We start from the raw sequence: 144,179 nt of genomic DNA, 5'->3' as shown, positions 1-144,179 counted from the left end.
TGCTCATGTGTCACTCAGCTGGTGTCTGTGTGTCAGACAGAAGAGGCAACTATGTTGAAGTGTAAACAAATAGGCAGAGGCTCTGAGCACAGCAATGTGTCACCTTCAAGGGGGTGGTTCTGGCAGGATAACAGAGTATCCACAACACTGAACAGCACACACCTTGACTGGTCAAAGCATCTTCCATCCCTCTCCATCCAGAGTGCTCTCCCGCTAAGATGAGACATGGTTAACATCCTAAACACACCGATGGGTGTTTGCCCTTTTTACTTTCTTCATCAGAGGGAACATTACTGTAACAAAGGCTATGCTTACACTGATTCAGTGCCATCATGTTCAAGTATTCATATGGAAAGACGATTCTCGAGATGACAATTAGTAGAATGAAATACAATTATGGGTAAGGACAATAAAAAAAACATCTATTATACAAAAGGAACATGTTGGCCATTGTTCTTGCAGTTAGCTTCGAAAGGTTACAGTAAGATATATTTTGCCAAAGGTTCTGACAGTAGAAAAATCATCAGCGTTGAGTCATTGTGAACTTCATACCACCTGGAGACATTCTGGGGCCATACTTGCGAACATAAGCACCCATTTACCTTATACAGGTTCTCATGCAATCATATGCATATCAGTCAATGAAAATAGTTGATTTACTTGCATTTGACCAAACGATAAATGAGGAAAAAAGATAAATGAGGTCCTTACAAGAACGTTTATCACACATTGTAAAAAAAAAAAACGTAGAGCATTATGGATTTGTCAAATAGCAGTCATGTAGGCTATAACAATCCTCATCCCCTCTGGGTGCCACACACTGTTAAAGTGGTTGCATTGTAATTGATACTGCTTTTTAACCATGGCTACGAACCCACCTCGCATCAAGCTTTTTTGTTGAGGAAAAAACAGTTGAAAAAAACACATGTGACAAAGTGGGTTACTATAATATTGCATAAACTATAAAACATTGTAAGTGTAACCTACATAAGAATATATTAATGACAGCCAAGTGTCTTCCAAAACTGACTGTCGATTCAAGCTGCAATACTGCCATCTGTAGGATGATGACGAGAGTGCAGACTATTTCTTCTGCACACCTCCAGTGAAATAACACATTTGTGACAAAGCAGATGATTATAAAAATGCACATAAAATATTTTGTTGGACATGTCCATGTAACATAGCCTATGCAATATGATTATTAGGCAATAGCAGTGTGTTTGTGTGCAAGGCTGAAATGTAAGTCCATTTTCATTTTTATACTGTTGACTGTAGGCTACATCCCTCTTCAACACACTAACCTAATAGGATACATGTAAATCTAAATGTCAAAGGGGGGGGACTTATGTGAGATTCGAACCCTTGTCATAATCTGTGACAATTACATGAACTAGGCACTTTACACAGAGAGGAATTTGAACATGTCCAACTACATCTACGATTTTAATTGGCTGCAGAAGTTGTGCCAGGATGTAATCACTGCCACCTGGTGAGGTTAGAAAAGGGCTAATGTGTGCCATGCTATCTGACAGGACCAGCTACAATTTAGCTTTCTGTAACATGCAAGTAAATCGACAACTGTTTAACTCTAAATGTTTAACTTTAAACGCTTGGAAGTGTGTGTGTGCGTGTGCGTGTGTGCGTGTGTGCGTGCGTGCGTGCGCGCGTGTGTGTGTGTGTGTGTGTGTGTGTGTGTGTGTGTGTGTGTGTGTGTGTGTGTGTGTGTGTGTGTGTGTGTGTGTGTGTGTGTGTGTGTATGCACCACACTTTGACCAACTGGCGACATTTTGTTACGCCCCATTGTTAAGTTCATGTTTTCAGTATCCCTATATTTCTGTTATTACGGTGCTATCACTCTGTTATTAGTACGCCTGCGTGGTAATTTCACTGTTGATGGACCTGACCTGAGTGCAATGGCAACCATGTACTGTGGAAATACGGTCTAGTAAATGTTGACTGACCTAGTTGTTGTGTAATTTTAAGTGAGCACCCACAAGGTCAAATGTTATTTCTAGTGGGTCTAGGGTTAAGGCTAGAATTAGTGTTAGGGTTAGAATTAGGTTTAGGAGCTAGGGTTAGGTTTAGGGTTAGGTTTTTGGGTTTAGGTTATGGTTATATTTTTTTACATTTTGAATGGAACTGAATTGTGTCCCCCCACAAGGTTAGTTTTACAAGTGTGTGTGAGTGAGTGAGTGAGTGAGTGAGTGAGTGAGTGAGTGAGTGAGTGAGTGAGTGAGTGAGTGAGTGAGTGAGTGAGTGAGTGAGAGAGAGCTGGAGAGAGAGAGGGAACAGAGTGAAAGTAAAAGCTATGACAGGTGTGTGCTGTTATTCACTCCGTCACCCAAATCCAAATTACTAACTTGCATGAACTTACCCTCGTAGCCAATTGGAGAGAGATAAGGATAGGAAAAGGAAGCTGACAGCATAAAATACCCACTGCTGGAGCAGCACCTTGGTGTGTGTGGGCAAGCACTTTTTTTTGTTTGTTTTTGGAGTTGGAAAGGCACAACTGCTAGCACTGACAACAACACTTCACCCACCTGTGTACAGAACCACAGCTACTGTAGCTACCCACCTAAAGTCATCTGAGAGAAGAACGAACGAGAGAGAGAGACAACACACCCATTGAACACAGGCCTGGTCGGACTCCATTCCACAGCTCTGGTAGGAAAACATGCTAAGCATTGTTAGGCAACCAGATTTGTTCCTGTTGTTAGTTCCTGTTATAATGACTGACTGGAGTGAAATCAATCTAATGTCAAATGGCTGGGCATAGGAATGAATGGGTGTTTTCATTAATCAGACAGTAGGTATTTTAACTGTAACAAAGCAATGTAGGCATTACTTTAATTGTCTTTTCAAACTAGATTGTGCTTGTTTGGATTCATGTGTCTAACTGTGTCAAGCTTTGATTGCCAGCAATGCTTCTTCAACTTTTTCAAGCATGACATAAAACTTTTAAAGAGCTGTTCATACGGTGTTAAAGAAGATGACTGATTTAAAATAATTGTGCGGCTTGCTTTTGAATTCCTGAAGAGAAAGGCATATGCGTTGGTTTACAAGGTAAACGTGGTCATGGGCAAATCAATAGTGCCAGTCAAAAGTTTGGACAGACCTACTCATTTACTTCATTTTTACTATTTTCTACATTGCAGATTAATAGTAAATAACACACATGGGATCATGTAGTAACCAAAAATCAAATCAAAATATATTTTATGTGGAATATTCTTCAATTCATCTCAAATTTGGACTCATCAGACCAAAGGACAGATTTCTACCTGTCTAATGATCATTGCTTGAGGTTCTTGGCTCAAGCAAGTCTCTTCTTACTTTTGGTGTCCTTTAGTAGTGGTTTCTTTGCAGCAATTTGACCTTGAAGGAACTTTCAAAGTTCTTGAAATTTTCAGAATTGACTGACCTTCATGTCTTAAAATTAAACGAGTTATGATGGACTGTCATTTCTCTTTGCTTTTTTGAGCTGTTCTTGCCATAACATGGACTTGGTCTTTTACCAGATAGGTCTATCTTCTGTATACCACCCCTACCTTGTCACAACACAACTGATGAGCTCAAATGCATTAAGAAGGAAAGAAATTCCACAAATTAAGTTAACAATGCCCATATGTTAATTGAAATGCATTCAAGGTGACTACCTCATGAAGCTGGTTGAGAGAATAACAACAGCGTGCAAAGTTGTCATCAAGGCAAAGGGTGGCTACTTTGAAGACTCTCAAATTTAAAATATATTTTGATTTGTTTAACCCTTTTTTGGTTACTATTTGATTCCAAATGTGTTATTTCATAGTTTTGATGTCTTCACTATTATTCTACAACGTAAGGGCTCTGTTTTGCTTTGAGAAAAAAACTGCCCCTTTGAAAGAGACGTACAACAAAACGCTGGTCAGCTCTTTTTATACCACATAAATATGCAAAATATTTTTTCTGAACCTCAATGTCAAAACAACCTTCTAAAATGAGCAACATATATTATTCATGTTTTCAAATGATTATCCATAACGTTCTATTGGTTCTATTCCAGCACGCTCTTGGAAAATGTTATGAAGCAATGCTGATTGAATCTGTTTCAGCACTGTCTGTAGGTCTCAATGTCATGTTTGACATTGGCCGTTACTTATTCAGTGGGGAGAACAAGTATTTGATACATTACCGATTTTGCAGGTTTTCCTACTTACAAAGCATGTAGAGGTCTGTGATTTTTATCATAGGTACACTTCAACTGTGAGAGACAGAATCTAAAACAAAATCCAGAAAATCACATTGTATGATTTTTAAGTAATTAATTTGCAAACAGGTGCAGTTAATACAGGTAATGAGTGGAAAACAGGGGGGCTTCTTAAAGAAAAACTAACAGGTCTGTGAGAGCTGGAATTCCTGCTGGTTGGTAGGTGATCAAATACGTATGTCATGCAATAAAATGCAAATGAATTACTTAAAAATCATACAATGTGATTTTCTGGGTTTTTGTTTTAGACTCCGCCTCTCACAGTTGAAGTGTACCTATGATAGAAATTACAGACCTCTACATGCTTTGTAAGTAGGAAAACCTGCAAAATCGGCAATGTATCAAATACTTGTTCTGAGCTCATAGGGATGCAAACCTCCGCTCCAGATGAGCACTGATCTGTGACTGATTACATGCATGAAAGTCAAACTACTGTTTTGCAGTGGTGTAAAGTACTTAAGTAGTACTTTAAAGTATTTTTACTTAAGTAGTTTTTTGGGGGTATCTGTACTTTACTATTTATATATTTTTTACAACATTTTCTTCAATACATTCCGAAAGAAAATGATTTACTTTTTACTACGTGCATTTTCCCTGTACACCAAAAGGTACTCATTAGATTTCGAAAGGTTGGCAGGACAGGAAAATGTTCCAATTCACACACTTATCAAGAGAACATCAATGGTCATCTCTACTGTCTCTGATCTTGTGGACTCACTAAAAACAAATGCTATGTTTGTAAAATATGTCTGAGTGTTGGAGTGTGCCCCTGGCTATCCGTAAAAAAAAGTATTTAAAAACACATGCCGTCTGGTTTGCTTAACTTAAGGAATTATTTTTACTTTTGATACTTAAGTATTTTTTGCAATTACTATGTACTTTAAAACTAAAGTATATTTAAAATAATTGTAGACTTTTACTCAAGTAGTATTTAACTAGGTAACTTTCACTTTTACTTGAGTCATTTTGAGTCATTTTCTATTAAGGTATCTTTTCTTTCACTCAAATATAACAGTTGGGTACTTTCAACCACTGCTGTTTTGTTTTAGGTTGAATGACTGTACCTGATAACAACCTACTCTACAGTAATCACCTAGCATTGGTTGTAACTTGCATCAGTTGATATAAAACTCCACAGTGTATCTGTCCTCAGACACTTCAGAGCCAGAAAAGAGTGACCTGCCTGCACTTGCTTGTTGCTTACCTGAAGTGACATTGATCAGTGATCATACTATTATCTGTTCACTTCCTTCATCTTTAAGTATTTCCTCATGGTTTTACATAATTATGTTATGAAACTTTGTTTATTTGGTGATATGCACAGCCAGTGAATATTGATCAGAGGTGAGTTTCCAAAGCTCTTTGTCTAGCTAACATGGAACTTTATGACTCATCCCTGAATAGCACACACCATGTATCGTTAACAAGTTAACCTTCAACCGTCCAGGAGACTATAGAAAATAGAAACTACGACCTGATGACAGCATGTCCCTAACTAAACATTCAGGAATACAATGCCAGCAGTCTACTCACATGTACAGTCTTTAGGCTGCTTAGACTAGACAGCAGGCAAACAGACAGTAGACTGCACTGATGGTAACCTAAAGCGTACATTTGGCAAGGCTTGGCAAGATGTCAATAGGATCTAGATCTGAACCCAACACTTGGCCTGAACTGTCAAAGGCCATATACCTCTAGTGAAAATCATACTCAGGGATGTTGACTCAAGTTCTTGGGAAACTGGTTTTGGATTGAGGAAGACAGTATAATGTATTATTAATACATGTTTTGCTTATTCTTTGGTTATTGTATGTTTTTTTCACTGTTCAAACTTTATGGTGGGTTGCGACTCAAAAGAAACCTCAATTGCTTGGTCACGAAACAGAAACGTTTGGAAACCCCTGGACTCGACAAACACTCAAATATGTGACAAAGTCATTGCAAGTACTGTGGTGCAGCCACTCCGCCTTCCTCTTATATACTCGTCACAGGCCTCAGTGCTGACCTCCAACTTGAATAATGTATACTGAACAAAACAATGAATGCAACATGCAACAATTTCAAAGATTTTATTGAGCTACAGTTCATATAAGGAAATAGATTCATTTGGCCCTAATCTATGGATTTCACATGACTGGACAGGTGCGCAATGGGGAGCCAGGCCCAGCCAATCAGAATGACTTTTTCCCCACAAAAGGGCTTTATTACAGACATAAATACACCTCAGCACATAGTATATATTTACATATTGAATGCAAATATGGTTGTGGTGAACGGTTTTCTCAACAACAGTTCAATGAACGTAACCATGTTGTTGACCCACTATGGCCAACACTTCACGGGCAGTCAAGGGAGTGATATGGAGTAGAGTATACCATGGTTCACATACAGTACTGTAGCACTACTGTCTTTCTATAAATATTCACTGATGTTATTTATGTTGCATTTACTTTTACAATGACACTTCAATTCTTTGGACCTTCATTAACTTGTTTGTCAACTTTAAACGTGAAATTAAAGTCAAAATGGGGCCAACCAACTTGCTGGTAGAGAATGTAGTGATTAGCACTAAAATTGTTGCCCGTAATAAAGTGCAGTGCGTTATGATAAATTGCATCTAATGGCTTTAAAAAGTGGCAGCTGTGTCCATATAGATGATGTCGCCATAGTGTAGGACCGATGGGAATATTGACTGAGTAATCTGCTTTCTAGTATTTAGCTAGAGGCAAGACCTATTTCTATAGAAGAAGCCCATTTTTATTCTCAACTTCTTAACTCATCAATATGCTTTTTATAAGTCCGCTTTTCATCAATCCAGATGCCCAGATATTTGTAAGCACGGACACAATCAATAGACACCATCCAAAGTGCATTGCATAAATCATCTGACTTAATTTTATGCGCTCTAGAGAACAACATATATTTAGTTTGACCTTTATTCAGTAATCATTTCTGGTCAATAAAGTATTTGTATAATACAATAAAGGAAGACTGTAGTATAGATAGAGCCTTTTCAACCGTGGGGGCAATAGCATACACAACAGTATCATCGGCATACAAGTTTAGGTCACATTTTTTTAACGATGGTCGATAGTTAATGTTAACAGTAAAAAGCACAGGACCCAGAATCGACCACTGCGGGACGCCTTCTGTAAGGGAACCTGATTTAACACCATCAGTAGATATACATCGAGTTCTATCTGTCAAGCGATTTTTAAGCCAATTACATGCAACCTGGTCTAGGCCAATTGAGGAAAGCCTCTGAATTATCAATGAGTGATCAACAGTTGCAAAAGCCTTTGACAGGTCAATGAAGAGGGCAGAATAATACTGATTTTTATCCATGCAGGTAACCACATCATTTATACATAGGGATGAAGCAGAGATGGTGCTATGACCTGATCAAAAACCTGAATGATGAACATTATACTGTGTATAAAAAATTGTGGACACCCCTTCAAATTAGTGGATTGGACTATTTCAGACACACTGTTGCTGACAGGTGTATAAAATCGAGCACGCAGTCATGCAATCTCCATGCTCAAACATTTGCAGTAGAATGGCCTTTCTAAAGAGCAACAAGCTCACAGAATGGTTTCACCGAGTGCTGAAGCATGTAGTGCTGTCCTCAGTTCCAACACTCACTAGTGAGTTCCAAACTGCCTCTGGAAACAACGTCAGCACAAGAACTGTGGTGTAAAGCTCATCGCCATTGGAATCTGGAGCAGTGGAAACGTGTTCTCTGGAGTGATGAATCACGCTTCACCGTCTGGAAGTCCGAAGGATGAATCTGGGTTTGGCGGAAGCCTACCCCAATGCACAGTGCCAACTGTAAAGTTTGGTGGAGGACGAATAACGGTCTGTAGCTATTTTTCATGGTTCCAACTAGGCCCCTTAGTTCAAGTGATGGGAAATCTTAATGCTACATCATACAATGACATTCTACACAAATCTGTGCTTCCAACTTTGTGGCAACAGTTTAAGGAAGGCCCTTTCCTGTTTCAGCATGACAATACCCCGTGCACAAAGCGAGGTCCATACAGAAATGGTTTGTCGATCGATGTGGAAGAACTTGATTGGCCTAAACAGAGCCCTGACCTCAACCTCATCGGACACCTTTGGGATGAATCAGAATGCTGACTGCTTGCCAGGCCTCATTGCCCAACATCATTGCCAGACCTTGCTAATGCTCTTGTGTCTGAATGGAAGCAGGTCCTAGCAACAATGTTCCAAATTCTAGTGGAAAGCATTCCCAGAAGAGTGGAGTCTGTTATAGCAGTAAATTGAGCACCAACTCATAATTAATGCAAATGGTCTTGGAATGAGATGTTCGACGAGCAGGTGTCCACATACTTTTCGTCATGTAGTGTGCATTTAGAATACATTTCAAAGATAACAAAGATCTTAGCTGAGAATGAATCAAGGATTCTAATATTTTAGCTTGGCAAGAAAGATTAGAAATAGGCCGCAACCTTTGTGAAGGGAAAGTACATGGGCCGCCTTCCAAACACCGGGAGTATCACATCATTGAACGTAACTAACCCCATTCATTCTACCATCAGAAAAACAAATAGGCATACAGTGCAATCAGAAAGTATTCAGACCCCTTGACTTTTCCCCATTTTGTCACGTTACACCCTTACTCTAAAATAGATTTTTTTTAAATCACTCATTAATCTGCACACAATACCCATAATGATGAAGCAAAAAAAACAGATTTTTTTTACAAATGTATTGAAGTAAATAAAAAACAAACCCCTTATTTACATAAGCATTCAGACATAAGCATTCATTTACATAAGCATTCAGGTTTGTCCTGTTTCCATTTATAATCCTTGAGATGTTTCTACAACTTGGAGTTAACTTGTGATGAATTCAATTGATTGGACATAATTTGGAAAGGCACATACCTGTCTATATAAGGTCCCACAGTTCAAATCAAATCAAATCAAATTGTATTTGTCACATACACATGGTTAGCAGATGTTAATGCGAGTGTAGCGAAATGCTTGTGCTTCTAGTTCCGACAATGCAGTAATAACCAACAAGTAATCTAACTAACAATTTCAAAACTACTGTCTTATACACACAAGTGTAAGGGGATAAAGAATGTGTACATAAAGATATATGAATGAGTGATGGTACAGAGCGGCATAGGCAAGATACAGTAGATGGTGTCGAGTACAGTATATACATATGAGATGAGTATGTAAACAAAGTGGCATAGTTAAAGTGGCTAGTGATACATGTATTACATAAAGATGCAGTAGATGATATAGAGTACAGTATATACGTATACATATGAGATGAATAATGTAGGGTAAGTAAACATTATATTGGGTAGCATTGTTTAAAGTGGCTAGTGATATATTTTACATCATTTCCCATCAATTCCCATTATTAAAGTGGCTGGAGTTGAGTCAGTGTGTTGGCAGCAGCCACTCAATGTTAGTGGTGGCTGTTTAACAGTCTGATGGCCTTGAGATAGAAGCTGTTTTTCAGTCTCTCGGTCCCAGCTTTGATGCACCTGTACTGACCTCGCCTTCTGGATGATAGCGGGGTCAACAGGCAGTGGCTCGGGTGGTTGTTGTCCTTGATGATCTTTATGGCCTTCCTGTAACATCGGGTGGTGTAGGTGTCCTGGAGGGCAGGTAGTTTGCCCCCGGTGATGCGTTGTGCAGACCTCACTACCCTCTGGAGAGCCTTACGGTTGTGGGCGGAGCAGTTGCCGTACCAGGCGGTGATACAGCCCGCCAGGATGCTCTCGATTGTGCATCTGTAGAAGTTTGTGAGTGCTTTTGGTGACAAGCCGAATTTCTTCAGCCTCCTGAGGTTGAAGAGGCGCTGCTGCGCCTTCTTCACAATGCTGTCTGTGTGGGTGGACCAATTCAGTTTGTCTGTGATGTGTGTGCCGAGGAACTTAAAACTTACTACCCTCTCCACTACTGTTCCATCGATGTGGATAGGGGGGTGTTCCCTCTGCTGTTTCCTGAAGTCCACAATCATCTCCTTAGTTTTGTTGACGTTGAGTGTGAGGTTATTTTCCTGACACCACACTCCGAGGGCCCTCACCTCCTCCCTGTAGGCCGTCTCGTCGTTATTGGTAATCAAGCCTACCACTGTTGTGTCGTCCGCAAACTTGATGATTGAGTTGGAGGCGTGCGTGGCCACGCAGTTGTGGGTGAACAGGGAGTACAGGAGAGGGCTCAGAACGCACCCTTGTGGGGCCCCAGTGTTGAGGATCAGCGGGGAGGAGATGTTGTTGCCTACCCTCACCACCTGGGGGCGGCCTGTCAGGAAGTCCAGTACCCAGTTGCACAGGGCGGGGTCGAGACCCAGGGTCTCGAGCTTGATGACGAGCTTGGAGGGTACTATGGTGTTAAATGCCGAGCTGTAGTCGATGAACAGCATTCTCACATAGGTATTCCTCTTGTCCAGATGGGTTAGGGCAGTGTGCAGTGTGGTTGAGATTGCATCGTCTGTGGACCTATTTGGGCGGTACGCAAATTGGAGTGGGTCTAGGGTGTCAGGTAGGGTGGAGGTGATATGGTCCTTGACTAGTCTCTCAAAGCACTTCATGATGACGGAAGTGAGTGCTACGGGGCGGTAGTCATTTAGCTCAGTTACCTTAGCTTTCTTGGGAACAGGAACAATGGTGGCCCTCTTGAAGCATGTGGGAACAGCAGACTGGGATAGGGATTGATTGAATATGTCCGTAAACACACCAGCCAGCTGGTCTGCGCATGCTCTGAGGGAGCGGCTGGGGATGCCGTCTGGGCCTGCAGCCTTGCGAGGGTTAACACGTTTAAATGTTTTACTCACCTCGGCTGCAGTGAAGGAGAGGCCGCATGTTTTGGTTGCAGGCTGTGTCAGTGGCACTGTATTGTCCTCAAAGCGGGCAAAAAAGTTATTTAGTCTGCCTGGGAGCAAGACATCCTGGTCCATGACGGGGCTGGTTTTCTTTTTGTAATCCGTGATTGACTGTAGACCCTGCCACATACCTCTTGTGTCTGAGCCGTTGAATTGAGATTCTACTTTGTCTCTATACTGATGCTTAGCGTGTTTGATTGCCTTGCGGAGGGAATAGCTGCACTGTTTGTATTTGGTCATATTTCCGGTCACCTTGCCCTGATTAAAAGCAGTGGTTCACGCTTTCAGTTTCACGTGAATGCTGCCGTCAATCCACGGTTTCTGGTTTGGGAATGTTTTAATCATTGCTATGGGAACGACATCTTCAACGCAGGTTCTAATGAACTCGCACACCGAATCAGCGTATTCGTCAATGTTGTTGTCTGACGCAATACGAAACATATCCCAGTCCACGTGATGGAAGCAGTCTTGGAGTGTGGAATCAGATTGGTCGGACCAGCGTTGAACAGACCTCAGCGTGGGAGCTTCTTGTTTTAGTTTCTGTCTGTAGGCAGGGATCAACAAAATGGAGTCGTGGTCAGATTTTCCGAAAGGAGGGCGGGGCAGGGCCTTACATGCGTCGCGGAAGTTAGAATAGCAGTGATCCAAGGTTTTGCCAGCCCTGGTTGCGCAATCGATATGCTGATACAATTTAGGGAGTCTTGTTTTCAGATTGGCCTTGTTGAAATCCCCAGCTACAAGGAATGCAGTCTCAGGATGTATGGATTCCAGTTTGCAAAGAGTCAAATAAAGTTCGTTCAGAGCCATCGATGTGTCTGCTTGGGGCGGAATATATACGGCTGTGATTATAATCGAAGAGAATTCCCTTGGTAGATAATGCGGTCGACATTTGATTGTGAGGAATTCTAAATCAGGTGAACAGAAGGATTTGAGTTCCTGTATGCTTTTGTGACCACACCACGTCCCGTTAGCCATGTGCATGTCAGAGCAAAAACCAAGCCATGAGGTTGAAGGAATTGTCCGTGGAGCTCAGAGACAGGATTTTGTCGAGGCACAGATCTGGGGAAGGGTACTAAACAATGTCTGTTGCATTGAAGGTCTCCAAGAACACAGTGGCCTATATTATTTTTAAATGGAAGAAGTTTGGAACCAACAAGAATCTTCCTAACTGAGCAATCAAGGGAGAAGGGCCTTCATCAGGGAGGTGACCAAGAACCCAATGGTCTAACAGAGCTTCAGAGTTCGTCTGTGGAGATGTGAAACCTTCCAGAAGGACAACCATCTCTGCAGCAGTCCACCAATCAGGCCTTTATGGTAGAGTGGCCAGACGGAAGCCACTCCTCAGTAAAAGGCACATGACAGCATGCTTAGAGTTTGCCAAAAGGCACCTAAAGACTATCAGACCATGAGAAACAAGATTCTCTGGTCTGATGAAACCAAGATTGAACTCTTTGGCCTGAATGCCAAGCATCATGTCTGGAGGAAACCTGGCACCATCCCTACGGTGAAGCGTGGTTGTGGTAGCAACATGCTGTGGGGATGTTTTTCAACAGCAGGGACTGGACTAGTCACGATCGAGGGAAAGATGAACGGAGCAAAGTACAGAGAGATAATTAAGTGGCCCAGCCAGAGCCCGGACTTGAATACGATTGAACATCTCTGGAGAGACCTGAAAATAGCTGTGCTGCAACGCTCCCCATCCAACCTGACAGAGCTTGAGAGGATCTGCAGAGAAGAATGGGAGAAACTCCCCAAATACAGGTGTGCCAAGCTTGTAGCATCATATCCAAGAAGACTCGAGGCTGCGATAACTCCCTAAGGTGATTCAATTAAATACTAAGGGTCTGAATACTTATGTAAATGTGATATCATTTTTTATTTATTGTTAATTTGCAGAAAATTCTAAAAACCTGTTTTTAATTTGTTATTATGGGGTATTGTGTGTAGATTGATGAGGGGACAAAAACAATTTAATACATTTTATAATAAGGCTGTAGCGTAACAAATTTTGGAATTCAACGGGTCTGAATACTTTCCGAATGCACTGTGTATGTATGCAAAATAGACACCCACACTCTCCCTATACTAACTCCTGCACTTTCACAACTGTCAATGATGTAATTTAGAAATATCTCATTTGCAAACATCTCAACTCACTATGGGGAATAACACTGTCTATGTGCACTGTGTGTGATTACATGGCAGCCTACCAATCACCTTGTTTGGGGTTTTACTCCCTACTGACTGTACGTGTCTTTCTCCCCCAGCTCTGGACCATGGTCCGTCATACCACCTGTATCATGAGCATCCCTTCCACTGCCAGCATTGAGAGCCAGCTGCCCACAACATGGAGCTCCTACCCCTGCCCAGACAGTGAGGACTAGTTTGGTTACTCAATGGCTCTTTCAGTAAATTGCTCTGCTGGTTTAATTATTAACAAGTACCTGGGTTAGCCAGAGTTAATATTTTTTCACAAAACCCCCAGCACACTCGAAGATTAAATATTTGATATGCTACTCACAGCTATTACAAAACGCACCTAATCTCTGTCTTCAACCCTATCCCCAGTTTCCACAGTGATGCCCGGTTACACCAGTCGCCTGTGGTCCCAGGACTACAAGCCTCAGTATTGGTCAAAGTACCTGGTGTGGCAGTGGCTGCAGCAGATGGTGGACATGCACCAGATTGACGCTGCCAGCATCCACTTCCAGAACTTTGACGTGGACGGCCATCAACTGTGCAGCATGACCTACCAGGACTTCACACGGGCCGCAGGCACCGTGGGGCCTATCCTCTACCAAAGCCTCAACGAGCTCAAATGGAGGGGTAGGTTCACACATTGGACAAAGCTGTAACGTCCTCTGTTATTGTTAGTGTCTTATGTTAATCAGAATGGAGGCCAGGTCTGACCATGTATTGTAAAAACATACTGTGAAGGATACATTTGGTCTTCAGATTTTTGAATGTAGTATTTAATTTCAACATGATTTGAGTTGGTTAGAAAACCACAAACAAACAAGAACAGACAGTTGAACCAGTGTACGGTGGAAGGATCAAGGATTTAAGCATCAAGTTTGACTACATGCAACACAAAATAAAGAAGGGTGTTGTTACTGTCAGTGAAATAACAATGACCTCTTGTTTCTCCATGTCATCCCTACACAGGGCAGTATCCTGGAGTGGAGTTTAACCCACTGGACATTATCAAATCAGAGGCAGATGGTAAGAGCTGTCAAAAGCATACAAACCCAGAGAGGATGTAGTACATTGTTTTCACGTCCTTTATTCAAAATGCACTGTTGTATGCTTATAAAATTGTAATTTATAAAGTTATAGAATATATACAATGCTTCAGACCCTCTTAGAGAACGGGGAGTCTATAGAAACTCTAGATCAGGGTTCCCAAACTGGCGGGCCTTGTGCTGGATTTGGCCTGGGGGTGGTTTTATTTGGCCCCAAGCAACAACAACAAAAAAATTATAATGTTTTGTTGAATTTACATTGTTGGAATTAAAAGACTAAAAACAACAAAAAAGCAGTTCCAAGTGATTTTAATTTGGAAATATTTTCCCAAGCATTCACACGCATAATAGAGAGACATATGTGATCGTATACTAATAATGAATAATTGATTGGATTTATAAAGCACTTTTCTACCAACTGAGGTACTCAAAGCGCTTTGCATACAGTAGTAGGGGGAAACTCAACTCACCTCATCCTCCATCAATGTGTAGCACCCACTTCAGTTATGCACGGCGACCATTTTGTACTAGAACTCTCACCACACATCAGTTATCATGTGGAGAGGTGAGGAGTGATATATGCCAATTAAGAATGAGGAGGATGATTAGGTGGCCATGATGGAATGTGGCCAGGTTGAGAATTTAGCCATAACACCGGGGTGAACACCTCTACTTTTACAATAACCACCATGGGAATTTAAATGACTACAGAGTGTCAGCACAACCGTTTTAACATCCTATCCAAAAGACAGCACCATAAACAGGACAATATTCCCAAATGTAATCAAGGTTTGAAATGATGTCCGTATGGCATTGCAACGATGGGACAAGTCTGACTACCAACTGGATATCATGAAAATTGGGAATAAAGGGGTGTAAAAAGTTTTTTTTAAATGAAATCAGTTGTTTGAAATCATTATGTTTTAGACAAATATATCTGTTTAGGCTTCTGCGGTCAATTTGCGGTCTAAGAATATACAGTACTATTCAAAAGTTTGGACACACCTTCTCATTCAAGGGTTTTTCTTTATATATTCTACATTTTAGTGAAGACATCAAAACTATGAAATAACACATGGAATCATATAGTAACAAAAAAGTATATAATATATTTTAGATTATTCAAGGTAGACATGCTTTGCCTTGATAATAGCTTGCACAATCTTGGCATTCTCTCAATCAGCTTCACCTGGAATGCTTTCCCAACCGTCTTCAAGGAGTTCCCACATATGCTGAGCACTAGTTGGCTGCTCTTCCTTTACTCTGCGGTCCAACTCATCCCAAGCCATTCATTTAGGTTGAGTTCGGGTGATTGTGGAAGCCAGGTCATCTGATGCAGCACTCCATTACTCTCCTTCTTGGTCAAATAGCCCTTACACAGACTGGAGGTGTGTTTTAGGCCATTTTCCTGTTGATAAACAAATGATAGTCCCACTAAGCGCAAACGAGATGAGATGGTGTATTGCTGCAGAATGCTGTGGTAGTCATGCTGGTTAAGTGTGTCTTGAATTGTAAATAAATCACTGACAGTGTCACCAAATCAAATCAAATCAAATTTATTTATATAGCCCTTCGTACATCAGCTGATATCTCAAAGTGCTGTACAGAAACCCAGCCTAAAACCCCAAACAGCAAGCAATGCAGGTGTAGAAGCACGGTGGCTAGGAAAAACTCCCTAGAAAGGCCAAAACCTAGGAAGAAACCTAGAGAGGAACCAGGCTATGTGGGGTGGCCAGTCCTCTTCTGGCTGTGCCGGGTGGAGATTATAACAGAACATGGCCAAGATGTTCAAATGTTCATAAATGACCAGCATGTTCGAATAATAAGAAGGCAGAACAGTTGAAACTGGAGCAGCAGCACGGCCAGGTGGACTGGGGACAGCAAGGAGTCATCATGTCAGGTAATCCTGGGGCATGGTCCTAGGGCTCAGGTCCTCTGAGAGAGAGAAAGAAAGAGAGAAGGAGAAAATTAGAGAACGCACACTTAGATTCACACAGGACACCGAATAGGACAGGAGAAGTACTCCAGATATAACAAACTGACCCTAGCCCCCCGACACATAAACTACTGCAGCATAAATACTGGAGGCTGAGACAGGAGGGGTCAGGAGACACTGTGGACCCATCCGAGGACACCCCCGGACAGGGCCAAACAGGAAGGATATAACCCCACCAACTTTGCCAAAGCACAGCCCCCACACCACTAGAGGGATATCTTCAACCACCAACACCAGAAAAGCCCCCCCACACTATAACACCTCCTCATCCATGCATCATGGTGGGAACTACACACACAGAGATCATCCGTTCACCTACTCTGTGTCTTCCAAAGACATTGCGGTTGGAACCAAAAATCTCAAATTTGGACTCATCAGACGTAAGGACATATTTCCACCGGTCTAATGTCCATTGCTCGTGTTTCTTGGCCCAAGCAAGTCTCTTATTATTGGTGTCCTTTAGTAGTGATTTCTTTGCTTCTTCTGATTCACACAGTCGATGTTGAGATAGGTCTGTTACTTGAACTCTGTGAAGCATTTATTTGGGATGCAATTTCTGAGGTTGGTAACTAACTTATCCTCTGCAACAGAGGTAACTCTGGGTCTTCCTTTCCTGTGGCGGTCCTCATGAGAGCCAGTTTCATCATAGCTTTCGATGGTTTTTGCAACAAACTTTCAAAGTTCTTGAAATTTTCCACATTGACTTACCTTCATGCCTTAAAGTACTAATGGACTGTCATTTTATTCTTATTTCAGCTGTTCTTGCCATAATATTTACTTGGTCTTTTACCAAATACGGCTATCTTCTGTATACCACCCCTACCTTGTCACAACACAACTGATTGGCTCAAACGCAGGAAAGAATTAAAGAAATTCCACAAAATAACTTTTAACAAGGCACACCGGTTAACTGAAATGCATTCCAGGTGACTACCTCATGAAGCTGGTTAAATAATGCCAAGAGTATGCAAAGCTGTCAAAGCATAGCGTGGCTACTTTGAAGAATCTGAAATAGAAAATATATTTTGATTTGTTTAGCACTTTTTTGATTACTACATGATTCCGTATGTTATTTCATAATTCTGATGTCTTCACTATTATTCTAAAATGTTGAAAATAGTAAAAAGAAAAGAAAAAACCTGGAATCAGTAGGTGTCCACACTTTTGACTGTTACTGTATATTTATAAATAATCTAGTCTGTGATTTCAATAAACTCTTGAGATGTTACTTTATGCCTCTCATTAAGTAAGTGTAAGCTTTATGTGCTCTCCTCTTCTCAGATTTCCCTTGTCCATTCCCAGAACCTAGCATATATCCTGCAGGTAGGTACCACATTGGAATGGATAGGAGAGACTTAAAAATGCAACATTTTAACTAACTTACAGACAGCATCATTTTTTATATGTTGACATGTCTTTACTTTTTAGACATTTTTGATCCCTCATGTCAATGTCTTGCACCTGTGGCATCACCCACTACCTCAAGTCCAGGTAAAGGATGAGGACTGAAAACCTATAAACATTATGTAAACAAAGACATTGGAACAAGACCCAAGCCTTGAGAAGACTTAGATCTAGATCTATAGTAGCCTAGTCCCCAAATAAATTATTGCTGCACCAATGCGAATTTGAAGCATAAGACATCATTGAGCAAAGTGGCAATTCAAGGCTATTGAAGTCCATGAACGTTCAGTAAGTGACAGTTTTGGGAATGGGCCAGCTGAGTTTACTCCTTCACTAAACAATGCCACTGAGCAAACAATGTATGACGATACAACTGAACAAACTCATCCTGTAAATGTTTCCCACACCCATGTAATTGTACAGTATTGGGTTCCATAGAATGAATATGGAATGCGTAAGACAGCGGTACAAGTGTTAAACACGTATGGGTTAAAGCTCTGTTTAATTAGTTGGTTGGACTACTATGATGCTAGACCCACTAGTGAGTTTGATTGTCACATGTACCAAATATATTGAATGTCTTCATTTTAATTTGTTGTGAGCATCTGCTTAATGACCATGTGTCTATTAATTTATTTTCAGACAGTCGCCCTCATCAGATGAAAAAACACAGTGAGTAGTATTTATCATCTTCAATACAATCGCTCATTATCTTTTAATGTAAATGCTCAATCAGATGATGGCTACATGCTGAATGTTTTGCCTATGCTATAACTGATGTGCAGTAGATTGTTCTAATGCCACCACTCATGTGTTTCTCCTCAGACCCCCGGGGGACCCACCTGTGGGAGTTCATTAGGGACATTCTGCTGAACCCAGAGCGGAACTCAGGCCTGCTCAAGTGGGAGGACCGGACAGATGGCGTGTTCCGTTTCCTCAAGTCAGAGGCTGTTGCTCAGCTGTGGGGCAAGAAGAAGAACAACAGCAGCATGACCTACGAGAAGCTCAGCCGAGCTATGAGGTAAAGACTGAAGGGATTTGGGTGTTTTGATGTATATTTCCTGGTTCGCATCTTAAGAAGGCAGTCATTTTGGCTGTTCCATTAACCTTTCCAGATATTACTACAAACGGGAAATCCTGGAACACGTGGATGGCCGAAGGCTGGTCTACAAGTTTGGGAAAAATGCACAAGGATGGAGGGAGTCAGAAAAGTAAAAGAGTCTGGAGGACACCTCTCCACTATTTGGTGCCTTTTTTTTTGCCTGTCTATTTATGTTTGTTTTTTATTTTAATGTGTCACTGTGATGTTTTACTATGTCGTTGTTTTACAAAGAGGAGCAGAATGCCTTGTTGCAACTCTTGACATTTGTGGGAGTTTTTGTATGATATGTTTACATTTGGTTAAGCAAGACTACATTTAGCATTTAATTGCTTACCCAGCTAGCACATAAATGTTCTAAGAACCAAAAGTTTCTTAGAGCTTGGTGACAGCGGGGTTGTCATATGGTTATTTTGCATACAACCTTCCTACAACTTTCTGGGAATGGTGCAGGATAGTTGCTTGACTGTGGAACATTCTCGGCACATTTAAGGAACTTGATTTTTTTTTTTTATAATCTTGGTATTTCATTACTTTAACTGAATGTTTCCTAAAAGTTCAAACATGGTTGGATTTAATGTCAATTTTGGTAATGTTCTAGGAATGTTCTCCAACTAGTTTGACATTGGGAATGTTCTCAAATAGTTCAGAGAATATTAAGAAACAACAGTCTTCTGTGGGATTTTCAGTACTTCAGCATAATGTTTTCTGCAGGTTTCCTCATGGTTATTTTTAAAGTCATGTTCTCAGAACATTAAGATAATGTTCCATAAAAACCACAAGAACATTAGTAACATTCAAATTACTTTCTAAGAATGTTATTTAAAAACATTTCATTCTTAGCATCAACAAAACTGTTTATCCTCTATCTTGTTAAGTGTGTTCAGGTGTGTTGGCCTCGCCCACTTATTGGTCACACCTGATCTTTATTAATGCTTGTTTCCTTTCAAATGGGGTCTGTTTGAATAGACTAAAATGAACATGGCATGCTAGCTCCATCCTGGTTGCGCAGTGGAGTAATTCCATGGATAGAGAACCGAAGACTATAGGTACTGAATTTCACTGACGTTGTGCCACAACAAAAAAATACATGTGTTTGCAAATTCATTTCTGTGTCCTATCTAGGGTTGCAAAGGGAGGGTATTTTACTGTAAACTTTCAATTATGTAATCTACCACAAGATACTGTATCTACTGGTCTTTTGGGGGTATTTCATAATATCACCGGTGTTCTCTCTGTCCTGTTTTCTGGCCTTATCACATGGAAAATATATGAAATAATTAAATACAATTATTTAAAAATAAAATGAATGAGAAAGCTGTAAAATATCATCCTAAATATAAACCATCTAACTTAGTGAATATCATTGGTGCATTTTTATTTATTTTACTACGTCAACATGTATTTTTTTGTGAATGTTTTTGCCTCAAACTGGTGAAAGTTGTGATTAAATGTTGATTAGATGCCTTTTGATTAGATGCTTGTTGATTAGATGCTTTTCTAGGCTATTTTCTCTTCACCCATATGGTCTATCTATTAGAAACGTATGGACAATATGGACACAGATATATAAATGAACACTATATATGAACATATCTTTTTTAAGATATACAAGTATAAATTACCAAAGTTACGATAGATTGCAATAGATTTTCTGTTAATTACCAAAATTAATGAAGATTTCTGAAACTTTGGTACCGATAGGACTAGGTTTGCAAAGCATTCTGTGCTTGGAGTTCAAAACAGTTAACCCAAACTGTTATTAAAATTATTTTTAAGAAAGTAACCTTTACATTTTGTTCAAAATATTCAGAGAATGTTCTCAGAACTTTATTTAATTACCTTCAAATAACCAACCATTTCCGTTCTCAGAACATAGAAAAAACAGCAAGTATTTCAGGGAATCATAGTAAAACATTCTCAGAACCTCCCTGAAACCCAAAAAAATGTACCTAATTTACCATTCCCTGAATAGGCTAAATTTTCACTTTCGTTCTCGGAACATTTAAAAAATGTTCCGTTTTACTGCCACAGAATTCTATGGAATGTTATTTAAGTGTTAGCCATTGATGCCATTAATGCTAGTTAGTCCAACTGTATGGCATTGTTCCTAGAAGCAATGGTAAACCAAAAAAGTAAGTTCCCACAACTTCCATTTGAACCAAATTGTGATGAGTACTTGCAGTGATGAGTGTTTGCAGTACTGGGTACTTGATGAGTATTTGCACTGAACTACTGTAGATGCATTCCCCATGCATCTGTGCAGTAAAAGGGAAGGACATTGCACTTTTAAATATTTCCGGCTTGTTGTACATATTTAAACTGTGAAATGTTCTTTCCAAAGTATGTTTGATTGATGTGTTATACAATGCATTCAGAAAGTATACAAACCCTTTGACTTTTACACATTGTTACGTTAGACTAATTCTAAAATGGATTAAATAAATAACAAGGTCTCATCAAACTACACACAATACCCCATCATGACAAAGTGGAAACAGGTTATACATTTTTGCAAATGTATTAAATAAAAAAATGAAATACCTTATATACATAAGTATTCAGACCCTTTGCCATGAGACTCGAAATTGAGTTCAGGTGCATTCTGTTTCCACTGATCATCCTTGAGATGTTTCTACAACTTGATTGGAGTCCACCTGTGGTAAATTCAATTCATAATGTGACATGATTTGGAAAGGCACATACCTGTCTATTGCATATAAGGTCCCACAGTTGACAGTGCTTGTCAGAGGAAAAACCGAACCATGAGTTCAAAGGAATTGTCCGTAGAGCTCCGAGACAGGATTGTGTCGAGGCACAGATCAATGGAAGGGTACCAAAAGGTTTCTGCAGCATTGAAGGTCCCCAAGAGCACAGTGGCCTTCATTATTCATTAATGGAGGAAGTTTGGCAGCAGCAATAATCTTCCTAACTGAGCAATCGGGGGAAAAGGGCCAATGTCAGGGAGGTAACCAAGAAACCAATGGTCACTCTGACAGAGTTCCAGAGTTCCTCTGTGGGGACGGGAGAACCTTCCAGAAGGACAACCATCTCTGCAGCACTCCAAATCAGGCCTTTATGGTAGATTGGCCAGGCGGAAGCCACTCCTCAGTAAAAGGCACATTACAGCCGCTTGGAGTTTGCCAAAAGGCCCCTAAAGGACTCTCAGACCATGAGAAACAAGATTCTCTGGCCTGCTGAAACCATGATTGAACTCTTTGGCTTAAAAGCCAAGCGTCCCATCTGGAGGAAACCTGGCACCATCCCTAAAGTGAAGCACGGTGGTGGCAGAATCATGCTGTTGGTTTGTTTTTCAGTAGCAGGGACTGGGAGACTAGTCAGGATCGAGGGAAAGATGAACGGAGCAAAGTACACAGAGATCCTTGATGAAAACCTGCTCCAGAGCTCTCAGGACCTCAGACTGGAACAACGGTTCACCTTTTAACAGGACAACAACCCTCTCTGAATGTCCTTGAGTGGCCCAGCCAGAGCCCGGACTTGAAGCCGATCAAGCATCTCTGGAGAGACCTGAAAATAGCTGTGTAGCAACAATCCCCATCCAACCTGACAGCGCTTGAGAGGATATGCAGAGAAGAATGAGAGAAACTCCCAAATACAGGTGTGCCAAGCTGTAGCGTCATACCCCAAAAGACTCGAGGCTGTAATCGCTCTCAAAGGTGCTTCAACAAAGTACTGAGTAAAGGGACGGAATACGTTAAAAAAAATCTGTTTTTTATTTTTAATACATTTGCAAAATTTGTCAAAAATCTTTTGCTCTTTTCATTATGAGGTATTGTGTACAGATTGATGAGGGGGAAAAAAACAATTGAATAAATAAAGGGGTCTGAATACTTTCCAAATGTGCTGTACAAGACATATCCTTCAGTACTGTTAATATGAAACTATTATAGGTCTTGCTGTCTTCTTTGCATTCATCCTCATCAGATGTATTTTAGTTTTGTATAGGTAACAGATTGGGCAAGTGTAGCTGCTAAAACTAAAGTGTTAGTAACGCCGCTAAAATCATGTAGTACAGTATACATCAAGCAGTTTATTAGTTACGCTGGCGGGACCCGTGGCAATAAATAAATTAAACCAAAAGCTTACCTTGACTTGGAAGAGTTCCAGTGTTGGATAGCCATAGCCAGCTAGCATCCCTCTCTGCTTGAACCGGTTGTTTGAATAGGGTAAACTAGCTAGCTGTATTCGCTAACTAAGTAAGTGAAAGTTTTATATATATATATATATATATATATATATATATACATACATACACTACAGTTCATACGTTTGGGGTCACTTAAAAATGTCCTTGTTTTTGAAAGAAAAGCACAAAAAAATTGTCCATTAAAATTACATAAAATTGATCAGATATACAGTGTAGACATTGTTAATGTTGTAAATGACTATTGTAGCTGGAAACGGCAGATTTTTTATGGAATATCTATCTATACGCGTAGAGAGACCCATTATCAGCAAACATCACTCCTGTGTTCCAATGGCACATTGTGTTAGCTAATCCAAGATAATGATTTAGAAAACCCTTTTGCAATTATGTTAGCACAGCTGAAAACTGTGTCCCGATTAAAGAAGCAACAAAACTGGCCTTATCTAGACTAGTTGAGTATCTGGAGCATAAACATTTGTGGGTTCGATTACAGGCTCAAAATGGCCAGAAACAAAGACCTTTCTTCTGAAACTCGTCAGTTTATTCTTGTTCTGAGAGATGAAGGCTATTCAATGCGAGAAATTGTCAAGAAACTGAAGATCGCGTACAACACTGTATACTACTTCCTTCACAGAACAGCGAAAAACTGGCTCTAACCAGAATTCAAAGAGGAGTGGGAGGCCCCAGTTTACATTAGTGTCTAGTTTGAGACAGACACCTCACAAGTCTTCAACTGGCAGCTTCATTAAATAGTACCCGCAAAACACCAGTCTCAAACTTCAACAGTGAAGAGGCGACTCTGGGATGCTGGCCTTCTAGGCAGAGTTCCTCTGTTCAGTGTGTGTTCATTTGCCCATCTTAATCTTTTCTTTTTATTGGCCAGTCTGAGATATGGCTTTTTCTTTTTAACTCTGCATAGAAGGCCAGCATCCCGAAGTCTCTTCTTCACTGTTGACGGTGAGACTGGTGTTTTGAGGGTACTATTTAATGAAGCTGTCAGTTAAGGACTTGTGAGGAGTCTGTTTCTCAAAGAATTACCATAAAGGAGCTCTGGGATTAGTTTATTTTAGACGGTGTCGATTCCACATAATGAAACACTGTATTAGGGCTTCCGGGTGGCTTACCAGTCTGAAGCACTGCATCTCAGCGCAGGAGTCATCACTGTAATCCCTGGTTCGAATCCAAGCTGTATCATGTCAGGCTGTGATTGAGAGTCCCATGGGGTGGCAGGTAGCCCACATTGGTCTAGTAATGATACCATGACAATTTTACATGGTTATGGAAAATAGAGACCAGTCATATAATACGATATGTGAGTGAATTGTTTCTAAGTGTATGCTAAATTAAGCGCACATAAATGTTGGGGTAGATTAAAACAAACGATTAATGATTTGAGGGAGTACAATGGACTTATCAAGACTTATCAAGATATGTTTTGTTTGTAGTTAAAACCTTTGGGTTGCTGATTATGATATTAGTATATTGAATGCTAAATAAATTGACATTTCTCTTCCAGGAGAATGGGGCTAGTCATTTTCTCTGTTTGGAATGTTTCCTCAGGCTATGGTCTTGGAAGAGGGGTTAGTGAAATTTGGCAGTTTTATAGGCATAAAGGTATCCGGATTCAGTCGTTAAGAGGAGTTACCAGGTTACATAAGGCCTGGCCATTTTTGTTTGTTTTTGACTTATGGTTTAACACACACACACACAACTTATTGGGTATGAATACGGGTTAATGCCTAGGTATCTTAAAGGGGCACACACACAAATGGAATTTTCAGAAGTGTTTCTTTTCTGAGTTTTAATTGAACACATATAAATTATTTTGATTTAAAAAATGTACTGAAGAAACTTACTGTAAACCTAGGAGACAAAATGTATGACATGTTTAACAGTTTTTTAGATAATTGGTCTAATAGAGAAAGTAACAGAGTTTGAATGACCTCTGACCTTTGTCCTGACTTTCTCGTGTGGTTTGATCGCCCTCACTGGAATGCAGAGAAACATTGGATGATGATTTAAAGGTCATATTTAATACTGGTTTAAAAGTCATTTGTAATACTGATAATTCCGGAGAAGTTTTATAACTAATAGGACCACAAGAAGGTTAGACCTGTCTCTAGTCTATTTTTACTATGAGGATATGGGTAAAAAAAAAATGTTGTTGGAGTTAGGGTAGTATTTGATTTGTAGTGTTGTTGTTTTTACACATTAGTCACTATGGTGAATTAGGCATCAAGATGGGGGAATTACCTTCTTTTCTTTTTTGGGGGAGTTTGAAGTTCACACCTTGAGTGATATGTAGGGATGTATTGAGTGATGTATGAAGGATTGTATTGTTGCGTTGTTTGTTCTGTTTTGGTTTGATAAATCTCACCAGATTGGGTCTGCTGGATGATCAGCATCATTTCCTGACTCTGTGAATGATCCAATCACTGATGAGGTTGACGGTGTGATAAGGGAGTATAAGCTAATTTGGAACATTGATTCAACAGAACGTGATATTTTTTTCTTTGACACGTGTTTTAGAGATTTGCATTAAGAATATTGGTAGTAGTAATAATTTGAATTGTTGTTCTGATTTGTCCTTTCTTGAGGTTATGGTGGCGATGGTATTTAGATGCATAGGAGGGATAATTTGACCAAACAGGGTGTGGACCTCAAAACCCCTCTAACCGGCTGAAGAAATGGCTTTCACTACAGCCCTGTCCTGCATCACTTCTATCTAGAGACCTGAGTCTGAGCCAGCAAACGGTGTACAGCATCCAGTTGAAGTTATCAAATGTTTTTCACTCAGGAGTGCAACAGAAGTCCACGTGGAGTGAGCATGGAGAGAGATCTGTTCCAAAACTTCTCATATTGCTGGTTGGCAAATGGACAAGACTTAATGAGTTGTGGTGGGGTTCAGGTGAGACGTTGAAATTGGGACATTATCAAGGGCCATCCACCTTGAACTGTGAAGTTATCTGAAGAAGAAAATTAAGAAAAATGCCAGAAGATTAAGTGCTGGAGAAGGGAGGGGGTTGGTCAACTTTACCCGTAATTATTTTAGACTTGGAGGTCTACACTGCTAAATTTATAGTGATTTAGGCTAAGAATGCATTGAGATACTGATCTGTAATTATAACCCTGATTAGGAACTTAATACTATAATTATGAGATTAATATATTGTAGGGTAATATAAATGTACATTCTGCCAGTGTTAAATTGAGGGTTTTTGATTTTGAATGATACAACCAATGTGAATCACCGAGCAATGTCATTCTAAATTTGTTGGATGATTAATTGGGTTTTAATTAGGATTTGGAAACTGAATGATTTCCCTGACCTATTCCCTATTCCTGACTACATTTCTGATGAGGACCCCAATCCTGAGCATAAGGACCCAGATGTGGAGCCCACACTGAATGTACAAGGTGCCCAGAGAGTGGTGTCTGTCACGCTGACCCCTGTCTTTGTGCAAAGTGCCAGTGTGATGACTGTCCTATTTCCTGTAATGAATCATGTGTGATTACATGTTTTATGTTTCATTTTATATTCCAGATTGACTGTGTTTAGTTAAGATATGTCTAAAACTCAGCACCCAAAAGAAAGGTTGTTTACTATGGATGAAATATCAGGCACTAGAAATATGTACTTGTTTGTTTGAATTTATGTTTAACAATAATCATGTAATGCTTGTATACTTACATTTTTTGTGGAAGAAGCTTAGCTTCGAGAGGGGAATGTCAGGGAAAAATGACATACTTACCTGATTTGTTTGATATTAATAGTAATTTATATTTAACTAAGAGTGAATCTGGCCTGCTAATGCTGAGTTTTTATGGTGTCCACTCTAGCACCCTGCAGCTAGTCTGGGTGTCGGGGACATGGTTTTTACTAGAGATAGCTTGAAGCTGAGGATTGATATATCGGTGATAAAAAATAACAGCCACATTCCAGTCTATCATTAGTGGTGTATGTGAGACATATGTCTCTGGTCTAACTGGGCCTGCATGCTATAGATGAGATTGAGGCTCTCTCTATGGTTCTTAGACATCCTGGCATCTGGGAGACAGCACCAGAGGCAGATGACCATAGGATGAACCCAAAGTGGCTTATCGTGTGCCCCAATCTATATGGGATGGGTGGAACCAAGCATTCTGGGTATAAGCTTTATGAACTGTGCATTGTCTGTATGATTCAGACTCTCAGCCTAACAGTCAGTCAAGACTGTTGGGTTGACGTCTCATTATTGCAATAATGAATAGATATTAAATAAAGATGATTGTTTGAAGAAATGACTAAGTCTCTCTCAGTACTGCATTTCCACAATGTGTGGTGCATATATTTAGTATAGTTTTATCTAAAAAAGATTTTAAAACGTTGTTTCACTATTTCCATTTTTCTGAAATCCACCGAGGAGGATGATCCTTCCCTTCCTCCTCTGAGGAGCCTCCACTGACTGGCACTGTCACCATGTCTGGCATGCACAATGCATGCTAGTAAGTTGTACTGCAAGCAGTGACATTGTAGCAGTGGTGGAAAAAGTACTCTATTGTCAAAGATAGCTTTTAAGAAAATGACTTAATAAAAATATATTGGCACCCAGTAAAATACTACTTGAGTAAAAGTCTAAAAGTATCTGGTTTTAAAACAGCCACTAATTAACCAGTTACCTCTACAATCTTGTTCTGAGATGTAAAACAAGTGCACATAATAGCATGGGGAATCTGTCGTGATGTTGTATTAGTTAATGTGATGTCTGGACCCGAATGGTCGTGATTAACTGAATCAAGCAATGAGTTCATACCTGGGGCACCATGGGAAAAACTTTTTTATTGAGTTTCTATTTCCCACACAGAATTAGATAAGCATTTATTTACTAGAAAGCTAAAATGAGTTCGTACCACACCACACACTTAGATAAGCATTTATTTACTAGAAAGCTAAAATGATAAAAGATACACATACACAAAAACACATTCTAGGCTATTGATTAGAACTTAGTATAACGGGCCAACACACTATGGTGCGTGTTACCCAAAATGGGGATTTAAAAGAGAGAAAAAGAGAAAGTACACGAGAGAAATATACATTTGGGTGAATTTGTCAGCTATGCTTATTCTAACCCTAGCCTTGCCCCAAACTGCCGCTCTTATGGGTCAGAATATAATGATGTAATTACATGAGGAAGGTCTCTGTGGATTACTTTGTCTTCAAACTTGTGTTGCGTTTTGGGTTCGTTGACTTTTTAGACCTCGGCTGCAGCTTGGGTCACTTAGTCTTATCTGTAAAGTCTTTACTCACAGGTTTTATACCCTCGTGTCAGAAGTGGGCGTAACTGCCTTTAGGGCAATTCTCTGGGCATTAGGGCAATTCTCTGGGCATTTTCCATACAACGTACAATGGATAAACATCAAACATATACTAGGTAAACTGTTGACGTTACAATGTTTTCATAATAACGTCATCTATTAACCCTTAATAACAAAACAAAAATGACATACATTTTCATATTCCATCGATCGTCATGGAAACCATTGTTCCAAAGTCCCTTTATTTCATGTTAATGTTCTGAGGCTGGTTCTCCATAGTAACAGGACAAAAGGATTTTACCAGGGGAGTGAGGGGTCATAAAATCCCACATATTCAGACCCCTAGATCTCTCCTCCTATGTTGGGGTTGAGAGATAATCTGTAGGGTTGTGTTCTCATGTAACCTGACCTGATCAGGACAGTCATGACCAACAGTCATGGTAACAATAACAGACAAGGGAGAACAGAGGGCACATACATACGCATAATAATCAGGGAGAATGGGAATCAGGTGTGCGTAATGAGACAAGACAGTCCAGGGTTGGTGGTAATGAATCCAGTTCAATGACACCTAAAAGGCCGGTGACGTAGACCTCCGGAGCTGGTGAACAGAATGAGCAGCAGTACCGTCGGGATCCCTCCCACCCGATGCGCTGAAGGTGGGATGACACCGGCCTTGGAGACGACTACAGGGATAAGGTGCGGGTCAGTCAGGGCATCGACAGTGATAATCCCTTTTCAGTGAAGCTTCCAGGTTCTCCACCACAGGAACACAGCAACGCGGGCTCCTCAGTGTGCAGAAACCAATCATCCACCACAGGGGCCTCAGTCTGGCTCAGATGCCAAGGCCAGCTGATATCCCAACACGCACTGGAAAGGAGTGAGGTTAGTGGAGGAGTGGCGGAGGGAATTCTGCGCGTACTCAGCCCAAGGTAGAGGGGGGGGGGTCAGTGACAAAGTCCACCGAGAGGTTAGACCAGGGTTGTTGTTGTGGAACTGGCAGGGGAAGGAGGTTTCCATAAGGGAGGTGTCTGGGTGTCTTAGACTGGACACAGATGGAGTAGGAAGAGACATAAACCCAGACGTCCTTCGCCAAGGTGGGCCACCAGTACATCTCAGTCAGGCAGGCGATGGTACGGCCTATGGTAAGGAGGCAGTCCCACACACCTGTAGGCACTGTTCTCCGGGCAATGTGCAGGTGTGGGTTCAGTCGCAGGGCCTGCCGTATGTCGGTGTCCACTTCCCACACCACTGGTGCGATGATACGGGACGGAGAGAAGGGGGTCTCGTCTCCCTCCCTCTCCTCTGTGTCATAGAAGCGAGACAGGGCGTCTGGCTTCACATTCTTCGAGCCTGGCCTATAAGAAAGCGCGAATTGGATCCTGACGAAGAATAGAGCCCACCTGGCCTGTCTCAGGTTTAGCCTCTTCACTGCCCTGATGTACTCCAGGAAAGGGTGTTTGGACCCCTCCAGCCAGTGCCTCCACGCCTTCAGAGCCCTCTTGACTGCCAAGAGTTCCCAGTCCCCTACGTTGTAGTTCCTCTCAGCGGAGCTCAGCTGCTTGGCATAAAAGGCGCAGTGCCGCAGCTTTGGAGGGGTTCCGATGCGCTGGGACAGCACTGCACTGACTCCTTCAGAGGCATCCACCTCGACGATGAAGGGAAATGAGGGGTCGGGATGTGCCAGCACAGGACAAGTGGTGAAGCGTGCCTTAAGTGTCTCGAACGACGACCCCCCTCTCCACCTCCGCTGTCCAACGAAGCCGCTGGGGAACTCCTCTCAGCAGGGAGGTAAGAGGCACGACCACCATGCTGAAGCCCTGGATGAATAGATGGCCAGACTGAATTTAGCAATGCATCCCGGAATGGTTACTTATAGTGGAGTCTTTTGTTAAGACATGTAGCTAGCTAGTTATGTAAACAATGAACCATAATCCCAACTCATGACGTTACTATCATGCATGAATCTGCAGGTAGCTAACCAACCAGGTCAATGTTAGCTAGCTAACATTAGGCTATAGCCAGCAAAGCAAATTGCTCTGAGATACGAATAATAAGTCATACACGTAATGTTAGCTAGTGAGCTAACGTTAGCTAGCTAGCTAGGTAAACAATGGATCATAATCACAAATCTTGACGTTACTACCCTGCATGCATCTGCAGGTACCTAACCAACCAGGTTCAATGTTAGCTAGCTAACATTAGCCTATAGCTAGCCAAGCAAATGGCTCTTTCTGTCAAAATGTGAGACGTGTAAAATCTGAAAATGTAGCTAGCTAGACTATCTTACCCGTATACATCATTCATGGTTAGACACATCTCCTGCCGGATGCCATGGTTGCCCTTAGTTTGAAGATGTAATCCGGAGACAGGCGTTCTCTCCATCTCCTTAGCTACCAGACTCGAATTCCACTGATTTCAAAACTCAGTCCTCCAGAAAGTGGAGAGCAACACAGTTTTAATACACAATACATAAAAAAACTGCGTTAGACAGGATTACCTAGACATACTGACCAGCACAAATAAACAGAAGTATGCAGTACACTCATTATCTCAGCCAATCATGGTTGCTGTCTTTGTCTTTGGCTAAACCATCTAGGCTTGTAATTTAACTTCTTATGGCTGGGGGCAGTATTGAGTAGCTTGGATGAATAAGGTGCTCAGAGTAAACTGCCAGCTACTCAGGCCCAGTTGCTAATATATCCATATTATTAGTATATTTGGATAGAAAACACTGCAGTTTCTAAAACTGTTTGAATGGTGTCTGAGTATAACAGAACTCATATGGCAGGCAAAAACCTGAGAAGAAATCCAACCAGGAAGTGGGAAATCTGAGGTTTGTAGTTTTTCAAGTCGTTGCCTATCGAATATACTGTGTCTTGGGGTCATATTGCACTCCCTAAGGCTTCCGCTATATGTCAACAGTCCTTAGAACCTTGTTTGAGGCTTCTACTGTGAAGGAGGGGGGAATGAGAGCTGATTGAGTCAGGGGTCTGGCAGAGTGTATTACCCTCGGGTCCAGTCAACCCGAACACCACATATTTAATACAAATTATGTGTATGGGGGTGCACAGTGTGCACTCAATGAAAATGTGTTATTTTACATGTTCCTCACAGAAAATGAGCCAAGGCCAATGAGTCTCAGGTTGAAAAAATAATTTATTATATCATTTTTATTTTAGTAAACATTGAAAATGGGTCCCACAGATCTAAACACCACTCCACCATACCAAGGGTTAAACTGGAAGGTAGCCTAGTGGTTAGAGCGTTGGACTAGTAACTGAAATGTTGCAAGATTGAATCTCCAAGCTGACAAGGTCAAAATCTGTTGTTCTGCACCTGAACAAGGCAGTTAGTTAGCCCAATGTTCCTAGGCCGTCATTGAAAATAAAAATATGTTTAACTGACTTGCCTAGTTAAATAAATAAAGGTAAATAATACCCCCCTTTATTTATGTTGCTGTAGGCAATCTGCTGCCGCGTGCACGTGTAGAGCGCAAAGGAACAATGCTTATTTGTGGAAAATGTGATATTTTGAACTAAGCTTAACTATTAAAAAATTAGATATTTGGCAAAGGTGGGTGTTTTGGAAACCTCACCTCTTTCTGATACAATATAGTAATGTCGCGCAGCGGTCTAATGCACTGCATCGCAGTGTTACGGTGTCACCACAGCTTGGGGTGCGAACCCAGGCTGTGTCACAACCGGCCATGACCGGGAGTCCTAGAGTCCTATAGGGCGGTGCACAGCCGGCCCAGCGTCGTCCGGGTTAGGGGAGGGTTAGACATGGGGGGCTTTACCTGGCACATTGCGATCCAGCAACTCCTTGTGCCGGGCTGGGTGCCTGAAGGCTGACATCAGTCGTCAGTTGAACTGTGTTTCCTCCGACACATTTGTGCTGCTAGCTTCCGGGTTAAGTGAACGGGTGTTAAGAAGCGTGGCTTGACGGGTCATGTTTCGTATGATGCATGACTCGACCTTCGCCTCTCCAGAGCCCGTTGGGGAGTTGCAGCGGTGAGACAAGATCGTAATTGGATATCAAGAAAAAGTGGGTAAAATATATTTTTTTATTCTAACATCGTGTGTGTGTCAAACTGACTTCCTCTGCACTTCTACCGTTAAGCAGTAATTCAAACCATTTTTAGTAAGACCCATGTGTTATTCAGAAAGTGTCTGGTTTCTGCTAATTGTGTACTTAAAGAGATAATTTTCACTGTCTCATGAATGGTATGTTGAAACACCTTCTCATGTGATGGTGTTCAGGATCTGGAATTCAAACAAACACATTTGTATTGATGAAACTGTCACAGGGATACTTTGTTTTATTTCAATGTTGAATAACTTTTAGCATATCTGGTTAGATTGACTAGATGGATACCCTATCCACATTATTTCATAGGAGGCCAGGAATCTCTGACAAAAGGGTACAGTATGCATAACCCATGCAATCACTTATCTGGCTCCTCGTATCCTTTGTCACATTGGAAAGATTAGATCCCAATTTGAATGAGCCGTGCTGGATAGTTTTATTTCAAAGCGAAGACATTTATGCAATCAGATAGACTGCAGAGGAAGAATAAGGAAGTGATGACAGAACCACAGGCATAAAGACAAACCAGCAATCAGCAAACTGACACTTTTGTATGGTATATCCTTAGTGGATATATCATACTATCCCAAAAACGCACTGATAATAAGTAGCCTATGACTCCATCTGGAAAGGAGCAATGTGTGTTTGGAAACACTGTCTCCTCTACCGGAAGATACACTTTAACTTTTTGTTACCACAGAAACAAGTGAGAGGTTCCTTTGGATAGCCAGAGTGATAGAATACGTAAGCAACTTTTAACATGTCTGACTAACACACCATCCAGAGAGGGAAAAACTAAATATAGCTAGCAAGCTTGACAACTTCAGCCAGTTAGCTTAGGTGTTTGACTGCCAGTGAGGGATTTGATTAATACCCCGGGTAGGTTAAGCACGTGGCGTAATGAGTAGGATTCTTTCACATGCAAAAGTAATTGCTTTAAAAAGTATATCTATAAAAGGCTTTATCTGCCTTAAAATATATTGAAAAGAGATGTGTGTTTCCAAACGATGCATGCTGCTAGCTTGTGGACAACATGATCGAGCGGCACAGATTACTGTTTGATTTGAGAAAGTCTTCATCCTCATCGCTTTTGCCCATTCATGTTTCTCTGTTCAGCACAGTACACTTAATCAAATTTTCTTATTGTGAGATCAGATAAGTTAGCTGGACAGCTGGTGTCCGCTCAGAGTGGTTTGAGAGATACTTTATAAGCTAACACTCCGTGTTAGTGGGCATTACTTGAAATCAAACCCCACCCAATCAAACCCCACCCAGCTAACAACAAACATTCTCACAACTTTAGAGAACATTCACTTAAGAGTCTCATTTGGTAATTTCCAAACATTTTCTTAGGAATGTTCCAGTGACATGCCAGGTCTGTTTCCAAGATACCATTCCCTTAATGTCAAACGGAACATAGAAGATTATTCCGTCAACTTCCCACCAAACTTACACAGAACATGGTTGCCATGTTCTCAGAATATAAGATATTAATGTTCTAGACATATTTCATAGGAATGTTGCAAGAACATTCCTGTGTCCAATTTTCTGAAGGTTAGGAGAATATTCCAGCCCACTGATCCCACTTACACAGAGCTACCTTACGCCTTGATCTCTTGCTCCCCTCTCTGTTCAGATGAAATCCTGCGACTAGTGATGTCCAGCCGCCCAACAACCTGCCCACTTGAACCAATCCCCTCCTCCCTTATCTAGACCATCTCTGGAGACCTCCCATTCCTCATCAACTCATCCCTGACCACTGGCTGACTTCAAGAGAACCCAAGCCTTTACTCCTATGATGTCAACTACAGACCAGTATCCTTTCTTTCTTTTCTTTTCAAAACACTTGAGCAGCTGTCTAACCAACTCTCTCAAAATGATCTTCTTGACCCTAACCAGTCAAGATTCAAGGCGGCTCACTCAACTGACATTGCGCTCCTCTGTCACAGAGGCTCTCCGCTCTGCCAAAGCAGACTCTCTCTCTCTCTTCTGTCCTCATCCTCCTAAGTCTATCCACTGCCTTTAACAATGTGAACCATCAGATCCTCCTCTCCAACCTTTCAGGGTTGGGCATCTCAGGCTCTGCACACGTCTTGAATGCATCCAACCTAGCAGGTCGCTCCTGAATTGACTAATTGTAAGTTGCTTTGGATAAGAGTGTTTGCTACATGACCAACATGTTAAAAAAAAGTCAAGGTATTGGAGTGGCCATCACAAAGGCCTTACCTCAATCCAATAGAAAATGTGTGGGAAGAAATGAAAAAGCGTGTGCGAGCAAGGAGGCCTACACCATCTCTGTCAGAGGAATGGGCCAAAATGCATCCAACTTACTGTGGGAAGCTTGTGGGAGGCTACCTGAAACATTTGACCTAAGTTAAACAATTTAAAGACAATGCTACCAAATACTAATTGAGTGTATGTAAACTGACCCATTGGGAATGTGATGAAAGAAATAAAAGCTGAAATAAACACTTCTCTACTATTATTCTGACATTTCACATTCTTAAAATAAAGTGGTGATCCTAACTGACCTGAGACATGGAATTTTTACTCTGATTAAATGTCAGGAATTGTGAAAAACTGAGTTTAAATGTATTTGGCTAAGGTGTATGTAAACTTCCGACTTTAACTGTATATACAAATTATATGACAAATCAAAAACAGGTTTAGAAATTTTTGCAAATGTATAAAATATCAAATTTACATAAGTTGTGACCCTTTCCTCAGTAATTTGTTGAAGCTCCTTTGGCTGCGATTACAGCCTCAAGAATTCTTTGGTATGACACTACAAGCTTGGCACACCTGTATTTGGGGAGTTTCTCCCATTCTTCTCTGCAGATCCTGTCAAGCTCTGTCAGGTTAGATGGGGAGCGTTGCTGCACAGCTATTTTCAGGTCTCTCGAGAGATGTTCGATTGGGTTCAAGTCCGGGCTCTGGCTTGGCCACTCAAGAACATTTAGAGACTTGTCCCGAAGCCACCATTGTGTTGTCTTGGCTGTGTGCTTAGGGTTGTTGTACTGTTGGAAGGTGAACCTTAGCCCCAGTTTGAGGTCATGATCTCTCTGGAGCAGGTTTTCATCAAGGATCCCCCTGTACTTTGCTGCATTCATATTTTCCTTGATCTTGACTTGTCTCACAGTCCCTGCCACTGAAAAACATCCCGACAGCATGATGCTGCCACCTCCATGCTTCACCGTAGGGATGGTGCCAGGTTTCCTCCAGACGTGACGCTTAGCATTCAGGCCAAAAACTTAAATCTTGATTTCATCAGACCAGAGAAACTTCTTTCTCATGTCTGAGAGTCTTTAGGTGTATTTTGGCAAACTCCAAGCGGGCTGTCATGTGCCTTTTACTGAGGAGTGGCTTCCGTCTGGCCACTCTACCATGAAGGCCTAATTGGTGGGGTGCTGCAGAGATGTTTGTATGTCTGGAAGGTTCTGACATCTCCGCACAGGAACTCTAGAACTCTGTCAGAGAGACCATCAGGTTCTTTCTTGGTCTCCTCCCTGACCAAGGCCCTTCTCCCCCGATTGTTCAGTTTGTTCGACTAGCTGTGGGAAGAGTCTTGGTGGTTCAAAACTTCTTACATTTAAGAATGATGGAGGCCATTGTGTTGCAGAAATCTTTTGCTACCCTTCCCCAGATCTGTGCCTCGACACAATCCTGTCTCGGAGCTCTACAGAAAATTCCTTCGAACTCATGTCTTGGTTTTTGCTCTGACATGCACTGTCTACAATGGGCCTTTCCAAATCATGTCCAATCAATTGAATTTACCACAGATGGCCTCCAATCAAGTTGTAAACATTTCTCAAGTATTATCAATGGAAACAAGATGCATCAGAGCTCAGATCTGTCTCATACCAATGAGTCTGAAAACTTGATATTAAAACATATATTTATATTTTTTTGTTTTAAATACATTTGCTAATTAAAAAAAACGTTTCACTTCGTCATTATGGGATATTGTGTAGATGTATGTATTTAATCAATTTTAGAATAATGCTGTAATGTAACAAAATGTAGAAAAATTCAAGTGGTCTGAATACTTTCCAAAGGCACTGTGTATATATACAGTACCAGTCAAAGTTTGGACAACACCTACTCATTCAAGGGTTTTTCATATTTTTTACAATTTTCTACATTGTAATATGATAGCGAAGTCATCAAAACTATGAAATAACACATAATGAAAGATTAGTGGAATCTGTGTGGGTAGCTGGACAGGTAGGATGACTGACAGGGAAGGTGAACAGGTGGTCACGTGTCAGGTGACTGTGGAATGGATGAGACTGAGGCAGGAATTCCTTTAACCAAAAAGGGGTATATTTACTGAGTAGTCTGTGCTGCATCACAAAGGAAACAAATAACATGTATCCGATCAAATTCGTCATCCCAAAGATCATATCATAACAATCATTCATGATTAACATAATTAGGGAAGTCAACAATCCAGTTCATTAAGAAGTCAATAGTAATCATCCGTGAGTCATTTAGGCTCGTAACTATTTATCATATATCATGAAAGAATACAAACAGTGAATGGTTATTCAATCTATAATCCCCATTAGTTTGGTATCAAAGTCGATCAGTTAGCAAACAATGACGTTTCTCATTTCACCCTTTCAATTGTCGTCATGTGTACATATAATTAATTTCATTACATATTAACCATATCGATTGCATAATTGGCCTATGAGGATCCGTAGGGCCATGATCATTGACAATTCACATTACACAATATGTTTGAAGCGTGCGCTCCGCGGTAATAACGATAAGCAATAACTGATGGCCCACTCCCCCGATCGCCACAGATAGTTCAGATGAAAGGTAACAGAGTCGGTGGACGTGGATTCATGGACGCACAGAACTTCTGGATCAGACGGAGTTAAGGAAGAGAAAGCAGCGAGATCAGGCGTTGGCAATTTCCTTCTTTTATGGAGTTGAGATCTGTCGGACATTTCCACCTGACCTAATTATTTATTTATTTACCTTTATTTAACCAGGTAGGCAAGTTGAGAACAAGTTCTCATTTACAATTGCGACCTGGCCAGAGAAAAGCAAGCGCCCCTGGCCCAGCTGAGTAAGTGGCAATTATTCCACCAACTCCATGGGCCTTTTCTACAAATATGGAATCATGTATCAACCGAAAACGTGTTAAACAAAGCTAAATATATGTTATATTTGAGATTCTTCAATCCTTTTTTATTGATGACAGCTTTGCACACTCTTGGTATTCCTTCAACTAGCTTCATGAGATAGTCACCTGGAATGCATTTCAATTAACAGGTGTGCCTTGTTAAAAGTTAATTTGTGGAATTTCTTTCCTTCTGAATGCGTTAATGCCACAATATAGGGGTGTTATACTCTATTAGGAAAAAGACCAAGTCCATATTATGGCAAAAATAGTTCAAATAAGCAAAGAGAAACGACAGTCCGTCATTACTTTAAGACTTGAAGGTCAGTCAATTCAGAAATGCTCAAGAACTTTGAAAGTTTTTTCAAGTTTAGTTGCAAAAAACCATCAAGAGCTATGAAACTGGCTCTCATGAGGACCGCCACAGGAAAGAAAGACCCAGAGTTACCTCTGCTTCAAAGGATAAGTTCATTGGAGTTACTAGCCTCAGAAATTGCAGCCCAAATAAATACTACACAGAGTTCAAGTAACAGACACATCTCAACATCAACTGTTCAGAGGAGACTGCGTGAATCAGGACTTCATGGTCCAACTGCTGCAAAGAAACAACTCCTAAAGGACACAAAGAAGAGAAGAAGGGACTTGCTTGGCACAAGAAACACAAGCAATGGACATTAGACCGGTGGAAATCTGTCCTTTGGTCTAATGAGTCCAAATTTGAGATTTTTGGTTCCAACCGCTGTGTTTTTGAGATGCAGAGTAGGTAAATGGAGGGTCTCTGCATGTGTGGTTCCCACCATGAAGCATGGAGGAGGAGGTGTGATGGTGCTTTGCTGGTGACACTGTCAGTGATTTATTTAGAATTCAAGGCACACTTAAACAGCATGACTACCACAGCATTCTGCAGCGATACGCCATCCCATCTGGTTTGCACTTAGTGGGACTATCATTTGTTTTTCAACAGGACAATGACCCAACACACCTCCAGGTGGGTAAGGGCTATTTGACCAACAAGGACAGATGACCTGGCCTCTACAATCACCCAACCTCAACCCAATTGAGGTTTGGGATGAGTTGGACCACAGAGTGAAGGAAAAGCAGTCAACAAGTGCTCAGAATTTGTGGGAACTCCTTCAAGACAGTTGGAAAAGCATTCCAGGTGAAGCTGGTTGAGAGAATGCCAAGCGTTTGCAAAGCTGACATCAAGGCAAAGGGTGGCGACTTTGAAGAATCTCAAATATAAAATACATATCTCGATTTATTTGGTTACTACATGATTCCATATATGTTATTTCATAGTCTGTACAATTATTCTACAATGTAGAAAATAGTAAAAAAATATGAAAAACCTTTGAATGAGTAGGTGTGTCCAAACTTTTGACTGGTACTGTGTATATATATGAATATATATATATATCCAAAATGTGTATATATCTGGCGGATTGGAAATGATGCAAAGAATTACATTGCAATATATTTGCAAAATTAAAGCTGATCTTTTTAAATCGAAGATGTGTTTTGTGCTGCATGAGACAAATGGTTGTCACGCCCCTACATTTTCTAGTATCCTGACCACCATATGTGACCAACAGATACATATCTGTATTCCCAGTCATGTGAAATATGTAGATTAGGGTCAAATTATATTATTTAAAATGACAGATTTTCTTATGTAAACTGTAACTCAGAAAAATCTTTGAAATTGTTGCATGTTGCATTTATATTTTTGTTCAGTATATAATACATTGTTAAATATAAAACAAGTTTAAAGAAATAATATATATATATATTTCAATTGTGCTGTGCTAGCCCTTTAACTGTGAAAAAATACTTGAATTGACATGTTCATCAGGTTGCAGCTGAACTACAAGTTCATGACAGAGGAAGACTACAAAGAAGGACCTCAAAGAGCCAAGAAGGACGTCTTTGGCATTTAGTTTTATAGGAGAGTTGCAGTCAAATAGTAATCTTGATGAATGTATATCTGTCTAGTCACATGGCTCATTTTACAACGTTTATAAACTATTCCACGTAATGGCTTTGTGTTGTACCACTTTACGGTTTATTTTCTTTGCTCTTATCACCTGTCAGGCATAAACTTGGGCAGCTCTTACCGACTGAGGACGAAAACATGGCGGCCTCCTTGCGTTTGGGTCGTCAAGGAATTCTATTTGGCCTGAGATTTGCAAAGCTTAAAAAAAAATCCTGGATTTCATATTCGTTTCAGGACAATGTCAGGCAGTTCTTTCAATCGCCATATTTCTTTGGTAAGTGTTGACACTTCATTTATTGTACTAACGTTCGTTGCGGATGACGGCCGCTAGCAAAGTTGCTAGCTAACCTCTTATTTATTTTTTACATCACCCACTTCTAAAAAAAATACGTTTCAGCCGAATGTCACTGCATCTTTGGGTTTTATTGAAGTAACATGGGTTTTATGTTTCCTTGGCTTTGCTGAACATTATCAGACGCTCGCTATCCGTTAGCTCTTCTCGTAGATGTTACAGCCGAGCTGTCAAGGTTGCGCAGATTAGGTAGCTAGCCAGTTAGCTAACGCTAGTCATAACAAGTCTTGGTATTTATTTTTCTAGCTAGCCAGTTGGGTCATTCCTACAATTTGCCATAGTTTCGGACCTCAAACATTTATAAATGTTTTTTTTCTATATGGTTTTGTATTTTATCAGAAAGGACGTTTGACTTTCAGGAAAACATTTGTTATCCTCAAGCACTTTCATTTTTTTTCTTCAACCTGTTAGTTGCAGGTTGGAAATGTGGAGCCTAAATTAGTCATGAACAAAATTGAGCTAGCATAATGGTGAAGACTTGAACAGGATTTTATCTTCTCTATCAAACATATTTAACATGTATAAATGTGCTTAATTTTCTCTAGAATTAACCTAATAGGGTGGACATTTATGGGTGAGACATAGACTAACAAGGTAAAATAGATTCAACTGAGTGTTTATTTATTTGGCTTTGTTTCTCACCGAAGACATTACACTTCCTGAATTAGTTATTTTCTGAAATTGATAATTACAACAAACTAACAGGGTGGGTGGAATGTGATTTAATAAAATAGTCATTAAAAATGCATTATTGATGAGAGATATTTTAACTATGACCTGATTTGACCAACCTGAAAATCGTGTTGGTTTTTCTGTATGCTGCTCAGTGTCTCTCTAGCTCACTCTGTCTTCCTGCTAAAGCTGACAAAACATAGTTACAACATAGCTACTAAGTCAGTGATACACTGATGTAAGGTTGATCACGGTTACTCTATTTTAACCAATTCACTCATTCTACCTGGACCTTGTGCTAGGTCAGTTGAGTCATGGACATGGGGCCAGCTTTTACAAATGTGGGGTAATTAGATTTAAAATAATTTGTGTTAAATTCTGCTCCCCACTTCAGATTGTGGCCCTCCTTGCTTTTTTTGTGAAACTTTTTTTTAAAACAAAATATCTAGGCCTATGATATTGATATCAAATTATATTCTGCATTTAAAATGTTAAGATAACATTTTATTTGTCACATACACATGTTTAGTAGATGTTATTGCGGCTGTAGTGAAATGCTTGTGCTTCTAGCACCAACAGTGCAGTACTATCTAACAATTCACAACAATATACACATAACCTAAAAGTAAAAGAATGGAATTAACAAATATAAATATTAGGATGAGCAATGTCAGAGTGACACAGACTAAAATACAGTAGGAATAAAATATAGTAGAATAGAATGCAGTATATACATATGAAATGAGTAAAGCAAAAATATGTAAACATTATTAGTGACTAGTGTTCCATTATTAAAATGGCCATTGATTTCAAGTCTATGGGGCAGCAGCCTTTACGGTGCAGGGTTACGTAACCAGGTGGAAGCCGCCTGGTGTTGGCTATTTAAGTCTGATGGCCTTGAGATAAAATTTGTTTTTCAGTCTCTGTCCTCATGAGATCCCATGACAATTGAGGGAAATAGGCATACTGCTTTTCAGTTTACTTAAGGTGCACAGAAAACATGATCTATTGGGGGGCAGTATTCTAAGATTACACTTAAGATTCAATTTCTGAAAACTGGCCCCTGGTGATGCTGTCTTTTGCTGGATCATTGCCATCACTGCTCATAAAAATGCCCCCTGGCCCAACGATTTGGCAATTCACAAAGGTTTCCAGCAGAGGGCAGCATTGTCCCATGTGTGTGTGTGTACAGTACCAGTCAAGTTCGGACACACCCACTCATTCCATGGTTTCTTTAATTTTATTATTTTCTACATTGTAGAATAAGAGTGATGACATCAACTATGAAGTAACACATTTGGAATCATGTAGTGGGGCTCCCGAGTGGTGCAGCGGTCTAAGGAACTGCATCTCAGTGCTAGTGGTGTCACTACAGACCCTGGTTCAATTCCAAGCTGTATCACAACCAGCTGTGATTGGGAGTCCCATAGGGTGGCTCACAATTGGCCCAGCATCGTCCGGGTTAGGTTTTGGCTGGGGTAGGCTGTCATTGTAAAAAATAATTGGATCTTAATTAAAATAGTAACCAACAAAGTGTAAAACAAATCAAAATATATTTTATATTTGAGATTCTTCAAAGTAGCCACCCTTTGCCTTGATGACAGCTTTGCACATTCGACATTCTCTCAACCAGCTTCACCTGGAATGCTTTCCCAACAGTCTTCAAGGAGTTCCCACATATGCTGAGCACTTGTTGGCTCATTTTCCTTCACTCTGTGGTCCAACTCATCCCAAACCATTTCAATTGGGTTGAGGTCGGGTGATTGTGGAAGCCAGGTCATCTGATGGAGTACTCCATCACTCTCCTTCTTGGCCAAATAGCCCTTACACCACCTGAAGGTGTGTTGGGTTGCTGTCCTGTTGAAAAACGAATTATAGTCGATACACAAGGGATGTGTATCGCTGCAGAATGCTGTCGTAGCCATGCTGGTTAAGTGTGCCTTGAATAGTAAATAAATCAGTGTCACCAGCAAAGCAATGCTTCACAGTAGGGTTGGTGCCAGGTTTCCTCCAGACGTGACGCTTGGCATTCAGGCCAATGAGTTCAATCTTGTTTTCATCAGACCAGAGAATCTTGTTTCTCATCATCTGAGAGTCTTTAGGTGCCTTTTTGCAAATTCCATGCAGGCTCTCATGTGCCTTTTACTTCTGTCTGACCACTCTACTGTAAAGGCCTGATCGGTAGAGTGCTACAGAGATCGTTGTCTTTCTGGAAGGTTATCCCATCTCTACAGACACACTCTGGAGCTCTGTAAGAGTAGCCATCAGGTTCTTGGTCACCTCCCTGACCAAGGCCCTTCTCTCCTGATTACCAAAATATTTCTGCATTGTTGAAGGTTCCCAAGATCATAGTGGCCTCCATCATTCTTAAATGTAAGAAGTTTGGAACCACAAGATTCTTCCTAGATCTGGCCAAACTGCGCCATCGGGGGAGAAGGGCCTTGGTCAGGGAGGGGACCAAGAACCCGATGAGCTCTGTAAGAGTGACCCAGAGTTCCTCTGTAGAGATTGGGTAACATTCCAGAAAGACAACCATCTCATAAAAGGCACATGACATTGCGCTTGGAGTTTGCATTAAAGGTACATAAAGGACTCTGACCGTGAGAGACAAGATTCTCTGGTTTGATGAAACCAAAATGGAGCTCTTTGGCTTGAATGCTAAGTGTCATGTCTGGAGGAAACCTGGCACCATCCCTACGGTGAAGCATGGTTGTGGCAGCATCATGCTGTGGGGATTTTTCAGCGGCAGGGGCTGGGAGACTAGTCAGGATCAAGGGGGAAAATGAACAGAGCAATTGTACAGAGGTCCTTGATGAAAACCTGCTCCAGAGCCATCATGACCTCAGACTGTGGCAAAGGTTCGCCTACCAACAGGACAATGACCCTAAGCACAGCCAAGACAATGCAGGTATGGCTTCGGGACAAGTCTGAATGTCCGTGAGTGGCCCAGCCAAAGCCCTGGAGAGACCTGAAAATAGTTGTGCAGCGATGCTCCCCATCCAACCTGACCAAGTTTGAGAGGATCAAAATAACAGGTTTGCCATCATTCTCAAGAAGACTCGAGGCTGTAATCGCTGCCAAAGGTGCTTCAACAAAGTACTGGGTAAAGGGTCTGAATACTTATGTAAATGTAGTATTTCTTTTTTTTTTATACAGTTGCCAAAATGTATTAACCTGTTTTTGCTTTGTCATTTTGTGGCATTGTGTATTGATTGAGGGGGAAAACTATACATTTTAGAATAAGGCTGTAACTACAAAATGTAGAAAAAAAATCATCCAAGGGGTCTGAATACTTTCTGAATGCACTTATATGTGTATGTATATACTGTATGAGGAAATCAAGTCACTGTCAAGTTTTTTTCATTGACTCAATCTTATCTCTACTCACCTCCTTTACAAAGCACATTGGATGAGAAGATCCATGTGGTTCAATGCGTTTTGAGAACGAGAAAGTGAGGAATGGAATGAATAAAGAGCCACTGTTCCTGCCTTCCTGGGTGATTTGACCTGCTAAGATTGAATCAGTGTAGACCTATTTGCAGACCTTAATTGGAACTGCCTAATCAGCTGGTTTGTTTAGATGGTATCTGTGACTTCAAATTGACCATTATCTTTGCTCTCAGCTAATGAGTAGTTCAGTGATGTATTTCTATGTTGGGGCCTATTTCATTGGATTTTTTATGAAAATGAGACTTACATAGCCTACACCTAGCCCACTTACTGGGAAACATGGAGGCCTACTGGCTGCTAGGCTCTGCATGCCTCAGTTTTCTCAATTAATTAAGAGAGCAGACTGTTAGCAGTCCTCAGGTCAGTGGTGAGTCAGATGCATGACCCAAAGCATTCTGTAATGGTGAGCATGGTGGGACCTTGGGCTTCAGTCGTGCATGATGCCCTGAAAATGCTTGACGTAAGAAAGTATTGCATGTAGTTCATTACCTCTCCTCCTCAGGTCTTTGACAGTTTTTAAATCGGGGTCAGAATACAGAGAGGATGACCAAAAAGGGTCTTGAGAAAGATGCCCCGGAAATGAGGATGATGTGACCTGTGTGTCTTGATGGGCCCTTCTGGACATGCGTCCTCTATCACATGGGTGTCAAACTCTGGCCCGTGGGCCAAATTTGGCCCGCGGGGTAATTATATTTGGCCCGCGAGACAATACCAAATTACTACTAGAGCTGGCCCGCCGGTATTATACAGCGCATTCACCACTAATACTACGAATCCCATAATGCTCTGCTGTTTTCGCGCGCCAATCAGGACAGGACCCAGAAACGCTCTCTCCTCTGTGACAGTAGTCATAGCAACATAGACGCTACAACTGTATGTGCGGTAAAAAGAGTGGACTGGTGGGCATGGTTCGGGAGAAGATGCGGGAAGAGAACTGTGCAGGTGAGCTAACTGTTTACCACTGCATCATACATCAGGAAGCACTGTGTGCCAAAGCCCTAAAGATGGAACATGTTATGACCACAGTAACACAGGTAGTTAACTTTATAAGAGCCAAAGGTCTAAATCACCGCCAGTTTAAATCTTTTCTGGAGGAGTGTGGTTCGGAATACGCAGACGTGCCGTATCACACAGAGGTGAGATGGCTAAGCAGAGGAAAAGTACTGAACAGATGTTTCGAGCTGCGTGAGGAAATATGTCAATTCCTGGAAACCAAAGGGAAGGATACAGCAGAGCTCCGGGAGCAAAAGTTCCTGTGTGAGCGCTGGCCTTTCTCTGTGACATCTCGAGCCATCTCGATGCGCTGAACCTGCAGCTTCAGGGGCGGGGGCGCATCATCACAGACATGTACGCTGCAGTGAGGGCCTTCAAAACTAAACTGTGCCTGTGGGAGAATCAGATGCCGCAAGGAAACCCTTGCCATTTTCCCTGCTGCCAATCCATAAAAGCGCAGATCTCTACCGCTGTGTTCCCATGCGCACAGTTTGCTGAAAAACTCAGTGTTCTCGCCGCTGAGTTTAGCCGGCGATTTGCCGACTTCGATGCCCAGAAATGCAAGTTTGAACTGCTTAGTAATCCCTTCGCAGTTGATGTGGAAAATGCACCAACCAACATCCAAATGGAGCTGATTGAACTCCAGTGCAACGACACGCTGAAGTCAAAGTATGATGCTGTGGGCGCCGCACAGTTTCCACGGTTCATCCCTGACACAATGCCTCAGCTCCGCACCCAAGCTGCTCAGATGCTCTCCATGTTCGGCAGCACTTATCTATGCGAGCAACTTTTCTCCTCGATGAAGATGACCAAAACAACTCACAGGAGACGTCTGACTGATGAACATCTTCGCTCGATACTGAGGATTTCTTCAGCTCAGAGCTTGAGCCCAGACATTGATGAACTAGCATCCAAGAAGAGATGCCATGTATCTGGCTTGGGCACATCAGATTAGACCAGTGTGCAATAATTAATGTTTTCTTTATGCACTTTTTCTTGCTACAAGGCATGGGCTTGAATGGTTGATTGATTTATTATCATTTTATTTGTAAAATTATTAGCCAGTGGAAAAAGTTTATTTTGGTATTTAAATCAGAAGGCTGCAAATAGAAAAGAGGCATACAATTTTTATTTAAATTTTATTTATTTAATAAATGAATGCCATTGATGTGTTTTTTCATTTGAAATTTGATTTTGCATGTCTCCACTATTAAATTATATATTGTATGGTAATAAGCGATGCTTGTTCCATATTCAATGTTAAAGCAAAACTTGTTTGGGTCCATATTAAAAGGTTAATTTGTTCAATGTTGGCCCGTGACTTTGTTCAGGTTTTACATTTTGGCCCACTGGGTATTTGAGTTTGACACCCCTGCTCTATCACGTCTGATCCAATACCCCCGCTAACATTACCTTGTCAAAGAAGAAAATCCCCCCCAAATAAGAAACAAACAGCCTATGCCAGGGGACTCCATCCCTGTTCTTTGAGTGCTTACCCTCCTGTAGGTTTTCGCTCCAACCCAAGTTGTTCTTCTATAATAAAATGGAGCTCTGCAAACAAATTAAAGGTGGATGCCGCCACCTACTGTGCTGGAGTGTGGTCAATCGCGGTTTACAACGTTAGCTCCACATTTCTAAATCCTCCTACCTAATTCAGTAATTCCGAGAAGAAAAAGAACCCTTCTAACTTCTAATATACCCTCCCCATCCCTCAAATTCCTTCCCAACCCCTGTCTAACCTCAACGACCCTACACTGCAATATTTCCCTCTCTTCAACATGCTTACAACAATATACCACATTCTCCACCAGTTCATCCACCATACCCTCCAGACACAAACGATTCACATGCTTACCAACCAGATGTAGCGCAATTGAGCAAACACCACTCTTCCTTCCTAATCTGATCTTTGAATCTTGGTCCACTGACCTTTTTCTTTGGAGGGCATATAAATGTAATCGCTGCCAAAGGGCTCAGTCCCATCTCCTCTGCCACACATCTATCAAAATGGCTCTTCTCTTACATTTGGCCTCACCTGTACCCAGTGCAACAATAATATTTATGTATATCTCGTTTTAAAGCTCTTTTGTCTCTGGTCTACAATTTCATTCCCTTCCACACCTCAATAGGCTGGGGTTATCTCACTACTATTCAGTCTCTCAATTCTCCATAGGAACATTTATGCCTCCCATAGTAGTTCACTCCCATTTAGATTTGCCAAATGGCAAACTATTCAATACAGACAGGGAATCTGAGTGTACTATAGTTCTGACAGGTTGAACAACCCCAGTTGTAATTTTAAAAATTAAAAAATGTGAACCTTTATTTATCTAGGCAAGTCTGTTTTAAGAAGAAATTCTTATTTACAATAACGGCCAAACACGGACGACACTTGGCCAATTGTGCGCTGCCCTATGGGACTCCCAATCAAGGCCTGATGTGATACAGCCTGGAACGAACATGGTTCAGCTTATCAACCAGCTAATTATTAGAGTCAGGTGTGCTAGATAAGTGTTGGAGTGAACCTACAGGACGGTACAGGAACAAGGTTGGAGAGCCCTGGCCTAAGCCTAGCCAAAATGAAAAAAGAAGCCAGGCAAATTGGCTTATAATTAAGGTTAATTTGAACTAGTGATCTTTCTGCTGTGGATCTGATTATGATAATAGTTTTTTTTGTAAGGCTGGGATAAAAATCGAGCCTGTGATGAAAAATAATTTCAGTTGACGACGACAGGCGTGGCAGAGCAATGTTTTACAGACAGGAATTGGTCTGCAAGCTCCTGTCATGGCGGTCAAGGCCCTTACATTCTCTTATCTCTCTGCCTCTCTCTCTCTCTCTGTGTGTCTCAACAAACGCACACACTCAATTGCACATTGGCTTCCCCTGCCTGTTCGGATTAAGAGAGCGAGGGTTATGGATGGGAGGTTTCAGCGGGTGTGCTTTCAGGGCATTGTTGTGCAGATATGTGCTCATCCAGGCCTGAGTTCTTCACACATGACATGCAGAGCAGAAGGAGAACACATGAACAACAACACAAGCACCAGAACATGAGGTTCCCTCTGGTCACACACAGCCATGGCTCATCACCATGTATCATTCAGGCCTTGAAAGCCATTTTTAATCCGCTAGTTCTATCTAAAGGTCTGTATTCTAGCATTTGTCATTCTAAGGCAGCATAACATTGTAATACTCAGTATTACAAGGAGGTGACTTAGTTGGGCATTAGCATGGCCAGCCCAATGCCTACATGACCCTGAGCCAGCTGAACTGTTGTCTTCTGAGTGGCTCTAGCTGCTGTGGATGGCTAGGTCCCAGGCTGTGGTGGCCCAGTGGGTGACAGGGCTACCAGCCCGAGGCAAGTATGTCAGCCGCCATCGCAGCCTACTGTTGATCTGCCTGCACTGCTCTCTCTTCTGTCGCCAGTGTGCTGTCCACTTCCTGTAGCCTGGTGGCTTTCATATCTCCCTGTCAGTGGATGAGTGCTGAGGCACGAGCCCCACAGCTCTCACCCCCTCTCCTATTGCCTCTTACTTACCACTTCTTTCTTCTTCGTAAGCGCCTATGCATTTCTAGGCTCCTAACTTTCTGCTCCTCTTCCATCTCAAAAGACTGACTGAATATAGCCTAGCTTGCCTTTTTTAATGGACTTATTTGATGTCACACAGACCCAATCAGGATAGGATATACACTACGTGACCAACAGTATGTGGACACCTGCTCTTAGAACACCCCCCCACCCTCCCTTTTACTGTTACAACAGCCTCCACTCCTTTCCACTAGATGTTGGAACATTGCTGCAGGGACTTGCTTCCATTCAGCTACGAGCAATAGTGAGGTTGGGCACTGATGTTGGGCGAATAGGCCTGGCTCACAGTCGGCATTCCAATTAATCTCATGGGGTTGAGGTCAGGGCTCCATGCAGGCCATTCCACTCCGATCTTGACAAACCATCTCCGCATGGACCTTGCTTTGTGCACAGGGTATTGTCATGCTGAAACTCATTGTATGCTGTAGCGTTAAGATTTCCCTTCACTAGAACTAAGGGCCCTAGCCTGAACCATGAAAAACAGCCCCCGACCATTATTCCTCCGCCCACCAAACTTTACATTTGGCACTATGCATTGGGCCAGGTCGTGTACTCCTGGCATCTGCCAAATCCAGATTTGTCTGTTGGACTGCCAGATGATATAGCGTGATTCTTCACTCCAGAGAACGTGTTTCCAGAGTTTAATGGCGGCGAGCTTTACACCACTCCAACCGAGGCTTGGCATTGCGCATGGTGAGATTAGGCTTGTGTGTGGCTGCTCGGCCATGGAAACCCATTTCATGAAGCTCACGACGAACAGTTCTTGTGCTGATGTTGTTTCCAGAGGCAGTTTGGAACTCGGTATTGTGTGTGTTGCGACCGAGGACAGACGATTTTATTACTCGGGGGTCCCGTTCTGTGAGCTTGTGTGGCCTGCCACTTCGCAGCTGAGCCGTTGTTGCTCCTAGACGTTTCCACTTCACAATAACAGCACTTACAGTTGACGGGAAGCTTTAGCAGGTCCGAAATTTGACGTACTGACTTGTTGAGAAGGTGGCATCCCATGACGGTGCCTCGTTGAAAGTCACTAATCTCTTCAGTTAGGCCATTCTACTGCAAATGTTTGTCTTTGGAGATTGCATGGCTGTTTGCTTGATTTAAAAAAAATATATCTGTCAGCAACGGGTGTGGCTGAAATGGCCAAATCCACTAATTTGAAGGGGTGTCCACATACTTTTGTGTATATATGGTGTTGCATAGGCCTATTAATGCATTTATGTTCAATAGACTTCTAGTTATGTAGACTAGGGTGAAAATGTCCCTCCTGTTTATAGATGAGCATGTATTGCTACTTGTGATCTGACTGGTGTTGATGTGTTCTCTCTTTCCTCTAGGTGCTGCACCAGTCAAAGTGGAGATGCCTGCTCTCTCTCCCACCATGGAGGAGGGAAACATTGTCAAATGGTTGAAGAAAGAAGGTAAGACAGCCGTGCCTCCATTTGCCAATGTTCACAACATCCTCAGCTTTTCTGTTGCATGCAGACTACAATGCTACATAATATAATCGAGCCTACGAAACAAATCCAATATGGTTGATTTTAATTTGACATCTCCATCCATATACCTTCCTAAAGACACACATCACCCTACACACATTCTACATTTTGAGATGTTAATAATGACTGGATAGTCCATGGTGCAGTTTAGTGTTTGTCAAATTAGCCAGCTCTCCTAATTTATTAAGGAGGAGAAAAGCAGTGCCCTGTTTCTCCCTTTCTCCACCCCGGAGTGATAGGGGGCCATTGTTAATGTTTGACCATGTGACATCACATCCTTCTACACAGCAGTCAGAGCCCAGGCATTCTGAGAAAGTAAGGCACCTGAGGACTGCTGCCAGTTAATTGGCCCAGAGAAAGTTGGCGCTGTCTATGTCACCGGGTTGCAACACTGTTCCCCCCTTGCCGCCATAGCCACATAGCCTTGGGTCGTTGGCCTGGTTTGCTATCTAACTCTCAGAGTGCAGTGTATAAAGCAACTGCCTGTCACCACAGGCGTATCCCAAAGCTCGATCCTAGGCCCCACCCTCTTAGGCCTCACCCCCCTCCCCATATCTGAGATCTACTGCAGCCCTCAACCTCCAAATACAACACCTGTTCTGCCAATTACATTCTGTTAAAGGTCCCCAAAGCACACACATCCCTGGGTCGTTCCTCTTTTCAGTTCGCTGCAGCTAGTGACTGGAACGAGCTGCATCAAACACTCAAACGGGACAGTTTTATCTCAATCTCTTCATTCAAAGACTCAATCATAGACACTTACTGACAGATGTTGCTGCTTTGTGTGGCGTATTCTTGTTTCTACCTTCTTGCCCTTTGTGCTGTTGTCTGTGCCCATGTGTTTTGCTGCTGCCATGTTGTGTTGCTACCATGCTGTGTTGTGGTCTTAAGTCTCTCTTTATGTAGTGTTGTGGTTAGTGATGCACCGATATTACATTTTTGGCTGATACCGATATCCAACATTTTCCTTCACAAAAAAACAAACATACCGATATTTAACATTTTAGCAGCCTTTTAAGCATTCTAGTACAGTTAAATAGTTAAAACACACACATGGAAGCAGCGGTCTAAGTTAGAGGACGACCGATTTAATCGGCATGGCCTATTAATTAGGGCCGATTTCAAGTTTTCATAACAATCGGTAATCTGTATTTTTGGACACCGATTTTGGTCGATTACATTGCATTCCACGAGGAAGCTGCGTGGCAGGCTGACCACCTGTTACGCGAGTGCAGCAAGGAGCCAAGGTATGTTGCTAGCTAGCATTAAATGTGATTGTTTTTTATAAAGATAATCTTCACATAATCACGAGTTAACTACACATGGTTGACGATATTACTAGGTTAACTAGCTTGACCTGCATATTTAGTTAAAAGTATTAAAAAAATCATGTTAGGCAATATTAACTAGGGAAATTGTCACTTCTCTTGCATTCATTGCATGCAGAGTCAGGGTATATGCAACAGTTTGGGCCTCCTGGCTCGTTGCAAACTAATTTTCCAGAATTTGACATAATTATGACATAACATTGAAGGTTGTGCAATATAACAGCATAATTTAGACTTAGGGTTGCCACCCGTTCGATAAAATTCGGAACGATTCCGTATTTCACTGAAAGAAGAAACATTTTGTTTTCGAAATGATAGTTTCTGGATTTGACCATATTAATGACCAAAGGCTCCTATTTCTGTGTTTATTATATTATAATTAAGTCTATGATTTGATATTTGATAGACTGCTCTAACTGAGCAGTGGTAGGCCGCAGCAGGCTCGTAAGCATTAATTCAAACTTTAACTTGTTTTTCAGCAGCTCTCAGCAATGTTTGAAGCACAGCGCTGTTTATGACTTCAAGCTTATCAACTCCTGAGATTAGGCTGGAAATACTAAAGTGCCTATTAGAACATCCAATAGTCAAAGCTATATGAAATACAAATGCTATAGAGAGAAAAGTCGCTGTGTCATAGTTCCTATAATAACTACAACCTAAAACTTCTTAACTGGGAATATTGAAGAACTGGGAATATTGAACCACCAGCTTTCATATGTCCTCAGCAAGGAACTTAAACATGAGCTTTTTTACATGGCACATATTGCACTTTTACTTTCTTCTCTAACAGTGTGTTTTTGCATTATTTAAACCAAATTGAGCATATTTCATTATTTATTTGAGACTAAATACATTTTATGTTTTATATTAAGTTAAAATAAAAGTGTTCATTGTTCATTCAGTATTTATTGTAATTGTCATTATTACAATTAATCGGTATCAGCTTTTTTTGGTCCTCCAATTATCGGTATCGGCATTGAAAAATCATCATCAGTCGACCTCTAGTTTAAGGCACTACATCTCAGTGGAAGAGGCGTCACTACAGTCCCTGGTTCGAATCCAGGCTGTATCACATTCGGCCATTCACACTGACTTGCCTAGGTAAATAAAGGTTACACACACACTACACTGACCAAAAAGTTATTTTGTTGGCATTTATGTATGTCCCCATTTCCAGTAAAACATAATCAAAACCCATTTATTTCACTTACTTGCTGTGCTGTTTCGTTGTTCATTTGTTCAGTCTCAACTAGGATTTCATCATACATGTCAAGCAGTGAAGTTTCAGCTGTCTGTGGCCTCTCTTCCTCGGTGTGCACTGTCACTGTGTCCGTTTCCCTCTTGTCCAGCTGTGTAGGTAAAATGCACTAAAACCCTGTTTCTTGTCTGCATCGAAGTAGCGGTCCTTGTACCTAGCATCAAGCATGGTGGCGACACAGTAGAGGCTCAGAGACAATGACACCAAATTGCTTCTTCACAACCTCTATTAGACATTTTTGTTGAGCATGTGTTTCAATGCAATGACGTATCACGTCTGCTGTAGATGCAGTTGAGATTATTTCTCGAGTCAGTTGTTCGAATGGAGCTAAGGGTGTTCATGTTTCCAAGTTTCAAACATGTTCTCAAATGCCATTGAAATGGAAGCAGCGGTATGAGAAACGGCACATTCTTGAGCATGCAGTACGGCTTTCCTCAGTACGAAATCCTCATCGACCCACTGCTGTCACACTCATAATGCTCATAGGGCTGACATCGCTGGTCCAAATGTCAGTCATGAAGCTAATAGCAGTGACGCCCATAGCAAGTATCTGTGAGTTTCAACAATACTGTGTAACTCTGGTAGGGAAACATCAGAAAATAGCACCTACTTGGTAATGTGTACCAGTGCTCGACCAGTCGCTCGATGGATTCCGCCGTTGCGTTGTCTCACTGAAATGTTCTTACTCTTACAAATGACTGCTCGACTTGTTGACTGCTCGATCCACACAGCAGACATTGTGGGCTAGGTTAGGAATGCTGTGTTGCACGTGTAGCGCTATATTTTTCGTTGCATTATTGCATCATCTACCTACGTTATATAGGTATGCACGTCAGCTTTGACATAGTTTTTGCACATAACGTTAAACTACACAATCGGGCCGATGCCATTGTTGTCATTTTTAGCTAATATCCGATAAGCTTACCTATATTGTGCATCACTATTTGTGTAACAATTTTGCTGTTGAAAATCACAATGAAAGTGCCCATTTGACGCCCTTAGACCTATACATGCCCCCTGTAAGACCCAATTATCAATGATACAGGCAACATCTTGGTGTCATTATACTCCATAGTGTGCTCTAAAATATTTAGTATTGCTACTTTCTGAAACACAATTTTACACAAATTTATTCGACATTAACTATTAATATCTCAAGTCCCCTTTTGGTATTTTTTTGACATTGTTTTAAATAATATACTCTACAAGTCCAGTAAATTGCCAGAGTGGGCTCTCTGCTGCTGTTATATTTTATGAACACCACCAACACATTCAGTGGGGAAATTAATTAAAAGGGAACTCTCTGCTGGTGATTTGATGAATATGCAATCCTACAGAAGGTATATGATTGGTTAAAGATAATAATGTCAAGTTCCACTCTTGAAATTTGATGTTTGAATAGTATATTCTTCCAAACAATATGTGGGTGATTCCACACGAAGGTCATCCTGAGCATCCCAAATTAAATGAATAGTTTCCAATGGAAACTATGTTTCTTACTATTCTGAAGGTCTATATTTTGGAGGACACTGTATGAATTCTGACTGTAGGTGACCAAGTCTCTAAGGCATTTCAGTCAATCATATTTCATGGCTTTTAGAAAGGGCTCATAGAGCTTGTTTTTCCATTCACAGCTGTCCCCCAGTGTTAGAAGTGAAGATGAGATGTTTTGGTACTCAATACCAAAACTATACTCAAATGATTCCATGGCAACAAAAAAAGGCAGATTAGCTAGTCAGTCATAGAATGCTCTGTTCAATCGTTGGACATCTTTTTAGTTCAACATACGTTAGCATTTTTTTTTAACAACAACTTTTTTTCCAGAGATCCATGTATGCAGTAATGAATCAATTGCACAATCATACAATCAATTTGACTTTGGTAAAAAAAGATATATCTATATAATGGTAATAATTTATTCAATGGTAAATCTTTATTGATAAACTGGTAAATCAAGATGTAGCTTAGGCCTATCCACAATACAGGTGAATGTGTTTTCAATAGGAGTGTGTGCATGCATTTAGTTATTGAGCTTGTTTTGGCTGATTTTCATGGGGTTACTAATGACAATCTGTTTCCCATTCCATTTGGGACATGCTGATGAACAACATTTGCATAGAAGTAGCGTCTTTTATGAAAATGTGTGCTGTCTATTTAACCAGTAATGATGTCATTCATGAGACAGTTCTCTAAGGCAGTCGATAATCTTTGTGAGAGAGCTCAAATAAGTGAATGATTAAAGTTTTTGTTGCAATCGGCTTTGAAATCAGCATTTTGCATTTTAAGGTTTTCATATCACAAACAAAGTACTAAGGTGGTAAATTTATGTTAGCTTTAGCTGTCAGCTAGCAAGGAATGTTGGCCTACAAAGCTGAAAGCTACCGGAATCATCTTCCATTGTAAAGTGTTCTAGAAGGTATGGATATTGTTTTGCAAACAGTAATTAAGATTCAGCATTTCTAAATGCCGTATTGTATTATTCAAGTGTGTTATCATCTGTGCTTCAGCATGAGTGGGAAACTTACAGAATGTGTTCCGGATTGCCTCTGAGAATAACATTGACGAATACACGGATGCGGTGACTGAGTTTATCAGGAAGTGTATAGATGTTGTACCCACTGTGACTTAAAACCTACCCTAACCAGAAACGGTGGATAAATGGCAGCATTCGAGCAAAACTGAAATCACGAAACCCTGCATTTAACCATGGCAAGGTGACTGGGAATATGGCAGAATACAAACAGTGTAGTTATTCACTCCGTACTGCAATCACAGGCAAAATGTCAATATAGAGATTACGTGGAGTCGCAATTCAAAGGTTCAGACACGTGGCAGGGTCTACAGGCAATCATGGACAACAAAGGGAAAACCAGCCACGTTGCGGACACCGACATCTTGCTTCCAGACAAGCTAAACGCCTTCTTCGTCTGCTTTGAGAATAACAGTGCCACTGATGCGACCCGCTTCCAAGGACTGTGGGCGATGTAAGTAAGACATTTAAGAGGGTTAACCCTCACAAGGCTGTCTGCTCAGATGGCATCCCTAACCGCGTCCTCAGAGCATGCGCAGACCAGCTGGCTGGAGTGTTTACGTACATATTCAATCTCTCCCTATCCCAGTCTTCTGTCCCCACTTATTTCAAGATATCCACTATTGTTCCTGTAACCAAGAAAGCAAAGGTAACTGAACTAAAGGATTATCGCCTCGTAGCACTCACTTCTGTCGTCAGTGCTTTGAGAGGCTAGTTAAGGATCATATCACCTCTTCTTTACCAGTCACTCTTCAATTTGCTTAGCACCCCAATAGATGCACAGAAAATGCCATCGCACTGCCCTATCCCATCTGGATAAGAGGAATACCTATGTAAGAATGCTGTTCATTGACTATAGCTCAGCGTTCAACACCGTAGTACCATCCAAGCTCATCATTAAGCTCGGAGCCCTGGACCCCTCCTTGTTCAACTGGGTCCTGGAGTTCCTGACAGGCCGCCCCCCAGATGGTGAAGGTAGGAAACAACACCTCCACTTGGCTGATCCTCATCACAGGGGTCCCACAACGGTGTGTGCTCAGCCCCCTCCTGTTTACCCATGACTGCGTGGCCACGCACACCGCCGCCTCAAATTTTATTTGCCACATACACATGGTTAGCGGCTGTTAATGCGAGTTTAGCGAAATGCAGTAATATCTAACAAGTAATCTTTCACAACTACCTTATACACTCAAGTGTAAAGGAATGAATAATAATATGTACATAGAAATATATGGAGAGGTGTGTGTGTGTGTGTGTGTGTGTGTATATATGTATATATATATATATATGTGTGTATATAGTGTCAATCATCAAGTTTGCAGACGACACAACAGTAGTAGGCCTGATTACCAACAATGACGAGACAACCTCACCGTAGGCTATTTTCTTGTCACCAATCATTCAACGTTGACAAAACAAAGGAGCTGATCATGGACTTCAGGAAACAGCAGACGGAGCACCCCCCCCTATCCACATTGACGGGACCGCAGTGGAGCAGGTGGAAAGCATCATGTTCCTCGGCGTACACATCACTGACGTTCTGAAATGATCCACCCACACAGCCTGTGTGTTGAAGAAGGCGCAAAAGCGCCTCTAACATCAGGAGGCTGAATAAATTTGGCTTGGCACCTAAAACCCTCACAAACTTGTATCTCACCACCTGGTACGGCAACTGCACCGCCCGCAACTGCAGGGCTCTCCAGAGGGTGGTGCGGTCTGCCCAACGCATCACCAGGGGCAGACTACCTGCTCTCCAGGACACCTACAGCACTTGATGTCACAGGAAGGCCAAAATAGATAAGCAAGGACTACAAACACCTGAGCCACTGCCTGTTCACCCCGCTATCATCCAGAAGGCGAGGTCAGCACAGGTGCATCAAAGCTGTGACCGAGAGACTGGAAAAACAGCGTCGATCTCAAGGTCATCAGACTGTTAAATAGCCATCAATAGGCGGCTTCCTCCCGGTTACGTAACCCTGCACCTTAAAGCCTGCTGCCCCATATACATAGACTTTAAATCACTGGCCACTTTAATTTTGGAACACTAGTCACTCTGTTTACATATTTTTGCTTTACTCATCTTGTGTATATATACTGTATTATATTCTACTGTATAATTGAATTTATTAATTCCATTATTTTACTTTTAGGTTGTGTCTATTGTTGTGAATTATCAGATATTACTGCAATGTTGAAGCTAGAAACACAAGCATTTCGCTACACCCGCAATAACATCTGCTAAACATGTGTATGTGACAAATAACATTTGATTTTGATTTGAAGCAGCCCAGACTCCCAGTGCAGGCTAGCATTGAGTAAGTAGAGCAGATACGGTGCATACTATAATAAGGGGTCTGCTGCGCTGATAGACAGCCTTGATCCGTGAGAGACATTTGACAGAAGTATCGAAAGTAACAAATTCTAGTAACGAACCGTTCTAGTATCAAAAAAGTATGGGACTTCCGGTATACCATGCAACACTAATATTCACACACTACAAAAGCCCACACACAACATGCACACATGTGCATACTGACCGTACACACATACTGATGCCACACACACTTTCACACTCTCACACCACCCTCTGCTGCTACTGTATCCTGTTACCTAGTCACTTTATCCATACCTATATGTACAGTACATAGCCTCCTCAATTACCACTTACCCATGCGCATCGACTCAGGACAGGTATCTCCCTGTACACTATATAGGTATGCTATTTTTAAGTTCTTCTATGTGTATGTGTGTGTGTGCATGTGTATATATATATATATATTACACCACACTTTACAGTTGGCACTATGCATTGGGGAAGGTAGCGTTCTCCAGGCATCACTCTCCTTCTTGGTCTAGTAGCCCTTAAAAAGCCTGAAGGTGTTTTGGATCATTTTCCTGTTGAAAAACAAATGATAGTCCCACTAAGCACAAATCAGATGGGATGGTGTATTACTGCAGAATGCTGTGCTAGCCATGCTGGTTAAGTGTGCCTTGAATTCTAAATAAATTGCTGACAGTGTCACCAGCAAAGCACTGTCACCCCATCACCTCCATGCTTCATGGTGGGAGCTACACATGCAGAGATCATCCGTTCACCTGCTCTGCGTCTCACAAAGACACGGCGGTTGGAACCAATAATCATAAATATGGACTCATCAGACAAAAGGACAGAATTCCACTTGTGTTTCTTGGTCCAAGCAAGTCTCTTCTTATTGGTGTCCATTTAGTAGTGGTTTCTTTGCAGCAATTTGACCATAAAGGCCTGATTCACGTTGTCTCCTCTGAACTGTTGATGTTGAGGTCTGTTACTTGAACTCTGAAGCATTTATTTGGGCTGCAATTTCTGAGGTTGTAACTCTAATGAACTTATCCTCTGCAGCAGAGGTAACTCTGGGTCTTCCTTTCCTGTGGCGGTCCTCGTGAGAGACAGTTTCATAATTGCGCATGATGGTTTTTGCGACTGCACTTAAACATAAAAAAATATGTTTTTGACATTTTCTGAGTTGACTGACCTTCATATCTGAAAGTAATGATGGACTGTATTTTCTCTCTTACTTATTTGAGCAGTTCTTGCCATAATATGGACTTGGTCTTTTACCAAATAGGGCTATTTACTGTTTACCGCCCCTACCTTGTCACAACACAACTGATTGGCTCAAACACATTAAGAAGGAAAGAAATTATTTTAAGAAATTAACTTTTAACAAGGCACACCTGTTAATTGAAATGCATTCCATGTGACTACCTCATGAAGTTGGTTGAGAGAATGCCAAGAGTGTGCAAAGCTGTCAAGGCAAAGGGTGGCTACTGAAGTATCTCAAATATAAAATATATTTTGATTTGTTTAGCACCTTTTTGGTTACTACATGATTCCGTACGTTATTTCATAGTTTTGATGTCTTCACTATTAGTTGCCGTACCAGGTGGTGAGATACAAGTTTGTGAGGGTTTTAGGTGCCAAGCCAAATTTATTCAGCCTCCTGATGTTAGAGGCGCTTTTGCGCCTTCTTCACCACACAGGCTGTGTGGGTGGATCATTTCAGAACGTCAGTGATGTGTACGCCGAGGAACATGATGCTTTCCACCTGCTCCACTGCGGTCCCGTCAATGTGGATAGGGGGGGGTGCTCCGTCTGCTGTTTCCTGAAGTCCATGATCAGCTCCTTTGTTTTGTCAACGTTGAATGATTGGTGACAAGAAAATAGCCTACGGTGAGGTTGTCTGTCATTGTTGGTAATCAGGCCTACTACTGTTGTGTCGTCTGCAAACTTGATGATTATTCTAAAATGTAGAAAATAGTAAAAACAAAGAAATCCCTTGAATGAGTAGGTGTGTCGACTTTTGACTGGTACTGTTTATTGTTGAATGGTGGAATTGCATTTTTTATGATTGCATTTAGGAACCCAATCCCCCATTGCCGCAAGATTTAATAGTTTTGACCACCCTCCGCTGCTATGATTGGTGCAGCTAGAAATCATAATGTCTATCCTATTCTGAAAAGGCACCCGCAAAATTAAATTCCACAAAGTTGTTTATCCATTTTGTGCTGTTTAGATTTGTATTTGGTTTCTTGTCCAATGCCCTCAGGGTGTTGTTAGATATTATAGGGTCCTATAAAAACTGAATCCAGACATTAAAACGGAATTCAACAATATTGTATTGAATTTAGTATTAAATATACTCATTATACTGAATTTAGTATTAAATCAACTTATTGTATTGAACTTATTATAACATTAATATGGCCAAGATTATCCAGCAGCCTACCAAAGGTTGCACCGTGTCCATTACAATGTAGAAAAATGTGTCTAGTCCAAACTTCCGATAGTTTGGCTATCCGTATTACCAGAGCTTCATCTTATTTTTTTTCTATTTCTATGGCGGATTCGCAATATTTTTATTTTTTAAAATACATTTTCACCTAAAATGACACCCAAATCTAACACCCTGTAGCTCAACCTAAAGCAAGGGTATGTTCTTGAAACCATTTGAAAGGAAACACTTTGATGTTTGTGGAAATGTGAAATTAATGTAGGAGAATATAACACATGAGATCTGGTAAAGGATAATACAAAGAAAAAGCATGCGTTTAAAAAGAAGTTGTACCATTTTTTAAATGCAAGAGAGAGTCCAAAATGTATTATTCTAGCCCAGGCGCAATTTAGATTTTGGCCATTAGATGGTAGCAGTGTATGCAAAGTTTTAGACTGATTCAAATAACCATTGGATATCTGTTATTAAAATGTATTAAGACTGCCCAAATGTGCCTAATAAGGGTTTTTAAATGTTCAAGTTCGTAATTGTGCACTCTCAAACAATAGCATGGTATACTTTCACTGTAATAGCTACTGTAAATTGGACAGTGCAGTTAAATTAAGCTTCCTGCCCATATGAGATATGTCTATGTCCTGAGAAATGTTAGTGTTACTTACAACCTCCATGCTAATTACCTTAGCCTACGTTAGCTCAACCGTCCCGCGGGGACACACCGATCACGTAGAGGTTGTTCTTAAACTGACTTGCCTAGTTAAATAAGAAATCTTGCTACACTTAACCTTTTTGGGCTAGGGGGCAGTTTTTTTTTATGTCCGGATGAAAAGGGTGCCCAAAGTAAACTGCCCGTTAACCTCTCTAGGGTAGGTGAGATGGTAGCGTCCCACCTCTTCAACAGGAAGTGAAACTGCAGGGCGTAACATTCAAAACAGCAGAAATCCCATAGTTAAAATTCCTCAAACATACATGTATTTTACACCATTTTAAATATACACTTGTTGTAAATCCAGCCACTATTATTATGTTAGTTGAGTGCCTATTCACAGAATAGCACAGCCATTTTTCCAGCCAAAGAGAGGATTCACAAAAAGCAGAAATAAAGATTAAATTAATCACTAACCTTTGATATTCATCAGATGACACTCATAAGACTTCGTTACACAATACATGTATGCTTTGTTCGGTAAAGTTCATATTTATATCCAAAAATTTCAGTTTACATTGGTGCCTTACTTTCAAGAGTTCCAAAACATCCTTTTGATTTTGCAGAGAGCCACAGCAATTTACAGGAATACTCATAATAACCACTGCTAAAAGATACAACTGTTATGCATGGAATTTTAGATGCACTTCTCCTTAATTCAACCGCTGTGTCAGATTTCAAAAAAGCTTCACGGAAAAAGCAAACCATGCAATAATCTGAGTTGGCGTTCAGAGCCCATTCAAGACGCACATCCCCATATTATGCAGTCAACAAAAGTCATAAATAGCATTATAAATCTTCACTTATCTTTGCTGATCTTCGTCAGAATGCACTCCCAGGACTAGAGATCGACCGATTATGATTTTTCAACACCGATACCGATTTTATTGGAGGACCAAAAAAGCTGATACCGAATAATCGGCTTTATTTATTTATTCATTTATTTGTAATAATGACAATTACAACAATACTGAATGGACACTTATTTTAACTGAATATAATACATCAATAAAATCAATTTAGCCTCAAGTAAATAATGAAACATGTTCAATTTGGTTTAAATAATGCAAAAACAAATTGTTGGAGAAGAAATTAAAAGTGCAATATGTGCTATGTAAGAAAGCTAACCTTTCAGTTCCTTGCTCAGAACATTTTTTATTTTACTAGGTAAGTCAGTTAAGAACAAATTCTTATTTTCAATGACGGCCTAGGAACAGTGGGTTAACTGCCTGTTCAGGGGCAGAACGACAGATTTGTACCTTGTCAGCTCGGGGATTTGAACTTGCAACCTTCCGGTTACTAGTCCAACGCTCTAACCACTAGGCTCCCCTGCCGCCCCTTAACATGAGAACATATGAAAGCTGGTGGTTCCTTTTTAACAGGACGAATAACAGGACGAATTTCCCATGTACGAAGTTTTAGGTTGTAGTTATTATAGGACTATTTCCCTCTATACCATTTTGTATTGCATTAACCTTTGATTATTGGATGTTCTTATAGGCACTTTAGTATTGCCAGTGTAACAGTAAGGCTTCTGTCCCTCTCCTCGCTCCTCCCTGGGCTCGAACCAGCAGCACAACGACAACAGCCACCATCAAAGCAGCGTTACCCATGCAGAGCAAGGGGGAAAACTACTGAAGGCTCAGAGCGAGTGACGTTTGAAACGCTATTAGCGTGCTAACTAGCTAGCCATTTCACTTCGGTTACACCCGCCTCATCTCGGGAGTTGATAGGCTTGAAGGCATAAACAGCACAATGCTTGACGCACAACGAAGAGCTGCTGGCAAAACGCACAAAAGTGCTGTTTGAATGAATGTTTACGCGCCTGCTTCTGCTTCTGCCTACCACCGCTCAGTCAGATACTTGTAGATACTTGTATGCTCAGTCAAATTATATGCAACACAGGACACGCTAGATAATATCTAGTAATATCATCAACCATGTGTAGTTGACTAGTGATTATGATGGATTGTTTTTTTATAAGAGAAGTTTAATGCTAGCTAGCAACTTACCTTGGCTTACTGCATTCGCGTAACAGGCGTGTGGAGTGCAACGAGAGAGAGGCCGGTTGTTATTGCGTTGGACTAGTTATATTTTTTTAGTTGAGGGAGCACCATTATTTTTTATTTTTTTGTGACGTCATCTATTCTTAAAGTTTGTACAGAGTACCGACAGATGTAGCCTATTGAATATCATTGTAGGATAGGTCTATGCATAAACTACATCCTTCAATTGCCACATCTGCCTATGTCCACCCATATTGTTTTAAGGCATACCTCACTTCAAAATAGGCCATAATCGCTGTCAATCGTGAATGATAATTTTTTACATGTTATGGGTGAATGTCCATACTGCATGCAAATCATTTTCACTTGCAAATCAGTTTCATGGGAATATGCATTAAGATCTTGAATTAGTGCTTTGTGAGTGAATTAAAGCAGATGGTGTTAACAAACTGGCCTTTCTTGTCAACCTATTTTGTTTTAATCAAAGCATACAGTGTGTTCCTTGACGTTTTCCACATTTTGTTACGTTACAGCCTTATTCTAACATTGATGAGGATTTTTATTTATTTAATCAATCTACATGCAATACCCCATAATGACAAAGCAGAATGTTTAAAAAAAATCTTTAGCAAATTTATACAAATAGTAAATTGAACTATTACATTTACATAAGTATTCAGACCCTTTACTCAGTACTTTGTTGAAGCACCTTTTGGCAATTACAGCCTCGTTGTCTTGGGTATGACGCTAAAACCTTGGCACATCTGTATTTGGCGTTTCTAACATTTTTCTCTGCAGATCCTCAAGTGTCAAAGCCCCTCCTGCTTTGTCTTTTGCTGTGTGCTATGGTCGTTGTCTTGTTGAAAGGTGAACCTTTGCCCCAGTCTGAGGTCCTTAAGGATTGCTCTGTAGATTGCGCCATTCATCTTTCCCTCGATCCTGACTAGTCTCCCAGTCCCTGCTGCTGAAAAAGATTCCCACAGCATGATGCTGCCACCATGGTTTACCTTCGGGATGGTGCCAGGTTTCCTCCAAACGTGATGCTTGCATTCAGACCAAAGAGTTCAATCTTGGTTTCATCAGGCCAGAGAATATTTTTTTCTCATGGTCTGAGTCCTTTAGGGGCCTTTCGGCAAACACCAAGCGGCTATAATGTGCCTTTTACAGAGGAGTGGCTTCTGCCTGGCCACTCTACCATAAAGGCCTGATTGGTGGAGTGCTGCAGAGATGGTTGTCCTTCTGGTAGGTTCTCCCGTCTCCACAGAGGAACTCTGGAGCTCTGACAGAGTGACCATCGGTTTCTTGGTCACCTACCTTACCATGGCCCTTCCCCGATTGCTCAGTTTGGCCAGCTCTAGGAAGAGTCTTAGTGGTTCCAAAATTCTTCCATTTGACAATGATTCTTGATTCTTTAATGCTGCTGATATTTTTTTATAAATAAAACAAATATATTTATTTATTTATAAAAAATAAAAAAATCGGCACCCTTCCCCAGATCTGTGCCTCAACACAATCCTGTCTCTGAGCTCTATGGACAATTCCTTACACCTCATGGCTTGATTTTTGCTCTGACATGCACTGTCAACTGTGGGACCTTTTTATGTAGACAGGTGTGTGCTTTTCCAAATCATGTCCAATCAATTTAATTTACCACAGGTGGACTCCAAGTTGTAGAAATATCTCAAGGATGACCAATGGAAGCAGGATGCATCTCAGCTCAATTTCAAGTCTCATAGCAAAAGGTCTGAATACTTATGTAAATAAGGTATGTGTTTTTTATTTGTAATAAATTAGCAAAAATAATAACCTGTTTTTTGCTTTCTCATTATGGGGTGTTGTGTGTAGATTGAGGATTTTATTTTATCCATTGTGGAATAAGGCTGTAAAGTAACAAAATTTGGAAAATGTCATGGGGTCTGAATACTTTCCGAAGGCACTATTTTCCTATTCAGCTTTGAATATTAAATGACTAAGTTGTTTTTGGTGTGACATATTCTAGGCCTACTATGCTATAGGATATGCTATTAAATTCCAATCAATGTTTAAGTGATCTTGCGAGGCATTGACTAAGCTTTGATCTAACTTCACTAAATGAGCTCCATGGTGAGAAGTGATTATCTTCTATTTGTAATAAGTACTTATTAGGCAAGAGATCTTGATGAGGGTTATTTTAAGCGATTTGAATGCCCTTCGAATCGTTTTGCTGAAAGGACAGCACTATAAATGTAAGTGGCCACACATCGTTCTGTGTTCCACTGCTCAAGAGCGGGTCCAAGGCAGACATGGTGAATTTGGATCCTAGATCTCATCGGTTTGTTAAGGTTCATGTGGTGGATCAGTTTGTCTGCATACGCAATCGAGGTGGTACGTTTCTGTAAGCTAAGCACTCGGACAGTAGGTCGAGTTCAGGTGCGTCGTACACATGAGCCCTTAGTCCATAACAAACTGGAGGACAGCCGTTTTAGCAACCCCTGGTAAAGTTTTATGTCTGTTCATGTCACGTCAGATTTGGCTCGCTCGAAGTGGTCAAGCCTCCGGCCGACGGGCCTCTGCACACACGCCAACAGTTATTCATTATTCGCACGACTGCCAGAAAGAGAGAAGACAGGGAAGAACATCCCTGCCCATCCCCTTGTATTGTACGTTTGTGTCACCGTGTAGCTTAATCCTATTGCCATTCCAGTGGAGAAGAGTTGAAAGGGGCAGGTGGTTGACTGTTTAACTTTTAATATTGCTCATCACTGGCTAACCCCTTGGGTCATCTGGTGTTAAAACCACACACACACATCCAATCTAGTCCTCCCTTCTCCCGGCTCTCTGGAGCTTCTGAGGTCAATTCTCACTCCCACCCCTGCCCACTTCTTCCCTCACATCCTCTATGATCCTCCCACTACCCTCTCTCCCACAATTCTCCCTTTCGCTCATCCTAAAAGTTGAGGTGATCTTTTACTAGGCAGGATATTGGAGCTTAGAATGGTGTTTTCCTGTATGGATGTGTACCTTCTCTCTCCCTGTGTTATTGTGCTGACCTGAAGTGACCTTCCCGCCCTAGGATCACCTGTTGAAAATAAAGTCTGACTTAATGTGACCTGCCCAATAGGCCCCAGCATCCATCTTCCTCTTCTGCCTTGTCTTCACTCAATAACAAATGGCCTCTTTTTAATAAAACATATTGAATTACCCCTCCCCTCTCCTGTTTTAGACTTGCTTCCCTAGCCCCATAGGAAAATGTAGATGCATGAGAAATATTATAAAGAACATATAAATCCACCAGAACCCCTTCCTTTACACCCAGTATTGCTACTGTTTGAATTGAAGGGCAGTCCATAAGCGCAGATGAAGGATATCAAGGATATGGAAAGATTCTGTGTGGAGGAATGATCTTCTCCAATCTCATAAAACATTTGAGAAAAAGCCTGTGTCGTTATCCTTGCAAGGGCAGGGTGCTGGAGAACTGAAAACGGGTGCCAATAATTTTGACCCATATCTTTTTGAGATTTTGTTTTTATTACTTTTTAAACTAAATCTATTTTCTCTGAGCAATTGTATTAGTATATACTGTATAATAATAATAAATTGTCCCACTTTTTTTCTCATACAGTATACAGTAGCTCAGTTGTATTATTGTACACTATTTTTTTGCTCATCTTTATCAAGGGTGACTATGTACCCCACTGTATAGCCTAATGATCAGTGTTACCACCATAGCAGTTCTATATCTATGGTTTCATCATCCCTTAGAAATTGACTTTCTACACTTTCGACAATTTTTTTTCATGTAACTTTTTCCTTTTCCCAATTATTGGTCTTTGACATTCTAAGCGGTCTGACTGTTGCTGGTGTCCTGCAGGTGATGCGGTAGCGGCTGGCGATGCGCTCTGTGAGATCGAGACGGACAAGGCCGTGGTTACCCTGGAGTCCAGTGATGACGGCGTCCTGGCCAAGATACTGGTGAGTGAACTGTGTTGTGTGTGTCAGTTCTTAGGGCTTCCCTCTTCTCCTTAGTTGGCGGAACATCAGTGATGAGGTGTGCTTCATGACCTCTGTCTCTGTTTGTGTGTTGTGTGAATATTAATGACTCTGCCAAAGACAGACCGATCACTTGTCTTTCATCAACACTGCACCACATGTTTGTCCCTCAGAACAGAGGGATGAAAGCAGTTTATCCTCCGCTGTCAGATCAATCTGGCAATGGGAGAAAGCCTCCAATTACGTCCTAACGAGAGAGAGTGAGAGGATATTGATGGAAACTCTGTGGTACAGCTTTGCCTGTAAACCATCCTTTCCTCCATCCTCTTAATTATCAGAGGTAAATGATCCAGCAGTCATAATGACATACTTTTGTATATATTGTGTATGTGGACACCTTCAAATTAGTGGATTCGGCTATTTCAGCCACACCCGTTGCTGGCAGGTGTATAAAATTGAGCACAGAGCCATGCAATCTCCATAGGCTAACATTGACAATAGAATGGCCTTACTGAAGAGCTCAGTGACTTTTAATGTGGCACTGTCATAGTCAGTTCATCACATTTTTGCCCTGCTAGAGCTTCCTCGGTCAACTGTAAGTGCTGTTATTGTGAGGTGGAAACGTCTAGGAGCAACAACAAGCTCACAGAACGGGACCACTGAAGCGCGTAGCGTGTAAAAATATTCTGTCCTCAGTTGCAATACTCACTACCGAGTTCAAAACTGCCTCTGGAGGCAACGTCAGCACAATAACTGTTCGTTGGGAGCTTCATGAAATGGATTTCCATGGCCGAGCAGCCACACACAAGCCTAAGATCACCATGCGCATTGCCAAGCGTCGGCTGGAGTGGTGTAAAGCTCGCCGCCATTGAACTCTGGAAACATTCTCTGGAGTGATGAATCACACTTCACCATCTGGTAGTCCGACAGACGAATCTGGTTTTGGCGGATGCCCGGAGAACACTACCTGACCGAATGCGTAGTGCCAACTGTGAAGTTTGGTGGAGGAGGAATAATGATCTGGGGCTGTTTTTTTTCATGGTTCGGGCTTGGCCCCTTATTTCCAGTGAAGGGAAATCTTAACGCTACAGCATACAATGACATTCTAGATGATTCTGTGCTTCCAACTTTGTGGCAACAGTTTGGGGAAAACCCTTTTCCTGTTTCAGCATGACATGACAGCACAAAGTGAGGTCCATACAGAAATGGTTTGTCGAAATCGGTGTGGAAGAACTTGACTGGCCTGCTCCGAGCCCTGAGCTCAACCCCATCGAACATCTTTGGGGTGAATTGAAAGTGCCCGACCTCGCTAATGTTCTCGTGGCTGAATGGAAGCAAGTCCCCGCAGCAATGGTACAACATCGAGTGGAAAGCCTTCCCAGAAGAGTAGAGGCTGTTATAGCAGCAAAGGTGGGACCAACTCTATATTAATGCCCATGATTCTGGATTGTGTCCACATACTTCCGGTCATGTAATGTGTTTTTTTGTATTTATTTTCAACCCAACATTCATTAACTAGCTAAGTGACACACACACACACACACACACACACACACACACACACACACACAGAGACCCTTGCCTGTCCCACAGCTGATGCCATGGTTCCCTCCAGTCAGTCATCATCCGATCAGTGAGTGTCACATCGTTCAGAACAGTGTCCTAGTGGCAATTAGCCATGTAAACCAGGCCACATAGCATAGTTCAGCGAAGCATACCCATGTTGTTCTAGTGCTGTGGTTCAGGTGGTGTCTGAGTGTACCCTGAATAAAGAGCTGATGTGGAGTAATTACTTAGACAGATAGCAACACGTGTGCATAAACAAGAGTGTTGCTCTGGAAATATAACATTTCTATGACATCACTATCAGCAGGCGAAGTGTCTCTCTCATTGTTATGTGTTTTCAATTATTATAATTTCTCTCTGCCTTTTTTAGCCCTTGCTCCATTCTCATTCTCTTCTTCATGTTTTCTTTCTCTTCCTCTTCCCTCTCCCTCCTTCCGATCCATGTCTCGGCTGCCATGGGGATAAGGTAGTTTCCATGGCAATGGCCCAGGAGTTGGAGGAAGGGGCTTTTAGGAAGGCTTGGAGCTGGCAGAAAGAGGGAGAGCGATAATCCCCAGGTTCAGCTAGCATCCAGACCAACAACCCCACCCCTGAATACCCCAGACCCAGTCTCTACTGGGGGTATTAGAGAGGAAGCGTGCCAGTCTCTGTGTGGATGTGTGTCTGCGTCCTGGTGTGTGTTGTTACTAGTATGAGCAATGTTTTTCCTGGCTGTGTGTGGAAGGGGCTTGATGGCCTCTGCTCTCTGTAGATCATAGCACAGATTAGCCCACAGTGGTGTAGTAGTGGTGCTGTCTAAGCATGTACCCACTAGGATTCTAGTTTAGCAGCCAGTGTTACATCCGTGAACACACAAAAGGCTGATAGGGCACATGTAGAGATCCCCCACACATTGATGGATCGGTGGGTGTGCAGGGATTTTCGAGATGGATTGATACGGTGGACAGAATGTATGTCAACACTTAACGGTCGAGATAACGAGTGGCAAGATGGATGGATGTTTAGATGGATGGAAGAAGGAAAGGCTAGATGAAGATGGTCTGACATGGTCCACAGTGCTAACCTGACAGCATTTATCATGTAATTTATCACTCTGCTTCCCTCCCTCCCTCCATTCCTACATACTTTCTCATCAGGATGCTGTCATTTTAGGATAGATTAATCTTCCAAGGGGGAGTTTGTTGGCTGTGTCTCTGCTCAACTGACATCTTCCCTGCACTACAACTAGCCAAAACATGACTGTAAAAATAATGGACAAAGCCATCAATCACGTGACATCATTCATTTCTATGTGAAGCCTCAATAGATCATTGAAGTCAAATGAAGTGAGTTAAGATGGCGTCTCATGGAGGCATAACGTGTAGTTAGAGCTACTCGAGGAAGTGACGTTACAGGCTAGCTCGGTGCTGCCCCCTCAAATTCAGTAATGCTGCGTTTACCTGGTACGAGGTAGATGTCAATCCGGATGTCCGGAGCTCAACGGTAAATGCTGTTGAAGCTGGCAGTGAATGCCGTCAGCCACCATGGTAGGTGGGACTTGCCGCCAGAGTTCAAATATTTCAACTTTTGCTGTCTGCCGTATCATTGGTTTTTACCGGATGTTGATTTGCTCTGAAATCACCATAGCAACGCATCCCGTCATGCTGGCTTGCTTTTGCCATCACCGTCTTTCTTGCTTTCTTTCCCACAATGTCGACTGGTATGCCGGTTTTTGCATCCCTCGTCTAAACGCAGCATAACTCAAGTTGATGGCCGGCCGGGATACTGCATGCTGCCATTAGCAACTCAATTAGCAACTCAACTTCTGTACAATTTAAAAATTATTGGTTCAAGGACATACATCTGGTGTATCAGAAGCAATTATTGGTACCATGATTGTCTTCGACAGTGTTTATTTCCATGAAGATTGACCATGAAGATTGACCATGAAGATTGCCATTTCCCCATTCACTATAATGGAGGATCATGCTTTCTGCCAATAATACCTGCAGGAGCGGTGGGCCTTCTGTGGCATTAATGAGAAGGGCCCGTCGTTCTCCCCTGGGCCGGAAGCCTTATGAAGAGAAGAACAGAAAGGCCCGCACGTTGAATATGCTCCCAATTTACCACCTTTTATAGGCAACGTTTCAATCCAACACAGATCTTTGTCTGGTCTTTGAAATGATACAAAATGCATAGGTTAACCTCATAAATGGTGTTTCGTTATATAATTTATGAACTAGTTGATATATTCAGGATAGACCCCGTAGGAACACTATACTCACTGATCTCCCTCATGTGCTTTAATTTATCAGATTGAGAATGCAGACTAATCAAAAGCCCTGGGAGAGAGAGGGCTGCTGGGGAAAAGCCCTCCTCTGGACTCTAATTAGACTAGTCTGCCCAGTAACAAGTTGCAGGATATAGGATTCAATCATATCGCCTCAAATCCCTCTTTCTGTCCTGGCAGATCAATACACTCACACGGAGGCACACACACACCAAATCAATACAGGATATTTTTATTCCAAGAGTCTCCAAATAAGCCACCCTCTTCCCCACCTCTTCCTTTCTCTTTGATCTGGAGGCGAGGGACTAATTGTGTACTGTTTACAAGTCACAGGTGTCAAGCCTATCCTTGTTGAGGGTGCAAGTCTGGGTGTGTGAGTCTTGAATTGTGCCAGAGATCACAAGAGTAAGAGTAATTTTCTGAAATCCGTGCATAGCCCGCTAAAAATTGTGTCCTCCTCATCCACCTCTTGACTTATTGTTCTTTACTGAAACCAGCCAGGTCTTCTAATGTGTGTCAGTCAGGTTGAACCTGTGCCATTTCACTGTCTGCTGAGGTCGGAGGTGCTGCTCAGGTATTTTGCTAAGTGCCTGTGTTTGCTATGATGTGGCGTAATGGTTCAGGACCGGCACTGTCCTTTTGCAACCAGATGGCAGTGTTGAGCCCCACACTAGCAGTGTGTTACACTCTTCTCCCTTTTCTCTCTCTGTGTGCCTATGTGCTCTTGCGTCTTTGATGGAGACATCCACATAAGACGGCACCCCATCTGTGAATAAGTGGAAAGAAAGGGACAATGATGTGTGCGTGTGTAAAGGCTGTGAATGACACAGCCCCCAGCCGCAGCTTCTTCGAGAGCTGTGTTAAACGTCTATAACTACCTGCTTGTCTAACTGGTGTTTATAGAGCCTAAAGGTAGGGAGAGAGCATCGCTGGTCTCACTCACTCTCACACACACCAGTTACATGCATTGTGTGGCACAGTATTGTGCAAGACTGCTTGTATGTTTTCTTGTTCATTGCTCAGTATGTGTTCTTGTATTTGCAGTCCCACAGTCACATTGGAATTTAATGGGAATTTAATTTGTTTTGTAGCACAATAGAGTTGTGTGACTATTGGGATGGTGGTTGTTGGAGGCAGTTTGAAATACTGCAGTGTTGCACTGATCCAATCAAATGAAGAGATGTGGATTATGATGGGGATATACTAATCTGTCATGCCCTTCAGACAGCTATATGACCCGGCTAGGGTCAGGGGTCACAGCCAGGGCTGAAGTTCAGTGTCATGTCACATCCAACTGTTCTGGTAATCCTGTCATTTCTCATTGTGGTGAATGTAACCAACATAGCCACATAGTCCTACTGTATGTGGTAATGGCATTTCTAAAGCCATGAGGCCCTGCCATTTATTGATCACCTCACACTGGGCCAGAGGTGCCATGGAGACACACACACACACACTACCTGTAGCACCTAGCATATGGACAGGAAGCCACATATATATGTATGTATGTATGTCACACAACAAACAGACCAGGTAGTCTTGGTAGTTTAATGCGTCAGGGATGTTGTGCAGCTATTTTGTAGTAAACAAAACCGTTTTTTTCTTTCTTCTCACTGCCAAAGCAGTCACATCTTCCCTAGCTACCTACTATCCAATGGACAATAGAAATTAGCCTACCTTTTTGCTTTTAGGAATCCCTTGCCTTTACTCAGTGAGACATGGTAGTAAAGTGTTTTTGACTGTTGTACTGAGGGGAATATCCTGGGTGAAACTGGAGGTGTGCCTGGCCTGCTGGCTGGCCTGGGAGCGCAGGTGGTCTTATCCTGCTGTTTCTGGTTAGGTGGAGTCCGTGGTCTTATTGGAGCACATCTATTGTTTAGATGCCACTGGGGAGAAGGTGACTGGGTGAACTCCTTGATTCAAAGCTATCTGACATTCAGCCAGTTACAAGGGCTTGTGTTCTGATCTAATGCAGAAACCAATTGCCTGATCAATTTCATTGTATCCATGATTGAATGGGACTGCTTTTCCTGTCGGCAACAGCGGTTGTTATTTGTGTTGTTTTTCTCTTTTCTGGCGAGCGGAGCTACGCCCTTTAGCAGGAATGACAGCTCCGTAAGTGGATACCATTTGGAAATAGATGGAGTGTTACAGCCCTGCCTCATCCATTGTGCCTGGCCTTTCATTTAGAACTAATCAATATTGACCGGGAAAAAACACCTTGCTGACTATGAGGGGGTGGAGACATCCACGCTGTGCCTTAATGACGCTGTTAGAGACCGAGATGAAGAGAAAGATGGATATTGAGAGCGAATCGATGTGCGACCGGGGGGGGTGTGTGTGAAGGAACAGTAAGCATTCATTCCTGCCTCCATTAGTCCTTGGCCTTGTGTGTTTTGTCAGAACAGAGGTGAGGGGAAATTAAGTGAATTGAGTAGGCAGTGTGGACAGACACACAGTGGATGGAAAGGTCTGCCTATGGTCCCTCTGGTAGCAGTAACATATTATGTCAAGAGGTAATGATCTTTTGAAAATCCTCCTCCTGGTGGTTCTTTACATTCTTCCTATCATGTGTTCTCTCCCTCTCTAGTTCCTCTCTTCTTCTCCCTTCCTTCTTCCCCCAAATGCTCTTCCTTTCTCGTTCTTATGTGCTTTCTTCCCCTCTCTATTTCTCCACCTCTCCTCAGTCTTCTTGCACATTCTGAGTAAAATTCAAATGCAGCTTGATAGTGATTATTATTATAAAAGTGTCTCTGCGTGTCCTCAGATGGAGGAGGGCAGTCGTGCCGTGCGTCTGGGGACTCTCATTGCCCTCATGGTGGAGGAAGGGGAGGACTGGAAGACAGTGGAGATCCCGCCACCTGTGGCAGCCACCCAAGCAACTCCCGCTCCGGCAGCCCCCACTGCACCCCCACCACATCCCCCCAGAGCAGCCTCCACAGGACCGTGAGTCTCACCTCTCTCCTCTTCTTCCTCTCTCCCACTATTACATCACTCTACTGTCATGCTCTACTCTGCCATTCTAATCAACTAATCATTAAATTAATCAGTAAATCAATTGGTATTTGTGTAGTGCTTTTCACAAATACACAAACATTTGTCAAAAGTGCTTGATAACAACCTTGGCATGACCCTGTAAAGAGCAAATAGATGCTTCAGTGGTAAGAAAGAAACTCCCAAGGAAGGAAGAAACCTTGAGAGGAACTAGACTACAGCTGAAGCCCATCCTCTTTTGCCTGGTCAGATAAACGTTCAGATTACATACAACTCCTTTTCCCATTCTTAGGGTCTCCAACATCACACAACGTGCTGAGTAAGTCAACTGTCCCTTTCCACATCTATGTTAAAACGCAAGAGATACTCTCCTGCCTTATTAACACACATAGGACAGGAGCTGGAACTAAACATCAAATCAGGGCCTATTCAGAAAAATGTGTTTCCACTGTCCACTTGTATTCCCATTTTCCCCCAAAGCTTGTTCAAATGAAGCAGGGTTAATGGTTATTTGCATTTGGGAAAGAACAGGAGTCTTGTTTAATTGGTGTTAGTTCGGAATGAGACAGGAAAAATGGACTTGAGGTCGACCGATTAATCGGAATGGCCGATTTAATTAGGGCCTATTTCAAGTTTTCATAACAATCGGAAATCTGTATTTTTTTTAAATTTTTGTTAATTTTTTAAAATATAAATATATTTTTTTATAGCTTTATTTAACTTGGGAAGTCAGTTAAGAACACATTCTTATTGTCAATGACGGCCTAGGAACGGTGGGTTAACTTCCTCGTTCAGGGGCAGAACGACAGATTTTCACCTTGTCAGCTCGGGGGATTCAATCTTGCAACCTTACAGTTAACTAGTCCAACACAATAACGACCTGCCTCTCACTCGTTGCACTCCACAAGGAGACTGCCTGTTTATGCGAATGCAGTAAGCCAAGGTAAGTTGCTAGCTAGCATTAAACTTATCTTATAAAAAACAATCAATCATAATCACTAGTTAACTACACATGGTTGATGATATTACTAGATATTATCTAGCGTGTCCTGCGTTGCATATAATCTGACTGAGCATACAAGTATCTAAGTATCTGACTGATCGGTGGTAGGCAGAAGCAGGCGCATAAACATTCATTCAAACAGCACTTTCATGCATTTTGCCAGCAGCTCTTCGTTGTGCGTCAAGCATTGCGCTGTTTATGACTTCAAGCCTATCTACTCCCGAGATGAGGCTGGTGTAACCGAAGTGAAATGGCTAGCTAGTTAGTGCGCTAATAGCGTTTCAAACGTCACTCGCTCTGAGCCTTCTAGTAGTTGTTCCCCTTGCTCTACATGGGTAACGCTACTTTGATGGTGGCTGTTGTCGTTGTGTTGCTGGTTCGAGCCCAGGGAGGAGCGAGGAGAGGGACGGAAGCCTTACTGTTACACTGGCTAAAGTGCCTATAAGAACATCCAATAATCAAACAAATGGTATAGAGGGAAATAGTCCTATAATTCCCATAACTACAACCTAAAACTTCGTACCTGGGAATATTGAAGACTCGTGTTAAAAGGAACCACCAGATTTCATATGTTCTCAGCAAGGAACTGAAAGGTTAGCTTTCTGACATAGCACATATTGCACTTTTACTTTCTTCTCCAACACTTTGTTTTTGCATTATTTAAACCAAAATGAACATGTTTCATTATTTACTTGAGGCTAAATAGATTTTATTGATGTATTATATTAACTTAAAACAATACTGAATGAACACTTATTTTAATTGTCATTATTACAAATACTTTTTATTTTTATCAACCGATTAATCGGCAGTGGCTTTTTTTGGGCCTCCAATAATCGGTATCGGCGTTGAAAAATCATAATCGGTCGACCTCTAAAATGGACTCTGAAAGTCACTTGACTTCAATAAGTGTTTGCTAATTTGAGGAGTACCACTGTCATTATCCTCTGTCTAAATTGAGAAAGTGTGAGAGCAGTGTCATGTCAATGTTTTTAGGATTGAAGTGGGTGTTAAGGCCCAACGGCAGAGACATTAAATCGGTCCTTTAGGACAGTTTAATTGCTCCTCTATTAAAATGTCACAGGGCGAAGCATTTACGCTCATAGCTGCTTTTTTTGAGCCTTTTTAGGTGAAAGTGAATCAAATAAAATTGTATTTGTCACATACTTCGTAAAACAACTAGTTCAAACTAACAGTGAAATGCTTACTTACGGTAGTGAATGGGAATGCAGGTGCATGTTCTGAACTGTCTAGAATGTACACAAGCTGAGTACATTGACAGCTTAATGGGCTGAAGCCTATATGGTCTACATAAGCTGAAAAATAACACATTCTGAAAAAATATTTGTTTATATTTAATGTTGACTATTCATGTTCTCTGACCAATCAGGACATGCTTATGGTCAGATTAATTTTGTGTCTGTGTGTCTCTCTGTCCCTGTCTCTGTGTGTCCTGTCCTTTCCTCTCCCCCCAGGTTGCGGTTGAGCCCGGCAGCCAGACACATCCTGGACACACACGGTCTGGACCCCCAGCTGGCCACTCCCACCGGACACAGGGGCATCATCACCAAGGAGTGAGTTCACGTACGAGATGTGTTCAGCGTGGTGAAGTGTAATGAATAGGGCGGACATGATTCCCCTCTTCTAATCTAGCTACAGACTGTCAAGTGTTTTGTGACTTTAGACTCAGAGTGTGGGTACTGGGTGGTTTATGTGTGTTATACACTACTGAGCAAGTTAAAATAGTGCAAATCTCTCTGAGGAAGCAATGACAATCTAACTGACAAAAACAAGTGTGAGAGATGTTGTGAATGAAAGGGGAGGGAGGAGAGTACGGTGTAAAGTGACAGAAATTCTGAGTGCAAAAGTTATCAAGTTGCCAGGTGCTTTAACCCTGGTATGCGGGTGTGCTCACACCAGAGGAAGCTGTGAAACTGTGAGCGCAAACAACACACACACACACACAACTTTAATGGCCACCTGCTGTCACGCAGGGTTTGATGGAATGTTCTAGTTACCCAACTCGCACCCTGCTGGGGAATCTCATTAAGACACAGCTGTCTCCATGGCAACCCAGTCTCCAGGGCTGACTGGTGGCCATCGAAACACAGGCTGTATGTTTTAGGAGACGTATCTGTCTATGTTTCCGTGTGTCTGTTTGTTATTCACACGAGTTTGTGCACGTGTATGTCTGTTAAAGAGCGAGTGTAAGGGGACGTAAGGAACCACACTCGACACAGGAAGATCACCTAAAGGCCTTCCTTCCCACACTGTACGTTGGATTCAGTCTTTTGCGATTATTATATGTCACATTGTGTGATGTTACCAAATTAAAATCTTAATATCAACATGGCCAGATTGTATGATTTACTTCAGTTCTGTCGTTACAGTCTGCGGCTTCGTCAGCCGATGTAGGGTATTTCAACTGCAGCGGTGTATTTGGTCTGTGCATGTTCCAGCAGCGTAAACCTTCCTCTATGCTTATGCGTGAGTAAAGGGAGTTTGGAAGAACTGAAAGTATGCATGTTAGAAATAGTTTTCATATGCTTTTAGTCATGTTGCGTACAAAGTTATGTGGACACCTGCTCATTGAAAATCATGGGCATTAATATGGAGTTTGACCCCCCCCTTTGCTGCTATCACAGCCTTTCCTCTTCTGGGAAGGCTTTCCACTTGATGTTGGAGCATTGCTGAGGGGACTTCCATTCAGCCACGAGCATTCGTGAGGTTGGGCGATTTAGACCTTGATCGTAGTCGGGGTTCCAATTCATCCCAAAGGTGTTAGATGGAATTGAGGTCAGGGCTCTGTGCAGGCCAGGCAAATTCTTCCACACTGAACTTGACAAACTATTTCTGTATGGACCTTGCTTTTTGCACGGGGGCATTGTCATTCTGAAACAGGAAAGGGCCTTCCCCAAACTGTTCCCACAGTTGGAAGCACAGAATTGTCTAGAATGCTGTAGTTCCAGTGAATGGAAATCTTAATGCTAAGGGGCCTGAACCATGAAAAGCAGCCCCAGACCATTATTCCTCCTCCACCAAACTCTACAGTTGGCACTATGCTTTGGGGCAGGTATCGTTCTCCTGGCATCCGCCAAACCCAGATTTGTCTGTCGGACTGTCACATGTGGAAGCGTGATTCATCACAGAGGCAGGTTGGAACATGGTCGTTGTGGTAAAACAATGCACAGAAAGTGGTAGGCGATTTTAAGCATTTTTTAAAATCCCATCAGGTAGCCTGATTTCAGATGTCATGTAAACATGATTATTAGGGAAGCATGAACATGTTTAAATTGAACTATTATATTAATCTGACTATTCACAATAATAATTTGACCCTATTGTGTGCATGCTCAGTTCCGGCCGTGTTCCTGTTAGTCATCGGGATCGGCTCGTAACACCAGCCACACTACACAATAAAGGCTCCAGATTTCTGACACTGCCAGAACTTTGTTGGAGTCTACGATCGCACAAAGTGGTACTTAATCGGCAGACTTAGACCTGAACGAGGCAAGGCGTCCGGCAATTATTTACTACCTGAAGATTTGCCCATGGCCATGAGGTGTACATTTTGTCTGGGATGACAAAATTGTGGCATAAGAAGGCTAAAATTGTACAAAGTATGTACACTTCTTTGATGAGGATAGATTGCCAGCAATGTTTCCCCTATATGCATTTTACTGCAGCGCACTCAGATAGCATAAGAACAAGGCTTAAGCTACGTAAACATGTGTAGAATTGTAGGAAACTAGCTTTAAAACTAAAATTTTCTCTCTGCCCTGGCGCAAAATGAGTAGAATTGCAGAAAATGTGCTGTAAAACAGCAACATTTTGTCTCTTCCGGCCAAGAGGAGTGTCCTCTTGTGTGGGTCCACTATAGAACAACAACACAGAACAAAACATATAGCCCATTGATGAGATCATAGTGGTAACGCAAATCCACAGGAAGGGCTCATTTAGTAGTGGAAGGGGATGAGGATGTTGGGTTTTTGTATCACTGGTTATTCAATGCTTGATTTATCATACCAATAGCCCTCATACACAATGGTGCATGGAAGTAGAAAAAAAATTGAGTCCACTCCCACTTTAGTGTATCAGTGAGTTTCCTAACTAATGTAAACACATGTTACGTGGTGCGGTGATATGACAGCTCTGACACCAAAACAAACTCCACTGTCTCTCAAATCATTAATCTTTATCTCTCTCTCCCAATCTGTCTTTCTCACTCTCTCTTCCTCTATTCATTGTCTGTTGATGTTGAAAAGGAGGCCCTGTGTTTCTGGAGAACATTGTGTACTGTTAACTCCACAGAGGAGGGAATCGGGGGATATGGGGGATTCTACACAGTGTCAAATAACAATGGCAGGCATGTGGCTGTCCTCTTTCCTTCTCTGTCTCTAAGGCCTACAGCTACAGCATGTACAGAGAACACACATGACTGGCTAGCTACAGATAGATAAAGCACCACTACCTATCTCTACCATGCTTCACTTCACCTCAATGGCTTAGTAAACACTTTCTCATTTGCTGGATGTGTTCCAACAAAATATATGGTTAATGCAATTGATTTATACAATTATCATGCATGCCTTGTAAGCATCTGACCGCGAGTGGGTAATCTATCTCTACCATCAGTCAACGTATAATCATTGGATAACAAAGTAGACGAGCTACGATCACTAATATCCTACCAACGGGACATTAAAAAACTGTAATATCTTATGTTTCACCAAGTCGTGGCTAAACGACGACACAGATAACATACAGCTGGCGGGGTTCAGGCTGCATCGTCAAGATAGAACAGGTAAGACAAGGGCTGGCGGTCTGTGTATGTTTGTAAACAATAGCTGGTGCACGAAATCTAATATTAAGGAAGTCTCAAGGTTTTGCTCGCCTGAGGTAAAGTACACTATTTACCAAGAGTTTATATTTTTCGTAGCAGAATCTTCAGTAATTTTGGTAATGAACTTAATCAATGGCAATCTATCGTAGCTCTGGTAATTTATACTTAAATAACTTCTAATACATTAAGACTATATATTAATATATTTTATCTGTGTCCATGAGTTTCTAGTAGAGGGAAAAGGGATACCTACTCAGTTGCACAATTGAATGCAATCAACCAAAATGTGTCTTCCGCAATTAACCCAAACCCTCAATCAGAGCAGGGCTGCCTTAATCAACATCGCCTGGGGAGCAGTTGTTGTTGGGAGATAACTGCCTCGCTCAGACCATATGGTTCAAGAGGAAAATGGTATAATTCATGAAAAAAAGCATCTAATCAACAATGGCATCAATTAACTCTGCAACTCTTCCAACTATTTACTTTTTTCACAACTGCCACCAGTTTGGCGACAAAACATTTTCAACAAATGCATATTGACATAGCAAAATAAATATGTTTGTAAAAAATTTAGATTTTTAATGCTGAAACCCTCATATTAAACACCAATGGTATGCATTCACTAAGTTGGTTTATATTTAGGATGTTTTACAGCTTTGTCATTAAATGTATTTTAAAATGATTGTATACAATTCTTTCATGTGTTGTACATGTGATAAGGCCACACAGAGGGCCAGAGATTATTAGTCTCCTGTGATAATCTGAAGTACCCAAAAGGGCCACTAGAAGTCTGGTGATAAATTTCATAAAATTCTTAAGTTTCCAGTGATAAACCCTCCTTTGGCAACCCTAATAAGCATGAAGTGGGCTTTGGCTTAAAATAAACTAACATTTACATTAAGTCTGCCTCAGAGAGATGTGTGTCTAAGCCAGCCATATTGTCTCCATACGAAGGGCTATTATCGTCAAGTACATCCCCTGTTGTTAACATCAATACCATTTTAAAGGCACTTCACCATTTCAGTGTGCTGCATGTTTGTCTGCCGGAGGAGAGAGGAATGGAGTAGAGGTTTTTTTTGTACATCGGGCTGATTGTGATTTTATGGGAAGGGTTGTTTCAGAAATGTAACATTTGTCCAAGGAAGTCTGTGGTCGTGACTTATTTCAAGGTACACTGTACGTTTATTTTTGGTGAACGTTAGGGTTATGCAAAACCTGTCCGCAGCATTAATTTTCTAGATTTCTTATCGCCCTCTGACAAGCGATCTGAAAAGCCTGCCTCAGTTTGACCCAGTGACTTTAGATATTATTATCCTTATCATCATTACTGATAATAGTAGAATTACAGTATCATTATATCGTATCATTACTTTATATGGCAGTGGTTCCCAACCTTTATTGGTTACTGTACCACCAAGTATATTTTTCTCTGCCCAGATTATCATTGGAAGTAACCCATCTGCATTTTACCAGTAGGCCTATGGGCTCATGAGTTTTCTGAAGTACCCCATGAGGATAGGCCATGTACCTCCAGGGGTCCTACTACCTCTGGTTGGGTAACACTGGTTTACGGTATACCTTCACAGTATTCTTTAATAGCTAGAATCAGGCCAAAAATCGAACCCAGCTGCACCAGGTTTCTGGACTATGGTAGATATTGTATTTTATGTTGAGAGACTCAGATCTTTCCCTCTGTGGCAATATAAGGCTTTTCTCCACTGGAGTGAAGAGGTTTTCATGACCATCATTCCCTCTGTTATGTCCCAGATGGCAGTGTAGAGTCTGGATTTCACTCAGACAGTCAGGGGGAGGTGTGTGTGTCTGTTTTATCTGTGGTGTGTGTGTGTCTGGTGTGTATGCATCTTTAATATTCCAGTCACCTCTTCACAGGCTTTGAGGCTCTTTGGCCTTGTCTGTCAGTGGGTGTAAATGGCCTGTGTGAAAAGCAGATGTCTTGTGTGAGGGAGGATCAGCCAGCCAGGCAGCCAGTGAGCCAGCTAGCAGCACACGCAGTAGCCTATTAGTGAGTGATGTCATCGCCACACACTGGGGGCTCTGGGCTGATGATGTATGAGCTAAATTGCTGTGCTCTTCATCGTATAGAAAGGACACTCTTCATGTTGCATTGGGATTCATAGATAATGTGTAACACACTCATCATACAAAGAAATAGGATGAATTTTGTACATGGTATATATATATATTGTGGTGTTATCTTTTCAAGTTGTAATGTGAAGCTCTACATGCAGCCCCCCCATCCCTTTTGAAAGAAACTGACAGGGAGGTAATGACATCATCAATGTTTAATCTAAATCTCACATCCTCCTCTTGTTCACTGGCTGGGCTCTCTTTGTTCTCTTAGCAGGAGTAGGAGCAGTCATGCAAATTCAGATGCACATGTACAGTTGAAGTCGGATGTTTACATACACCTTAGCCAAATACATTTAAACTCAGTTTTTCACAATTCCTGACATTTAATCCAATTTAAAAATTCCCTGTTTTAGGTCAGTTAGGATTACCACTTTATTTTAAGAATGTGAAATGTCAGAATAGTAGTGTAGAAAGTGATTTATTTCAGCTTTTATTTCTTTCATCACATTCCCAGTGGGTTAGAAGTTTACATACACTCAATTAGTATTTGGTAACTTTGCTTTTAAAATGTTTAACTTGGGTCAAAAGTTTCGGTTAGCCTTCCACAAGCTTCCCACAATAAGTTGGATGAATTTTGGCCCATTCCTCCTGAGAGAGCTGATGTAACTGAGTCAGGTTTGTAGGCCTCCTTCCTCGCACACGCTTTTTCAGTTCTGCCCACAAATGTTCTATATGATTGAGGTCAGGGCTTTGTGATGGCCACTCCAATACCTTGACTTTGTTGTCCTTAAGCCATTTTGCCACAACTTTGGAAGTATGCTTGGGGTCATTGTCCATTTGGAAGACCAAATTGCAAACAAGGTTTAACTTAAGATGTTGCTTCAATATTTCCAGATAAATTTCCTTTCCACATGATGCCATCTATTTTGTGAAGTGCACCATTCCCTTCTGCAGCAAAGCACCCCCACAACATGATGCTGCCACCTCCGTGTTTCACGGTTGGGATGGTGTTCTTCAGCTTGCCAGCCTCCCCATTTTTCATCCTAACATAACGTTTGTCATTATTGCCAAACAGTTCTATTTTTGTTTCATCAGACCAGAGGACATTTCTCCAAAAGTACGATCTTTGTCCCCGTGTGCAGTTGCAAACCGTAGTCTGGCTTTTTTTATGGTGGTTTTGGAGCGTCGGCGTCTTCCTTTCTGAGCGGCCTTTCAGGTTGTCGACATAGGACTCGTTTTACTGTGGATATAGATACTTTTGTGCATGTTTCCTCCAGCATTCACAAGGTCCATTGCTGTTGTTCTGGGATTGATTTGCACTTTTCGTACCAAAGTAAGTTAATCTCTAGGAGACAGAATGCATCTCTTTCCTGAGCGGTATGACAGCTGCATGGTCCCATGGTCTTTATACTTGCGTACTATTGTTTGTACAGATGAACGTGGTACCTTCAGGCGTATGGAAATTGCCCCCAAGGATGAACCAGACTTGTGGAGGTCTTTGCTGATTTTATTTACATTTTCCCATGATGTCGATCAGAGGCACTGAGTTTGAAGGTAGGACTTGAAATACATCCACAGGTACACCTCCAATTGACTCAGATTATGTCAATTAGCCTATCAGAAGCTTCTAAAGCCATGACATCATTTTCTGGATTTTTCATGCTCTTTAAAGGCACAGTGAACTTCTGACCCCCTGGAATTGTGATACAGTGAATTATAATTGAAATAATCTATCTGTAAATGATTGTTGGAAAAATGACTTGTCATGCACTAAGTAGATGTCCTAACCGACTTGCCAAAACTATAGTTTGTTAACAAGACTTTTGTGGAGTGGTTGAAAAATGAGTTTTAATGACTCCAACCTGTATATGTAAACTTCAGACTTCAACTGTATCAGCAGAACGGGTAGGAAGGGTGGAGTAGCAGGTAGTGATTGGGCCACCCATGCAAAGTGGCTCAGGTATTTCAGAGGGCATGTAGCTTCCTGTCGCTAACCTAACCTGGAGGAACCAGCCTCTACTGCCTGCATGCTTGCCTACCTACACTGCTCTTCAATTATAGATGTGTGTGTGTGTGTGTGTGTGTGCCTGCAAATTGGTTTGTGTGTCTTTAAGTGTGGGTGGGGAATTCCAACATGCCAAGGACCCCAAAAACAACAACCAAGAACAATGAGAGAAAGGAAGTGAGGGATTGCGAGAGAGACTGCATGGAAATGGAAGACTAGAGTCAGGGACTTGTCCCTCCTGTATGGATGAGGGCAGCAGGAATAGCTGGTTCAGACAAAGATGTGGGGTAGGAAGGCCTCAGTGCACTGTTGTGGAACCAGGGTGCTGGAGCAGATACCCAAAAAGGTAATACCAGTTGCCTTAAATTATTTTAACTCAATGTACTAACACTTACTGTAGATTGCAGCTGCCAATAATGTAAGCCGTGGGAAAAGTGTCTTCAGTGTGAAGTGGAAGCAATGTACAACAATGTGTCATGACTAACGACAAAGCCATGCAGGTGTTAATATTTATACTGGAGGAAGGGCAAGGCTGTTACCTGAAAGCACTTTACTGCTCTGTTCTGTTTGATAAGCAGAGAATTCAGCCCACATCAAAGATGGCTGCCACCTTTGAACTGCCAATCCAGGTGCCTGCCTGACAACCACATAAATTACACTTCAGGGACACTTGATGAAACTAATGATAATCAGTCAGGTTTTGTTTTTTTGTTTTCCTAGGTGGTTATCATATAGATAATGATTTGTAGAGCGATGTTTAGTTGATGTGATTTATTGCTCATAGTAGTTTTGTTGGCCTTTTAGTTCCCTGCGTCTCCTGACTTGTTCAGTCTGCCCAGTGTGCCCATGCGATATGCATGCTCCGTTTGTCCGATGAGAGAGTGAATGCATCTGACACCTGATCCTGGCTTCCATTGTGGCGAGGTATTTGTTTGTGAATGGTGAGCGCTTCTCTTCTCACATCACCGTCCCTGTGCTAGCCCTGGAAGGATTTTAATAAGAGTTAGCTGTGTCTCTCTCTCTCTTGCTCTCTCGCTGTCTTTCTCCCTTTTCCCTCTTTCTCCTCCTCCTCTTTCTATACCTTGCCCTCCTTTTGTTCTCTCACACTGTCTGTCTCTGCCTGTAACATTACACACAAAATGAGCAATGGGGTCACTTTCAGTCAGTCTCCTCCAGCCTTGGGTCACACAGTGGAAAGCGTGGTGGTAGTCGTAGTGCTTGACCTGACTACACCAAGCCCTCTCCTGGTTGGGGCAAACTTCTCCAGCTAGATAGACATTCTATTCCTGTCTGCCTGCCTGGGAATTTCCATTGAAAAGCTTTCAGCTAAACAAACGCTCTCCTCTGAAGATGGTGAGAGGATTAATTTGCTTGCATAAATGTTTATGTGAGTAGTGAGTACTAGGCCAGCCTCTACCTAACCTGGGTTTTGAAAGTATGTTGCTTATCCCTGGGAAATATTTACATTCCCCAGGTGTTGGGGCCATTTTTTCTCAAATGTTTATTTTTGATCATATTGGGCAACGTTGGAGTAGGGGATGTGTCGACTCCGGTTGAGATGAGTGTTTTTCCTCTCCGAACCAAGCAGGGTCAATATCAATAGGCCCATTCACTGACAGACGGCCAGAAATTGGATGTTTGCGCTTGGATCGAAAGTACATCATGTATGCTTTCCTCAGGCTTTCAATAACATGACACCGATAAATGGCTTCCTAGTGCCTAGCTACCTACCTGCACACTGGTGTTCCCGTATCTGCAGCAATACTCCGTACAGGTGTGTGTGAAAGCTGTTTTTATTTGCATTATTAGTTTGTTTGCCCGAATTCATGTTGGGACGGTCAGGGTGTCAGAGGAGTGGCCCAGTGTTAAGTATTTTCATACGGTTTCAGCCCTGGCCTCAGATCCGCCCTCCCTGAGTCGTACTGTAGGCATAGTGTACATTTGCTTGGTCTTGTTGAAATGGTAGGCTACTTGTTTGTATTGATCTGTGTAATAGTGGTGGGGATTGTCCTTTTTACCTCCTGCTTTTTGCTTAATCTATTCTCGACCACCTTGTGCCATTATTTTCCTCTACAGAGATGCCCTTAATCTCCTGAAAAAGTTCCCTGATTCCAAGACAACTCCAGTTACAGCAGCCCCAGTGGCAGCAGCCCCCAGTCCAGTCTCCACCCCAGCAGCTGCCCCACTTCCCCCAGGCAGCAGGCCCATGTACCCCCCTCAATCCATACCTGGCAAGCCTGGAGCTCCGGTGAGTACACACACACACACACACACACACACACACACACACACACACACACACACACACACACACACTCTATCAGTAAACACATTAAAATGTCCAAATCGAGATCAACACCAAGTGCTCAAGGGGCTTGAAGCATTCTCAGAAAGTGTATGGCTTAATGACTTGTGCACCTCAACACAGTGGATTATATCATAGGGAAAGCAAGTCGTGGTTAGGGAAGTATAGATTTAACTCTTCAAGGCTCACTGGTGTGTGAAGAGATGGAGGGAGGCAGGGACCACCTCGACGTTGGTATGAGTCACTATGGCTGCCACCTACCCTCCCCCACTTTCTATACGGACACACACTCTCTCTCTCTCTCTCTCTACCTCACCTTCTCTCAGTGCTGCTATTCACTAAAGGTGATGGGCACAACACACAATTTATCAAGATCTATAAATAGTGGAGTTGAGGGCACGTTTTCACGGATTTAATTTTCTCATGACTTCACATTAATAATTTGCCTGTAAGTGTTGGAGCCTCGTTCTAGCCTTATGTAACATCTTATAACATTATAAAGGGGAGGAACAGCATTTTCCAGTAGATAATTCCCTCATTCAGAAAGCCAAGTTTATGCTAATATATACTACTACTATCGGTAGTTGAATGGTGTGACTTTCATGTTCTTCATTTCCTCCTGTTTGTTCCTGTTGTGCAAGTCTGTGAGATCGGTGATTGGACACAGTTAGCTTGATTTCCAGCAGGGTTTGGAAGAACTTCTGAGAAAGTATTGAAACGACACTCTGCTCCAAAGCGTCTAAGCAGACATTAGCAGTATCTTAATAGTCTCTGGAGGCCCCCATGCTATGGAACAGATCCCGATCGTTGTTTGCACACAGCCCCTATGCTCCCATGCAAAATGAGCATGACGACATATCGTCTTACTCCCTCTCCATACAGATTGAGCCATCAAACAGACGGAGGCCTGGGGTTGTGCAGGGGGTAACCAGACTTTATCATCTGGTCAGTGGAAACCCTGTAGAGAGCTGAGGACGTGGGTCTTGACTTGACAGTTAATGCAGTTTTTGTATTATGATCATGGAATTCCGAGCACATCATGTGTGTACACTTACATTTCAATGTGTCCAGATTCCCTTTGTCTGCACTATATTCAAATGCCTGTATGCATTCTATAAACGGTAAAATAGACCAAATGTGATAACACAACAACTTGGTGGTAGTGGCTATCTTCTGTAGCTAACCAGCAAGCTAGCAAGCAAAGCTAAAGTGATTGCAAATGAGCTACCATAACTAAATATTAGCTAGCTGGCTAGCATTTATAAGGCCAGCAAGCATTTCCTCACATGCAAGGAATGTATTTCCTCCAAAGTTATAATGAAAAGTTGCCTCTCGCTCCCAAAACACATGTTTTTTGGAGACTTGTGGGTGGAGTGCTGATGACTTTGCCCACTGTATTTATTTTTGGTAGCCTGATTGTGTCCAGACTGAGGAGAAATTAGCACACAGTGCATCGCTGACCACCACCTGATGTGGTCAGCCAGATCTGACCTCAATGTGACTTTTGTCTTTTTCAATGAGATCTTCGTATTCTCACAGCAAAGTTGCACGTAAGTGTAGACACAGCCACTTTCTCTCTCTGTGAAAGCACCCCTGCTGATCAGTGACTACCGGGACTCCAAATGAGACATCAGTATCACCTCTGTTTCCCCTGACAGACGACTGGTGGGGAGGCAGGAAGGCTCCTGGGTCTCTTGAGGAGTCACGGTAATTGTGTCAGGGCGCCGAGCATCGCTCAGCGGAACAAAAGGCCACCTCCAGTGACAACACTTTATCCTATTTGTTAGTAGTGAGTTGATGAGGTAATTTGTTTGCTGTATTCTGATATGAGGGAATAGCATTCTGTGGTATGATGACACACACACTTCTCTGGTTTTTCAGTCTGTAAAGATAAAAAAAACAGCACCTTGACTTTCTCTTACATTTTATATGATCACAGTCATTGCTGTTATTTGATGTATTTTGTACTTTTTATTTGATAGCTTTTTTTCTTTTTTTAGCTTTTTAGATGCCCTTGTAAAGAGTATTGTGATTATTGGACAACTCTATACTGTGGGTTGAATAGAAAGCTCCTCCTGTCCTGAGATAGAGCCCAGACCCTGGTCAAGCTTTAGAGCCAGGCCTGTCCAAACCATCTAAACAGCAGCCTCGTAAAGACGACCCAGACTGGTTGCGGTAGTCTGCTTTCCATCCCTGTATGTGTGTGTGTGTGTTTAGGCATGATGGATTTAGTTGTAATGGCACAAATATCCTCATCTTGTTTGCCATATTGGAGTTTATTGGGTTTGAACTACCTAGTATAGTGTCTAGCATGTCAATAACTTAAGTGCTAATTGTATTTTCAAGACGATTACGTCGCCTGGTCACAATAAATGACCCAATATATACCACCTTAGAGTTGGTCCTATTTTTAGTTGAACAAAATCGATCCCAATCAATCTTTTGTAACGAGCTTGTCAACAGCATTGCCATGGGTTCTGTAGCCTCATCAAAGCCTCTAACTTTAGGTGAAAGTGAATACGTCTGCAATGGCGTTATTGATGGGAGCAGAGTCATAAAGTCGTCCAGAAATATAAATCTGCACAGTGACTGACTGACCGTTCTCTGTTCTGTAAACTCTTTCTTCCTCTCCTGTCTCAGGGCACCTTCACAGAGGTCCCGGCCTCTAATGTGCGGCGTGTCATCGCCCAGAGGCTGACGCAGTCCAAGACCACCATCCCTCACGCCTACGCCACCATCGACTGTGACCTGGGCGCTGTCATGCAGCTCCGCAAGGAGATGGCCAAAGGTGAGGCCACATCACATCACATCAGAACATAACAGGGCACAACACATCACATCAGAACTAGAGGTCGACTGATTATGATTTTAACGCCAATACCAATTTATTGGAGGACCAAAAAAGCCGATACCCATTTTTGATTTTTTTTTAATTTATTTGTAATAATGACAATTACAACAATACTGAATGAACACTTATTTTAACTTAATATAATACATCAATAAAAATCGATTTAGCCTCAAATAAATAATGAAACATGTTCAATTTGGTTTAAATAATTCAAAAACAAAGTGTTGGAGAAGAAGGTTAAAGTGCAATATGTGCTCAATATGTGCTCAGAACATGCTGGTGGTTCCTTTTAATGAGACTTCAATATTCCAAGGCAATAGGTTTTAGGTTGTAGTTAATATAGTATTTATCAGACTATTTCTCTCTATACCATTTGTATTCTATATACCTTTGACTATTGGATGTTCTTATAGGCACTTTAGTATTGCCAATGTAACAGTATAGCTTCCGTCCCTCTCCTCGCTCCTACCTGGGCTCGAACCAGGAACACATCGACAACAGCCACCCTCGAAGCAGCATTACCCATGCAGAGTATGTAAACAAAGTGGCATAGTTAAAGTGGCTAGTGATACATGTATTACATAAAGATGCAGTAGATGATATAGAGTACAGTATATACGTATACATATGAGATGAATAATGTAGGGTATGTAAACATTATATTAGGTAGCATTGTTTAAAATGGCTAGTGATATATTTTACATAATTTCCCATTATTAAAGTGGCTGGAGTTGAGTCAGTGTGTTGGCAGCAGCCACTCAATGTTAGTGGTGGCTGTTTAACAGTCTGATGGCCTTGAGATAGAAGCTGTTTTTCAGTCTCTCGGTCCCAGCTTTGATGCACCTGTACTGACCTCGCCTTCTGGATGATAGCGGGGTGAACAGGCAGTGGCTCGGGTGGTTGTTGTCCTTGATGATCTTTATGGCCTTCCTTCGACATCGGGTGGTGTAGGTGTACTGGAGGGCAGGTAGTTTGCCCCCGGTGATGCGTTGTGCAGACCTCACTACCCTCTGGAGAGCCTTACGGTTGTGGGCGGAGCAGTTGCCGAATTTCTTCAGCCTCCTGAGGTTGAAGAGGCGCTGCTGCGCCTTCTTCACGATGCTGTCTGTGTGGGTGGCCCAATTCAGTTTGTCTGTGATGTGTACGCGGAGGAACTTAAAACTTACTACCCTCTCCACTACTGTTCCATCGATGTGGATAGGGGGGTGTTCCCTCTGCTGTTTCCTGAAGTCCACAATCATCTCCTTAGTTTTGTTGACGTTGAGTGTGAGGTTATTTTCCTGACACCACACTCCGAGGGCCCTCACCTCCTCCCTGTAGGCCGTCTCGTCGTTGTTGGTAATCAAGCCTACCACTGTTGTGTCGTCCGCAAACTTGATGATTGAGTTGGAGGCGTGCGTGGCCACGCAGTCATGGGTGAACAGGGAGTACAGGAGAGGGCTCAGAACGCAACCTTGTGGGGCCCCAGTGTTGAGGATCAGCGGGGTGGAGATGTTGTTGCCTACCCTCACCACCTGGGGGCGGCACGTCAGAAAGTCCAGTACCCAGTTGCACAGGGCGGGGTCGAGACCCAGGGTCTCGAGCTTGATGACGAGCTTGGAGGGTACTATGGTGTTAAATGCCGAGCTGTAGTCGATGAACAGCATTCTCGCATAGGTATTCCTCTTGTCCAGATGGTTAGGGCAGTGTGCAGTGTTGTTGAGATTGCATCGTCTGTGGACCTATTTGGGCGGTAAGCAAATTGGAGTGGGTCTAGGGTGTCAGGTAGGGTGGAGATGATATGGTCCTTGACTCTCAAAGCACTTGATGATAACGGAAGTGAGTGCTACGGGGTGGTAGTCGTTTAGCTCAGTTACCTTAGCTTTCTTGGGAACAGGAACAATGGTGGCCCTCTTGAAGCATGTGGGAACTGCAGACTGGCATAGGGATTGATTGAATATGTCCGTAAACACACCAGCCAGCTGGTCTGCGCATGCTCTGAGGGAGCGGCTGGGGATGCTATCTGGGCCTGCAGCCTTGCGAGGGTTAACACGTTTAAATGTTTTCCTCACGTCGGCTGCAGTGAAGGAGAGTCCGCATGTTTTGGTTGCGGGCCGTGTCAGTGGCACTGTATTGTCCTCAAAGCGGGCAAAAAAGTTATTTAGTCTGCCTGGGAGCAAGACATCCTGGTCTGTGACGGGGCTGGTTTTCTTTTTGTAATCCGTAATTGACTGTAGACCCTGCCACATACCTCTTGTGTCTGAGCCGTTGAATTGCGATTCTACTTTGTCTCTATACTGACGCTTAGCTTGTTTGATTGCCTTGCGGAGGGAGTAGCTACACTGTTTGTATTCGGTCATGTTTCCGGTCACCTTGCCCTGATTAAAAGCAGTGGTTCACGCTTTGTTTCACGCGAATGCTGCCATCAATCCTCGGTTTCTGGTTTGGGAATGTTTTAATCGTTGCTATGGGAACGACATCTTCAACGCACGTTCTAATGAACTCGCTCACCGAATCAGCGTATTCGTCAATATTGTTGTTTGACGCAATACGAAACATATCCCAGTCCACGTGATGGAAGCAGTCTTGGAGTGTGGAATCAGATTGGTCGGACCAGCGTTGAACAGACCTCAGCGCGGGAGCTTCTTGTTTTAGTTTCTGTCTGTAGGCAGGGATCAACAAAATGGAGTCGTGGTCAGACGAAGCACAACGAAGAGCTGCTGGCAAAACGCACGAAAGTGCTGTTTAAATGAATGCTTATGAGTCTGCTGCTGCCTACCATCACTCAGTCAGACTGCTCTATAAAATATCAAATCATAGACTTAATTTTAACATAATAACACACAGAAATACGAGCCTTTGGTCATTAATATGATCGAATCCGGAAACTATAATTTAGAAAACACAAACATTTATTATTATCGTGTATACCCTGACTCTGCGTGCAATGAACGCAAGAGAAGTGACACAATTTCACCTGGTTAATATTGCCTGCTAACCTGGATTTCTTTTAGCCAAATATGCAGGTTTAAAAATATATACTTCTGTGTATTGATTTTAAGAAATGCATTGATGTTTATGGTTAGGTACACGTTGGAGCAACGACAGTCCTTTTTCCGCGAATGCGCACTGTATCGCTTGTATGCAACGCTAGATAAACTAGTAATATCATCAACCATGTGTAGTTAACTAGTGATTATGATTGGTTGATTGTTTTTTATAAGATAAGTTTAATGCTAGCTAGCGACTTACCTTTGCTTCTTACTGCATTTGTGTAACAGGTAGGCTCCTCGTGGAGTGCAATGAGAGGCAGGTGGTTAGAGCGTTGGACTAGTTAACTGTAAGGTTGCAAGATTGAATCACCGAGCTGACGAGATAAAAATCTGTCGTTCTGCCCCTGAACAAGGCAGTTAACCCACCGTTCCTAGGCCGTCATTGAAAATAAGAACGTGTTCTTAACTGACTTGCCTAGTTAAATAAAGATGTAAAAAAATATATTAAAAAAATACTTTTTTAACCGATTTCAAATTGTTATGAAAAACTTAAAATCGGCCCTAATTAATCGGCCATTCCGATTAATCGGTCGACCTCTAATCAGAACACAAGATAACAGGGCACAACACATCAGAACACAACATAACATGCACAGCACAACACAAAGCTGGTCAAAGATGAAGGCTGTTTGTGTTCAAGTAAACAGTAGCGCGACATCACACAACCCAGCTGAACACTGAGGGATATAGGTAGCCTAGCCTCCTTATCGCTAAACATTGCATCATTATTGCTAAGCAGGGAGCTGAGTGACATGAGCCTTAAACGGTTTCTCCCCTTATCAGTTCTGCCACATGTGATCGTGTTCCCTGCACTCAGCCCCTCCAAAGCTTCATTATGGCACCTCTCATGTCTCTTTTGTAACTGTTCCTATACTTCTGAGTATAACAATGTTCAAAGTTTCACCCAGAACACCTCCATATGTATTTGGACAGTGAAGCTGCATTTCTTTTATTTGGCTCCTATACTCCAGCATTTTAGATTTGAGATATGTTTCATATTAGATGACAGTACAGAATGTCAGCTTTTATTTGAGGGTGTTTTCATACCTATCTGTTATACCATTTAGAAAGAAACGTGTGTTGAATTATGATGAGTGAGAAGGTTAGAGGCACAGATACCATACCCCCCACAAAAAAAAATGCTAACCTCCCGTTATGGTATTAATGAGTGGTAAGCATGTTTTTTTTGTAGGCATCTCAATCATCATTAGTCACGATTCATTCATGATTTTTCTTATTGGCATTATCAGGATTAAATTAGAAGTGCCCAGAAACATCTTATCTACTCACTTAGAAAGAAAATTACTCCAGTCATCATTCACCATTCAGTTACTATTGTGCAGAACATAACCCAAAACAAACAGCAAATGCATCCGAGTTTGTAGTCACAAGCTTGATGTAGTCTTTGCGTGCAAGGAATATGGGACCAAATACTACACTTTTGACTACTTTAAAAAAAAACAATGTCCACGTCCCTGTGGAAATGTAATTGGCATAATATAGAAATCTGCTTAAAAATATATATTTTTTAATTGGATGTCGCACTTCCGCATCTGCGGTGAAAGGTGACAGAACGGTGTTTGTCAGACCATGAGACAAATATCTAAAAACCTTTGTCATTATGCTTTGTCATTATGGGGTGTTGTGTAGATTGATTAGGAAAAAACTATTTAATCCATTTTAGAATATGGCTGTAATGTAACAAAATGTGAATGGGTCTAAATACTTCCCTAATGCATTGTATGTACTGTGTACCCTGCATGGCATTGTCATGTCATTTACGCAAAGTCCCATGGGGGGGTATTCGGTGGCCATTTCCTTTTTAAATTAGGGTAAGATACATATATTGTTGGGTGTCTTCATTTGAAGTGTTCTACAGGCAAAGGAGAGACTTTTATTTGCAGGACACTCCGAACTCAAACGTCTCCAGTCAGCCAGGATAATCATGTATTCCGGGTTCAAAGCATGTCACATTGATGTGCCCTGTGATTATATCATCGCAGCAGGGAAAGGGTGTCTGCTAAACGCCTAAGAAAGGGAGAGATGGAGAGAAGAAAATGAGGAGGGTGAAGGAAAGGGGGAGGGAGAGAGAGAGCGAAACTGAAGGGATATGGAGAGAGAGGAGGGCTGGTGTTTCTTTAGTGATATGACATGAAGTGATTAGGCAGGGCTGGCAGTGCCTAACCCATTCAGTCCTGCAGGGGATTCCTTGCATGTTCTCCTTTCACTCCCTCACCTCTTCTCTCATCCCATTTCTCTCCACCAAACAAATTAGCCAAGGCATTGTGCACAACATATGTTCCATGTTTCTTCTGCTTAATGGCTTCTCAGTAAAGGGAGGTACAGGTAGACTACTCTACAAGAAGAGCGAGAAAGATAAAGAACATTGTTTACACGTGTCATAACTACCAACCAATGGTGTTTTTTTTTATATATACTTGGACCCGAGCCAGTCCAGAAACTCCATGGTGTTTTGGTGGGGTGGCACCAGGGCCCAGAGTTGTTCCTTCTCATTTTACATGGTCAGGAAAAACTCCTGGTCCAGCTCATTATTCCTTTTAAGAGATGCGAGATAAATGCAATGCATTATTAAATCTAAACCTGACAGTTAAACACAACTTTATTTATATGCTCTTCAAGATGACCGTGACAATGCATGTAATACATTTCCATTTCCAAGGAATTAAATAATGATTCCTATAATTTTATAAACGCGGAGTGAGTGGCCATTCCAGGCTTATTAGATTCAGTGTTGTGTGTGTTGAGGTATTCTCTATCCTCTGTCCGTCCAGTTGTTTTCCCTTGTTCTCTTTGTTCAGGAGCACAGCGAATTTCACAGTTAGCTCATTAGTGATACTTCTAACAGCATTCATAACCGTCTGCCGCTAATCGGCACTCTTAAACAGCCCAGCACTAATGCCAGGCCCTGCCCACACCACCCCGGGTACGGTATTGAGGACAGGAGAGACAGTGAGGTATATAGGCGAGAAAGAAAGCGAGACAGAGGAAACCTGGAGGACAGAGAATGAGACAGATTGTAGAGGCAGGACAGAAGGTCAGGGATGTAAAAAACATTTGCCTGTTGTTGCTAGAACGTTCCCAGAACACATTTTAATGGTTCCCAGAATGTTTAAATAAGTTGTGGGAACAGTCTAGTGCAAACATTGTGGGGACATCACAATAGATATGTTCGCAAAACACAAGCTGTCCAGTTGTGCGGATTATTATACAATGTTTATTTTAGGGTGCAAAATTTATTCATCTGATGTTACAAGAACGTTCCCAGAACACATTTTTTATGTTCTTTATGTTCAATTGAAAAATTAAAAAATTCTCCCCAATTTCATGGGGATTCAATTCAAAAGGACATCCCTGCCGGCCAAACCCTCCTCTAACCCGGAAAATGCTGGGCCAATTGTGCACCGCCCCATGGGTCACCCGGTCGTGGCCGGCTGCGACAGAGCCTAGACTCGAACCCAGAATCTCTTGTGGCATAGCTAGCGCTGTCATGCAGTGCCTTAGACCACTGCGCCACTCAGGAGGTCCCCCAAACACATTTCTTTAGGTTGTGGTAACATTGTGGGGATATGACGAAAGAGGTTCCCAAAACACTAAAGCTATCAAATTGTGCTGACATTCAGATAATGTATGTATTAGAGTGCACAAAACATTCCTTTGATGTTGCAAGAATTTTGACATAACAGCCTTTGAGTTTTGTAAAGGTTCCCGAAACATTTAATGCGTTTGTGGGAACAGTGTGGATACATTACAAGAGAGGTTCCCAGAACACAAAATATGCTCAATTGTGATAACATTTATGCAATGTTTAAGTTGGGTAGCACAGGACATCCCTTTAATGTTGCAAGAATGTTGACAGAGCACTTGGTCTAAGTTCTTTATTAAAGGTTCCCAGAACATTGAATTAAGTTATAGCAGTTGGCTGGGATGTTGCAAGAATATTCTTGTGATATTCACATAGGTTACACAGAACATTCCCACAAACAGTGTTTTTATGACGTTCATAGCATATTTGTTTTAGGTTTAACATATTTCATTCTGGGAACCTTTTAAAGAACAGACAATGTCTTCTAGGAATGTTCTTGTTGCATCAGGGGAATGACTTTTCACCCTAAAATAAACATTGTAGAATCAATTGCCCATCTGGACAGTTTTTGTTTTTTGGGAACATATATTTTGGGACGTCCCCACAATGTTCTCACCAGACTGTTCCCACAGCCTAACCATACATTCTTGGAACCTTTTTAAAGGGCGGTTTAATCTTGTTCTAGGAACGTTCAACATCTGGAAAATGTTTTATAATGTACAAACACTCTATAATCATCATCACAACCGGACATTTTGTGTTATGAGAACATTTGACGCGACCTAACAAATGTTCTGGTAACTTTAGCTGAACCAATTTTGGTTTGCTGGGAGGCCTCTATTTGTCCTAAACACACATGATTAGTAAGTCTGAATCTTCACATCATCCTATAGCTTGCATACCAGATGTCACCTGCCATGGTCTTTGGAGAAGTTGGTATTTGGATAATTAACTTACCTGACTAGCAGCTCTTGAATTATAGATCTGGAGTGTTTGACAACTGTTGTCTTTTTTTGTTTGTTTTTTCAGCAGAAATCAAAGTGTCCGTCAATGATTTTATCATCAAGGCCGCTGCTGCTACGCTTAGAGTAAGTACCATGCCTGTTTCAGTCATTCTGTCAATGTTCATTTCCATATGAATGTTTTTGATATATCAATAGTGCCCATAGAAAGTGCACAGCCCTTTGCAAAATGTGTGTTGCTTCACAGCTTGGAATTTATTCGGTTTTAGTTTCCTGAGCAACAAAGCCACGTCACTTTCACCATTGCAGATCCCCTGAAGCCATTCCTCCCCATCTGTCCCTAGTTCAAACAACCCCATTTATATTTATCGACTGACTGGTGGTAGGCTAAGGCAGGCACAGAGCTTACTATTGTCTGGCTGATGGGCAGACTTATAAATAGACACCAATTCCCAGTTAATTCTAGCACGTCTTTTGGCCATTTGATGGGAATTCTGAGAGGTGAATACTCCTTTCTGGAAAGTTTTTCTAAATTAATTTAGTACATTATTCATGGCAAGGAAAGAGAGAGAAAGGAAAACATTTCTGTAGTAGGGAAAATGTCTAGATTTTCAATTTCCTGCGCTCTGTCTGAAGACTGGGCATGTAATCGCCAAACAAAATCTGTAGGATTCAGCTGGGTGCCTTAGCTAGTACAATTTGTGGAGAGGATAAGCTTTGATTTTCATAATGTGCATTTTGAATATGAATATAGCTCCTTTGTGTGACTGACTGTATCCATGGAGACAGGGACAGAGGTGAACAAAAGATGAGAACGTGGCTCACCACTTTGTTAGGACCTGCGGCCGTGCCTTTTGTCAGAGCAGTGAATCTACTATCACACTGGCCCATTCACCTTTCACCCTGGCCCATCCTTACTTCTGTGGAAACATCTTCTCTTAATATGTTATTGTATCTTATCAATCGTGGTGATAGGACAGGGTATAATTTTATTGTCACATGCAAAGGATATGGCAGGTGTAGAACAGCACAGTGAAATGCTTAACCTATCATTTATCTGCATGTCCAGCCCAAAATATTGAGAAAATGTTCCACACTCAATTTGTTGGGGCATGGGCTCTAAAAGGTGTTGAAAGTGCTCAACAGGGATGCTGGCCCATGTTGACTCCAATGCTTCCCACAGTTGTGTCAAGTTGTCTGAATGTCCTTTGGGTGGTGGACCATTCTTGATACACAGAGTAAACTGTTGAGCATAGAAAACCCAGCAGCGTTGCAGTTCTTGACACAAACCGGTGTGTCTGGCAGCTACTACCATACCCGGTTCAAAGTCACTTAAATATTTTGTCTTTCCCATTCACCCTCTGAATGGCACTCATACACAATCCATGTCTCAATTGTCTTAAAGCTTAAACATCCTTCTTTAAACTGTCTCATCCCCTTCATCTACACTGATTTTGAAGTGGATTTAACTATCTGTGGTCACTAAAGATCCCATGGTATTTATTGTAAGAGTAGAAGTCTTAAACCTGGTGTCCTGTCTACATTTCCAATCTGGCCCTTATACCATCATGGCCACCTAATCATCCCCAACTTCCAATTGACTCATTCACCCCCCCTTCTCCCATGTAACTATTCGCCAGGTCATTGCTGTAAATAAGAATGCCGTCTCAGTTAAATTACTTGGTAAAGTAAGGGTTAAAAATGTCGTGCCAAGAGCTGTTAATGTTTCAGTGTATTTTGCCCCACAATTGAGTGTGTTCAAATTTTCCTATTCATGACAACGAGACAAAATTGACAAACAGTTGCATTCATGAGTTTTATTGACAAATGTCAATAAAAAAACCTGATACAAACTAATTTATGTGAGTGCTGTAAGTACATAAATTGTTAGCTCAGTGGGAAATGAATATCCAACTAGTCAGTGACAACTGTTTTGGAGTTTGTGAAAGCAGCAATGTAAGCTTATTACGGTATTATAGACACTATGTCCTTTGTATTCCTATAATCTTCTATGTAGAAAAACCCCTTACCTTCTAACGACTCTTGTGTAGCTTGTTAGTCTCAGCTTTTTATATATTGCATTTAATAGTTTGCAGTTCAAACCATTCCGACTCCACAGACATTTTTTGGTTTATAAAAAGTCCGCTCAAGCTCAGACCCCGTTAATCACACAGACTCACGGTTGGTAGAAGAAAACTATGAATCCAATGGTACAACCCAGAAGCTCAAACACACATGCTTTAAAAGGGGTTAGAAGTCCTAAATCTCGCTGGTGCGACAGTGGGACTCAATAGGTTAACTTGCGAGCACTTTCCCAACAATGCAGAATAAAGGTAATAATTAAGATAAGCAGAAAAGGTGAAATACATAAATAAATAAAAGAAACACGAGAATGCAGTTATGTACAAGTCAATACCATTAATACAATGTGCAGTGCTACTAATAATTGGTGTAGGTACAGTGCATTCAGAATATATTCAGACCCCTTGACTTTTTAAACATTTTGTTACGTTACAGCCTTAAGTCATCATCAATCGATACGCGATACCCCATAATGACAATGCAAAAACAGGTTTTTAGAATTTTCTGCAAATGTATTACAAATAAAAAATGATTACGTTTACATACACCTTAGCCAAATGCATTCAAACTCAGTTTTTCACAATTCCTGATATTTAATCCTAGCAAGAATTCCCTGTTTTCTTTCATCACATCCCCAGTGGGTCAGAAGTTTACATACACTCAATTAGTATTTGGTTGCATTTCCTTTAAATGGTTTAACTTGGATCAAACATTTTGGGTAGCCTTCCACAAGCTTCCCACAATAAGCTGGGTGACTTTTGGCCCATTCCTCCTGACAGAGCTGGTGTAACTGAGTCATGTTTGTAGGCCTCCTTGCTCACACATGCTTTTTCAGAAATTGCTCCCAAGGATGAACCAGACTTGTGGAGGTCTACACATTTTTTTTCTGAGGTCTTGACTGATTTATTTAGATTTTCCCATTATGTCAAGCGAGTTTGAAGGTAGGCCTTGAAATACATCCACTACATCCACAGGTACACCTCCAATTGACTCAAATGATGTCAATTAGCCTATCAGAAGCTTCTAAAGCCATGACATCATTTTCTGGAATTTTCCAAGCTGTTTAAAGGCACCGTCAAGTTAGTGTATGTGAACTTCTGACCCCCTGGAGTTGTGGTACAGTGAATTATAAGTGAAATAATCTGTCTGTAAACAATTGTTGGAAAAATTACTTGTGTCATGCACAAAGTAGATGTCCTAACTGACTTGAGAAAACTATAGTTTGTTAACAAGAAATTTGTGGAGTGGTTGAAAAACGAGTTTTAATGACTCCAACGTCCAACTTCAACTGTTATGTAAGTAAAGTATTTCATTTTTTTCCCGCTTTGTCATTATGGGGTAATGTGTGTAGGTTGAGGATTTTTTATATATATATATATATATATATATAATCCATTTTAGAATAACGTTGTAACGTGTCAAGGGGTCTGAATACTTTCCGAATGCAGTGGGAAACCCTTTGGGTAAGGGGGAAATATCCTCATTGGCAACCTGGCTGTTATCAAATGTTGAAATCAGATGTCAATTATGTATATGGAGGCTTTTACATTTACATTTTAGTAATTTAGAAGATGATCTTATTCATTTTCTTCAGCAAAGTCAGTGCTAGCAGAAAAAAGTCAAGTGTAAGAGTTATTTCACAGTGTAGTTGTGATTTCACCTCCAGAAAAGGGCCTTCAGAGCTCTAGGAATAGTACATATATTCATCTTCTGAGGAAGTTTGTAAAGATAGTCAGAATAAAATGGATAGAAATATTAGATCAATATGTCTATAGACTGCAAAAGCATGAACATCATGAGCACGCACACACACACATAGGATAAGATATCTGGGGTGAGATTTCCTAAGCCTGTCTTTGCTTTGTCATTATGGGGTTGTGTGTGTGTGTGTGTATATATATATATATCTGCTTATATTGATATATCCCACTGTAATTTGTACAGGTAACAGCCCAAATAATGGAAACATTTGAGAAAATGAGCACTACAATGTACTCTATATGGAAAATAGGTGCTTCCAAAAAGGTGTGGTTCTTGTGTTAATTAAGCAATTAACATTCCGTCGTGCTTAGGGTCATGTCTAAAAATGCTGGAAAGGCCATCATTTTGGCTACCATGGGATGACAATGCCCCCATCCACAGGGCACAAGTGGTCACTGAATGGGTTGATGAGCATGAAAAAGATGTAAAACATATGCCATGGCTGTCTCGGTCACCAAATCTCAACACAAATAAACACTTATGGGAGATTCCAGAGCGGCGCCTGAGACGGTGTTTTCTACCACCATCAACAAAGCACACATTTATGGAATTTCTTGTGGAAGAATGGTACCTCCAATAGAGTACCAGACACTTGTAGCGTCTATGCCAAGTTGCATTGAAGCTGTGGCCCTAATTGTTGGCGTTTTCTTTATTTTGTCAGGTACCTGTATTTTCCCACTGTAATCAGTTATTGTATATTCTGTATGATGTCTATGTGGACTGTGCATTTTGTTTGTATATTGTCCATTGCTGGCAGCACCGTCTCACTAAGGCAAGTTGTGGGTATGTGTAAATGTAGGCGATTCTGAGAGTCATTGAGTCGGTCTTCCTTTATCCCCTTCTCTTCCACCCTTCCACTCTCTCTCCCCCTCAGTCCTCTTCTCGTCCTCAGTGTCTAATCTCCTCTGACAAAATCTGACCTGACCTTTGCCTTCAGGAGCTGCCGGAGGTCAACGTGACCTGGTCGGGGGAGGGGCCTCAGGCACTGGACTCCATTAGCATCTCCATCGCTGTGGCAACCCCAAAGGGCCTCATCACCCCCATCATCACGAACGCTGCTGACAAGGGGGTGCAGGAGATCTCAGCTAATGCCAAGGTAGGGTTGAACACCGCTCTACCGATACCCGGGCACTGTTGAGCTCACAGTTCAGAATGGTGGCCTTATGTACTGTTGGAGAAATATATGCCAGTGAGCTACTAACTATCCCGGCCGGAGGGGATTACAATCATTAAATGTTACAGTATCTGAAATTGAATTAGCTGTCTCCATTATTTAATAGTAGATACTAAACACTCAAATTAAAGTTCCACTAAAATGAGTGTAGGACTGTACTATCACCAGCAGCGCTTTGCTCTGAAACTGACTGAGACTACATTCCTCAGGAGCTTTCTTTAGAAAGGTCAGGCTGGGTAATGACTTGTAGTGTGGAGGCTCATTCTGAATCACTCTCTAGGTAAACACATTAGCAGGGTTGGTGGCATTTACCTTCTTGGACAGGGACCAGGGAGTATTGCAGATCTGGGTTCAAATACATGTGTATTTGTTATTTAAATACAAGTAATTATTTTCTGTGTATTTCAGTATTTAAGTAATGTGGCCCGAATCAACTGCTTCTATTGGAAGTATTTGAAAGTATCTTCAAATAAGGTCCTATAAATAGCCTACAATTTGAAAATATTTTTAAATCGCTGGGTTAAATGCATTGGAGTGTATTTGAGTCCGTGTGTTTGACTATTTTCATGCACCTGCTGTTATTGACAAATAGATACAGACCGCCACCCCTTGTCTTACCGGAGGCAGCTGGTTTATCTTGTCGATGCAGCATAAACCCCGCCAGCTGTATGTTATCCATGTTGTCGTTCAGCCACGACTTGGTGAAACATAAGATATTACAGTGTAGAATGTCCTGTTGATAGGATAGTCTTGATTGGGGCTCATCCAGTTTTTATTATCCAATGATTGCACGTTGACTAATAGGATGGATGGTAGAGGCAGGTTACCCACTCGCTGTCGGATTCTTATAATGCACCCTCAACCTACGGCCCCTAGATCTGCCTCTCTTCTTCATGCGAATTACAGTGATTGGGCCTTGTCCAGTGTCTGAAGTAAAAACCTTTGCGTCCGATTCATCACAGAAAAAATCTTTGTGCAAGATTTAAGAACTGCAAAGAATAATGCAGCTAATGCTGTGGTAGAGGCCTGAAGTACAACCCTCCAGACCTGGGTTCACCTGTTTTATTTATTTTTTATTTCAGTTTATTTTAGTAAATACTTCCTTAACACTTATTTTTCTTCACTGCAAGGTCTACCTACACCTGTTGTATTTGGTGCATGTGACAAATAAAATGTGATTTTTGATTTGTCTGAGTTATTGGACATTTTAAGACTCAAGTTCCCTCCATCTCCATTTCAGCATCCAGCTATCAACTGAACGTGCCATAAATATACATACATATATGATGAGAAAAGATCACCATGCTAGATCAGTAGAAGGTATATAAAGAGGTTTATAGTGGGGGTAGGTTTACATAGGCCTCAGCTGCCATAGGCCACTAATGGAGTCTACAGAACCACGAGTCAGTCCTTACCCTCAGGTGACTGCCTGCAGCTGGGGAGAGCGGGAGGGAGGGAGAGCTCAAACACACTTGTACATGCACATTCATTCTTGCTCGCTCTCACACACAACACACCGGTGTGCCAGCTTAAGAAATAGACTTCTGTCTCAAGAGGCTAGTGATTAGGCTGTGTCACCAGCAGTGACAATGTAAATCCCCTCAAATGATGCGGTGGACATGTGCTCCCGATTTTGTGGCCCGCCACAACTCATTACTGTTCTCTAATATTGACTCTCCCCAGAGTGCACACAATCGCTAACAAGACACACACAACCATGTATATACACTTGGACTGTTCTCTTTCTCATGCACATTTACTACACATTAAATGTGAGTCAGAAGCCTGGTTTGAGTTAGGGCAGAATGTAAACCCCTTATCAGCAGCTAATTGAATACAACATGTGGTCTGGAAAATACACAGAGCACTCACTGGCTACCATGCCTGAATCCACTGAAAACATGATTGCTTCTCCTTTCAGTGCTTTTATCGCAAATGGATCCTCATGTGTTCTATTGCGCCTCTGGGTCTTTTGACAGAGTGTTTTAGATAAAAGCAGCTTCACTGCAATGTCTATAAAGCATATTTCCATTTGAATGAGCATGACGTACATGAGAGCTGTATGTAGGATTATGATACGTCATATTGATTTTTTTAAACTTTTGATTGAAGAAGGGAATGTGTGTTTTCATGTTATTGTTTGTAAAAGCACCATTATATTAGAGAACTGCTCATCTGTCATCTCTGCTCACTGAGTCATGTCAACTCCCTTACTCAGTCTAGTCGATTCAGGTCAATAGGGAGGATGACACACTTAATACATTTGGTGAAGCAGCAACTTGGGCTCTCTCTCCACTGTAGCCAATAAAGGGAAAATGTATAGTATACAAAAGTACTACTGTGTTTGAAGTTTACCCAGGACTTGTAATCAACAATGGTGTCAACGGGTTAAACTTAGATGATAGACTACAGGACATGCATTCAGAGCTGTAAATCAAGATGAGTCGATTGTTTACACACAACGTTCATTTACCAATGTTAATTTAGCAGAATATTGTTGTCATTAGTCTAGTGCCGTCACATTTCACCCCAGATGGCCTGCTTAGGCTCCTTCCAAAGACTAATAGCTCGATCCTGCAATGCTGTCCCGAGGCTCCGTATGGAGGGTGTGACGCAATTGCGGCGCCTGCGGAGGCCAAATCGAGCTCCATATGGCGATGCCATGCACCTCCTAATTTTTTTTAACAATGCAGAGCTCCGCAAAGCATAAGTTAGTATGAATGACTTGACTTCTACAGAGGCCGTATCGCAGTAAATGCTGTATGGCCTCTGCAAATGACAGATTGACCTTGCAGAGCCTTTAACTCTAAATTAGTGGGATTTTTCATTCAAAGCAATAGCCTGCAGTGTTTCCTCCCGCTCAGCCAATTTAGCTCTCATTGTGTTAATGAAAAAGCAATGTGTTGACTTCGATGGGGTTCAACAGAGTAGTATTGAACAGCACTCTGCTCTAGCTCTGTGTGTGTTGATGCCTAGGTTTATTTAAGTGATGCTAACAGAAGCTCTGGTGTGAAGCCCTTTTAGTAAAGCAGTTGGGGTGTTGACAGTATGAACTCTTGAGTGAGGATTGCCTTTAGAATGTTAACCATGTCATGTTGGAGGGCGGTTGTCAGCATTTCAACATTACAGTATGGACTTCATGGTTCAACGATATCACTGGAACTGCTAGAAACCTGATTTGATAGATATGATTGAACCAGCATCACCTCTAGACAGTAGATCATTGATTTGAGTTAGGGCAGAATGTAAACCAGTTTATCCCTGACAATCTCATTTTAGAGTAAATCCAGAGGATCATCTGACTACATTAGATGACTGACTAAATGCTGATCTCTTCTCTCCAGGCACTGGCCCAGAAGGCTCGAAATGGGAAGCTGCTTCCTCATGAGTACCAGGGAGGCTCCTTCAGGTAAACACAACACGCCCTTGCTATTGGGCTAGAAATTGCCAGGGGCATCACGATACGATGATATCGTGATATTTAGGTGCCGATACGAAATGTATTGCGGTTCTCACGATTCTATATGTATTGCGATGGGATACTGTGATTTTTATAGTGACTTGACATTCCAAACATATTGCTCACAATACATTGCCTTCATATTCATACCCCTTGCTTAGTCCACATTTTGTTGTTGCAGCCTTAATTCAAAATGGATTAAGTTTTTTTTTTTTTTTCTTCAACCATTTACACACAATGCCCCATAATGAAAACATGTTTTTAGATATGTTTGCAAATGTATTGAAAGTGAAATACAGATATCTAATTTACCACCAAGACTCTTTCTAGAGCTGGCCGGGGGAGAAGGGCCTTCGTCAGGGAGATGACCAAGAACCCAATGGTCACTCTGACAGAGCTCCAGAGTTCCTCTGTGGAGATGGTTGTCCTTCTGGAAGGTTCTCCCATCTCTGCAGCACTCCACCAATCAGGCCTTTATGGTAGAGGGGCCAGACGGAAGCCACTCTTCAGTAAAAGGCACATGACAGCCCGCTTATAGTTACCAAAAGTCACCTAAAGGACTCGGACCATGAGAAACAAATTTCTCTGGCCTGATAAACCACAATTGAACTCTTTGGCCTGAATGCATTGCATCATGTTAGGAGGAAACCTGGCACCATCCTTTCGGTGAAGCATGTTGGTGGCATCATCATGCTGTGGGGATGTTATCCAGCGGCAGGGACTGGGAGAGGCCTCAGCTGCTATAGGCCACTAATACAACCCTACAGACCTGGGTTCACATGTTTTATTTATTTTTTACTTCAGTTTATTTTAGTAAGTACTTTCTTAGCACACTAGTCAGGATATAGGGAAAGATGAGCGGAGCAAAGTACAGAGAGATACTTGATGGAAACCTGCTCCAGAGTGCTCAGGACCTCAGACTGGGGCGAAGCTTCACCTTCCAACAGGACAACTCTAAGCAAACAGCCAAGGCAATGCAGGAGTGGCTTCGGGACAGGTCTCTGAATGTCCTTGAGTGGCCCAGCCAGAGCCCGGACTTGAACCCGATTGAACATTAATGGAGTTACCTGAAAGTAGCTGCACAGCGATGCTCCATCCAACCTGACAGAGCTTGAGAGGATCTGCAGAGAAGAATGGGCGAAACTCCCCAAATACAGGTGTGCCAAGCTTGTAGCGTCATACCCAAGAAGACTCGAGACTAATCGCTGCCAAAGGTGCTTCAACAAAGTACTGAGTAAAGGGTCTGAATACTTATGTAAATGTCATACTTCAGGGTATTCTTCTCACTATGTCATTATGGGGTGTAGATTGATTCAAATATATATGTGTGTGTTTGTGTGTATTTCATCCATTTTAGAATAAGGCTTTAACAAAATGGAGAACAAGTCAAGGGGTCTGAACTCTTTCTGAATGCACTTTATAAGCACTTTATTTCTCTCCTGAACTTATTTACACTTGCCATAACAAAGGGCTTGAATATTTATTGAATGAAGACATCTTTTTGTATTTTGTTAATTTTAAAAACATAATTCCACTTTGACATTATAGGGTATAATGTTTAGGCCAGTGACTCATCTGAATTTAATACATTTTTAAGTCAGGCGGTTACATAACAAAATGTGGAAAAAGTCAGGGGGTGTGAATTCTTTCTGAAGGCACTACGTCTGCTGCAGAGGAACAAGAGAGAGCCATGACAAAAAAAAGTTCTGAGCAGTCATGTAAATATAAGTGTTGGCTCCATATTTCAAAAGATGGAAAGCAAGCTATGAAGAAAGTTTTGGTGCAGGTACAGCCAACAAGGACAAATATAATATTGCGATGCAGTGCCCTAGACCACTGCGCCACCCGGGAGTCCCCCGAGGTGTACAGTTTTAACTTGTTTGTATAGCGAGTTAAATTAACAAATATGGATTGTCAATCAAAATTGGCAAACGCAAAAAATCTCTCCTCACATCAACCCTCAGCACTTTGACGCACAGTCTGGGTATTTATATGCTGACCTCGAGCATCTTGTTATTGGTCAATACTCCTGTCCACTGTTGATTGTCAGATGTGTGAAGTAAATGTGCATGCCCACGGAACAGTTTTTCTAGATGGAGGGAGAGACATCCGCACGAGCTCAGTCATCCACATAAAGGGATGCACGTGCAATTATTGAACTGGGAACATTTTCACGCAGGGAGAAATTTTACAGCATGATGTCACAATTCGAACGATTGGGAACTATTTCACGGGGGAAGATTTGTACATGGCACAAGGCATGAGGTAATAATTCCTGTATAGTTCAGTGGTCTGCTGATAGGGAAGCAGTCCTAAATGTCCTGCTATTAGTTATAACCCAGACCCATAAAATAGCTAGTCCATATATTATGCATACTCTACATTATCACATGCAGGCATGAAGAGAATATGTGAACAGATGACAAGAGCCATCAATTACATGGCCATCCATTCCAGTGGAGGGAGGGCGGGCTGTTTTAATGCATTCAAATTAATGGGGTCTTTTAGACGTAAATGGGGTTTTTGTCTCGGAGAGGAGGATAATTAATTCCTATAGAGGATGTGAGCTCTTTCTATCTCTCCTTGAAGATATACTCAGCAAATAAAGAAATGTCCCTTTTTCAGGACCCTGTCTTTCAAAGATAATTCGTAAAAATCCAATTAACTTCACATTAACCAGCACCTGTGGAACTGTCATTAAGACACCAACTTTATCCATTCGTCCATCCATCCCCAAGGGCTGTATGTCATTAAGCCACACAGCAAATTGCCTATGGATGTTATTGCTCACCAGACACAGAGCTAGGATGGTCTCTCTGTGTTCACCTCTGTTACAAGTGGCACATTGTCTTTGTCTGTTGAGGAAATGTTCCCTCTGGTGTCCTCTTGTATTCAGTTTTAATTCACATATATATTCCACTGCTCTGTTGTGTTCAGTTTTAATTCACCTCTCACCCTTCTTTACGATGTGAGTGTATGTTGTATTGAATGTATTAGTAACAGGGAATCGGTAGTAAAAAGGCCCCGTTATCTCTGACTAATCTCCCCTTGGTTAATTGTCTGCATGTTTTCCCTGGCTGAGCCATACTTATAATGGGATATTCATTGTCTCCTATATCTCTCTCATTTCCCTCCCTTCTCTCACCACCCTTCTCTCTTTCTCACACTCCTTCATACCTCCCCCTCATTCTCCTATCTCCTGCCCTATTTATTCCACCCGATTCCTCACAAATCAAATGAGCTTTATTGGCATGAAATATTAAATCGCTCTCTCTCTCTCGCTCTCTCTGACAGTATTTCTAACCTGGGAATGTTTGGCATCAGTGAGTTCAGTGCGGTGATCAACCCTCCCCAGGCGTGTATCCTGGCTGTGGGAACATCAAGGGCTGTGCTGCATCTGACCGAGGAGACCGGTGCCCTGAGCACCCAGCAGCTGATGACCGTCACCCTGTCCAGCGATGGGCGCCTTGTGGACGACGAGCTGGCATCACGCTTTCTGGACAAGTTCCGTGCCAACCTGGAGCGGCCACAGCGCATGACACTGAACTGAGAGGGGGATGAAGAGGAAGTGAAGGAGAGCAAGGGAAACACTTCCATCATGAAGCCTATTTCATGCTTGTAAGAGAAGCGGTCAGACAGTTAATTTAAGCTCATTTTAACTAAATGACCATTGTCTATGCACATTTCAATGTTAGGTGTGCTATTTGCCTGTACATAGTATATAGTCGTTTTTGACTGTTTATGACCTATGCTATGTCCGGATCATCACTCCTAAGGCTTTGGGATGGAGGTGTGTATGTGTACTATTGCTGCAGAGGTCTATGTTCTGTAGTGGAGCCCCAGACAAATGTTACCATAACAGGGTACGTCTCAGTTAACCTGAGGGAGGTGGGAGCTGCATGGGAGCTATTCTAACACACCATGTTGGTATCTAAAGTGGCTATTCCAGTCCCATATATCAAGTCCCAATGCAACGACCCATGTCACAATTAGTTCTCATTCTTTCACCTGGATAATTCTAACATGTTTTTGTACATTTCTTTCGTGTTTATTATGGGCCATCAAAGCACTGCATTTCTTCTGTGAAACTCATTCTACCCCTGACAGAGTGAGTGGCACTTTGAAATTCCTCTGAACATTCTGACTGTTGTGATTTTTGGGTCTCCTGATAGGTTGAGGAAAGCAAACAAGTCCACTGATATCTCTCACGATTGTGTGTATGAAAGGTTTTAACTTATTTAAATACAAATGTAGTCTCCTATCCATCCCCAAAACAGATATATATATTGACAAGGCAAACTAATAAATTGCATTCAACTCACAAAAGGCCTACTGTTCTGTGTTTTATTTACCAATGTCTCCTCCATCCGTCTTATATAATCCTCTCCCGTGTAAATACAGATGTGTCTGGGTCTGTGTGTGCTTAATTGGAATCTGAAGCCAGAGATTTGCATCATGGCTATTGCATAGAAATCAATTAGAATAATTTGCTGGCTAGAGAGGGGTGTTAAGCCTCCGGCGGCAGATGGATTTGCGCTCTAAGTATGTTTAGAACAGCTGTTTACATGTGTGTGTCAGCACTGGTGGGGTACTGTATCCTCCATAAACACACAGACACTGTATAACATTTCCAGTGTGTCCAATGACATCAGTATCCCACTCCCTTTACCCCAGCAGATCCCTCTGTGGCCTTAACAGAGTTCATCTTTGTTAAATCGAGGTGCTCAATATAAGTTTGACTTGGAGATCTGAGGCGTTCCTGGATTCATCTTATCCCCCCTTGTGAGAGATCACATGGCCTGGAGGATGGCCCTGGGACCTGCTCCGTTGACACACAATGTGAGAAGCGCTTTTAAACAGGTCGTACATACGTGCACTTGTCCAATGAGAATCAAATTTATTTATATATCCCTTCGTACATCAGCTGATATCTCAAAGTGCTCTACAGAAACCCAGCCTAAAACCCCAAACAGCAAGCAATGCAGGTGTAGAAGCACAGTGGCTAGGAAAAACTCTAGAAAGGCCAAAACCTAGGAAGAAACCTAGAGAGGAACCAGGCTATGTGCGGTGGCCAGTCCTCTTCTGGCTGTGCCGGGTGGAGATTATAACAGAACATGGCCAAGATGTTCAAATGTTCATAAATGACCAGCATGGTCAAATAATAATCACAGGCAAAACAGTTGAAACTGGAGCAGCAGCACGGCCAGGTCGACTGCGACAGCAAGGAGTCATCATGTCAGGTAGTCCTGAGGCATGGTCCTAGGGCTCAGGTCCTCCGAGAGAGAGAAAGAAAGAGAGAATTAGAGAGGGTATACTTAAATTCACACAGGACACCGGATAGGACAGGAGAAGTACTCCAGATATAACAAACTGACCCTAGCCCCCGACACAAACTACTGCAGCATAAATACTGGAGGCTGAGACAGGAGGGGTCAGGAGACACTGTGGCTCCATCCAAGGACACCCCCGGAGAGGGCCAAACAGAAAGGATATAACCCCACCCACTTTGCCAAAGCACAGCCCCCACACCACTAGAGGGATATCTTCAACCACCAACTTACCATCCTGAGACAAGGCTGAGTATAGCCCACAAAGTTCTCCGCCACGGCACAACCCAAGGGGGGGGGGGGGCGCCAACCAACTTTTATTATTTATTATACACTTTTCGTTACAGCACCCATACTCTCAAACATTCCTTTACACGCTATCTATCCCTAAACACGCTACCTATCAATCAAATTGATTTATAAAGGCCTTTTTACATCAGAATATGTAATGTACATTATATTTTGCCATCTGAACAGCCTCAATGCATTGGGGAATGGACTCTACAAGGTGTCGGAAGCGGTTCACAGGGATGCTGGCCCGTGTTGACTCCAATGTGTCCCACAGTTGTCAAGTTGGCTGGATGTCCTTTGGGTGGTGGACCATTCTTGATACACATGGGAAACTGTTGAGCGTGACAAATGCACTCAAATCGTGTGCCTGGCACATGCTACCATAACCTGTTCAAAGGCACTTAAATATTTTGTCTTGCCCAGTAACCCTCTCTCTGAATGGCACACTTACACAATCCATTTCTCATGGCTTAAAAATAATTTAACTTGTCTCCTCCTCTTCATCTTCACTGATTTGATGTGGATTTAACAAGTGACATCAGTAAGGGATCATAGTTTTCACCTGGATTCACCTATGTCATGGAAAGAGCAGGTTCATAATGCTTTGTGTACTCAGTGTATATGTCATTGTCTTTCAGGAAATTGCTGATTCTATCTACTGTAGGCACAGGAAATTCAGACACTTGCTATATTCAGAAAGGCTATAGTATTCCATGTGTTTCAAAGGAGAAATGAACACACCAATGAAACATGAAATCCACTAAGTTATACTGGTTACAATTACCAGGACCCAATTAAGAGTCCCCTCCTAAAAGGCAACACCAATGCATAACCCAGGGTCCTTCCCACTATTTCACCGGTGACAGTGCTGTTTCCATTGCTCACACTGCATACAACCACACTACAATGACCGTGGTGAGAGAACATTTTGTTCTTCCTTTGAGGTTGGCTGGAGCCGTTGCTTTGGAAGCAGGGAAAGATGTGTGCATTCTGTGTTTGGGGGAGATAGACAAGCGGGGGTTCAGGGGGCACACAGGCAATTGGCACCACACAGCTGCTTTCTACAGTGTGCCCACTGTTCTTCCACCCATTTCCACACACACCCAGCCACTGTCTCCTAGTTACCACGGTGATGGAAGGTGCGCTAAAGAAAGAGAAAAGAACAAACACCTCAGCTGGAGTTATAACAACCTCGCTACAATATAGGGAAAATACTCCTGTTACAGAATGACAGCTATTCTGTTCCCACTGTCCCTAACTCACACACAACCATGAAAGGCCAGCTTAATATTTTGTGGTGTTCAGCTATTGTTTTTGACAGTGCCATACCATATGATATTTTATGTATACAGAATATGTGCAAGACGTTCTATGTGGTATAGCTTTGCTTTTTACACAGGATGAAATATGCTATTACCCTAAATCCCCCAATAGCCGCACCAGCCAAGATAATCTCCTTCCTCATCTCTGCCAATTGAAAATTGAATTCCATAGTAATGGTCTCATATCCCCTCCATTGTGCAGGCTGCTGCATAGTATATATGGATGCAGGGGAGGCAGCAGCTGTTGCATGCATGTACAGTAGGTTTGAGTCCACCTATGACAACCATCGGCCCATAGATTAGATTTGGCCAAAGGTCTGATTCGACAACCAGGGGAGCGGCTGTGGAGGGGGTCCATCAAAGACTCTGTGTCATACCAGGGAGATTCACAGGATGGAGAGGGGGTGGTCATTGCTCCTAAATTATGAGTTTATACATCCTTTCACAACCATTGTTTGGATGCCATATGAGGAAGGCACCTACCACAGAACCTTGGCACTAGACAGGTGGAAGTGTTGGTAACGTGGATACATTCACATTGCCATTAGGAACTAATGTAGCAACAGTATACTAATCACAACCTTGATAGGTCTATTGACAAACAGCGGGGCTGTCTTTTATTGGGAAGTCAAGAAGTGTTCCGGAATGGTGTTGGACATTTCATCCACAGGCACAAAGTCTATATCATAAAAATTAATGAAAACAAAAATGTGCTCTTTGGTCTTAATTTTAGGTTAGGGTTAGGCATCATGTTAGCAGTGTGGGTAAGATTAGGGTTAGGTTTAAAATCTAATTTTAAGAAGATAAATTGTAGAAATAGGCAAGGTTTATGACTTTGTGACTGTTGTAACTACCCAGCTAGCACATTTAGTTCCTTGGAAGTTGTGGGAACGTACATTTTTGGTTTCCCATTGATTCTGGGTTTGAACCCATCAGTTTCCAAACCGGTAAAATGGAAAGTTTGAAACATTCTCAGAACGGATGGGAAAATGTCACTTGTTCTGGGAACATACATTTTTAGGTTGCAGGAGGTTTCTGAGAACATTTTAAAGTTATTTTGAGTTATATCTTTCAATAAGATTTCCAGCTTATTTTGGGTTAACTGTTTTGAACACCAAGCACAGATAGGACAGACACATGAAGTTCATTTGCTTAAGCATTAATTACATTTTACATTTCACTCATTTATCAGACACTCTTGTCCAGAGTGGCTTACTGTAGTGATTGCATACATTTTCTTACTTTTTTTACTGTACTCATCCCCGATGGAAATTGAACCCACAACCCTGGCGTTGCAAGCACCATGCTCTACCAACTGAGCCACACAGGACTATTAATCATGCTAACACATACATTTTTATTGTGGCACAACGTCAGTGAGATTCAACCCTGTCATCTTCTGTTCTCTAGCCATGGAATTAGTCCACTACGCCACCAAGATAAAGCAAGCATGCTATGTATTTTATTTTATTCCTCATACAAGCTGTTCATTTTAGGCTATTCAAACAGACCCCATTTCAAAGGAATCAAACCTTCATCAAGATCAGGTGTGGCCAATTAGTGAGCGCAGCCAACACACTTTAACATCATAGGGCAGTGGTTCTCAATCCTGTTCCTAGGCCCCAAATTGGTGCACATTTTTGTTTTTTCCCTAGCACTACACACCTGATTCAAATAATAAAAGTCTGATGGTGAGTTGATGATTTGGATCAGGTGTGTAGTGCTAGGGCAAAAACAAAAATGAGATAGAGGAACTAGAGATTTTTGTTGTTGACAACGGATGTGTATGTTTTAAATAACATTCTTAGAATATTCTTTGAATGTTACCTATGTCGTCTTGTGGTTTATGTGCTGAAGTACTGAAATTCCCACTAGAAATTATGTTTCTGAATGTTCTGAGAGCATGCCTTTAAATAGAAGCATGAAGAAACCTGTAGAAAATGCTGAAGTACTGAAATTCCCACAGAAGAACTTTGTTTCTTTACATTCTCTGAACTATTTCATAACATTCCCAATGCCAAATCAGGTGGAGAATTTTCCTAGAACATTACCAAAATTGAAATGATATGTAACCATGTTTAAACTTGTAGGAAACGTTCTGTTAAAGTAACCTAGAAAACAATGTTTTTTTTGTAAAGTTGCTTAAATGTGCTGAGAATGTTCCAAAGCCAAGTAAACATCCTTCCCCAGAAAGTAGTGGGAAGGTTGGATGCAAAATAACCTTAAGACAACCATGCTATAAGAAACATATGGCTCTTAGAACATTATGGGCTAGCTGGGTAGTTATGACCAAAGGATTTTGACATTTTGCCAGCCTCCTGCCAAAGTGACATTTCCTTCCCTGAGCAGAGGCTGCCTGTCTCTGTCATTACATTGTTGTAGATGCTCCTATCCAGAGCAACTTACAGTAGTGAGTGCTTACATTTTCATACTGGCACCCCCATGGGAATCAAACCCACAACCCTGGCATTGCAAGCACAATGCTCTACCAACTGAGCTACATGGAACATACAGCCCAATACCCAGAACATCTGGAGTCAGGCACCGCTCGCTGTAGAGGAACACGTCCGATTGGCTGTTTTAGAAGATACATGGTTTTTATGAAATGAGAGCTGAGTCTTAAGGAAGGAGAGTATGGTGTAGTGTCTGGGGTGTAGGGCTGGAGGGCAGACTTACAAACACACAGCATGGCGAGTCACATGACATCAGTAATACCACAGACAGTTGCCATGGAGACAGAAGAGGGCCAATACTGTCATGGTGTGATGGTTTGGCTATTATACTAGTGTCCAGATGTCCTTCAGATCCAACTTATGATGGGTGTGTGCACATATGTACGTGCGTACATGTGACCATGAGAGTTTTGGAGCTTTGGTTAAAGGGATCTAACATAATGGAGATGTTTGATTACAGACCCAATGGGGAACATGCAGGCCAGGCAGACAGTCTGCTGCTCATTGGGGGGGGGGCTTCATTCAACATTGGGAGAGAGAGACGGAGACAGACAGAGGGATGAACTCCACCACTCTACACCGCCCCACGCCCCTCTCTCTCCCTCGGCTCTACCACTCCAACCCTCTCTCTCTCCCTCCACCTTATCCCTCCCTGTTCCCCCACCCACTGAGCTTCATCAAAGCAGTGAACCATACATTCATGTCTTTACCAGCATGTCACGTGTGGAACTAAATGGTTGAGCTAGTAATAGGTATTGGGGAAGCTTTTTCTCTTTTGTGGTTGACACTGTGCTTCTGGTTTGATGTACTCAATTGGGGCGAGAGCAGGTTGTTATTTGTCCATAATTGGTTGACTGTTTGACTATGGCTAACATTGAGGAATTCTTCCAAGTCCCGAAGGAGGAGTTTCTGGATTGATTAAAGACCAATTGTTACAAATTGCGTAACATTGAGATTGATGATAAATGTCTGACTAGACGGTTAAGTCCATACTAACGGCCAACTTGATCGAATCCAGCATTCTAATGGGGTAATTTTCTTCTGGTTTTGCTACATTTCGGTCCACAGCAAATGCCCCTAATCCTGTCTTATTTTTTGAACAGCAAAAAGAAATCTTGCTACAACTAGAGCATGATAGGCTGAAACAGCAACACACCTTGAATTGTGAAAGGCTTAAACAAGAAACGGAGTGTGTCAAACTGACGCCGCAACAAGTGCGTTTTAGATTTGGTCAGAGATGGTAAGCTCTCTGACATGTCTCTTAATGACAGTTATGATGATTTCTCCAGAGGTCGTGCTCAGCTTTCCTTCAACGTAGCTGGAAACTTGAGGATCGAAATTCAGTGGAAAGCAACCTGAGATTTCTTTTACTGTTTGAAAGGGTACCTGTTTCCAGGAATTGGCCTGACACCGACGGTACATTGATGTTGCAATGTGTGCTAAATGGGAAAGCACAAGAGGCCTGTTGGCTCTTAATGTTGCTGACAGCCAGAACTATGGAAGAGTTGAAGCTGCTGTGTTGCACACCTATGAGTTAGTTCTGGAGCAGTTCTGTCTCTGACCGCCTTGCCACATACATAAATGAGCATAATGTACAGACCGCCTCTGAGGCTGCCATGTTGTGCTGATGCATGTGCTGACACATAAAGATTACTTTGGGGAACCCTGTCTTCGCAATTATGGTCGCAGGGAGAGTTTTGTGACAAAAATGATTTCCTACTGGGCCTGATCTTGTCTCAAGGAGTTGACTGTGGTTCCGATGTGAAATCAGATCATGGCAAAATCTGCAATTATTACCAAGGTAAAGGTCATTGGAAAAATGAATGCCCTGACCTTAAGAGTTAAAGCTAGGCCTTCTGGGGTTAATGTGCCCATAAAGCCTACGGCATTAGCAGCACTTGCTTTTAAGGTAAGGGATTCAATTGTTCCACCTCAGTTAAAAGAACCAGTTAAAAGAACCATTGGGTATGGTTGACAGTGCACCCATCTATTCACCATTCGTTAGAGGGTTACGTATCGTTTATAGTTAACCAAGAGTGGGTCCCAGTTAAAGTCCTGCGAGACACTGGTGCTTCAGTCTTTCATTCTGTAGTCAGTGCTCCATTTTTATCCAGAGACGGACACAGGACACCGTGTCTTGTTCCGAAGGATAGGTTTGTATATTTTGTCTGTCCCGAGCTGCCCCTCTGTCCCGAGCTGCCCCTCTGTCCAGTGGGGTCATTGAGAGGGGTGGCCGTGGTGAGAAGGCCACGGAGGCAGACAATAAGGCGGACTAAGACAATGGTGAAGTGGGGTCCGCGTCCCGTGCCAGAGCCGCCACCGCGGACAGACGCCCACCCAGACCCTCCTCTATAGGTCAAGGTTTTGCAGCCGGAGTCCGCACTTTTGGGGGGGGTACTGTCACATTCTGACCTTTATTTCCTTTGTTTTGTATTTAGTTAGTATGGTCAGGGCGTGAGTTGGGTGGCAGTCTATGTTTGTTTTTCTATGATTTGGGTATTTCTATGTTTCGGCCTAGTATGGTTCTCAATCAGAGGCAGGTGTCATTAGTTACCTGCTACCTCTCATCTCCACGGTGATTGAGTCAATGCACTGGGCGTGCTTCTTCACTAAACTGGATCTCAGGAGTGCTTACAACCTGGTGCGTATCCTGGAAGGAGACGAGTGGAAGACGGCGTTCAGTACCACCTCAGGGCATTATGAGTACCTCGTCATGCCGTACGGGTTGATGAATGCTCCATCAGTCTTCCAATCCTTTGTAGACCAGATTTTCAGGGCCTTGCCCGGGCAGGGTGTAGTGGTGTATATTGATAACATTCTGATATACTCCGCTATATGCGCCGAGCATGTGTCCCTGGTGCGCAGGGTGCTTGGACGACTGTTGGAGCATGACCTGTACGTCAAGGCTGGGAAACGCCTGTTCTTTCAGCAGGCCATCTCCTTCCTAGGGTATCGCATTTCCACCTCAGGGGTGGAGATGGAGAGTGACCACATTTCAGCCGTGCATAATTGGCCGACTCCCACCACGGTAAAGGAGGTGCAGCGGTTTTTAGGGTTTGCCAATTACTACCGGATTTATCTGGGGTTTTGGACGGGTGGTGGCTCCCATTACATCACTGCTGAAGGGGGATCCTGTACGTTTGCAGTGGTCAGCGGAGGCGGACAGGGCTTTTGGGCACCTAAGGGCTCTGTTTACCTCGGCTCCCGTGCTGGCCCATCCGGATCCCTCTTTGGCATTCATAGTGGTGGTGGACGATTCCGAGGCTGGGATAGGAGCCGTGCTCTCTCTGCACTCGGGCATGCCACCGAAGCTCCGTTTTGTGTTCACCCTGTCCTACAGACCAGGTTCTCAAAATGTGAAGTCAGACGCACTGTCCCGGCTGTATGACACGGAGGAGGCCCATGGATCAGACTCCCATACTCCCGGCCTCCTTCCTGGTAGCGCCGGTCGTGTGGGAGCTGGACGCGGACATTACGTACAGAGCCCGCTCCCCTCCAGTGTCCCGCTCCCCTCCCTCACAGGGAAACACCACTATCCTGGTCGTTGTGGGTCGTTTCTCTAAGTCCTGTCGTCTCCTCCCTCTGCCCGGTCTCCCTACGGCCCTAGAGACCACAGAGGCCTTGTTTACACACGTCTTCCGCCACTACGGGGTGCCTGGGGATATAGTGTCTGATCGAGGTCCCCAGTTCACTTCGAGAGTCTGGAGAGCATTCATGGAACGTCTGGGAGTCTCGATCAGCCTTACCTCAGGTTTTCACCCCGAGAGTAATGGGCAGGTGGAAAGAGTGAACCAGGATGTGGGCAGGTTTCTGCGGTCTTATTGCCAGGACTGGCCTGGGGGAGTGGGCAGCTTCCGTGCCCTGGGCAGAGATGGGGCAGAATTTGATCCGCCACTCCTCCACTAACCTTTCCCCCTTCAAGTGCGTTTTGGGGTACCAGCCGGTTCTGGCGCCGTGGCATCAGAGTCAGACGGAGGCACCTGCGGTGGACAACTGGTTCCGGCGTGCAGAGGATACATGGGAAGCCGCCCATGTTCGCCTCCAGCGGGCCGCACTTAGGTGCCCAAAAGACCATTTCAAGGACAGCTTTTTTCCATCTACGTAACATTGCGAAAATCAGAAACTTTCTGTCCAAAAATTCATCCATGCTTTTGTCACTTCTAGGTTAGACTACTGCAATGCTCTACTTTCCAGCTACCTGGATAAAGCACTAAATAAACTTCAGTTAGTGCTAAATACGGCTGCTAGAATCCTGACTAGAACCAAAAAATGTGATCATATTACTCCAGTGCTAGCCTCCCTACACTGGCTTCCTGTCAAGGCAAGGGCTGATTTCAAGGTTTATCTACTAACCTACAAACCATTACATGGGCTTGCTCCTACCTATCTCTCTGATTTGGTCCTGCCGTACATACCTAGACGTACGCTATGGTCACAAGATGCAGGCCTCCTAATTGTCCCTAGAATTTCTAAGCAAACAGCTGGAGGCAGGGCTTTCTCCTATAGAGCTCCATTTTTATGGAACGGTCTGCCTACCCATGTAAGAGATGCAAACTCTGTCTCAACCTTTAAGTCTTTACTGAAGACTCATCTCTTCAGTGGGTCATATGATTGAGTGTAGTCTGGCCCAGGAGTGGGAAGGTGAAAGGAAAGGCTCTTGAGCAACGAACCGCCCTTGCTGTCTCTGCCTGGCCGGTTCCCCTCTTTCCACTGGGATTCTCTGCCTCTAACCCTATTACAGGGGCTGAGTCACTGGCTTACTGGGGCTATTTCATACCGTCCCTGGGAGGGGTGCGTCACCTGAGTGGGTTGAGTCACTGATGTGATCTTCCTGTCTGGGTTGGCGCCCCCCTTGGGTTGTGCCGTGGCGGAGATCTTTGTGGGCTATACTTGGCCTTGTCTCAGGATGGTAAGTTGGTGGTTGAAGATATCCCTCTAGTTGTGTCGGGGCTGTGCTTTGGCAAAGTGGGTGGGGTTTTATCCTTCCTGTTTGGCCCTGTCTGGGGGTGTCCTCGGATGGGGCCACAGTGTCTCCTGACCCCTCCTGTCTCAGCCTCCAGTATTTATGCTGCAGTAGTTTATGTGTCGGGGGGCTAGGGTCAGTTTGTTATATCTGGAGTACTTCTCCTGTCCTATTCGGTGTCCTGTGTGAATTTAAGTGTGCTCTCTCTAATTCTCTCTTTCTCTCTTTCTTTCTCTCACTCGGAGGACCTGAGCCCTAGGACCATGCCTCAGGACTACCTGACATGATGACTCCTTGCTGTCCCCAGTCCACCTGGCCGTGCTGCTCTCCAGTTTCAACTGTTCTGCCTTATTATTATTGGACCATGCTGGTCATTTATGAACATATGAACATCTTGGCCATGTTCTGTTATAATCTCCACCCGGCACAGCCAGAAGAGGACTGGCCACCCCACATAGCCTGATTCCTCTCTAGGTTTCTTCCTAGGTTTTGGCCTTTCTAGGGAGTTTTTCCTAGCCACCGTGCTTCTACACCTGCATTGCTTGCTGTTTGGGGTTTTAGGCTGGGTTTCTGTACCGTACTTTGAGATATCAGCTGATGTACGAAGGGCTATATAAATAAATTTGATTTGATTTGATGTCTAGGCTCATGAGGAGGGCACGGGATGTGACCAAAGTCTGGATGCGTAACAACCCCGTTGTCACAGATGTTAAGGCAGTGTTCAGTGTTCTCAAGCAACACTTTGGGGATACTGTTTTCTCAGGTATGCCATTAACTGATTCCTACTCAATCAAACCATACGTAAATGAGGGTCCACTAGATTTCTGGATTAGGCTTAACAAAGCTGCAGAGGCAGCTGAACAGTGCCTTGTAAGCGAGGGTAGAACCTTGCCCAATCAATGCTCAGAGTTGGCAGTCATGTTTATACACAACTGTCCTGATAAAGAGTTGGCCCAAGTGTTCAGATGCAAACCCCTTCGTGACTGGACAGCCAGTGAGGTACATGATTGTTTGGATGAACTGTTAAGGGAGCATTAAGCATGTAGAACACAACTTTCACAGCAGGTGGCTGCTGTCTTTGACTCCCCCCCGGAGGAAGTGGATCCTGTCTAATGTGTCATCTTTTTCTCAATGTGGCCGGGAACCAGAACAGGCCCCATCTGTATCTGAAAGTGGGACATTAGAGAAAGTTTTCAATATGTTAGAGAAGGCTCTTGTCAGCAATACTCAGTCTATGATCAGAAGGCCCCGTAAAAAGTTTCCCAAACGTCAGAGTGAGTGCGCTGTCTGTGGAAGCACTAATCACTGGACCAAAGCTCACTATCAGATGCACCAGCTGTGTTTCAAATGCTTCTCTCTGGGCCACATAAGCTTTGACTGTAGTGAGACTGGGCAGCGACAGAGCCCTGAATGTGGACAGACTGGCAGGTCTCAGGAAAACTAGAAAGCCTCCATTCTGAGGAGGGCAATGTGGGGCAGTCTAATTTTTCCTCCACTGATGATGATATCCAATCTGTTTATTCTTATTTTTGTGAGTCAGTACCCAAGAACAACACAGTCATTTTTCAGTACACAATGAGAATTACTCAGAACGACAGTTTGTTTTACACCACCATGCTGGTACAGGATAAAGTTGAGGTAAAGGGAATGTTAGATAGTGGGTCCGTGGCTACTACTCTGCAAGCAGATATTGTACCTCGGTTGAGGGAGGCAGGAGTGGTAGAGGGGAACTTTCTAGCTCCTTCAGACATCATCCTGGTGGGTTGTGGTGGGACACAAACTAGCGCAGTGGGCATGTGTGACTTAAAAATACAGCTTTATGGCTTCAGTTATGTAGTCCCAGTGCTTATTGTAGATGGGCAGGTTGATGAACTCATTGTGGGCAATGTTCAAATTAATGTGTTGAAGTCTCTGATTAGGCAGTTCAAGTCAAATGACAGCTACTGGCGGGTGGTGTGCACGCCAGGTCCTTCTGGCCAGTGTGATAACAGCCAGTTCCTGCGTCTCCTATCAAATCTGGAGAGATGGAGAGGAGACTCCATCCCAGATAAAGTGGGCACCATTAAGTTGAAGAGAGCAGTAATACTCCAACCCATGAGTGAGCATCTGGTGTGGGGCCGCCTACCCCCAAAGACAAACCTCTCTGTGGGTAGTACTGTCGTTGTCGAGCCCAGCACGTCTCATTGTGTGAATCAACACATATTAGTAGGGAGAGTAGTTATGCCTCTGTGAGGGGATGGATGGCTCCCTGTGAAGATTGTTGTTAAGGGATTTTTTTATCAATAATGACTAATTATGTATACATTTCAATCAGGAATGACTAATCAGAATACTATTATGTTACTGTATATGTATGAATTTTCTTTTAATCCTAGTACTGAATATAATGTGTGTAAATATAATCAAGAATTAGAACAATGACTGTCTGTTCCTTGGTAGAAAGGAATGAACTTATCGCTAGACTGGCTAGAATGCTTATCTACACAGGCAGACCTTGGCTCGGATCATAAATGATCTAAATTAGGAGAGACGATGTGGGAAGGCTTGAGAACTATACAGCCTTTGTACCAGGGTGAAGAAGAGACGGGACAGTTCGAAAACTAATGATGTCATTTTCAGTTTATAACCTGTGGTAAACTGTATCATGTTCAGTACTCTCGAGAATAAACACTGCTGATTGATTTTGAGACTGGTCTCTGTCCATTTTATGCAAATAAGAGTCTTACAAATTCTTAGGAATTGACAGAGTGTTTAATTTGAATTGGTATCCTGTAACAATTGTGAATCCAACAACTTCACCAGTTACCCTGAGAGGGAAAGCTAAAGTGGCGGATGTGTACCATTGCATTGCATTGGACGATTTTGATGATGTCAAGCAGCAAGCAGCTTACCAGAACGTGGAAAAAGTACAATTTGACAGCTCACATGGCAGTCTGACAGCTAAGAGTTCAGTTAGTGGCAATGTAGTTAATGGCAACAGGACATTGAGCACTCTTGGACTTCAAGGCCTGTCTGTTGAGGAGTGTCCAGTTCCACAGTTCTGGAAAGACAAACGTGTCGGTTTAATTGAGAAGTATGACACAGTGTTCTCTAGACATAGCCTGGATTGTGGCGAGGCAAAAGAGTTCTGCCATTGTATACGGCTGACTGATGACCGCCCATTTCAATTACCTTATCGTAGGCTTTCTCCAGCTCATTACCAAAAACTCAGGGAAACACTGGATGATATGGAGGAAAAGGAAATCATCAGAAAATCCAGCAGCGAGTATACCTCACCATTGGTGCTGGTAAGGAAAAAGAATTGGGACATACGTCTATGTACTGACTTTAGGTGGTTAAATGCCCACACAGTAAAGGATGCTCATCCCCTGCCTCATCAGGCTGATGTACTGGCTGGGCTGGGAGGTAATGCCTTCTTCAGCACAATGGACTTGACGTCAGGGTACTACAATGTGCCACTGCATGAAGAGGATAAGAAATACACTGCCTTTTCGTCTGCTTTAGGTCTGCACGAGTACAATCGTTTACCTCAAGTCCTTTGCAACAGCCCAGCTACTTTTATGAGAATGATGCTGACCGTCTTTGGTGACCAAAACTTTCTAAGTCTCCTTTGCTATTTGGCTGATCTGATGGTTTTTGCTAAGACGGAGGAAGAGAGTCTGCAGAGACTTGAGATGGTTTTTCAGAGGTTGCAGGAGCACACTTTTAAACTGTCTCCGTCTAAGTGCAAGTTTTTGAGGTCTTGTTAATTAAGTTTTTTGGCCACATCATTTCTCAGGAGGGTGTAGCCACCGACCCTGCTAAGGTTCAAACCATTTTAAATGTGACAGAGTGGGATGAAGCTGATGGTGTCACTCCGTCTCCTAGCAAAATCCGTTCTTTCCTTGGTATGGTAGTATACTATCAACACTACATTGAGAATTGTTCCATGGTTGCTCAGCCATTGTTTCAGCTGACCACAGGTCAGAAAAGCCTAGGAGAGGCAAGGGCAGAAAGAGGCCTGGTCCCTCTCGCAGGCTCACTGCTGCAGACTGGACTGCCAAGGGCAGAAAGAGGCCTGGTCCCTCTCGCAGGCTCACTGCTGCAGACTGGACTGCCGAATGTCAACTCGCTTTTGAAGCTTTGACAGCAGCACTAGTTGACCAGGCACTGCTGGCTCATCCAGATTTTTCTCAGCCATTTTTACTTTCTGTTGATGCATCTACTAGTGGTTTGGGAGCTGTACTATCCCAAGTGCAAGATGGGAAGGACATAGCCAGGCCAATAGCTTTTGTTTGTAAATCTCTTAATCATGCACAATCCAAGTATCCTTCTCACCGGCTGGAATTTCTAGCCATGAAATGGGCTATTCATGATAAATTCAGCCATTGGCTGAGAGGGCATAAGTGTTTACTGTGTGGACCGACAACAATCCACTCAAATATATTCTTACAAAGCCGAGACTTGATGCAGAGATGGGTTGCAAAGCCGGCATCCTTTGATTTTGATATCCAGTACATACCAGGGCCCAAGAATGTCGTTGCTGATGCTTTGAGCAGAGAGCCATTTGTCCTCTCAAGTTCTGCACCGACTGACAAGAATTGCATATGATGTCCTGCTGGAGGAAGCCAGAGGTCTTTGAGTGGATGATGTACAAGACATGTTCCGCCTTCCCTGTGAGCAGCCCGAGGCTGGCTGTAGAACGTCTATGGCTCCTGGGAGTGAGTTGAGTAGAGCTGGAGACGATGTCAGTGGGTTGGTTTCCTGTGAAGAGGTGTCTGCAGTCCTCCATGCTCACCACTGATGTGATGATGGTGCCACAGTGAGGGCCGTTTCACATGTGCAGCATCTTGAGAAGTTGATGTCCATGGGTCATAGCCCATTACCTGTCCTTACACAAGGAGCTGTATAATAACCAGTCACTGGATCTTATCATCAGCAGAGTCATGTTCTTTGTACATAGAGGCCATCGACCGGAAAATGCTACCATTACAACGCCAAACTTTTTTCAAAATTAACTCCATAATATCCACAGAAACACGGCAAACGTTGTTTAGGATCCATCCTCAAGGTGTTTTTAACATATATATTCGATAATATATCCGACGAGGCAATTGGTTTCTCATAAGAAGCGATTGGAAAAATGGCTACCTCAGTATTTTACGCAAGATTTTCTGCGGGAGACACCATGTGACCACTTGCTATATATATATATATCTTCAATGGAAATACGTTTATAGATCTGTCATTCTCATTGAAAGCAAGTCTAAGAAGCGGAAGATCTGTTCTATGTTCGCCATTTCTATGCTTCCCGTTGTTAATTTTTGTTTTTGCATCTTTTACTTTAGACTTTAGTACACCAGCTTCAAACAGCTGAACATATATTTTCCATTGGGTGTGACTAGGGTGGGCATTCTAGTTTCTTTATTTCTATGTTTTCTGTTTCTATGTTTTGGCCGGGTATGGTTCTCAATCAGGGACAGCTGTCTATAATTGTCTCTCATTGGGAATCATACTTAGGTAGCCTGTTTTTCCACCTTAGTTGTGGGTAGTTGTCCTTGTAAGGGAATACCCCCCTGAAATGGACAAAAATGAATGGGAAGTCATTGGCATCGGACAAACCATATACACATTGTCCAATACCACCCAATTCGGCGTTGATTCATGCAAAGTGTATTGCAAATGCCATATGGCAATTGCCAGTTGTAACACTTTAAAAATTCAACAGGTGGCGAATCCGCTCCACCATGGTTTTTCATATTGGAAATGTAACCCAAGTCAACATCCAAAAGCAAAATTTTGAAAAAATGATTTTTTTGTCAAAAACTTATCACCTTAAAAAAGTGCTTTCTGGACCGTTTTTCGAAATTCTTTCGAATTTTTTGTCAATTACACATGTGTAAGAACTGTATGAATACACTTTTGTCCAATTTTATTAACATATATATATATTTTTTTACATGCGCATAAGTAATATGTTTTGTCCATTTTCAATATGATTTCATAGGAAGTCAAAAGTCAAAAGTCAAAAATGTCAAAATTTTGTAAAAAACTTCACACACCCTTAAAAAAGTGCTTTCTGGACCGTTTTTTGAAATTCTTTCAAATTTTGTGTCAATTACACACGTATAAGAACTGTCTCAACATACTTTAATTGTATTTTATTATCATTATTTTTTTTATTTTTTTTACTTGTGCATAAGGAATATGATTTGTCCATTTACAATATGATTTCATGGGAAGTCAAAAGTCAAATTCAAAAGTCACTTTTTTTGGGGCCAAATGCCATAAGAAATTTGACATGCTCAAAAATCCTGCAGAAATGCAAAATTGACTGGCCTGATGAACACAGGATGGCCTGGCAGTGATAGTTGCTCCCTTCCAATGCTCGTTGTGTTGACTTCATCATGTCCATTTTGTGATGTTTTTTCACTGTTGAATCATATTGCAAGTGCACGTGCATTTGCAATATGGTTCAATGGGCATTTACCATATGAAATTTGACATGCTCAAAAATGCAAAATTGACTGGCCTGATGAACACAGGATGGCCGAGCAGTGATAGTTGTACCTTTCCATCACTCGTTGTGTTGATTTCATCATGTCTATTTGGTGATGTTTTTTTCACTATAGAATCATATTGCAAATGCACGTTCATTTGCAATATGCTTCAATGGGCATTCACCATATGAAATTTGACATGCTCAAAAATGCTAAATTGACTGGCCTGATGAACACAGGATGGCCTGGCAGTGATAGTTGCTCCCTTCCAACGCTCGTTGTGTTGACTTCATCATGTCCATTTTGTGATGTTTTTTCACTGTTGAATCATATTGCAAGTGCACGTGCATTTGCAATATGGTTCAATGGGAATTTACCATATGAAATTTGACATGCTCAAAAATGCTAAATTGACTGGCCTGATGTACACAGGATGGCCGAGCAGTGATAGTTGTTCCTTTCCATCACTCGTTGTGTTGATTTCATCATGTCCATTTGGTGATGTTTTTTCACTATACAATCATATTGAAAGTGCACGTGCATTTGCAATATGGTTCAATGGGCATTTACCATATGAAATGTGACATGCTCAAAAATCCTGCAGAAATGCAAAATTGACTGGCCAGATGAACTCGGGATGGCCTGGCAGTGATAGTTGCTCCTTTCCATCGCTCGTTGTGTTGACTTCATCATGTCCATTTTGTGATGTTTTTTCACTGTTGAATCATATTGCAAATGCAGGTGCATTGTTGTGCAACTGGTAACCCAAAAATAAAAATATGGTGATTTCATTATGTCCATTTGTTTGTTTTCTTACTTTTGCAAAGTCACTGTGCATTTGCAATATGGTTCAATGGGCAGGTACCATCATGAATTTGTCATGCTATAAAAATCCTGCAGGAATGTGAAATTGACTGGCCCGATGAACTCGGGATGGCTGGGCAGTGATTCTGGTTCATCTCAATCGCTCGTTAGGGTTGATTTCAGAATGTCCATTTGGTGATGTTTTTTCACTGTAGAATCATATTGCAAATGCAGGTGCATTGTTGTGCAACTGGTAACCCAAAAATAAAAATATGGTGATTTCATTATGTCCATTTGTTTATGTTTTCTTACTTTTGCAAAGTCACTGTGCATTTGCAATATGGTTCAATGGGCAGGTACCATCACGAATTTGTCATGCTATAAAAATCCTGCAGGAATGTGAAATTGATTGGCCCGATGAACTCGGGATGGCTGGGCAGTGATTCTGGTTCATCTCAATCGCTCGTTAGGGTTGATTTCAGAATGTCACTTTGGTGATGGTACCTCACTGTTTAAACATATTGCAAATGGACAAGAGTCACCAGCAAGTCACCGTCCATTAGTCAATTAGATATCATTCTGACACCAAACTGATACAAACTGACACCAAACCCACTTTTTCCAACTCGTTTAGTAGCCAACTATCACATACTTCAGAGCTGGCCCAAAATTCACAACGCCTTCGGTTCAAACCATAGAAAAACCATAAAACACGTAGTTACGTTCTAGCTGCGGGTCCATTTCTTATGTTATGTGTAGGCCTAGCTGAGGCGACCCCGAATCCCAAGTTTCGGCTCGATCGGTCATTTGGTGTCCGAGCAAAACCCTGATTGGTGCTGAAAATCCACTTTTTTCCTTGCTACGGGGTCCTTGAATGAGCTATCGGACAGAAACGTTGGGGTCTATCTCTATGGGCCGAGACGGTCGCAATGCACCTAGTCTTGTGTCTCTGAGACTTTTCTAAATGTCGTCATTTTCATAATGGTCAAAATGAATTGAAGTCATTGCAAATGTACGAGGCTGTTTCTCGGTCCGAGAACCTTCTACAGCCACGTAACTCACCATGCAGGTTTCTAAATTTTTTTTTCTAAAGTTTCGGAACTCTAGGTCTGACGGTTCTTTTTTAGCTCGAACAAAGCTAACTATTGCAGTCACTGTCTGTCTCTACGCACCCCAATACGTCCCTCCTTCCAAGTTGTGTTTTAGTGTGATTTATTTTTCCTTTGAAATTTTATGGGAAAAATGACTGATTTACAATTCATGGGGGTTGCCTAATCACATATATGAAGTTTTGGAAAGATCTGACTTTTTTAACCCCTCGAAACAGCCCCTGAGACACCAATTATGGCACTTCCGGTTGGCACAGGAAGCTATAAATCTACACATATCCTCATTGGGGTATGCTTTTATAGAATCCTGAGTTTTAAGAATTGACTGATTTACACAGGGTTGAATGCACTATGTCTATCAAACTGCAGGCAGGGTATGGATATACACTTTTAGGGGGATTTGAACCACTTCCAGTTGGTCCAGGAAGCTTAGAATCAACACAGGTAGACCTCAGAGTGGCCTGATGGACTGTTACCGAAGACAGGTTCATACGGCATTCATAACCCATATAGACTTCAGGTTGAATTTAGGGGTGCAGGCAATGTATTCCTATGGGGAGAGAAGTCAATGCAAACTGTTTGATGTAAACACCTTCTTTTAACTGTTAAGGGTTAATGCCACACGGTCAAGGTTAGGCTTGCACGGATCGAAAGGACCTTAGGAACATTCCTGTGGTTGAATTTTCCTTCTAAACCTAATGGTTCTGCCGCTGTCAACCAAAAGCAAATGACGTTGTGGGGCAGGCTTCATATTGAGCCTACTTTTCAAATGGTCGCTGCACTCAGACCGAGCGAGCTACGGTCAAGCGGGATATCTCGTTGAACTCGGCACGGACTAGGGATTATGGTAATGCCATTGCCTGCTCTCTGTGTCTTTAAGCACCGCACTTTGTCACTCCATCCTTGCTGTGTGTGTGTGAGAGCTTTTCTTTGACATCTGTTGGGAGAAATGACTGACTTACAGTTTATGGGGATTGCCTAATCACACATATGAAGTTTTGAAAAGATCTGACCTTTTTAACCCTTGGAAACTGCCACTATGACATCATTTAAGGCACTTCCGGTTGGCACAGGAAGCTATAAATAAACTCATATCCTGATTGGGGTATGCCTTTACAGAATCCTGAGTTTTAAGTCTTTATGTTAAGAACTGAGTTATTTACGGAGGGTTTAGTGAGTGTGTGTTATTTCAGAAAATCATAGAAAATCACAGAAATCTCACAGAGCTCCGCAGCACACTTTAAAAAGATTCGTAAGAACACCCTGCAACTGGATCTGTAACCGTTGTAAAAAAAACACCTATCCGTGAACATCACCAATCTGTCATTGTACGATTTCTCTTAAATGACGATAGATAAATGGCTGGTTCTTTTTTTATTGACACCGGAGGCTCCTTGACTTTGACATGAAGTGGAAAAATAATTTCTCTATTTTCATTTTGGACCTTTAATCCCAGATAAATGGCCATAACTCAAAAACCGTTGAGGCCTAGATGCCATCTTGTTTGGGGCCAACTGCCCATTATGCCAAACCTACACTCACCGAGTTTCGGCTTCGAAATATTTTCCGTTTTCGAGATAAGGCCCCGTCGTGAATCGTGATGTTTTGTCCAATAGCAATATGATTGCTTATGCCCCCCTGTGGGATATTCCGGGACAGCGGAAAAATGACCAAAATCTTATTATTTTTGTAAAACGGAAACCGAATGTCCGACAAAGTTCATTTGATGACTTCCCGGTAGGTCCGGCCCTGCCGCTCGGCCCGACGCCGTCCGCAAATTTTACAAACGTTTTCGGACGTCTAGTAAGGGACCGTACATTTGCAATATGGACTTTCTCACTAACCATACAGCAACTGCCGAAATCTTCCCTTAATGTGGCCTGTATAGCCGAAGTAAGCTTCACGGTCGTGTCCTCATTCTTTGTTTTGTTGGCGATATTTATAAATAAAGAGAAATGTACACTCACCACCCTGCACCTTGGGCTGGTCATTTCCACGACGACGGCGATCGTGACTGAACTATCCACCACAAACGGACCAAGCGGCGTGGCCGGGAGGAGCAGCATTTTCTGGACAAATGGACATGGGAGGAGATCTTGAAAGGCAAGTGACCCTGGGCAAAGGCTGGAGAGTATCGGCGTCCAAGGGAGGAGATAGAGGCGGCAAAAGCAGAGCGGCGACAATACGAGGAGTTGCCACAGCGGAGCAGGCACGAGAGGCAGCCCCAAAACATTTTTTGGGAGGAGGCACACGAGGAGATTGGCTGAGTCAGGTTGGAGACCTGAGCCAACTCCTCGTGCTTACCGTAGGGAGCGTGGTACTGGTTAGGCGCCGTGTTATGCGGTGGAGTGCACGGTGTCTCCAGTGCGCGTTCACAGCCCGGTGCGCTACATTCCAGCTCCCCGCATTGGACAGGCTAAAGTAAGCATCCAGCCAGGACGGATGGTGCCGGCTCAGCGCACCTGGCCTCCAGTGCATCTCTTCGGCCCAGGATATCCTGTGCCGGCTCTGCGCACTGTGTCTCCGGTGCGTCTGCACAGCCCAGTGTGTCCTAGCGCCCCGCATTTTCCGGGCGAAGGTAACCATCCAGCCAGGACGGGTTATGCAGGCTCTACGCTCGAGACCTCCAGTGCACCTTCACGGCCCAGTGTATCCGGTGTCTACTCCAAGAGCGAAGCCTCCAGTGATGATCCATGGCCCGAATCCTCCAGTGATGATCCATGGCACGAAGCCTTCAGTGATGATCCATGTCATGAAAGCCTCCAGTGATGATCCATGGCACGAAGCCTCCAGTGATGATTCATGGCACGAAGCCTCCAGTATTGATCCGCGGTCCGGGGCCTGCAGCGAGTGTCCCCAGTCCGGGGCGTGCAGCGAGGGTCCCCAGTCCGGGGATAGAATAAAAAGAAATGTACGCTCACCATGCTGCACCTTGGTCTGGTCATTTCCACGACGACGGCGATAGTGACATCCATAACCAAAAATATTGCAACAGTGGTTTAGAGAGTGCAATGATTCTCTACGCTTTACTTGCTTTGTCCAAATATTTTATTTAACTTTTATATCATGACAGAAGGCGAGGCCCAGATGCAGACACAGGAGGCAGATGGTTGGAGTTTAAGATTTTTAAGAAATCCAAAGGGAGTAGGCAAGAGAATGGTCATGGACAGGCAAAAGGTCAAAACCAGTTCAGAGTTTAGGAGGTACCAACGGGCAGGCAGGCTCGAGGTCAGGGCAGGCAGAATGGTCAGGCAGGTGGGCATAGAGTCCAGAAAACAAGCAAAGGTCAAAACCGGGAGGACTAGCAAATGGAGAAAAGGAAAAGCAGGAAAACGGGAAAACCACTGGTAGGCTTGGACATACAAGACGAACTGGCACAGAGACACAGGAAACACAGGGATAAATACACTGGGGAAAACAAGCAACACCTGGAGGGGGTGGAGACAATAACAAGGACAGGTGAAACAGATCAAGGTGTGACACTTTATTCAACTAGGTAAGTCAGTTAAGAACAAATTCTTATTTACAGTGATGCCACTCGGGAGCCCAAATAAACTGAAATTAGGCAAACTATTCTAATTTTAGCAACCAGGAAATGGCAGAGTGTTTTCTGCATAGTGCACATTTAAAGTCAAAAAGGTTTGACAGCAATAACATATCGTATAAAATTCAAGTCAGTTGGGAACACGTTTTTGATGTCTCAATATCTTGGCATCGTGTCTATGAACTGAACTGAATATGAATTGAAATATAAAACAACAATTAACACATCAATCAGTTTGTTTCCATTTAAGCTATTATGTAAAATATCTGCCACAAAAAGAATGCTCAATATATGGGGCATTGAACAGTCAGCCTTGTGCAGAATCTGAAGATTCAATATAACTTATTTTCTTGTTTGGGCCATTGGTGGCTTGCTTTTGGAGTCAGGTCCAGGAATGTCATATAATCAGGGTTCAGATGGACCTGCAAACTGTATTCTTAGGGGATCTGAAGAAACACAATTAGTCAATGGTAAATATCATTATACTCTTGCATAAAGTATTTATTTTTAGGGCAATATTAGTTGAAATGCTACAAATAGGGAGGGTCTGGATCCTTGTAAGACATCACAGTAAAATGTAAGGATGTATTACAAAAGGAAATAGCAAAATGGCATTATACTGCGAAAGATGGGTTAATTTATGGATATCAGAGGGTTGGAGTTAAGATCAGAATAAATGGTGGATTGGCAGCTGTAGGTGAAAATCCAGCACTTGAGGAAATTACGAAGATATGTATTGTATAAATATTTAACTACAGGTATCGTAGATGTGAGCAAAATAGCAGTATAATTATTCCTGTCCATTAGTTTAGTTCAGTTAGGGTAAAGCCTAGGCATTGGTCCTGTGACTTCACTGGGTATCTTTAAGGACGAGGTCAAGTGACCACACTCGTGTGATGAGTAACTTGTCTGAGACCTGACAAGTTGCATTGTCTGGTGCACAGGAGACCTGGGTTAGAACCCCATCAGTCAAACTTACACGTCTTCATCTCTCTGCCAAGGTTGCTCATCACATAGCCTGCCACTACATGCGGTAATCAGTCTGGTAATTACGAGGCTATTTATCACATGGATGGATAACCACCTCTGTTGTACTCATTAAATAGGGTGCACAGGTCCTTCTGCGTGCCACAGAAAGTGTTGTTGTTGTTGTGCAGTAGGCCTGATTTTGAACCCAGGAAGTTATATTGGTGCCGTGATCTCTGAGTATGAGGTCAAAGAGGGGTGAAATGAAACCGAGGTGGTTTGATGAATCTTGCAAGAGACTTGAAGACGTGTGTTCGCTTCCTGAACTAATCCCTTTGGGCCTTCTCTAAGTGAGCTAACACAGTCTAGTGACATGCAGGAGACCTGGTTCGTACCCAGTCAGTCACTTGAGAAAGATTACATAGATAGCGGAAAGACTATCCTTTGAAGGGCTATGACAGGGCTATTCAACTATTCTCATGGGGGCCTTCTGCGGCTTTTGTGACACTCCCTTCTAATGCGGCCTGTGATCATCCATGCTCCAGAGTGTCTTAGCTTTCAGGAATGGGGTCATAATAGCTTATAGCCAAAGTGGTACAAACACTAGAGCCAAAATCATGGCAAGAAAATAAATTAAACATGCCACATTGGCTTCAGAAACCGCCAGAAGCTTCTGTTTACCACAGAGAGCGTTTGGTTCTATTTGTTCTACTCTATCTTTCCTGCCTGGCAAAGTACCGGAATGTTGTCTCTGGTTTTGAATCTGAATTTAGAGCACTGAATCTGAAAGCATCTGAGAAGTTGAATATATGAAACTTTGATTAACTTGAAATTAAGGTTTATAAACTTGATACACCGACAATGAATGCAATATATATATACACACACACTGGGGCAAAAAAGTATTTAGTCAGCCACCAATTGTGCAAGTTCTCCCACTTAAAAAGATGAGAGAGGCCTGTAATTTTCATCATAGGTACACTTCAACTATGACAGACAAGATGAGAAAAAAAAATCCAGAAAATCACATTGTAGGATTTTTAATGAATTTATTTGCAAATTATGGTGGAAAATAAGTATTTGGTCAATAACAAAAGTTTATCTCAATACTTTGTTATATACCCTTTGTTGGCAATGACAGAGATCAAACATTTTCTGTAAGTCTTCACAAGGTTTTCACACACTGTTGCTGGTATTTTGGCCCATTCCTCCATGCAGATCTCCTATAGAGCAGTGATGTTTTGGGGCTGTTGCTGGGCAACACGAACTTTCAACTCCCTCCAAAGATTTTCTATGGGGTTGAGATCTGGAGACTGGCTAGGCCACTCCAGGACCTTGAAATGCTTCTTACGAAGCCACTCCTTCGCTGCCCGGGCGGTGTGTTTAGGATCATTGTCATGCTGAAAGACCCAGCCACGTTTCATCTTTAATGCCCTTGCTGATGGAAGCAGGTTTTCACTCAAAATCTCACGATACATGGCCCCATTCATTCTTTCCTTTACACGGATCAGTCGTCCTGGTCCCTTTGCAGAAAAACAGCCCCAAAGCATGATGTTTCCACCCCCATGCTTCACAGTAGGTATGGTGTTCTTTGGATGCAACTCAGCATTCTTTGTCCTCCAAACACGACGAGTTGAGTTTTTACCAAAAAGTTATATTTTGGTTTCATCTGACCATATGACATTCTCCCAATCTTCTTCTGGATCATCCAAATGCTCTCTAGCAAACTTCAGACGGGCCTGGACATGTACTGGCTTAAGCAGGGGGCACGTCTGGCACTGCAGGATTTGAGTCCCTGGCAGCGTAGTGTGTTACTGATGGTAGGCTTTGTTACTTTGGTCCCAGCTCTCTGCAGGTCATTCACTAGGTCCCCCGTGTGGTTCTGGGATTTTTGCTCACCGTTCTTGTGATCATTTTGACCCCACGGGGTGAGATCTTGCGTGGAGCCCCAGATCGAGGGAGATTATCAGTGTTCTTGTATGTCTTCCATTTCCTAATAATTGCTCCCACAGTTGATTTCTTCAAACCAAGCTGCTTACCTATTGCAGATTCAGTCTTCCCAGCCTGGTGCAGGTCTACAATTTTGTTTCTGGTGTCCTTTGACAGCTCTTTGGTCTTGGCCATAGCGGAGTTTGGAGTGTGACTGTTTGAGGTTGTGGACAGGTGTCTTTTATACTGATAACACGTTCAAACAGGTGCCATTAATACAGGTAATGAGTGGAGGACAGAGGAGCCTCTTAAAGAAGAAGTTACAGGTCTGTGAGAGCCAGAAATCTTGCTTGTTTGTTGGTGACCAAATACTTATTTTCCACCATAATTTGCTAATAAATTCATTAAATATCTTACAATGTGATTATTTATTTATTTTTTCTAATTTTGTCTGTCATAGTTGAAGTGTACCTATGATGAAAACTACAGGCCTGTCTCATCTTTTTAAGTGGGAGAACTTGCACAATTGGTGGCTGACTAAATACTTTTTTGCCCCACTGTATATATATATATATATATATATATATATATATTATTCTTTTTAACCGTTATTTAACTAGGCAAGTCGTTAAGAACAAATTCTTATTTTCAATGATGGACTAGGAACTTATATACCATATTCAAAGTGAATTTATAAATATTGAATTTTGAATTACATTGAAATTAACATTAATTTTGTAACCACTCCCTATTCCAATTAGGGCTAATTGGAAAAGCTGTTCAAAAGAGGACATTGTATTCCCTTTTTTTTGTACTCCCTGACGAAGGCCATGCAGCCGAAATGCGTCGGTTTAAAAAAAAACAACGTTGTTTCTATTGAACATGCCATACTAATAAAGGCATTTTAATTAATTATATGAAGAGTGCCTTGGTCCTCCTTTCTTTTTCATTTCAATTTAGTTTCAAATCATTATATAAATGTTCAATTTATTAATTCAATGATTCAATTTGTGCATTAACCATTCAAAAATATTACATTTAATATCCTAATACATTTCAAAATTATAAAATTCAAATAAAGTTTTTGTTGGCACTGAAATCGCTCCATACACCAAGTGTGTGTGCATACACACTGTGAATGGGGTGAAGTGAGTGTGCAAAGCTGTCATCAATGCAAAGGGTAGCTACTTTGAAGAATCTCAAACATTAAATCTATTTTGATTTGTTTAACATTTTTTTGGTAACTACATGATTCCATTAGTGTTATTGAATAGTTTTGATGTATTAATTATTATTATACAATGTAGAAAATTGTAAAAATAAAGAAAAACCCTTCAATGAGTAGGTGTGTCCTAACCTTTGACTGGTACTTTATATTTTGTAAATATCTCATGGCCATCTTGCTCTGTCACACACACACACACACACACACACACACACACACACACACAGTCTTGTACTAACCTTGTGGGGACACACAATTCAGTCCCATTCAAAATCCTATTTTCCCTAAAACCTAACCCTAACTCTAGTTCATAATCCTAAAACTAAGCCTAGCCTTAACTATATAATCCCTAGAAATAGAATTTGACCTTGTGAGGATAAAAACATTTGCCCAGTTGGTCAAATTTTTGTTTGTTATAGTGAAACACGTCCACACACACACACACACACACACTTCTCTGGGTGAGCAGGCTTTGTGAATGATCACCAGACTTGGTAAAAGGCCCATTCCCATCCACAATGTCTCACGCTCAAGTTTATTTAACCATTGTCGACAGGATTTCCTCTGCCCTCCCCTCGTCCCCTTCATACTACGGAATCACCAATTCTAACGGGGATGTACTGAAACTGTACGCTGAAAAAAACATTACAACTCTTTCCCTCTACTTTCTTCTGATCTTTCTAGATTTGTGTGTACCTTCTTTGTAATTTCTTTTTTGCGCTATATATATTGCGCTATATATATTACTGCACCTGTGTGCTTTCAGGTCATGACTTACTGTAAGGGAAACCCCATTTCAACTACAAAAATTCTGTGGAGATTCCACTTTACCCTAGTTGTGAGTATGACTGCATGTGACACTGACGAACACACATTGTGCCCAAATATTGATCAGATTGGTTCACCTGCAGTACTAGTCAAAGTTTGGACACATACTCATTCAACAAGACAATGATCCAAAACACACCTCCAGGCTGTGTACGGGCTATTTGACCAAGAAGGAGCATGATGGAGTGCTGCATCAGATGACCTGGCCTCCACAAACACCTGACCTCAACACAATTGAGATGGTTTGGGATGAGTTGGACCACAGAGCGAATAAAAAGCAGCCAACAAGTGCTCAAGACTGTTAGAAAAGCATTCCAGGTGACTACCTCATGAAGGTGCTTGAGAGAATGCCAAGAGTGTGCAAAGCTGTCATCAAGGCAAAGGGGGGCTACTTTGAAAAATATAACATATATTTTTATTTCTTTACCACTTTTTTGGATACTGCATGATTCCATGTGTTATTTCATAGTGTTGATGTCTTCACTATTATTCTACAATGTAGAAATAGTTTTAAAAAATAAAGAAAAACCCTGGAATGAGTAGGTGTGTCCAAACATTTGACTTGTACTATATATACATCAAATAGGGGTGTAACAGAATGAGGTTCTCTTTGGTATCCTCTGACTAAATCTTGTATGACCCAGAGGTGAATGAAACATGGGAATTCCTGCTGGCCATACAGTAGACTCTCACACCGTCACTATCCAAACACCTGGCTGCCTGAACCATCTCGTCACCCGAACACCAACCAAGCCCCTCGCTCTCTCTGTTATTGTAGAGCAAAGCCAGTCCTTTTGAAGCAGCCCAGTCATGCTCCCATGATGCCTGGCCCAGCCGAGACTGGCTGGTTCATTCAGGCTCTGACGCTGCTGCGTCAACTGAGCAGGGGTGAGGTAGGGCTGACCCGTCCGATTCTCTTAACACACACAGAGGTACACACACACACACACACACACACACACACACACACACACACACACACACACACACACACACACACACACACACACACACACACACACACACACACACACACACACACACACACACCATTCTGGCTCAGGGTGTGTTTGGTGGTTGCAGAGAAATGTTAACCAAACCCCACAGGAAACTGCACCACTGCAACCACCATGGTTCCATTTCTTCACTAATGTCCTTAGAGCTCACATCTTTACCAGAAAGATAAAAGACAGATTGATCAGATGATAAGGACAGCACAATGTTTGACAGTTATAGGTTTCATGGTTTTTAGACAACACAGAATCAGAGCTCTTCATGGTATCTTCAAGAGTTGAGCCCATTGAGGCTTGGCTATATCATCCTTCCTTATTCCCACCAATTCATTAACTGATACATGTTTAATGAATATCCTGGTAATGAGCAGCCTGTTTCATTCACCACTACGGGTAATATCAACTGTCTATCCACTACTGACATTGTGACAAGAGGTATAGTCCACTAGTCCAACTAACTTACATTTCTTCTTCACTAGAGTCTTTGCACTCATACTTTAATGTTTAGTGGAACCAGCTTTCTCAACGGTCTGTACATATATGGACATCTTGTGATCACGTCTAGCCACATTTTTCTCAATGGGCTGCTACCAGGCAAAAAAAGGCACGTAGTGTGAAAGGAATGCTGAGGAAGTGTCATTAGTCAGCCAGACCGTCACCACAAGCAGAACCGACCACGGATCTGGCTGCGTGTGTGTCTGTGTACGTGTGCCATACTGAGTAAATGCATGAGAGCAGAGGAAACTCTTACTGGTTCTGTGTCTGTAATTCTGGGATTAGGCTTGCCTGCCACACACCAATTAACCTCATGTGTTCCTGTTCTACTCACACGTGTGTCTTCTGGAGATCACAGAACACAGACAGAACCAAGTTGGATTTGTTAGACGTTTGGTACAAATTTTGAGAATGCTCATATTGCTCAGGACTTTCTTCTTTGTCTGTCTTTGTTTCTCTCTCTCTCCCCCTCCTCTCCTCTCTCTCTCTAGTTATATTGACTGGCTGGCTGTCTGCCAATGTGTCTCTCATTCTTCCTTAAGGGTTCGTACAAGAAAGGAAATTTGATCCATATCTTAATCCCAGACTCCAAAATTGACCCCTTTCAGAGAAATATGATACCTTCAGTCAAAGGCCATGTTCACTCTAGAGCAAGTCCCTGGGTGCTTTTCCTGAGTTTGACTAAGGTAAACAGATAAGCACAGGTGAAATGGTTTGGTATTTGAGCAACTGGAGCATTCCATTGTGCTGCACCATTTTGGTTTTGGTCTGTGCTACATTTGGCATACCAGTCGCTGTGTGCCTAAGTGCTTAAAAATACATTAGTCGAAAAAAGCAAATATGACACAAATGGTCCAGCGCACCCATTAAGGCCTGGACCGTCTTTGCAGTGTGGTTCACTGTTGCCTCCCACAGAGAGAAATGAGACAGCCATTGTTCTCTGGAGGGAAACTCAAATGGACACTCTTTCTCTCTCTCAGACATATTCAACATTACATGATAGTTTATACAGATTCTAGATTTAATCTTCGTAATTATGTGTTAACCTCAGACGTAAGTGTCTTTCAATGTGTGTAAGTGCACTTTCATTACCTCCAGCTGTTTTGATGAGAACACAAATATGTGTTTTATTTGGGCGTCTCGGTATTTGCCTTTGCTTTGTACCCTGTTATCACCACAGAGGAGAAAACAAAAAATATATGTTGCCATGCCAATGACTGAACAGTAAGCGACACGTTGAGGAAGTGTGAGGTAAAATATGATTCAGAGAGGGAGGATTCTTAAAGGCCCACACAGACTGTATGATTTTAGCCTTCTTATGCCACAACTTTGCCGTCCCTGTCACGTCCTGATCCGTTTCACCTGCCTTTGATTGTCCCCACCCACTTCCAGGTGTCATCCATTTTCCCCATTAGTCCCTGGGTATTTATTCCAGTGTTTCCTGTTTGTCTGATGCCAGTTCATCTTGTCAAGTCAACCAGCGCTGTTTTCCGTGCTCCTGCTTTTGCTTATCTCTCTTTTGCTAGTCCTCTCGGTTTTGACCTTTGCCTGCCTTGACTCTGAACCCTCCTGCCTGACCATACTGCCTGCCCTGATCTCGAGCCTGCCTGCCACTCCTGAACTCTGACCTTGTTTATGATCTTTTGCCTGTCCACGACCATTCTCTTGCCTGCCCCTTGGATTATAATAAATATCAGAGACTCGAACCATCTGCTCCAGTGTCTGCATCTGGGTCTCGCCCTGTGCCCTTATATCCCAGACAATATGTTGTTGACTAATTCTTAGGTCGTAAACGGTTGTCAGACATCTTGGCTTGCTCAGTGTGACGGTTTAGGTTTGCCGATTAAATACCACTGCGTGCGGTCATAGGCTTGGAAACAGTTTTGCCAGTGTCAGAAATATTGAGCTTTTATCGTGTAGTGAGGCTGGTGTTACGAGCCGATCCCGGTGACTGACCAATAGGAACACAACCGGCACTGAGTATTGTTGTGAATATTCTAATCAAGTAAGGGAGAAGAGACTTTCAATTTCTTCAAACAATCAACCTTTAATATCAATACAGTTTTGCAATAATGGAGCTGGTCAACAACCAACCGTAGCTGATTGTTGAGAGCCCAATAATAAAGAAAACGGAGAGAGGAACCATCCTTTCTCAGAAGCCCAGCATTGTTAGAATGGAAATGTCTTCCTATTGTTAAGCATATAATTGTTAACTAATAATATTCAACAAATGAGGTAAATTCATATTTTTTCTCTCACAATATACCCATAATAATACGATCACTGTGAATAGTCACATTAATATAATAGTTTGATTTAAAAGATTACATGCGTTGCAAAAAGAACGATCTCCATAATCTTGTTTACATGGACAAATCTGAAATCAGGCTACCTCAAAATACACTTTCTACCACAGCGACCATGTTATTTTTGGGAAACCTATTTAATTCTGAGTTGAAACATATCAAATTTGTACGTGAAAACTATTTGCATACTTTCAGTTTTTCAAAACTCACTTCACTTGTGCATAAGCATAGAGGGAGGATTACGCTTCTGGTGCTGGAACATGCACAGACCAAATACACCGCTGGCGTTGACATACCCTACGTCGGCTGACGAAGCCTCACAAGACAATCGCAGAATGTGACGACAGAACTGAAGCAAATCATACAATCTGGCCATGTTGATATTACGATTTTAAATTGGTAACATCACACAATGTGACATGTAATAATCGTAAAAGACTGAATCCAACGTACAGTGTGGGAAGGAAGGCCTTTAGTCACTGTGGTTAATGCTTTGTCCTCTAGTTCCTACAGCCCAGTATGTCTCACTCAGGTTGATCCCATCATTATTCACACATGATTCACTCTCTCATCATCTTCTTGTGTATTACACAAGATTACAAAAGTATTTTGCTGTAAAATACAATCCACAGCCTGAGGGGCAGTCTAGTTCACATTCATGCCTCACGTCAATTCAAGCTAATTCTGTCTTATTAAACTTATCCACAGATCCTCTGGTCCTCTTGACTCACTGGCCTCTTGTGAAACCAGCTGTCTTCATCTCATATATGGTTATAAACCCCTGTACATTACTACATTCCATTGACGGAGCTAAGGCACGTTGAGGAATAGGAAGTGGACAGGTTCTCTGACAGTGACCTGTGGGGACTTCGTTGTTCCTAGTGTTTTCTACATTGTTACCAATTCCAGCAATTCAACTCACATTGTGTTTATGTACAGCGTTAGGTATTTCCTAATAAACTATTGGGTTGGGAGGGATGATGAACGTGACTGTTTAGCCCCACACTAGGTGTTTCCTTCATTTACAGCTGGCTGTGTTTCAGGAGCTAGCAGCAATGTCAGCACTAGCAACAGGTCTAACAGCGTTTAATGAATGGCTCAGGGAGAGCCACAGGAGAGTGGAGACTATGCTATGCATCATAATACTTCTTTAGGGGAGTTTACTGTATGTTTGCCTCACTGTGTTGTTGGGATACAGATTATTTCAGTCACAATACATGGGATAGGACACGCAAATGAATCAAAAGGACATGAGCGGATATCCACAGTGTTTTATTGCAATATCATTGCTTTACGTGTTACACAAACCTGACTGTTTTCCTCTTAGTGTGAGATAAATGTGGCTTTTTAGACAGCAAACACCTAGATGGCAACTTGCTATTCATAACACTCCCACACTGTCACCTGTCACAGTCACGAGTCCAAACCTCTAGAGCTGTCACCGAGACGATAAGATCATCGCCGATGGTGGGATTTATACAGCAATCTTTACCATCATCTTTCATAGGCGTGATAAAGATAAACTATAACAATGCTCTCTATATCTCTCCTGTGGTTAATGAATGGACACAGTGCTTCATGTCTCACGTTAGCTCTCGCTATTGCATCATGTAGATATACACAGATACAAAATGTATTATATTGGCTTGTTGCATACAATGTACAGTACATCATATTCATGTAGAATCACATATTCAAGGTGTTTTACATAGACTACCTTAGAGACACATGTTTAGTTTATCCTGAAAGGTGCTTGTCTGACAACTCAAAGTGGATACTTCCGCTGCTTTATACTGTCACCACGTACTTCAGTCTGAGAATGCAATCATTGAAGTTGTTCGTGGTGATGTGAAAATGAGGGGTGTTGTACAAAACAAAGTCATCAGCGATTGGATCATCTCTAACCAATCAGAGTATCAAAGCCAATGACCTATTTTCAAAACGTTGCTTTCCCCACGTGTTCTGGCTTTGGCTCAACCCATCGGTTTCTGGGACCAATCAAAAGGTCTCGGACGTATTTTCATTGCAGAACTTGTCGGGAAGGTACTCAGTTCGAGACTCATACTCAGATCGAGACTTACTGCAGAGAAGAAACTGATGTCCATGGGTGTGGCATAGCATTTGGCCAGAGCAAGGAGTTTGGGTAGCCAAGCAAGTAAGGTGCCATGGGTTACTTGAAATTAGCATCTGGAAAATTACTGTCCAAAATGACCGCTCTGAAATCTTATTCGACATCGATTAAAATGGCTGTGTCCAGTGAAAGGGCCAAATAGACTCAATTGGGGCCATTACCATATTCTTTATGCATGTTTGGTAAAGGAGCAGAAAACAAGACAACTACAATACAGCATTCATATTGTTGACCTGTTGTAGGTACATGGAAATGTAGAAACATTTTTGTCTGAGTTCTTTCCTTTAGACCTGAAAGGACCAGTGTATTTTAAGCTAGAAGCTCAATATGAATGTCATAGTGACGATATCACCCTCATGGAAATAGAAACGGTGTGGTTGATAACATTATTAAAAGCTTGCCTAATCTTCACATAGATGCCATCTAAAGGTAGCTGCCAAAATAAACAAAACACTTCAAATATATTTTAAACAGGTTCTTCCACACAGGTGTGGTTCCTAAATGAATTAAGCAATTAAAACATTCCATCATGTTTAGGGTCATGTATTAAAATGCCTAGTGGACCATTATGTTGGTTACCGTGGCTAGAAGAAGAGACATCAGTGACTTTTAAAGAGGGCGTCTGAAAGGATAATAGGGGGTTTAAAGTGTGTGTGTTCAAAGCAAATGTTATTTGTCACATGATTCGTAAACAACAGGCTCACAGTGAAATGCTTATTTACGGGCCCTTCCCAACAATGCAGAGAGAAAAATATATTCAAAAAAAGAATAACACGAGGAATAAATACACAATGAATAACGATAACTTGGCTATATACACACAAGATACAAGTACCGAGTCGATGTGCAGGTGCAAGAAGTAATTGAAGGAGATACAGTGCATTCAGAAAGGATTCAGACCACTTGACTTTTTCCACAATTTGTTACACCTTATTGTAAAATTGATTTAATAAAAAAAATCCTCAGCAGTCTACACACAATGACAAAGTCAAAACAGGTTGTTTTTCGTTTGTTTTAAACATAAATACTATTTACATAAGCATTCGGACACTTCTATGAGACTCGAAATTGAGCTTAGGTGCATCCTGTTTCCATTGATCAACCTTGAGATGTTTCTACAACTTCATTGGAGCCCACCTGTGGTAAATTCAATTGATTGGACATGATTTGGAAAGGCACACACTTGGCTTTTCAAGGTCCCACAGTTGACCAAGCCTTGAGGTTGAAGGAATTGTCCGTAGAGCTCAAAGACAGGATTGTGTCGAGGCACAGATCTGGGGAAGGGTACCCAAAATGTTATGCAGCATTGAAGGTCCCCAAGAACACAGTGGCCTCCATCACTATTAAATGGAATAAGTTGGGATCCACCAAGACTCTTCCTAGAGCTGGCATCCAGGCCAGGTGAGGTGACCAAGAACCCGATGGTTACTCTGACTGAGCTCCAGACTTCCTCTGTGGAGAGGCCAGAATCTACCAGAAGGAAAACCATCTCTGCAGCACTCTACCAATCAGGCCTTTATGGTAGAGTGGCCAGATGGAAGCCACTCCTCAGAAAAAGGAACATGGCGGCCCACTTGGAGTTTTCCAAAAGAAAGCTAAAGGACTGTCGGATCATGAGAAACAAGATTCTCTGGTCTGATGAAACCAAGGTTGAACTCTTTGGATTGAATGCCAAGCGTCATGTCTGGAGGAAACCTTTCTCCATCCCTACTGTGAAGCATGGTGGTGATAGCATCATGCTGTGGGGATATTTTTCAGTGACTGAGAGACTAGTCAGGATAGGGAAAATGAACGGAGCAAAGTACAGAGAAATCCTTTACATATAACATCTTATTAATCATTACCTCTTATCAAATACTCAGTCAAATTATTGTAACATTCTTGGATTTGCAAATTTCCTTATTTGATCAGCCTTGTGCATTATTCAGTTCTACACAAATTGGTGTAATCATTTCTTTACTAGCTAACTAAATAATAACACAGAATACCCACACACACCTACATGAAACAAGGTTCCTAGTGGACTGTCAAGACATGACGGCTTGTTACAACATAGATGGAGGGGCGGGGGGGGTAGAGAGAGAGAGAGAGAAAGAAAAAGGGACACTTTCTATAACTATTCTCCCATTAACGATATACTTTGCACATGAACCGCCCCCCGTTTGGAATAAAAAAATCATGAATGTATTTACATGTGTCTTCGTCGTTTATCTCGGGCCTGATTGTCTGAAAGGGGTCTCCCCTTTCCCGTCCTCTACTGTTGTTCACTCTGGAAGATAACCAGCCATGTTGACGGTTCCCATTGGTGATGAGAGTTGTAGGATAGTCTCACTT

General features: G+C 42.1%; 2 protein-coding genes across 6 annotated transcripts; both read left to right on the top strand.

Annotated features, from left to right (window-relative positions):
* The first annotated feature begins 2,327 nt into the window (after positions 1–2,327).
* LOC112252515 (ETS homologous factor) lies at positions 2,328–27,289 on the top strand. Of its 3 annotated transcripts, none has more exons than XM_024423799.2 (9): positions 2,328–2,667; positions 13,387–13,492; positions 13,688–13,945; positions 14,285–14,341; positions 17,639–17,680; positions 17,786–17,848; positions 18,404–18,433; positions 18,587–18,782; positions 25,626–27,289. In XM_024423799.2, exons 2-9 carry the CDS (start codon positions 13,396–13,398, stop codon positions 25,654–25,656), a joined length of 774 nt encoding a protein of 257 aa, XP_024279567.1. In that variant the 5' UTR covers positions 2,328–2,667; positions 13,387–13,395; the 3' UTR covers positions 25,657–27,289. The 3 variants fall into 3 exon arrangements, with proteins under 3 accessions (XP_024279567.1, XP_024279565.1, XP_024279566.1); XM_024423797.2 differs by lacking the exon at positions 25,626–27,289 and adding an exon at positions 18,877–19,293; XM_024423798.2 differs by lacking the exons at positions 17,786–17,848; positions 25,626–27,289 and adding an exon at positions 18,877–19,293 and having other exon boundaries at positions 2,329–2,667.
* A 12,350-nt stretch (positions 27,290–39,639) lies between these two features.
* On the top strand, positions 39,640–108,986 carry pdhx (pyruvate dehydrogenase complex component X). Of its 3 annotated transcripts, none has more exons than XM_024423794.1 (12): positions 39,640–39,816; positions 49,931–50,014; positions 66,540–66,640; positions 73,261–73,439; positions 73,780–73,806; positions 75,966–76,064; positions 85,506–85,677; positions 88,375–88,522; positions 96,254–96,309; positions 100,964–101,122; positions 104,545–104,609; positions 107,955–108,986. In XM_024423794.1, the coding sequence occupies exons 1-12, from the start codon at positions 39,681–39,683 to the stop codon at positions 108,208–108,210; spliced, it is 1,482 nt and encodes a 493-aa protein (XP_024279562.1). In that variant the 5' UTR covers positions 39,640–39,680; the 3' UTR covers positions 108,211–108,986. The 3 variants fall into 3 exon arrangements, with proteins under 3 accessions (XP_024279562.1, XP_024279561.1, XP_024279563.1); XM_024423793.2 differs by having other exon boundaries at positions 96,251–96,309; XM_024423795.1 differs by lacking the exon at positions 73,780–73,806 and having other exon boundaries at positions 39,641–39,816; positions 96,251–96,309.
* The last annotated feature ends 35,193 nt before the right edge of the window (positions 108,987–144,179 follow it).

This window comes from Oncorhynchus tshawytscha, linkage group LG06 (genome assembly GCF_018296145.1).
Source record: "Oncorhynchus tshawytscha isolate Ot180627B linkage group LG06, Otsh_v2.0, whole genome shotgun sequence".
NCBI lineage: Eukaryota > Metazoa > Chordata > Actinopteri > Salmoniformes > Salmonidae > Oncorhynchus > Oncorhynchus tshawytscha.
Note: the sequence above shows the minus strand (reverse complement) of the source record. Positions and strands in the feature narration are given on the sequence as shown.

Excerpts from the sequence above, each read along its gene's own strand:
- LOC112252515 (XM_024423797.2), top strand. The coding sequence starts at position 13,396 with ATGGTCCGTCATACCACCTGTATCATGAGCATCCCTTCCACTGCCAGC. Across the intron at positions 17,849-18,403 it reads ACCCACTACCTCAAGTCCAG|ACAGTCGCCCTCATCAGATG; the intron begins GTAAAGGATGAG and ends ATTTATTTTCAG. Across the intron at positions 18,783-18,876 it reads AAGCTCAGCCGAGCTATGAG|ATATTACTACAAACGGGAAA; the intron begins GTAAAGACTGAA and ends TAACCTTTCCAG.
- pdhx (XM_024423793.2), top strand. The coding sequence starts at position 39,681 with ATGGCGGCCTCCTTGCGTTTGGGTCGTCAAGGAATTCTATTTGGCCTG. Across the intron at positions 66,641-73,260 it reads GCGTCCTGGCCAAGATACTG|ATGGAGGAGGGCAGTCGTGC; the intron begins GTGAGTGAACTG and ends GCGTGTCCTCAG. Across the intron at positions 104,610-107,954 it reads TACCAGGGAGGCTCCTTCAG|TATTTCTAACCTGGGAATGT; the intron begins GTAAACACAACA and ends TCTCTCTGACAG.